General features: G+C 37.0%; 15 protein-coding genes and 1 pseudogene across 19 annotated transcripts; 6 read left to right on the top strand and 10 right to left on the bottom strand.

Moving 5' to 3' along the window:
• Positions 1-5,622: 5,622 nt before the first annotated feature.
• LOC121781033 (protein BIG GRAIN 1-like B) lies at positions 5,623-6,857 on the top strand. Its single transcript, XM_042178710.1, has one exon. The coding sequence runs from the start codon at positions 5,727-5,729 to the stop codon at positions 6,735-6,737; it is 1,011 nt and encodes a 336-aa protein (XP_042034644.1). The 5' UTR covers positions 5,623-5,726; the 3' UTR covers positions 6,738-6,857.
• Positions 6,858-16,999: 10,142 nt separating this feature from the next.
• On the top strand, positions 17,000-18,184 carry LOC121781609 (uncharacterized mitochondrial protein AtMg00810-like). The gene has a single exon (XM_042179336.1). The coding sequence runs from the start codon at positions 17,000-17,002 to the stop codon at positions 18,182-18,184; it is 1,185 nt and encodes a 394-aa protein (XP_042035270.1).
• Positions 18,185-19,147: 963 nt separating this feature from the next.
• Positions 19,148-23,770, bottom strand: LOC121780845 (40S ribosomal protein S3-2). The gene is made up of 6 exons (XM_042178485.1): positions 23,617-23,770; positions 23,319-23,466; positions 22,542-22,713; positions 19,817-19,871; positions 19,591-19,722; positions 19,148-19,512 (listed from the first exon to the last, which is right to left on the bottom strand). Exons 1-6 carry the CDS (start codon positions 23,644-23,646, stop codon positions 19,348-19,350), a joined length of 702 nt encoding a protein of 233 aa, XP_042034419.1. The 5' UTR covers positions 23,647-23,770; the 3' UTR covers positions 19,148-19,347.
• Positions 23,771-27,316: 3,546 nt separating this feature from the next.
• On the bottom strand, positions 27,317-29,497 carry LOC121780709 (annotated as a pseudogene).
• A 1,290-nt stretch (positions 29,498-30,787) lies between these two features.
• On the bottom strand, positions 30,788-34,675 carry LOC121782875 (peroxisome biogenesis factor 10-like). Of its 2 annotated transcripts, none has more exons than XM_042180859.1 (11): positions 34,316-34,675; positions 34,049-34,080; positions 33,599-33,688; positions 33,141-33,235; positions 32,822-33,008; positions 32,553-32,622; positions 32,379-32,457; positions 31,694-31,827; positions 31,431-31,525; positions 31,175-31,257; positions 30,788-31,078 (listed from the first exon to the last, which is right to left on the bottom strand). In XM_042180859.1, the coding sequence occupies exons 1-11, from the start codon at positions 34,515-34,517 to the stop codon at positions 30,976-30,978; spliced, it is 1,170 nt and encodes a 389-aa protein (XP_042036793.1). In that variant the 5' UTR covers positions 34,518-34,675; the 3' UTR covers positions 30,788-30,975. The 2 variants fall into 2 exon arrangements, with proteins under 2 accessions (XP_042036793.1, XP_042036794.1); XM_042180860.1 differs by having other exon boundaries at positions 32,918-33,008.
• A 6,954-nt stretch (positions 34,676-41,629) lies between these two features.
• Positions 41,630-43,204, bottom strand: LOC121780670 (trihelix transcription factor DF1-like). The gene is made up of 2 exons (XM_042178289.1): positions 42,807-43,204; positions 41,630-42,569 (listed from the first exon to the last, which is right to left on the bottom strand). Exons 1-2 carry the CDS (start codon positions 43,082-43,084, stop codon positions 41,978-41,980), a joined length of 870 nt encoding a protein of 289 aa, XP_042034223.1. The 5' UTR covers positions 43,085-43,204; the 3' UTR covers positions 41,630-41,977.
• Positions 43,205-64,080: 20,876 nt separating this feature from the next.
• On the top strand, positions 64,081-66,998 carry LOC121781802 (cytokinin dehydrogenase 7-like). The gene is made up of 4 exons (XM_042179497.1): positions 64,081-64,935; positions 65,016-65,291; positions 65,849-66,111; positions 66,529-66,998. The coding sequence occupies exons 1-4, from the start codon at positions 64,279-64,281 to the stop codon at positions 66,845-66,847; spliced, it is 1,515 nt and encodes a 504-aa protein (XP_042035431.1). The 5' UTR covers positions 64,081-64,278; the 3' UTR covers positions 66,848-66,998.
• A 12,954-nt stretch (positions 66,999-79,952) lies between these two features.
• Positions 79,953-86,653, top strand: LOC121782280 (F-box/LRR-repeat protein 15-like). The gene is made up of 17 exons (XM_042180042.1): positions 79,953-80,849; positions 81,313-81,493; positions 81,603-81,735; positions 82,575-82,674; positions 82,759-82,956; positions 83,030-83,300; positions 83,416-83,514; positions 83,626-83,714; positions 83,793-83,892; positions 84,021-84,191; positions 84,272-84,424; positions 84,658-84,818; positions 84,920-85,118; positions 85,252-85,715; positions 85,803-85,866; positions 86,202-86,288; positions 86,372-86,653. The coding sequence occupies exons 1-17, from the start codon at positions 80,365-80,367 to the stop codon at positions 86,450-86,452; spliced, it is 3,036 nt and encodes a 1,011-aa protein (XP_042035976.1). The 5' UTR covers positions 79,953-80,364; the 3' UTR covers positions 86,453-86,653.
• A 179-nt stretch (positions 86,654-86,832) lies between these two features.
• LOC121782281 lies at positions 86,833-88,931 on the bottom strand. The gene is made up of 7 exons (XM_042180043.1): positions 88,656-88,931; positions 88,161-88,200; positions 87,986-88,056; positions 87,742-87,836; positions 87,484-87,551; positions 87,154-87,264; positions 86,833-87,043 (listed from the first exon to the last, which is right to left on the bottom strand). The coding sequence occupies exons 1-7, from the start codon at positions 88,861-88,863 to the stop codon at positions 86,911-86,913; spliced, it is 726 nt and encodes a 241-aa protein (XP_042035977.1). The 5' UTR covers positions 88,864-88,931; the 3' UTR covers positions 86,833-86,910.
• A 259-nt stretch (positions 88,932-89,190) lies between these two features.
• LOC121780870 (protein AMN1 homolog) lies at positions 89,191-92,337 on the top strand. Of its 2 annotated transcripts, none has more exons than XM_042178511.1 (6): positions 89,191-89,980; positions 90,705-91,144; positions 91,234-91,392; positions 91,509-91,584; positions 91,660-91,815; positions 92,027-92,337. In XM_042178511.1, the coding sequence occupies exons 1-6, from the start codon at positions 89,609-89,611 to the stop codon at positions 92,165-92,167; spliced, it is 1,344 nt and encodes a 447-aa protein (XP_042034445.1). In that variant the 5' UTR covers positions 89,191-89,608; the 3' UTR covers positions 92,168-92,337. The 2 variants fall into 2 exon arrangements, with proteins under 2 accessions (XP_042034445.1, XP_042034444.1); XM_042178510.1 differs by having other exon boundaries at positions 91,231-91,392.
• Positions 92,338-92,396: 59 nt separating this feature from the next.
• On the bottom strand, positions 92,397-93,078 carry LOC121780871. The gene is made up of 2 exons (XM_042178512.1): positions 92,843-93,078; positions 92,397-92,692 (listed from the first exon to the last, which is right to left on the bottom strand). The coding sequence occupies exons 1-2, from the start codon at positions 93,013-93,015 to the stop codon at positions 92,437-92,439; spliced, it is 429 nt and encodes a 142-aa protein (XP_042034446.1). The 5' UTR covers positions 93,016-93,078; the 3' UTR covers positions 92,397-92,436.
• Positions 93,079-95,311: 2,233 nt separating this feature from the next.
• LOC121782979 lies at positions 95,312-96,998 on the bottom strand. The gene is made up of 2 exons (XM_042180993.1): positions 96,380-96,998; positions 95,312-95,836 (listed from the first exon to the last, which is right to left on the bottom strand). The coding sequence occupies exons 1-2, from the start codon at positions 96,670-96,672 to the stop codon at positions 95,503-95,505; spliced, it is 627 nt and encodes a 208-aa protein (XP_042036927.1). The 5' UTR covers positions 96,673-96,998; the 3' UTR covers positions 95,312-95,502.
• A 10,443-nt stretch (positions 96,999-107,441) lies between these two features.
• LOC121782926 (fatty-acid-binding protein 2-like) lies at positions 107,442-110,669 on the bottom strand. Of its 3 annotated transcripts, none has more exons than XM_042180933.1 (11): positions 110,478-110,669; positions 109,501-110,018; positions 109,190-109,418; positions 109,023-109,098; positions 108,825-108,927; positions 108,598-108,666; positions 108,473-108,509; positions 108,324-108,398; positions 108,194-108,245; positions 108,011-108,055; positions 107,442-107,892 (listed from the first exon to the last, which is right to left on the bottom strand). In XM_042180933.1, the coding sequence occupies exons 2-11, from the start codon at positions 109,953-109,955 to the stop codon at positions 107,795-107,797; spliced, it is 1,239 nt and encodes a 412-aa protein (XP_042036867.1). In that variant the 5' UTR covers positions 109,956-110,018; positions 110,478-110,669; the 3' UTR covers positions 107,442-107,794. The 3 variants fall into 3 exon arrangements, with proteins under 3 accessions (XP_042036867.1, XP_042036868.1, XP_042036869.1); XM_042180934.1 differs by having other exon boundaries at positions 109,501-110,012; XM_042180935.1 differs by having other exon boundaries at positions 109,501-109,909; positions 110,478-110,668.
• Positions 110,670-113,831: 3,162 nt separating this feature from the next.
• LOC121783002 (guanine nucleotide-binding protein alpha-1 subunit) lies at positions 113,832-119,968 on the bottom strand. The gene is made up of 13 exons (XM_042181032.1): positions 119,516-119,968; positions 119,363-119,435; positions 119,251-119,288; positions 119,064-119,153; positions 118,840-118,917; positions 118,602-118,709; positions 118,374-118,475; positions 115,962-116,017; positions 115,195-115,329; positions 114,950-115,043; positions 114,810-114,869; positions 114,653-114,732; positions 113,832-114,350 (listed from the first exon to the last, which is right to left on the bottom strand). The coding sequence occupies exons 1-13, from the start codon at positions 119,606-119,608 to the stop codon at positions 114,173-114,175; spliced, it is 1,185 nt and encodes a 394-aa protein (XP_042036966.1). The 5' UTR covers positions 119,609-119,968; the 3' UTR covers positions 113,832-114,172.
• A 2,330-nt stretch (positions 119,969-122,298) lies between these two features.
• On the bottom strand, positions 122,299-123,378 carry LOC121780785. Its single transcript, XM_042178413.1, has 2 exons — positions 123,135-123,378; positions 122,299-123,010 (listed from the first exon to the last, which is right to left on the bottom strand). Exon 2 carries the CDS (start codon positions 123,006-123,008, stop codon positions 122,622-122,624), a length of 387 nt encoding a protein of 128 aa, XP_042034347.1. The 5' UTR covers positions 123,009-123,010; positions 123,135-123,378; the 3' UTR covers positions 122,299-122,621.
• Positions 123,379-132,616: 9,238 nt separating this feature from the next.
• On the top strand, positions 132,617-136,033 carry LOC121780791 (polyadenylate-binding protein-interacting protein 7-like). Its single transcript, XM_042178420.1, has 6 exons — positions 132,617-132,812; positions 133,418-134,227; positions 134,594-134,996; positions 135,087-135,157; positions 135,283-135,407; positions 135,503-136,033. The coding sequence occupies exons 2-6, from the start codon at positions 133,538-133,540 to the stop codon at positions 135,786-135,788; spliced, it is 1,575 nt and encodes a 524-aa protein (XP_042034354.1). The 5' UTR covers positions 132,617-132,812; positions 133,418-133,537; the 3' UTR covers positions 135,789-136,033.
• Positions 136,034-141,697: the final 5,664 nt, after the last annotated feature.

Raw genomic sequence — 141,697 nt, 5'->3', positions numbered from 1 at the left:
ATTTTGACATTTTTCTCAATTATGACACTGATTTTAATTTGAGGGAAATTGTATATATTCTTTTAAGCCAAAATACATTAATCCAATTTTATACTACTATACTCTATATTTTCAGACTAAATCCATAGATTTTGGCTTCCATATCTTACACAATTTCTTTTAAATCCACATCAAATGGACAATTGAGAAAAAAAAATAGGTATAATCAATTTGACAATATTTGAAAGTCATAAAATCAACCAATAAATGACTAAACTTTGTGGTTTCCGTCAATTTATACTACATAAAATATGTTACTTAAATGAGTTACTGAAAACACACTTATATTAAATAGGAGTACTATAAATAGGTAAGGAAAAAGGGCATAATATTATTAAGCTGAAAGCGTAACACGATCAAACCAGAAGATCAGTATTGGTCCAAAATATGCAACACATACTTTGGTAGTATTAAATATAAAATTAAAAAAAAACAAATGTATCAGATTCTCAATCGACAAAACCCGACCAAATCGCAGAGGTCTCTGCTAAGAAAGTGATGTTGCCTCAAAAAACATATTACTATATCATAGTTTATCATTCAAATAAATGGGCATTAACCGATCCAAAAAAGAGGAAAAGGCGTGTGATCTTGGTAAGGATTAAGGGAGCAAGAAAGAGGTAAAGGCATAGATTCATATTATCTGTATTTCCTAAACATATGTTGATGAAAAATAATTTACTTCATGCATGAAAAGATCTAATAAAAACATTAATTATTCTTCGATTTTGTCCATGCTGTCATGATCGCCATCGATTTGTAATATCTTCGTGTCATCATATCTATGCATATAACAATTGAAGAAAATATTGTTAGATCAAATATTTAAAGAGCTCAATATAAATTTTTTTTGAGTGAATTGCAAAAATGGTGGTGCGAAGTGAACAACGAAGATCTCACTTTTGCGATCTCCACTTAATTTTATTAGGAAAAATAACCTTTAGATGTCCTTTTATATTATTTTGAAATATTTTGGTCTTTTTTCATTTTTTTTTACCTCGGAAGCATATTAGCATATATGTCAATTGACTCATTTTTGCAATGGTAAGTGATTTTTTATAGTGATAATGATAAACCCACATTTGAATGATAGCCCCCAAAAAAATAATTGAAACTTTGCTTATGTATAATTTATGTTCAAAGGTTTACTTCGGACTATAATTTTATATTGTATATTCATTAATTATATATACGTCTATATCTTATTTTCTCAAATAAACCTTTACTATATAGTCATTATATTTATATCTATAAAATATCTTCAATAGTATTTTTATTGTAAAATTTACTGTCTAAGATGAATGATCAGGAATGACATGAAAATTCCAAAAAGTCTAAGAACCTCCATTTCTAATAATAGAATTCACCTAAATAGTAACACTAGAAATTAATCTACTTTAAAATACAGATAGATTGTTAATGAAAATAACGAAGACAAAGATTTTTTTGAAATAACATAATAAAGAGAAGAAAGAGGACATGTACAATTTGAAGCTTCAAGTCGCAGAAATCATATGTCATGTCCTTAAATTGAAAATCATGGATACACTGCTATCAAGAACGCCTACAAAAGTTATTTTGTGATGAAATAATGATGGTTAAACATGTGCAAAAAAGGATAATTTAGTGTTAAAAATTAGTGCAAAATGACTTCAAACTCATTAGTAATTAGTTCAATTTAGGAACCCAACAATTTTTGTTTTAAAATGTAGTACAACTATAAAATAGTTCGAAGGATCAATTATTCTGTAAATCTAATGTCCATTCCAAGATGTGACACCCTGTTAATTAAAACTGAAGCTTTATCTTTCTTTTTTTTATTTGAAATCATTTTTCTGGAATAAAGACCATCATTAAAGTAAATATTTCCAGGCTTTTCTCTATTTTGCCTCGTAATTAACCTCACTCTTTGACAAATTATTTCTGATAATTACTGGCCTGTTTATCATATATTTACTGTAGGATTCTAGTGTAATAACTATTGGAAAGCTAATTCAATTATTCAAGGCTCCTAGTGCAAAAGTTACCATGATTAATAATTTAAATTTTAAACCAACGAAAGTTAGAAGTAATTAACTGATAATTTTCCTCTATATTTTGAACCTTGAGGCTCCTCCATTAGTTAGTCAATTGGGTGCTTTAATTGACGTAATTTAAACAACTAATTTACCCCGTATCAATAGGCTCCCACAATTATTGTAAAATCCCAACTTTAATATTTACCTTTAAAAACAAAACTTACCTTCTTAGTGATTTAGTGAATGTGTTGACTTTGAAATTCAAATTCAGAATTTCAAAATGTATCCAATGTTGTTAGCATTCTAGTAATTTGACAGACACATGAAAAAATAAGAGGTCCATTATGAAGCGATAAAATAAAAACATTCCAACTGCTTTTGTAAATAACAACCACCCAAAAAATTACTAAATGAGAATAGATAAATAAATGAAAATGAAATAGAGTCAAATGCAATAGTTGTTGGTGTGCATGTGCGCGGCTGTCTAATTGTGCCAGTTTGGTAGGGAATTATTCAAGGCGTTACAAATTAAATTATCTAATATAGGAGCACAAATAATAAATAAAAATTGGTTAAAATTCAGTAGAGACAAAGATTGGAAAAAATAAAATGGCTCCACCTGCAATTTATTCTTTGTAGTTAAAACCCAATTATTTCGGTCATGGAAGTGTATACACCCAAAAAGATTGGAATCCCACATATTGAATTAAATGTTTTCAATGGTATAAGGGTCATTTCCCTCTATGTTGGTGAATGATGTCGTGATATAACACCATTTTATATTTTTATTTATGGTAAATTGCCATAAAAAACAAATTGTAAAATTATTGCCAGCGACTTTAATTACATCACGACTGACTTTTTTGCAATTGTCCCAATCATTTCGATTTTGGGGTTATGATTTGAAAACCAAAATACTTTAGCTTAATCTTACATATTTTCATACTAAAATCAATGTCTTTTGTGAATAATATCAAAATCGAAATAAAAAAACATAGATATACAGTCAACGGCAGGAATAATTGATGAACATGAAAATTTATTGCCAGAATTAAGGACCATGATCAGGGCTCAATTAGATTAAAAGCGAATGTTTGAGTGTTGTAATTTAGGGAAAATCTTTTATAATGATTTGATTGGTCAAAAATTTATGGATGTATGTATAGTCATATATATTTCATTCAATATGAAGATTAACAAAATGGTGAGCTATAACGTGAGTTTTGTCTTGAACCTTTGCTTGCTATTTGTTGGCTTGAGCCTTTTTTGATTTATCAAAAAAATAATATACTAGTAATTAACTTACTATGCATACGCCTTGTCTTCTTTTTCTTGATTTTTTTGGAAGAATATGCACGGAACAATAAATTATACTCCGTACTAGTATAGTATGTTTTCGAGGTGTGGGATATTGTATAATGGATAGTACTAAATTAATAAGTTAATTACTAAATTATATTAACATACGTCTATTTTACCAAAAATCCCAATTATTCCTTTGTTATACTACTATTGAACATGATTCCTATTCTCAACGTCACCAGCTGTTTCTTTCCAAAAGAAGTGAAACACAATTTACTCTTAGTAAAAAAAATTAATTAATTATAAAATAAATTGTTAGTGTACTAGTTTTCTGTAATTAAAGCTACTAAATTGCATTTTCAAGAAATGAGTGTCTCTCTAGTGTCCATGGCACTCATATATCTGTACTTGGTACCATTAATTAACTACTTTTTCACTTCACTTTATTGTACCTCGTAAATTAAGGTACAATATAAATTGGTTTATACACATTGTAAATTATAAATTTTCCAAAATAAGTTGGCATATGGAAAAGTGTTGGATCGATTATGTTCACTTGTTGAATTTCTAATTTTATACACACGTCACTCTCAATTTGGTAAATACTATAATTTATCTCACATTTCATCTCTTTTATGCAGTTCGAAGATTGTGCGAGAGTATAATTCAACAAAAAAATCAAGACCGTATCCCAATTTAATTATTTACTATGAATTAAGGAAAAGGCATGCACACAAAAGGAATGCAAATTCGCAAAATCCTCATCTTTTAAAAAAGAAGTGCATATTGATTGATTGAATTAAATAAATTCCACTTCAAAAATGCAAATCTAAATCAACCTTGCTTAAAGTTTTACTCCCTTTTTTAATGGAATTACTCATTTTCGTTAAGCAGTGTGTTACGATCCCCCTATATCTTAGGATTCCCCAAATATTTAGTTATCTTTTTATTCCCCATATCTTTTGATTCATAATATATTTTCATATCTTGTTTTCTTGTTCCCTAAGCTAGTATTCTAGTATTATAAATAGGGCTAGGTTGTTATCTTTTTATTCATGGAATGAAGAAATAATTTGCCCACATTACTTGTGCAATACTCCTTATCAAACCTTGAAGACTGCCGACGGAGGAAGTTCTCCGCGCCAGCCACGAATTGAGCCGCCGACCCCAACGTTCGGGGCGCCGGATTGATGTGTTGCGAGTGTAATCGCAGGATTTCTTCGTTAAGAGAATTGTGCTCTTAACACAGCGCTATATCTAAATATGCTAAAACCGGAGAGATGGTCGGAAAGGGAGGGATGATTATTTTTTTACGTGACACAAAAAACCCGTTACGAAAAGGCACAAACTAGTGGGTATGAGTTAAGCTTTATTAGGTTTGTGTCTCTATCGGATTAAACTCGATAATTTCAGTAGGATAGGAGTATAATTTTTTAATTATTTTTATTTTTTTAAATATACATTCATTTTATTCTTTAGGTTCTTATAAATCATGTTTAAAATCTAGGTTAATATCATGTTTTAATCGTCTAAATCAGGTTCATTTTGTTATCATTTTGTTATCGTGTCATCTCAATCTAAATTATTGTATCAATAACGGTGCTATCCTATGCAGGTTGTGTTCTAATTTGAATATAACAAGTCTAATTCTTGTTCGAATTGAAAGTTTCCTTAACAGATTGAGTTTGAGTTACATTAGTCAAATAATGACTCAACTCGAACTTGTCAGCCAAAAAGTATTTTTCTTTGTATATTTCTTTTACTTTTAATGATTTCGCACTAAAACTTGTACCGCCAAATCCAAAACTATTTTTATGCACAGATGTAGTATTATTTAAGTAATTATTACTCGGTATAACTCATACTCTTCTCAATAAAATGGAAAGCGCATAATGCGCCATTCCTCAACAAAGTTTTTCTCAGAAATGGAATAAACTTCGACCCATATCTCAACAACATTTTCTTCTTCAAATTAATCCAAACACTAACTCAAAAAGAAAGAAAAAAATGAACTCCTAAAATATAAAATTGATTCAAAATTTGAAATCAATGTACACATTACAAGATCGTCATAACTCCCCCATACATTTTGGTAACCGAATTAGCCAATTAACTATTTCCCTATTGCGCTAATCTGATTCAATCACACTAATTGGATTTGAAAACGAAAATTGTGCTTTTTTAAGGAAAATTCAATAATAATCCAATAATCAAACACCAAGCTGTCAAGCCAACTCCTTTATATCCCTTCTCTTCTATTCATTTCTCTCCAATCCATCTTCAACCTCTCTCTCTCTCTCTCTTCATCGCCCCTTTTCCCCCCTACGCTTATAGCCCCAATCACCTCAGATTCTCCATCAAACTAAAATGTATGCTCGAGAAAAACTATGCAGAAATCAATCCCAAAAGTCCAGAAAAAACGACAAAAATCCGCCCTCTTTCTCCTCCACTCTCCTCGACGAAATCTACCGCTCAATCGACGCCAATGCCGACAAATCCGACGGTTACAGAGAAGCTGCGAGAACATCCCTCGTCGAGAAATGGATGGAGAAGGAGAGAGCCGCCGCCGCCGCCGCCGCAGTGAGAAGAAAAAATCAAGAAGCCGTCACGCACGAAAACGACGTCGTTTTCTTCAGCTCCACGTCGTCGTCTTCCGACAGCTCTGGCGCCCTCTCCTCCTCCGACACCGAGTTTTTCGCCTCGGCCACCAGGTCCAAGACGAGGCTCTCCTGCTTCACGACCCGCCCGAAACCGCTCCGGACCGGAACCCGGTCCGAATCGGGTCGAACCGGACCGGTCGAGGATGACTTGATCAAGTCGAAATCGAGGGCATTGAAGATTTATGCCAATTTGAAGAAAGTTAAGCAGCCGATTTCCCCCGGTGGGAGGCTCACTAGCTTTATTAATTCGCTCTTTAGCAATGCCGGTGGGAAGAAGATCGAATCCCAAGACGATAAGTCGTGCTCGTCGGCGTCGGCGTCGGCGTACTCGCGGTCGTGTTTGAGCAAGTACTCGGGGAAGACGAGGGACGGGGAGCGGAGAAGAGTGAGGTTTGAACCGGTCAACGAAGAAATCGTTGACCGGTACAGAAATTTGGGTAGTGGGGACTCGGGCCGGTTCGGGCGGCCTCCACTACCCCCGGTCGAGTTGAAGGTGGGTAAGAAGGCCGAGTTTATTGCAAAAAGACAAAATAGTAAAAGAGTTGATGTTTTGTATAACGACGATGAAGAGGACTGTCTTAGTGATTCGAGTTCAGACTTGTTTGAGCTCGACCACCTAGCGTTTTTCGGGAGTAATAGGTATAGCGAGGAGCTGCCTGTGTACGAGACTACTCATTTCGATACAAATTGCGCTATTGCTAGTCGTCTCTCTAGATGATTAAGTTCATTAGGGATGAAATAAGATGTTATGGTGTTTTTTTATTTAATTTTATAGTTTTTGGGACTAATTAGTTGTACATTGTCTTTTTTGCTTATGCTTTTTGATCATACCATATTAGAAGATGCTACGCTATCACTATGTTACTTTCCGATCTATGGAATTCGATGATGTAAATTTTTGTGAAAAAAGCACTATTTGGAATGGAGACAAACACTGAAAAAGAAGCAATGGGGGGAGGGTAAGATCCCAAGTTTGTAAGAGAGTGACATATTTTGATAAAGAGAAAAGAAGAATAAAAGAAAGAGAGAGAGATAGAAAAGATTCGAGATCGAAATGAGAAGCAAGAATTGTAAGGTGGTGATGGTAAAGGGAAAGACAAATCTTCCCCATGGGAATAGGGAAAAGTGAACATCTTTAACTTTTAAAATTAAATTTATTTTGTTAATTTTTGTAATGAAATTTGGAGGAATTTTTGTTGCTTCATCAGAATGGTGTGATTGTTCAACAGATCCCCAAGAGGCTAAATAAAGTGCCATTTGTTTAGAACTATTTTATCTTCCCCAATTTTATGCCCACCTTTTTAGATAAAATCAATTTCTTTAATTCAAATAAAGTTTCCTATTGTTCTTTTAAGACTGATCAATTATAATATTTTATTTAATGAAAATTTACGGGTCATTTTTAGTTCTTAATTCATCGCTGCATCACATGTCGTTTTCCAGCCAATTTAAGAGGCCGTCTATTAATTATATGTTGAAATAAATAATTAAAAAAAAACATTATTTCTCTTAGATGAAAGGTGGCAGTACCGTTAGATTGAGATAATTACAAAATAAAGTTAAGAGAATTTAACTATTTTTGCTTTGCTAGTGCTAAACGACAAAGATTGTATAAATACGCGTGACATTTACTTATAAAATAAAAAAAAAATATTGATGTAATTTGGTATGAATGAGGAAAAGACGAAACTACAGAAATTAATGATATGGTGTGACAATATAATATAATTGTTCATGAGTACAATATTTATTTCTAGGGAGTTTGGTGGAGAATGAAATGCTACTAGTTATTATATTAACCTTTTCAATTCTTACAAATTTCATTCCTATGAATCTTATATGTCTTGTCATCTGTCACTGTTCATTATCTAAATCTTGCAGCATTAATTGCTAACTAATCTACCTGTTTAATTTGTCACGAGTTCCATTGGCATGGACTGTAGACATGGGATAAATTGGTTGATTTTTGATGAATTTTATAATTTTTTAAAATAGTCGATTATATCATAATTTTAATTTTTTTTGTTAATTATATGATAGTTAAATGTTTCCTACATATTTTAATCTATTGACAATGGCATATACACATGTTCAAAAGCTATAGACATGGCTAACTAGGTGTATTATAACAACTATCTTAATTTAAAAGTTAAAGACCTGGCTTTAACTAGGTGCATTTTTTGTTTGCCACATATGACTTAATTTTCTTCAAATCTAAGATCATGCGATAATATTTGAAAAATGCCAAAGTTCCGATAATTTATCATTTTTGAAATATGTTCCCTTTGAGATTAGTACGAAATTGAACTTTACTCTTCAAGATAAAAATACCCTGTGTGGAATGATCTCTAACAGTAGTAAATATAGTGTGATAAGTCTGACAAACTAAATTTGTATATATAGTAGTAAAGAAAATTGGAATAAGTCTTAAGTTTAAACTATGTGTGCAATAAATCAATATCAATTTTGTAATTAGGTCAGTACAATTCATCGGAAGAAAGTTATGGGACCATAATATATATCTCTAGTGAATTTATTAGATCAAAATTAGCCCAACAAATAACATGTGAATAAAATCTATTCGACAAATCCAGTCAACCGGCTATTGAATTAAATGTTAACGAAATAATTTTGGCGATGCAATTATACACCTCTCACTTAATTAGTATTGCACGTGTTTTTTATATTTCTTTCCTCATCTCACTTTACCTTCTGCCTTTGTTTGTGGAGTATTGTTTAGTTAGGGTTTGTTTTTGCTTTTTTTGTTATATATAGGGTGAGTGTGCTGGTTTTTTATTATTGTTGATATGTTGTCGAGTAACAGATTTTGCTATTGTTTGGTGTTTTTTTACGTTTGCTCACTTTTTTTAAAAAAAATAATGGAGCTAGGGATGGATAGTGAGTAATTTTGAATTACACAAAAACAATATTTAAGATATCCATTAAAGTCATCATGAATGAAGGTATATACAAAAAGGGTACAAATTAGGGAAAAGCTATGTGGCCACATTATGGCTGGCCATAAATTAGGTTAATAGAGAAAAACCGGTTTATTTCCACTATCCGGTTCACTGCCAATTTCAGTTTACTTTTATACCCTTAGCTATTATTTTGAGCAAATTGCCGCCTCTAACTTTTCTTCCCTCTAATTTTAATATACTTTCATCTTGTTATAGAGTTCGCGCCTCTTGTAAGAATTGAGTTGCACATCAAATATAGCAATTAAATGTTGAGCAGGATACATTTTAATATTTTTAAACTTTATTGGGATAGAAATGACGTATATATTATATTCGAAGAGTTCATGTAATGATTTCATATTTGTTCGAAAAATTCGTGTATGACATAATACCTAGTAATTTTAAATTCTAAGCTATTAAATGTATATATTCTGAACTATATTATGATAAAATATAAATGAATCTAAGTTTTTTTAAAATTTATATAATATTATATTAATTTAACTTTTAGAGCAGTTAAAGCTTCTAAATTAAAATATATTACTCATTTCTTTCCAATATAGTTCAGTCGTTTCTTTTTTGCTCTCGATTTGAAAAAATACTACTACTAAATAAATAGTTAAAGTGAAGAAATGGTAAAGTAAGAAAGAAAATAACGTAGATAATATTCATCTACGTATTATCAAACCGAATCTAAATTCAACTTAATTGTTCAATTAAATTTTAGTTATATTGAATTTAATTACACTCGTTGTTTAATTGAGTCCAATATTCAATAAATAGTTCAATTCAAATTAAATATCAGAATCCTTCGGTTGGATCTATGATAATTTGAATATAAAATGAATATAGATATAACTGAATTATTTAATAGATATAAAATTCAACTTAATTGTTAAACCGAATCTAGTAACTAATCAACTTATTTATTTAATTAAATTTAAAATTAAATTTAATTATTACTGTTGAAACCAATATTCATTTGAGTAGTTAAACTGAATCAACTATCAAAATATTCCCAATCATTCGATTGGATCTAAAATCAATTGAATTTAAAATGAATACAAGTTTGACTGGATTGTTAAATCAAATTAAATTGTTCAAATGAATATAAGATTAACTGAAAGCATAAATACTCGTTTGGATCTAATTAAAATTCAATTAAACTGTTCAATTATGATTCAGTTTAATATAAGAACAATTGAAATCTCGGATGATTCAATTGAATATAAGTATCAATCAAACTGTTAATTTAATCATTTTTTTTAAATTCTTGATAATAATTAAGATCCTAAATTTAGTACCTAAATTAAATTGTAAGACTCAATTTCCTTTATGCGAATCAAGATAAAGGCGTTGTCTATTTTGATTCAATTTTCAATGTTTTGCAATTAAATTGGGTAGTAATTAATGTTGGTTTGAGTTCAAAAGTTAAATACGCGTTCTCTCTCTTTGACAAACTAAAATGGAGGGAGTACTAAAATAGAAAATAAAGAAAAGGCTATATAAGTAATTTCAACTTATCCACTAACTATAATTAATATTTTATCTATTAATTGACATACAAAATTTACTAATTTATCCCTGTGTGGTTGCCGCTGTTTAGCATCACCCTACAAATTAACCTGGTTTAGAATATAATGACTCGTCAAACGTCTACTGAATTCATAAAGAAGATCATAATAGCTCAATAATACGTAGTTGTCACATTTTCATATCCACTGGGAAAATGAGACAATTATATTAATGTAAAGCAATTAATATCGACATTGTTGATGGACCTAAATGCAGTTTAATAGTTGGAAATTCAATAAATTGTATCTTAAATGTCTATTAATAAAAAGAAGGACCACGGTTCATCTACCCCCTTTTTTATTAATGGTATACGATAATCATCATTCTATATTTGTGTGTTTATTTTCAGTCATATTCATATAGGAGTATAATAGAATGTAAAATATACACCCAACACTAGATAGTACAAACAATTAAAAAAGATAATAATTTGTCGACTGCTATTATGTATGAATATTTAATTTGCATACTTTAATTAAATGACAAATAGTTTAAGATATAATTAACCATAATTTTCCTTTGCAAAAAATCATCAGTTATCATTTCTCTATTGGTACGTAAAGAAGCATGCCATAACTGAAAACGAATAAAAGCTCGAATCTTTATAGTCAAAAATTCCAGCATGATCAGATTATTACAATTTACGAGCCCAATATATAAATATATGTGCTTTGGTATATATATATTGTATTCTATGATTCATTCTGTTAATGTAGGTAGTTGTCAATCTATGATTATAAATTATTCATAAATTGTAGATGAATTGTTTTTTTCTTTAAAGAAACTTCTTCCAACCTTCAAGTTACTTTATTTGAATCATATAGTATGATTATTGAGAGGAAAAGTTTTTCTAGGATTATTCTTTGGTGTTTCGTAACGGTGGGCGAGGCAATAATAATGTAGTGCCAATCTTTTGTGGGTCACATCGAATGGAAAATCTTTGAATAAAGAAAGAAAAAAAGAAAATAGCAAGATCTTGTAATGGCGGTGGATTAAACGTATGATTGGATTATATATATTTTTTGTTGTAAAATATAGTATCCATCACCTTTTATACACACTCACACAAAATCATATTATTAATCTTTTTTATTAAATAGGAGGACACTTGATAGTCAGAAAGTATATAACAAATAACAATCTTTAGTTCTTTACTAAAGAGTGAAATTGATAAAGACGAAGTTAACATACAAATAGAAATACTAGAAGAGTTCTTTCCTTTTTCTTTTGATTGATGGAATAAACAGTAGAAGAGTTAAAGGACTTGGTTTTATAGTTACCTAAAGTAATACTACTACTATTCACCATTAATAATGATTGGTAGTTTGTTGAGTAAGTTAATTTTTAAAATTTTAAAAGAGTAAATTTTGGATTTCACCATTCATTCATTTCTTATACTGCCTCCGCTCCCAAGTTACTTGTGTCGTATTCCATTTTGGGTTGTCCTAAATTTCTTGAGTCATTTTTCTTTTTGGCTAAAAACAGAACATCTAATCACACGTACTTTATTCCTTATTTTACTCGTTCTTTTACTTTACTCTCTCTTCTTTCACTTACTTTATTCTCACATCTACTTTATTTAACTCACTAAACGCAACTTTCTTAAAATTCGTGTAAAAAATAAACGCCTCAAGTAATATTGGCCGGAGGGAGTACTATACTGGAATGTGCAACATGTGACAGTTGGACCCATTATTATGCCATCCACAACGCTGTTCCTATATCGTTCCTATACCGTTCCTTAAACCACTATTTGAGGGCCCCACTGTACTTTTTTACTTCATTCCTTAACTAAGGAACGGAACCTGCAACCCTTCGTTCCTTAACTGTTCCTTAACCGTTCCTTAAATTACTATTCATTCAATTTCATTTTTTTTATTTCCAACCCAATTCAATTTAAATAAACACACTTTATTAAAAAACACACAACATTAAAAAAAATTACAACTTAAACTTAAAAAAATAAAAAGCACACAATTAAAATCCTAAAAAAATAAAAGTACACAATTTTAATAATTTCATCCGCCAAAATTTGCCCAAATGTGCTCAATTAGATCCTGTTGGAGTTGGGTGTGGGCACTAGAGTCGCGTGTCCTTGCACGAATAGATAGCCGTTCTTGTATAGACGGATGCGCTCCACTTCGAGGCGGACTACTTGCGGTTGAAATGAGTATGAAATAGGAGTATTTATAGAGTAAATAAATAAATAAATAATAAAAAAATATATAAAACGGATATAAAAAACGGTCACATTACCGTTGCAAAAAAAATTATTAAATTCGTATTTTTTAAAAAAAATTTGAATTATTGCGTCACCGGGACGAAGCCCACTCGCGGGGCAGCGAGTGGGCTTCACGCGTCGAATGGGAGGCCGCCACGTCGCCTAGGCGCGTGGCGGAACGTTTCGTTCCGCGTTCCTCCGGAACGGAACGCGGCACGGCATAGGAACGGGGGCGGCACGGAATGGCGACGGAACGTAGGCTGCAACGCGTGCCGCCGCGGAACCGTTCCGCCGGAACGGCATAGGAACCGCAACGGCACAGCGTTGCGGGTGCCCTTACCCACAATATTTAGACCGTAGCATGTCGAACATCAATATATTTGTGTTGTATTTGTACATTTTTATGTACGAATTTCTGACCAAAAATTATTACTCCTACTTACAATTCTTTCTAATCGAAATCGATGATTGACTACTATCAATATATATGATGATAACGTTGTACCACTGAAATGAGTATATACAGTGCCTCGATTGTGTGGTTGATTTATATAATTTCTATCAATATGAAGTTAAAAAATTGGACTAATATTTTGATGAGTATATTACAATGAAGAGTTTATGAGAGTATTAATTTCTATCATTGTGATGGTGAAGTGATTTTCAAAACAAAGTCAAAGAAGATGGATAAGTTCTATTTTTAAGAGTTATCTACAGGGTTTTTTTCAGAAAAATAATTAGTGATGATAGATTTGTTTCATTAATTATAGGAGATTTCATAATATATCGCGATTCTATATTTGGAATAGACAATTTTAATCTTTTGGCGATAATTTAATACATCTACTATGAGACAGACACATTTTTAGAAAATTTAGTGAACACGTTTGGATCCTGATAGCATAAAATAATGCACTGATTTAAATCTCTAATTGTATTATTTTCTGTATTATTTTCTGCCTTCTATCAAGGGATTGTATCAATCCTTGATTTATCTCTTTCCTTGTTTAGTTTAGAAAGTATTGTATATATTGTAAAGTGTGTGATGAATATCTTCAATGCAAATACGATATTTACATTCACATGGTATCAGACTAGGATACTGAAACCCAAATCTCTTCTCGCTCTACCATCTCTGCTACTCTCCCTCAATTCATAGGCCTTACGTCATGGCTGCTTCTTCAAACCCCTCTTCTGATACACTGCCATATGGTACTTTAATCCATATGCTTACTATTAAATTATCATCAACAAACTACTTGTTGTGGAGAAGCCAAATCTACCCACTTCTCATTGGTCAAGGGCTTATCAGCCTAGTTGATGGATCACGTCCAGCACCACCGACTGACGTTGTCGCTGACGGAAACTTAACACCAAATCCAGCATACCAATCTTGGCGTGTTGATGATCAGAGACTTGTCAGTCTCATATTCTCTTCCTTGTCCGAGGAAGCAATGTCTGTGGTGGTCGGCTGCACCACCGCTCGCGCTGTTTGGCTCGCATTAGAGCACACGTTTAGCCATCAATCTAAGGCTCGAGAACTCCGTCTAAAAGGACAACTTCAGTCCATCAAGAAAGGAGGTCGCTCGGTCTCTGAATTTGGCCGAGATTTCAAACTCGTTTGTGATCAATTATCTGCAATTGGGCGATCCGTTGATGAAACAGACAAAATCCATCTATTTATGAAAGGACTTGGCTCTGAATTCTCTAGCTTCTCAGCAACTCAAATGGCTATGTCCCCATTACCATCCTTTTCAGATCTTCTCAACAATGCTGAAGCTTGGGACATGTTTCAACAAACACTGGAACCAAACATATCTTCCCCAGCTGCTTTCACCGCCCACACACACTCTCGGTCTTCTAATACCCAAATGTCTCGTGGCCGCGGTTACGGTCCAAAAAAGAGTGGTCGTGGTGGTTTTAGCCAAAAGCGTCAGCCTCACTGTCAAATATGCAGAACCACCGGACATTATGCCAACGTTTGTCCCGATCGATTCAATCGTGAGATTGCTACTGCCACACCTGTGGCCAACATTGCTGAGGCTTTCTCTGCATCAAATATTGCCTCTGATCCTCCTATATCTGACTGGTACTTAGACACGGGTGCCATCAGCGCACATGACTCCTGCTCCGGCACAACTCCACTCATCTACGCCTTACACAGGTTCAGATTCAGTTGTAGTCGGTAATGGTGCCTTATTACCTATCTCTCATATTGGGACTTGTTATTTAAATAATTCTATTCATCTGTTTGAGGTGTTAGTTGTTCCCGGACTCACTAAAAACTTGATTTCAGTGACCAAATTAACTACTGATTTACCTATTGATGTGGTTTTTACTGACAATTGCTTCAAAATTCAGCATCGGGAAAATCAACACATTCTGGCTCAAGGCAGTCGTAGGGATGGTCTGTACGTGTTGGATGATGATACTAAGTCAGCCCTGGTTGCAGCTCGTACGCCTAAAGCGTCTTTTGAACTGTGGCACTCTCGGCTTGGTCATGTTGCATTTGATGTAATTTCTTTTTTACATAAAATTGGGAGCATATCTGTTACTGCTTTGTTACCCAAACCGATGATTTGTGAAGCTTGTGAGAAAGCTAAAAGTCATCGATTACCTTTTGTTCGTGATGAAAAACGATCTTCTTCTATTTTAGACATTGTGCATTGTGATTTATGGGGCCCTGCACCGGTTAACTCTGATTCTGGTTTTCGCTATTATGTTATTTTTGTGGATGATTATTCCAGATTTACATGGCTATATCCATTGCGACAAAAATCTGATTTCTATGAAGTGTTGCTTCAGTTTAAGGTTTTTGTTGAAAATCAGTTGTCTAGTCGTATTAAAACTTTTCACAGTGATGGGGGCACAGAGTTTACAAATAAAAAGGTGCAGATGTTATTCCGAGAGTCGGGCATACACCATATATTTTCATCTCCATATACGCCTGCTCAGAATGGACGAGTGGAACGTAAACATAGGCACGTTACTGAAACAGGTCTTACAATGTTATTTCATTCCTTTACTCCTATGAAATTTTGGATGGAAGCTTTTAGTACTGCCGTATATGTTATAAATCGTTTGCCCTCCAAGGTGTTAGATGGAAAATCACCCTTTGAGTTATTATTCTCAACTGTTCCAAACTTTGCACACTTTCATCCGTTTGGCTGTAGGGTTTATCCGTGTCTGAGAGACTACACTACAAACAAGTTTGAGCCACGAAGTAGAGCTTGTATTTTTTTGGGCTACAGTAGCTCGCACAAAGGGTTTCGTTGCTACGATCCTTCTACTTTCCGCATTTATATATCTCGTCATGCTAAATTTGATGAGTCATCTTTTCCATTCTCTAAGTCCCCTGACAGGTCAAATTCTCAATTTCTTCCTATCTCGGAATTTACTGAACCAATGCGATTGGATGGTTCATTGAAGTTGCAGCTCCCAAATGTTATTCCTGATTCGTCTCATCAACCAAGTTCTTGCAATCTATGTGATGAGCCGCCTCTACTTTCTAGATTACAGTCACAAACCAACCAAGATGAGCCCACTATCAACAATCATGAGTTGTCCGCTATTCCACACGAGACACAGTCACAGCCCCACCAGGAAGAGCCCGATATCAACAATCAACATTCTGATGAGTCGTCTCTTAATCCTATCATTGAGCCAGTTTCTCCAATTGAGATGAATCCACCTGTTCCTCCACCAATTGAGAGAAATCCACATGTTCCTCCGCCAAGAGTATCTTCTACTCATCCTATGCAAACTCGAGCACGAGCAGGTATCATCAAGCCAAAGTACATACCAAATTATGCTTGTACTCGTTTATTTCAGGCTCTCATTACAGTGACTACACCTCGTGGAATCAAGTCTGCCTTAAAAAGACCAGAATGGGTTGAAGCTCTAAAGAAGGAACTTTCAGCCATGGCTCTCAAGGACAGTTGGGATCTTATTCCTCGTCCTAAAGATGTAAATGTTGTGGGATCCAAATGGGTTTTTTGAACCAAATTCAAGGAAGATGGTTCACTTGATCGCCATAAAGCTCGTCTTGTTGCACAAGGCTTCACACAACTACCGGGTTTTGATTATTGCCATACTTTCAGTCCAGTTGTTCGAGCTTCTACAATTCGAGTCGTGTTATCCATTGTTGTTTCCAATAATTGGCCTCTACATCAGTTGGATGTCCAAAATGCCTTCTTGAACGGCGTTCTATCCAAGCCAGTATATATGGAACAGCCCCCTGGCTTTGTTGACCCTCAGTTTCCAAATCATGTATGCCGTCTTAAAAAGGCGATATATGGTCTAAAGCAAGCTCCTCTTGCATGGTATCAACGACTCAGTGACTTTCTCATACGCATTGGATTTTTCTGTAGTCGTTCTGATCCCTCGTTGTTCATTTATAATCGTGGCTCATCCACTATATATCTCTTAGTTTATGTTGATGATATAATTTTGACAGGAAATTCTTATAATGTCTTGAAATCTGTCATCTCTCGTCTTCATCAAGAATTTGCCATCACTGACCTTGGAAAACTAGGTTATTTTTTGGGTCTTGAAGTCACTTATACTTCGTCTGGCATTTTCTTGAATCAGGCTAAATATGCTCGTGATATCCTTCAACGAGCATCTCTTGAAGAGTCAAAACCTGTCTCTACACCCTTGGCTGCAGGTTGTCAACTTTCAAAGGACGGCCAGCCATTTGAGGATCCTACTTTATATCGGTCATTAGTCGGATCGCTACAATATCTGACAATTACACGTCCTGATTTATCTTTTGCAGTAAATCTTGTCAGTCAGCATCTTCAACACCCTACCATTGCTCATTTTCAAGCAGTAAAACGAATTCTTCGCTATGTAAAACATACTCCAGCCTTTGGCTTAAGTTTTACACGTAGCTCTTCGTTTTCTCTTGTTGCATATTCAGATGCCGACTGGGCTCGTTGTGTTGAAACTAGACGATCTACATATGGCTATTCTATTTTCCTTGGCGGAAATCTAGTATCTTGGAGTGCCAAGAAACAACCAACAGTCTCTCGCTCTAGCTGTGAATCCGAGTATCGAGCTCTTGCAAATACAGCTTCTGAAATGGTGTGTGCGCTTCAACTTCTTCGTGAGCTTCAAGTCCAGCTGTCTTCTTGCCCGACTCTTTATTCAGATAACAATAGTGCTATCTTTCTCAGTCAGAATCCGAGCTCTCATAAACGTGCTAAGCACATTGATATTGACTTCCACTTTGTTAGGGAGCTTGTTTCCAATGGTCAGCTAGAGACTCGATATGTATCATCAGACTTGCAGGTTGCAGACATTTTCACGAAAGCTCTCCATCGTCCTTTGTTTGAATTTTTCAGAGACAAGCTACGCGTTGGACCTCATCCGACGTCTTGCTTGAGGGGGGATGATAGCATAAAATAATGCACTGATTTAAATCTCTAATTGTATTATTTTCTGTATTATTTTCTGCCTTCTATCAAGGGATTGTATCAATCCTTGATTTATCTCTTTCCTTGTTTAGTTTAGAAAGTATTGTATATATTGTAAAGTGTGTGATGCAATGAATATTATTAATTGATTTAAGTTCTGTATATATTATTTAGGAGTATAGTTTCACCCTAGTGCACCATTAATTAATCTTACTCCACCCATATATTATATTAGTCCATTTAATTACTCTTGATAATCCTAATTTATTTAGTTATGCTTTGACATTGTTAATTTTTCAATTCTTGCTCATTGATGTAAGTCCATCGAATTTCATTTTATGGTGCACATAGCAAACGAAGTTGCCAAAATGGGCTTAGACAGTTAGACCCGCTTTCTCTGAAATTACATCCGTCATGCAAATTTTAGACATGAGAATGAGAGGCATTAATTAGTTTTTTACGACTAGCAATTTAAGGTTTTAACCTTTTTTAATTTGAACCATCTATATCTTTACTATTCTTGATGTTCTATGTTTTGTAATTTTAGATCTATTTGTATCTTGTATACATTCAATCTTTTATGCTTGTTTTAATGATTTGTATTGTGCTAGTCATCTCATGATAGAGACAAAAAAAGATCTCAATGTGTATGACTTGGTCTAATGGTAAAATAATTAATGTTTTGAGATCAAAAATCTCGACTCTTAAATTTCAAACTATTTACTTATTAAAAAAATACTAATAAAATGTAAATTTGTGATATGGAAAGAAGAAGGATTACTACAATGGAAGACCGAAATCAAAATTATTATAAAGTGCATAGAAACATTGTTGAAGCATGACGTATGATGACGCAATAATTTTGAATAGATCCTTCTTTAATATTAACGTTAATCACACTGTTATCTAAACAAATGTTGAAGTACATTTTAAAAAAGTGTTTCCCACCATAAAAGAAAATAAAATCCAACCAACGAATCTTGGTGTGGATAAACATTTTTGCTGATCTATCTCATCAATGTCATCATAAACATTACAAAGGGAATAAAAACATGTTTTCCTAGATCAAAAAGGGATTGTAACTTTTTATATGGAATTACTACCAATTCAACATAGATATGACATAGTACTATTCAGGTGAAAACACTCTCATTTTCATGCTACTTCGATGGCAGGTGCAACAGTTTGAGGAATTTGAGGAATATACTCCTCTTCCTTCGGCGGATGGATGGTGACAACGTCCGGCAGAGGTGTCATTGGCCCAACCTTGCCCTTCGGATCCCAGTCGAGCATAATCTTAACCTTGATACCAAGAACACCCTGAAGAAAAATCATAAGATTGTTCAATTGATGTCAGCCAAGGGTTTTGCGAGACAAGAGCAAAATCAAGAACTGGACCTGTCTAAGTAGAACATGACGCACAGCGGCGTCAATGTACTCCTTGACGGGTTGCCCAGAGGAAATCATGTATCCATCCTTGAATTTCATGGACTTGGCACGCTGAGCGCGGAGCTTTCCACTTACAATCACCTATAGAGAATAAGATTACAGTCTAGAGTGAATATTGGGATGCCCATAGACTGTAGTAAGGAATAAGTCAGGAACAACATTTGTTCGAACCCACCTCACATCCCTTGGCACCATTCTCCATAACAAACCTCAGAACACCATAGCAAGCCCTAGTCAGAACAATAGAAATGAAATTAGTTGAAGTTAAATGATAGAAAGCAGTGTGCAATCCTCAGAAATTATGATACACCTACAGATGCAGATGTTAAGTTTACCAACTGTAATTTGAGTTATCCTTTTCTTTACAATGATCTTTTACAGTTGAAGATGGACCAGATTTCAAGTTACATAGTAGAGTGCAAAAACTTTCAAATGTTAAATGCATAAAATGCTTAGATAAAATTACAAAAGACTAATTCTACAAAACAATAAAAAGAATGGCATAGATAGCGTGCAATCAGTTGCATATGGTCTATGGTATTTCAAGCCATGACAGCAAGAAAATCTCACAAAATATCTAAATGATGACACAAAGTGGGAAGCTGTTCATTTTCTAAATTAAATATCTTCCCATCCCCAATTTGCACAAGAGAAATAAAAATATTCTCTGGACACATAATAGGTGGAAGATAGATTTAGAGTGTCCACAGTGGGGGAGCCGCGGCTCGGTGCTCGGCCCCCTACTGCAGAGAGCCGAGAGACGCGGCTGAGGGCCGAGAGCCGAGAGAGAGCCGCGGCCTTCACGCGGCTGAGCCGTGTGAGCCGCGGCCCTCCACTGCAGCGGGCCACGTTTCGCGGCTGGGCCGCGATATAATTTTTTTTTTTTTTTTCGAAAATTATTTTTTATAAATATTACTTCCATTTCCATTTTTCCCCCTCCATTTTACACTTCCAATCCCCAATTCAAACACCACTCTTTCCAATCTTTCCAATCTATTTCAATTCAACTTTTGAATTAAGGATTCCGACGATGAACAGTTCCAAGAAGTGGTATATCTGGAGTTCCAAAACCTTGTTGCAGCGGTGCAACGTGAAGCTGACGAGGCGGAGGCGGTGGCGGTCCCTCGGCCGTTCTATCATCGGCGGTATATCGACCGTGACCATGCCGGGGCTGACCGCCGGTTGATGGAAGACTACTTCAACGAAAACGCCCGTTATCCGCCAGAAATTTTCCGTCGGCGATTCAGAATGTTGCAAAATCTCTTCGTCCATATAGCGACCTGTTTGGCACAGCGGTTCAAGTGCTTCAACTTGCGATATGATGCCACAGGCCGACCCGGCTTGTCGACATACTAGAAGTGTACGGTGGCAATTAGGCAGCTTGCCTATGCCGGGCCCGCCGACATGTTCAACGAATACCTACAGATGGGCGAAAAGACTGCCCTACAGACGTTGAGGCAGTTTTGTAGGGGCATTAAGGATATCTTCAAAGGGGAGTATCTACGAAAGCCAACGGCCGATGATTGCCAGCAACTGATTGATATGCACGGGACGGTACATCATTTTCCAGGGATGTTGGAGAGCATCGATTGCATGCACTGGGAGTGGCAGAACTGCCCGGTGGCTTGGAAGGGGCAGTTCACTTCTGGTTTCAAAGGCCGACATCCCACGATGATCCTAGAAGCCATTGCTGATTATCGCTTGCGAATCTAGCATGTGTATTTTGGGGTCGCTGGGTCGAACGACGACATTAACGTTCTACACTCGTCCCACCTGTTCAATGACGAGAGCCGGGGTGAGGGTCCGCAAGTTAGATTCATTGCCAACGGCACGCAGTACAACATGGGATACTATTTGGCCGATGGGATATACCCTCGCTGGCCCGTGTTTGTGAAGTCGATCCGACAACCCGTTGGGCCGAAGCAAACCTACTTCGCGAAAAAACAAGAGGGTGCTAGGAAGGATGTTGAGCGAGCTTTTGGTGTCCTCCAAGCGCGATGGGCCATCATACGGTGCCCGGTTCGACAATGGCACGAAAATGATGTATCAGACATCATGACTGCATGTATCATATTGCACAATATGATAATAGCTAACGAAGGATTTGCTGCAGAGCGATGGACACCGGAAGATGGTGCTAGTTCGAGCTCGGGTACTGCCATGGAGCCCCTGCAGATGGGTGTACCACGTACGAATGAATACTTGATCCAGCGGTACACCGATATGCGGAGCCAAATATCGCATACATCACTGCAGGCTGATATGGTTGAAGAGGTCTGGAACCGTAGAAGGAGCGTCGCAGAGTGATATGGGTTTTCGGGTTGTTTGTAAACTGGAAAACTTTCGTTGTATAATTTTCCTATTTTAATATAATACAACGATGTTCTTGTTAAATTTTTTTTTTTAGGTTATGAATTTTTTTTTATTCCAAATTATTTTATTTTAATTAAAATTATAAATATAATAAATTGTAGTCTAATAAAATTTATTGAACTTAAATTAAAAATATCATTTAAAAAGGCAATCAAATTTTTTTTTAGAGAGCCACATTTCGTGGCCCTCTTTGTTTTTGTTTAGCTTTGTTAATTTACCATTGTGAAGGGCCACAAGAGAGCCACAAATGGTGGCCGGGCCAACTTTGGTGGCCTTCAAGGGCCACTATTGTGGACACTCTTAGTCACCTTCAGACACGAGATAGGCACTTATTACTACCATCACGCTGTAACGATGACAATTAAAGAAACAATTACTCCGTACATAGGCTTCATCACATAACTGTATTTTCTAATATGAAATTTAGCCTACCCAATGTATTTAGCTCATCATGGAATTTCAAGATGTATGTGTGGATTAAAGGTCTGCCACAGATGGGAAGCATACAAGTAGTGTGAAACGCATACCTCCGAACAGCAAGGCCTCCAAGAAGCTTGTACCGCAGTGACTCGGCCTGAGCAATGGCACAGAGACCCCTATTGTTGACCTTCTCAGCGTAAAGCTCCACACTGTTCTCTGGGAACTTGAAACGCTTTTGAACAACTGATGTCAGTTCCCTAATTCTCCTACCCTTCTCTCCTAAAAAGTTCAAACATAAAAATGATACAACTATTAAAATTTATGCTATAAATCTTATATACTACCTTCTTTCCATATTAACAGAGTCATTTTTCTATTTTGGGAAGTTCCAAGTTAATTGAATCATTTCTATTTTCAACAAAAAGTCATTATCACTCTTACTTTATTCTCTCTACATCTCTCTTACTTTATTCTCTCTTACTTTTTCCACCATCCATATAACACACTTTTCTTAAACTTCGTGCCAAAAAGAAATGCCTCTATTAACAAGGAACGGAGGGAGTACATACTCAAACTCTGAATTGCCACAAGAGAGTGGAAATCAGATTTATACTCTTCCGAGTCACAAACTACCAACTCTTATCTTGTGTTATCGTATATACATGATCCTAGTTGAAAATCAGAAAATAACCTCAGAGAGGAGAAAAGCTCACATAAATCCTTATCATCTCCACAATTTAGCAATACCAAATTGTTTTCCCTATATCAAGGGACATAGTGAATCTGTATAAATCCCGAATACTAGCGACCGAACCTAACATTGCTAGTAAACGCAGTGAATTAACCATTGCATATTAGTCAAATAAAATTCAAAATTCAATTACCGAGTACGTTCTGTGTACGAGTAGCTCGGATGATGATTTCGGTGCGCATCGGCGTGACTCGAACCTCGACACCGGAGTAGCCATCCTCCGCCAGCTCGCGAGTCAGCACCTCGTTTAGTTCAGCAAAGAACACGCCATCCGCAACAAACTAAACGCAATCAGAGCAATCAACATATTAAGAGACAAAAAAAAAAAACTCGAAGAAATCCAAAACACTCGATTCAATTAAATTCATAACAAGTTTATTCCGATTGAAAGAATAAAACATAGATTATGCACTATGAAATTGATAGCTCACCTTTCGCTTTTTGCTCATCTGCGTCGCCATGTTTGTCTCAGTTCACTGCAGCTGGTCGGTGCGGCGGGTTTTTGTTCTCGACTCTATTAAAACTGTGGCTAAGAAACCCTAAGAACGTACTAGTACTATCTGATTAACTTAGTACATTCACGATTTAGTAATTTGTCACGACCACGATTTAAATTCTTAATAATATTTTGCTATTTTAAATAAATAAATCATATTCTACTATATGTCTATATCATTGTATTCAAATTCTACTTTAATAAAACTAAATTAAAACTGTAATAGTATAAAAAGTAGAAGTTACATTCTACAAATTTTTTTCTTATTTCTTAAAATCCACCGAGAATCAAAATGTACACTTTAATAATTATTTGAGTTTACGGTTATTCCTTGTACTTTTTGTTATAAAACTTAACAAATATATCGAAATTATCCATGTTATACTTATAGTTCTAGTAGTACATTTTTTACTGAAAATATAAAAAAGTTTTTCAGATGGATATTTTTAAAATTCCTACAAAGTTTTTTACTGAAAAATATAAAAACTACTCCCTCCGTTCCTCTATAGTTGAGTCGTTTTTCCATTTCGGGAAGTTCCTCCATAGTTGAGTCGTTTCTAAAAATGAAAAAAATCAGCATATTTAATGGTGATTTAGCTGGTTTAATTAACACCCCTTATCACAATTAATTAAGTTAATTACACACTTAAAAAAACTATCCCCAACCCTAATTCTCCCTATCACACTCCGCATTCCCTATCTCTCTCAAAAACAAAAAACGCTCCCCCTTCTCTCTTCTTCATCTCCTTCATCCTTAAAACCCTAGATCTAAAATCTGTCGCTGCCTCTGAAATTCGAACACCAAATCAAGGTTCTGCCCTCCTATTCTCACTCACAACGTCGATTGTACTCTTCTCTCTCAACTTACGCGTCGTCTATTCTCTCATTTCGCCGACCCCAAACAATGCACCGGTCGCACATCGCCAACGCAGACGATCGGAGACAGCCACGCAGCCCCCTCGCCGATGGAGACGGCTGGATTAACCCTCGCATCATTCGTATTCCAGCAGCGTCGCGTGGTAGAGGGCGTATTTCGGCCGCTTCTCGGGGAAGAGGTCGTATTTCGGCCGCTTCTCGGGGTAGAGGTCGTATTTCGGCCGCTTCCCGCTGTAGATCTCGAGAATCAGCCCGAGATGATGAAGGGTTAATTCACCATCTATGGTCGAACATCTGCCGTTCCTCCATAGGCGAGCCCGCCGGCAGCGTTGGCGACTCTCCCCCCGACTGGAGGCGTAATTGGCGGTGAAGGGGGCGCCACCCCGACCAGATACATTGCTGGCGGTGAAGGCGGCGCCTCCCCGACTGGAGGCCTAGCTGGTGGTGAAGGCGATGCCACCTTAATGTCGGATGAAGAATTTAAACGGAGATATGTCGTCACCGAGGCTGGCAAGGCGTTGTGGGAGAAATGCAAGGCTGACGATGAAGGCGATGCAACCTTAATGTCGGATGAAGAGTTTGTAAGGAGATATGTCGTCACCGAGGCTGGAAAGGCGTTGTGGGAGAAATGCATAAATCCGTTATATGGGTGAGATCTTTTTATATGCTTCATTTAACAGAATTGATTTCCAATTGTGATCTGTGATCTGTGATTACTGTAGTATGGGCTGTTAGTGTGTGTCATTGTTGATGGTGGATGTTTTGAATTTGGTTGGTGATGTTGTGACTTTGGTTGGTGATGTTGTGACTTTGGTTGGTGATGTTGTGAATTTGGTTGGTGATGTTGTGAATTTCTATTTGTTAACTGTCATTGTTGCATCATTCACAACCTTAACACAAAATGCATCATTGTTGCATATTTACATCCTTTTACAAAACACAAATTGCATCATAGTTGCACATTTACATCCTTTTAAAAACACAAAATGCATCATTGTTGCATAGTGACAGTCAATTCAAAACACAAAAAACTAGCATGATATGTACATTCATGTTCCTTCAATAAATGCATCATTCATGCACATTGACAGTCTATCCAAAAAACACAAAAGCTTCTTCTATACCTTCATAATCCTAAGGCTTGGGAAATTGTCTTCAATCCTTGGTTGTTCCCCTGGTCTCGCAGATAAGCAATTGCTTGCATAGCCAGCTCCACTGGAACTTCTAGATTCAGTGGAAGTTGATTTGTCCTCCTTAAATGTGCTTTCCCCATGTGGGGCAGCTTGTATCTGTTCTGACCCTGGACTTTCATAATTTTCATGTAACAGCCTTGAAGACTTAGGAAAACATTATCCAAAGTCTCTGGTTGTAATTCATGGAATGATTTCTCAACTGCATTGACTAAATCATCCACATTCTTGCTCTCCTGGAGCAAGATAGAATCTCTGAGCTCCTTTAGTCATGTAGAACCACTTTTCATCAATATGTATAATGTTGTGCATATTCTTGAACCTGATTTTGTTCAGGATTCTGTCAAGTTCTAATGATTCAACTGTGAATCTCAGTCGCAACAGCTTGTTTGCAGCTGTTAGATTGGGCTTAATGGCTGATGTGTGTGGTATAATCAGGCCATCCTTAACCCACCTCCATACTGTTGTTTTTGAACAACCTAAACCCACTGCCACACTCAAGAGGTTGCACCTTTTGGAGAAATGCATACTCTTTAATAGATCAACATCCAGATGCAGCCTTTTGGGGTAAGGCCTCACTTTTTTTACACTTACCAATTGAACTGATGTTTCTCGTTGTTGCTGTTTCTTTGCAGCATTCCACCACCTTGTACAGGTTTGCCGGGAGATTGTAAACTTCAGTTGTGCTTCCTTAAGTGTGCCACGAGGAGGTACACCGCCCACACACCTTCCGATGATGAATTGGACCACTTGGTTCTTGAATTCTGAGGAATACTCTTGGTGCCCCATTTATGAGCATTTAAAAGACTTCAACAGCCAAGGAAAGCATTTACTCCATTTGTTGGTTGAGATTTTTAATGTTTGAAGTTGGTGGAGGAGTATTTATAGCAATGACTAGAATATGGCGCCAGATTTCCCCTATCAATTTTTTTTTTCAATTTCATGTATTGTTACAGCTCCTTTAGTGCAATTAATGTGAAGGGGCGCCAGTTTCAATTTAATTCCCCCCTTTGTAAATTTAATGTACTGTTACAACACCAATGAATCAATAAAAAAAGACTTTTCTTTCTACTCTACTCTATAGCATATGTGTACTCTGCTCTCTCTCTCTTAAATTCAAAATTTAATTTTGAAGTTTTTGTTAATTAACAAAAGAACAAACAATTTATAAAATTGAATTTGTAACACAAATTGTGTTTACTTTAAATAAAATTTTCAAATCAAAAATGAAATTCAAATTCAAAAAGTCCAACTACTTTTCTACTTTATTACCTAACTGCTTAATCCACTAAACATCCTTTTCTTAGACTCTGTGCCCAAAAGTTCCACCTCAACTGTAGAGGAACGGAGGGAGTACAAATCTTACAAAGTTTTTTTTAAAAAATTTAAAAATATGTAATATGATTATATACTGTATCGACATATTATAATCCAGACGGATATTTTGCAGGTGGAAGATGGGAAGGGTGGAACTTAGTCTACAGAAACGAAAAACTAAGTAAACATATTTTTGCTTTCATATTAGTAAAAAAATTTACAAGAGCTTAAATAAAATAAAAACAAGTTTACTAAAACAAAAGGGAGTAACTTCATAAGGGAAATATAATTAAATTTCTACATGTTAAGATACAAATATTGCCCAGATAAAAAAAACACATAAACATGACGTACTATTCTCGTGAAAACAGGCTCATTTTTAAGCTACTTCGATGGCAGGCGCAACAGTTTGAGGAATATACTCCTCTTCCTTCGGCGGATGGATGGTGACAACATCCGGCAGAGGTGTCATTGGCCCAACCTTGCCCTTCGGATCCCAGTCAAGCATAATCTTAACCTTGATACCAAGTACGCCCTGAAGAAAAATCATAAGATTGTTCAATTAATGTCAGCCAAAGGTTTTACCGGGACAACCATGACAAAAGCATAATCACAGACTGGACCTGTCTAAGTAGAACATGTCGCACAGCGGCGTCAATGTACTCCTTCATGGGTTGCCCAGAGGAAATCATGTACCCATCCTTGAATTTCATGGACTTATAGCACACTGAGCACGGAGCTTTCCACTTACGATCACCTATACAGAATGAGATGGCAGTCGGATGTGAAAATGGAGATGTGTATGAAAAAGAAAAAAATCAAGAATAAGATATATGTCCCACCTCACATCCCTTCGCACCATTCTCCATTACAAACCTCAGAACACCATAGCAAGCCCTAGTCAGAACAATAGAAATGAAATTAGTTGAAGTGAAATGATAGAAAGCAGTGTGCAATTCTCAGAAATTATGATACAAATACAGATGCAGAGGTCAAGTTTAACAATTGATGATGCCAATAAGGCCTAGCTCAAGTGGAGGTGTTGGGTACAATCTCGCCTTGTGTGGTGTTTATTTCCCAAATAATGTTGGTGTAGTGGTCTATGTGCAGTGTAGTGGTCCAACATTGGTGGTAGTGCATGTGTACGGGTGCAGTGCTTTAATTGATGTTTGTGTATACACATATATACCGCATGTAATTCAAAAAAAAACCTATGATGGAACAGATTTCATAATATTATGTATGGTCTATCCGTATCAAAAGCCATCCAAGCAAGAAACCTCACAAGTGATCTAAATGAGAATACTATTACTGACCATATATCATAGTTTCCAATACCAAATTGGCCCTAGATGTATTTACTTCAGCAACAATGAAACTGACAATCACAATATGATGGCAATGACAACTATAAATAAGAAGCATGAAATATATACCTCCGAACGGCAAGGCCTCCAAGAAGCTTGTACCGCAGAGACTCGGCCTGAGCAATGGCACAGAGACCCCTATTGTTGACCTTCTCGCGTAAAGTTCCACACTGTTCTCTGGGAACTTAAAACGCTTTTGAACAACTGACGTCAGCTCTCTAATTCTCCTACCCTTCTCTCCTGAAGAGTTTAATTATAAAAATGATACAATCGTCTACAAGAAAAATCAATACTATTATACATACCCAAACTATAAACCCTAACCTAACATGTAGACTATATCATTTGAAACTCAAAAATTAACCTCACAAATCTTAGAAATCCATATTACGTCTATGATTCTATCATCTCAAAGTAGAACACAAATAACACCAACTAACAATACCTAATTGTTTTCCCTATTTCAAAGCAACATAGTGCATTCGTATAAATCCTGAATTCCAACAGAGTGAAACAAACATTGCTAATACCTTTTAGAAACAAAAAAAAATCACAATTGCCTGATACTAAAAAGATGCAATTACGCATTTAATTATGACTGAATGAACCAATTACCGAGCACGTTCTGTGTACGTGTAGCTCGGATGATGATCTCGGTACGCATCGGCGTAACTCGGACCTCAACGCCGGAGTAGCCATCCTCGGCCAACTCGCGAGTCAGCACCTCGTTCAGCTCGGCGAAGAACACGCCATCAGCAACAAACTGAACACAACCATAGTAATCCTCATATTAAGCAACAGACGATCTCGAAGAAATTCAAAATACTCGATTTCAGTAAATTTAAAACACAGTTTCTTCAGATTGAAAGAAAAAAACTTCGAATAATTCAATTTGAACGGATTTTGATAAGGAGCTGAATGAGAAACTGATTGCTCACCTTTCGCTTTTTGCTCATCTGCGTCGCCATTGTTTATCCCAGCTCTCTTTCTCGACTGAATAAAACTGTGGCAGAGAAACCCTATGAATGAATTGAAACCCTAATCTCCTTAAAGGAGACTTGTTATTGCTAATTAAATGGGTTTCTCTTTTTTAATCTCCTTACATTTTTTAATTAAATTGAACATTGAAATTATGCATTACTTAGAGCATCTCCAATAGCGGTGAGCGCACCGGCTTGCCGATTTATGGCGCTCGCCGGTCCGCTCGCCGAACTATTGCAGCCGGCGAGCGCCAAATCGGCGAGAAAAACGGCGAGCGCACGCCGATTCCCGAGCGCTCGCCGATGCGCTCGTCGGTGCGCTGGCCGCTATTGCAGGCTCCCGATCGGCGAGCGGAATTTTTTTTCTTTTTTTCGAAACACTATATATACGCGATTTGCACGTCATTTTCATTCGCACCACTTGTTTTAACGAGTACTCTCTCTATCTTAATTTCTGTACAAGATCAACAACGCGAAATGAGTAACGCGGGTGGTAGTAGTAGTGGTAGTGGTTGGGATGCTGAGGAGTACGAACGGCGTTTGAACGAACATTTGGATTCCTATACGTCTCGAGAAGTAGACAGGCTGTTACAACGGGCCTTGCAGTCGGCGGTACCTCGACCTGTTGTCCACCGCCGAGCAGTGATTGACCGGGATCACGTAGCTGCACATCAGCTACGTGATTGTCGAAGATGTCTATAATGTACGGCTGTATTATCATGTACAACATGATTGTCGAAGATGAAGGTGTACAACTGACTAGTTGGGCCAACGACGATAATGAAGCTGGTCCAAGCCATGGCCTGGCCATCCCCAGCGTACGAAGTGGGGTACCTCACGATGAAGCCGGTCGCCTCCAAGCACATGCCGATATGCGCCAAGTGGAAGCTCATATTCGACTCCAAAAGGATTTAATTGAAGAGTTGTGGGCGCGGAGGACTGCACGACGTTAGTTTTTTTTTGTAATTTTTTAATTTTGTAATTTTTTTAATGCACATTTTTTTAATTTAAATGAAATTATTGCATTTTCCCGTATCTGTGTCGTAAGTTGAATTCCGTATTTTGTGTGATTGTTATTTTTATAATTTTGTTTATTATGGTTGGGCTATTGCTTGTCCAGTTGCTTGTATGTGGCAGAAGGAGTTTTAGTACTGATGATGTGACAGGAGGAATTTGTGGCTGAACTATGACTGTGCTATTACTTGTCCACTTCCTACTATGGATGCTCTTATGCAAGACCACCTCAATTAGAAAAAAATAATATAAACTGTTTTTTACTCATAACATAAATTTAATAAATACTACTACTACTACAAATAAAATTATTACTCCATAAACAAATAGTACATTAAAAAATTTAATAACACAAAACTAAATAGATTAAAGTTATGACATTTAATGAAATCGGAAACCAAGATTATTATGTTTTACAAATTGATAAAGAGCCAATATTATTTACTTTTCAGTTCAAATTTAGGTTCACATGGTAGAAATTGCTATTTTGACGAATATTACAGTGTAGTACAATCTAAAAACGAAATCACGACGGATCTCTTCCCTGTATCTAAAAATCGGAATGGTACAAGCAAACGAGGCTAGAATGAGTCACGGGCGAACGACAAAGAGGGCACTCTGGCTTCTCATTGCACCACTCCATAATGCAGTTCCTGTTAGTGAACAACAAAAGAAAATAGCATCAAGAGATGAACGAGGTTGCATTCATCTATGAAGTTTTCGGCAACCTGAAAAAATTGAGCCCGTACCAGCAAAACACGTGGCCGCAAGGAGTGGCTGTTGGGGACTGGCGATTGCTCAGGCAGAGTGTGCATTTGCTCAGCACTTGAGACTGAGAAAGAAAGAGTCATTCTTGAACTTATAATTATCGATACCAGAATCTTTACCAAGTTTGTATCTATGGCGAGAGCCATTGTGCATCTAGATGATGTGTGGGTGACTTTTATACGTTATGAATGCAGGTTACGGGTATACGTTTGGAGAGGTATTTGGCAGTGCACATACCTCTGAATTAGATGTAGATTCTGTTACTAAACTAGTCTTTGCAGACTCATCAGCTATGAGATGACCTTCCTCGTTCAAAACGGGTAAACCTCTTCCTGCCAACGAAGATATTAGAAGTTCTTAAGTAGTAACGAAATCAGCAAACTTCAAAAACCAAGAAGCATATAATGATCAAATATTTTTCTTCAAGATATGATCTGAAGACTACTGGTATGAAATCTGGTAGGTGATAATGAAATCTTCAGAGTCAATTGGAAAATAACCTGTTGAAGTTCGATAATCTCCAAGGGATGTTGGCTGAATAGAAGTTGCAAGAGAAGATAAATTGCTCCTCCTTAATCCTTCTGCAGCAATTATACAGAGCTGAACTAGAAGGAAAACGCCTAATATTTGATATCTGTGTCAAAGGATGAACTTTAGGCACCGGCCTTATTCAACTAATCATATAGAACTACTTCATTGGAAACATCTCAAGAGAAATCACACTGGGAACTTAATGTAGAGAAAAAAAAAGTGAGGGCATGATTAATGCATTTAATTTTTAGAGTGATAACTCTATATATAACTATCACTCGGAATGTGAATGATGTAGGGGGATAAAAGGTGAGGGCATGATTAATGCATTTAAATTTTAGAGTGATAACTCTATCTGTAACTATCACTCGGAATGTGAATGAAGTTTTCAACAGGAGAATAAGGACAAATTGCATCAATGCATAAGGGTGTTCAGCAACTAAAGCCTGAGCAATGGGAAGAGACGTAACGTATCAGATAAAAAAAAGATCACTCCTTAAAAAAAGATCACTCCTTCAATTTAGCACCATTCGGTAGGAAGACCTATCAATAAGAGGTACCATAAACTCATAAATTATGCCAGATGAGTAAATTATCAGAATCTCTGAGCATGATGATAATACAATTTACGGAGTAAAATTTTTAACAAGTTACCTAGGCCTTTGATTGGTTGGTTTTCCAATAAACACATAACGAATTCCAGAGGCTCGTTTTGACAAATGATAATACAGGCCTGTGCAATTAGAGAACGGTATGAGAATCATAAAACAAGATAGTTATTCTTCAATTAAAACATATCTTATAATATATAGAGCATAACCGATTCACCTTCAAAATAAAAGAACATGAGGTTTGTGCGAAGAAGTAGCATGAAAAGCTCACGGCCTATAGGTAGCACCTGAATCAAACAGTACAAAGGATAAATTACTTTGGTTAAGGATTTCATGAAAAGCTCTTCTGGTTAAATCTGCAAACGTATTAATCAGGAAACAGTTTATAACGGACATCAAATCGAAAGATGGAAATCCATTCACAAAAATATGTCCTGGTAAGGTTTTACAGTATCTAAGCAAGATTAATATGGTAGAAGTGCATACTGAGGGCAACCTCCGAACTGCAGAAGACCACATTCCTGCTATTCTGGCTTTCAATCTTGACAAACTAGATGATGTAACTTCAGCATTTCCAGATACCTGAATTTGACTGCTTGAGGTACTTTCAACTTCCATGGCGTCGTTAGATAGTAAATCGGCCATAGTAAGGCCTCGGGAAGCAATACGCGAGCTGCAAACAAAAGAGATTGAATAGTTTAGCATTACATATAATTATCCATCACTCCAGCACCTTACGCTTCAAAGAATCAGAAACTGATAAGCAAGCAGGAGAGATTCAAGCATTATATGGAACTTTCAGAACCTTATCCTTTCAGCAATATACGGGAATGCTGTCTGGTAAAGAATAAATAGAGAGCGCCTTGCCGGAGTTGGAGGAAGTCCATGTGGTCCTGCAACCTGTAATTGTTCCATAATTTTCTACATTATTAAAGTTCTAAAGGACTATGCTCGGGCAATGCTGAGCCAAACAGAAAAAAATTACAGGAATTGAATACAACAATATGGTGATTGAGAAACATTATTTTGGAGGCGACTAACTGATGAATATACCAACAGTACTAATAACAAGCATCTAAGGCTCATATTTCTCGAAGAGACTTTATCTAAGAACATAGTACCACTCAGAGCAAAATAACACCATGAAGAAACTATCCTCCATTTAAATTCAGCAGCACTATTATGTACCTCGTTAAGGTCGACTAGTGCTATGTGCTTATACACCCAAGCAAAACAAACTAAAGCATATGATGCGAGATGCACCTGAGTGATGTCACAATACTCTTCTCCAAGGGTCTGTTTTCCTGCACCAGTGGTTAATAGGAAATAGAGCATCTGGCCCAAAAGCTTTGTCTGCACAATGAAATAACCCAGCCTTGTTACAACAAAATCTCACAAAATTAAAAGTACATAGTCACATTCTCAGAAATCACAATTCCATCAGCTAAAACACAGGCGGCTCCTAAACCAATTTATGCCCTACTCCAGATTTAAATTATGTATGCAATACTGCAATACCACATCTTAGAAACACCACATCTTAGAAACACAGATTGATATCTACTACATATATCATTAAACCAGATTAGGGTTCATGCATACTAAAACAAGAGACTGACAAACAAAACGCAGCAGATTCATAATATATCACATTTTAATTCAAGTCTAAATGCCTAATTTCAAAATCTAACTTGTGGAGATTGGGGAAATCACCTCACTCTGATATGCAACAGCAACTCTTGTACCTGAAAAAAAAACACAGGATGCATAATTACATTGACGTAATCAGTGAGAGCAATGCTCAAAACAGAATTTCTCTAATACGTTAATTAGTTATTCAATATGATCGAGCAGATGAAATTGGAAATTAATAGAACACACGTGAATTTCTATCTTCTCGGAATCTAACGCCACAAAATTATAACCACGAATGATGATTTAGATTAGAAGGGGGAAATTGGGTAGATTAGTTAAGAATACCAAAGAGGTGACGGAAGGCGTCGCGGCAGGCGTCGTAGACGAAGGAGGCGTACTGCTCGTCCTTCTCAGCTGCTCTCATTATTTCTGGCTGCGCCGCCAGCGGAAAGGTCCGTACGCCGCCGCCGCTTCCACTAGGTCCGGCATCCGAGGTGTTGCTGCTGCTGGCATCTCCCATGACCGCAGCTGCTTCTGTAATCCCCATCCTCCCCTCTTCTGCGGAGATATCCAGTGTTTCCAGAAAAGAAAATCAAGACGGCGCCGTTTCGGTTTGGGATGAAATGAACTGATGATAACTGTGATAAAATAAAATGGAAATGTAATGCGAAGCAAATACTCCAATGCCAAGAATCAATAGGATAGGGAAATGCATATTGGGATTAGGGCGATTAAATCATTTACTTTCTCTATTTATAAATATCATCTTGAAATTAAATACTATACTAATTTAATTAAAATACAAACTTTATTTAAATACTATACACTTTAAAATGTGGAATTAATGTATTGGCGAGAAGTGGTAAATCCAGATACACCCATTTGTTTGAATTTGTTACTATTCAAGAACAATGAGGAGATCCTCCTCAGGTATATACATGATACATCCATTTTATCTTTGAGAGCATCCACAGCAATAGCTCAGCCATAGCCTAGCCACAAACTTCTCCTGCCACATCATCAATACTAGAAATCCTCCTGCCATATCAGAAATAGCTCAGCCATAGTCTAGTCATATCATAAATAGCTCAGCCACATCAATAGTCACATCACTAATAACACAATATACGGAATTTAATTTACGAGACATATACGGGAAACATTAACAATACTATTTTAATTTTTTTTTAAAGTACAATAAATTAAAAAAAGTACAAAAATTTTAAAAAAGTACATTAATAAAAAAAATGACATTCAAAATCGCAAAAAGTACATTACTTAAAAAAAATCACTCGTCGGCTCCCTCGCCTCCGTCGTCGCCGTCGCCACCGCCACCGCCGCCTCCGTCGCCACTGTCACCGCCGCCTCCGCTGCCACCGCCGCTGCCGCCTCCACGCAGATCGTCATTCATGCTCTCGAGCAATGTGAAGAGAAATCTCTTCTCCTGGGCTATGCATATAATAAAAAATATTAAACTTATATTTATTCTTTTATCTACTATAATAAAAGTTATATTGAAATTAAAATTTATAAAGTATTCACAAATTTAATTTTTATTATAGGTAAATTTTTTTATTAATTTTAATTTTAATTAATTTTTATAAAATATTTTATAAATTTTAATTTAATTAAATTTTATTAAAAGTAAAAAATATCTTATAAATCTTAACATTTAAATAATTACATTAATCTGGTTAATTAGATTCATTATTAAATTATTAATTTGGCCAAAACATATTTGACCGAAGTATGCATAAAATGAATTCTGCGGTTAAATAATTTATTAGACTCAACTTTAAATTTGATAATTTACATTTCTATAAAAGAATTTTTTGGTTATACACATTAAAAGTATGTTACATTTTTGTATCAAACAATATGTTTTTATCTAGAATTAATATTTCAGTAAAACTTATCGGTCAAATATGTTTTGGCCAAATTAATAATTTAATAATGAATCTAATTAACCAGATTAATGTAATTATTTAAATGTTAAGATTTATAAGATATTTTTTACCTTTAATAAAATTTAATTAAATTAAAATTTATAAAATATTTTATAAAAATTAATTAAAATTAAAATTAATAAAAAAATTACCTATAATAAAAATTAAATTTGTGAATACTTTATAAATTTTAATTTCAATATAACTTTTATTATAGTAGATAAAAGAATAAATATAAGTTTAATATTTTTTATTATATGTATTATAGTTAAAAATATTTTACAAATTTTAATATTAAAATTAAAAATAAAAAAATAAAAAATCCGCTGGGCTATGCGCTGGGCGATCGGGGCGCTGCAATGGAGCCGAGCGGATCGCCCAGCGCATAGCCCATCGGATTTTGACCGCCTAGCGCTAGGCGAAATTGATTTCCGGAAAACCGCTCAGAGGTTTTCGGCTCCTCCAATGGTTCGCCTAGCGACCGCCTAGCGCCGGCGCTCGGCTAGGCGGTGCGCTAGGCGCCATTGTGGATGCTCTCAAATACTCCGTATTCCTTTTCTTTGATTCCAAGGATTGAAAGTTGTACATTTTGAACTTCACACCTCGTTAATTAATACTTCATCTGTTACATAGTAATAGAGTCATTTTGTCATTTTGATACGTTCTATAGCAATATAATCATTTTCCTTTTTAGTAAAAGTCAACACATTTTTTCACATTTATTTTACTCTCTCTTACTTTTTTCATCTCTTCATCTCTCTACCTTTTTCATTTTCCACTTTATTCTCCTTTTACTTAACCCTATTTTGTAATTTGGTATCCCATTTGACATTCAAATCTTACATACATTGATGGAATCCACTAATTGCAACGCTAAATCAACACAAGAGTAGAAATGATCATTCTCTTTTATTCTGTTGTTTTTAAATTCTATGATCACGTAACCTATTGATATTCAGGCAACCTGCAACAAATATATTTTTTGAAATAAATGTGCACACTAAAAAAAATTTAAGAACTTTAATTTGTGTTCCTAAATAACTATCTGCACAGAAACAAAGCATCATCAGTTTTGACGTCCCAGCTAAAATTAAGGAAGCAAACAAAATTGTCTCATATAAACAAAACAAAAGATAAAAGGTTTAGTGCACAGTTGTTTCTTAGCTTAAAAATATTTTTCTTTAATTGCGCTCTTAATTTTGACTAATATTTGAAATTTTATAACACAAGTAATATCATCTCCTTATAAAATACTTAAGTTTGTTGTAATGACTGCCAGAACAAAAAACTCGAAAAATTAAGGGGATTTATTTTGTATAATAGAATAGATAGATAGCCCAAACAAATAACTCGATTAAGTTAATTGGATTTATTTTTATGATAAAATAGCTAGATCAAAGAAAATATAGATTTATTTACTGTTTGGTTTGATTAATGTATTGATGTTTAAATTATTTGAGAATTTATTTTTTTCAAAATTATAAATAAATGTTCTAAAATGTATTGTATCATGTATTTCGATTTTATCACATTGTTTTGAACAAAAAAAAAATCAAAGGCCCAACAAATATTCAGTCCACTCAGTTATATTGAGACTTTAGAGCAACAAGCCCAATACTGAAAGCAGAGATGTCTTAATTTTTAGAAGGGAATTTTAAAAAATTGTTATTAAGTTGAAAAATGAAATATATTGGATATTTTTAAATAAAAAGAGAAATTCAAAAAACATAAATTTTTTACTCCAAATTTCATCCAACATAACATCAGTATGCAAATTGGGACAATGCAATCTTCATCACATTCAAGTAGTGAAAACAATTCATATGCAATCCTAGCTTCATTCTGCGATAACAATTCAAAATACAAGTAACGAAATTGATATGCACAGTGATAAATGATAATGCCTCCTCCTTATGGAACATTTCAAGTAGCGATGAGTGATGCCTTTGTGTAGATTCGTCTTCCAATTTAAAACACAGAAGATGTAAGCCACCAAATCGAAATTGAAAATTTGGAATCAGAAATTGAAATCAAATATGATAAATCGAAATTCTCCTTCCAAAATTGAAATAATTATATAATGTTGACATGTCTCAAATAAGAATATGACTCTATTAATGCAATACAAAAGAAAACTAAATATGATCTCAGCCAAATCGTTTTTTTTCAATTTTGTACATTAGAACTAAGAAAAAGTTAATTAATTTGATGTAAGATATAGTAGAATTAATTTATATCGCATGATTACCTAGTATTTAAATTGAAAACATTTCTTTAACCGAGTCAACTCTCATTTCTTTATGAATCATAGAATTCCGTATCTCTAGTTGATTGAATAATTTAGAAAAAAGAAAAATAGAAAAAACAATAATTAAAGTGAAGAGGTGGAGAAGAAGGGCATTAGTGAGTTATGTCTGTATGCGTGTGCAGCCTGCTGCAATGGTCGACAATCCTAATCACTTTCAGAAATAAAACCTAAACCTCTCGGAGCTTCTTGGTATGATGGAATGGAATGAGGAGGGAATGGAATGAAGATGGGAATGGAATGAAAGTGGAAATGAAAAGGGGATTCCATTCCATTCTTGTGCTTAGTAAGCACAAGGAATGCAAAAGGAATGGAATTGTTATTTCTTGATTGATTTCATTCCTATGTTTGATAACTACAAATTAATATAGAAATATGTTTAAAACTTCACACACTACACACATTTCACATACTACACATACTTCACACACTACACACATTTCCCACACCACACATTTCACACACTACAAACACTACTCACGTTTCAAGCATCCTATTTTTGAGTTTTTTTTAGCTTTTAGATTTTTTTTCGATCCAAACCGAAACGAATAAAAACTGAAATTTTTCAAAACTTTAAACTGAATCAAACCAAAAAACTGAACTAAATTTGAAATTTTAGATTGTGTGAAGTGTGTGTGTAGAGTGTGTATTTCGTGTTGTAAGTGTGTGTAATGTGTGTACAATGTGTATATTTTGTGTTGTGTGTTTGGTTTGTGTGCAATGTGTGTATTTTTTGTGTATAGTGTGTGTAGTGTGTGAAATGTGTGTAGTGTGTGAAGTGCGTGTAGTGTGTGTAGTGTGTGAAATGTGTGTAATGTGTGTAGTGTGAAATATGTGAAATATGTGAAATGTGTGTAGTACGTGAAATATGTGAAATGTGTGCAGTGTGTGTGGCGGGATTTTTCAATTATTAAAAATTTTAAAATTTTAATTTTATTATAAAATTGTGATGATATTAAATTTAAATATAATATAAAATAATATTAATATAATTTTGTTAAAATTTAAAATAAGAAGAAAGGAATATGAAATGGAATGGAATGATCATTCCTTAGCTAAATGGATGGAATGACTATTCTCGTGTGAATAGTCATTCCAAATGGAATGTTGATTACTAAGAAAAAAATTTAATAAGCAAAGGAATGGAATGAAGTTAGGAATGTCATTCCATTCCCCCGTTCCATCATACCAAATAGGGCCTCATAAAGTTCCAGGAACCTTTTTTCCTTCAATTCGCGCCGCTGGGTCCGCCGCCGCCTCCCCACCACCACGTCACGCCGGAAAAAGTATTGCCACGTTCATTTATTGCTCACTTCTTCCCACCCTACTTTCCACTTTCATGCTTTGTAGAGTAGTATCATATTTTTACACGTAACGTTTAAATATTGATGATTAATTTCAGATTGAAGTGTAATCATGAGCATGAAATTGTCGATTCATAGTGTGTTTTTTATTAGAGCATCCACGGGGCGTTCTAAGGCGCGCCCTATAGCGCGTCAGGTCAGCAGTTTTATCCTCCTATCCTCTCACCTGCAATGGGACGCCCTATATATTTTAATATTGTTCTGTTAATTAATTTAAATGTTTTCAAATATATAATGCAAACTAATTTAAAAACACAGCGAGTAACCAAAAATCGGCAAATATTGCATTAATAATTACACAAAAGTTACACGATTCAAGTTGGCTAATCTACGCAATTCCCAACTTCCGGCGCAACTCATCCATCAACCCCCGAAGAATTTCGGCTTCGGCGGGGTCCGTACACTTCTTGAGGGTCTTGTGCGTCTGCAACAACGTCTTCGCCATCGAGGTTGCTGCCAACGACTCATATGCGGCGGCAGTCGCGCTCGGGGCCGGGATCGGGACCGGGATCGACGATGGCGCGGCGGCGGCCGAGGATGACGTTGCCGCCGCCTTCCCCTTGGCCTTCGCAGCCTTGACGCCAATGGGACGTAGGGAGGACATCGGTGTGCCGGAACTCTCAATGTCCTCGTACGTTCGATTGAGGTCCATCGAACGAGTTCCGTTTTCGCTGCTCGTGTAACCACCAGCTTCGGTGGTCTTCGTCCTCTTTGTCGCCCCGGTGTGCAGAATCCCGCCTTCGAACTTCTGCTTGTCCCTCAAGAGCGCCCAGATGGCCTCGTGCTTGAATTCGCCGTACAGGGACTGGTACGACAACAGCGCTTTAGCGCGCACGTCGCACATGCTCTCGCCGCTCCTCTGCGCCCTCGCGCACTTCTCGTATTCCGACGAGAACAGGTTGATTTGCCGCTTCACCTGGTCCCAGTGCTTGCAAAGCTGTTCCCGTTGGCGCTTGTACACGCTCGGCGGCTTCGCCGCATTGTATCGCTCGGCGATGCGCTCCCAGTACGCCTGCTGCCTCTGGTTGTTCGCGAATATCAGGTCCTCTGATATATCCACCCAACACCTCGCCAATACGAGGGTTTCATCCAGCTGATAGTTCGTACGGCCGGGGGCATACTCTTCACAAGTTCTCGGAGGTGGCAACTTGTACGCGCGTTGCCGGTTCCGCTTCTTTTTGGCGGGGGCGGAAGCCGCGTCGGCGGCGGCGGCGCGGCGGGAGGGGGCGACGGGTCGGTTTGGAGACAGCTCCATGTCATCCAAACCGTACGATTCCGTACTGAATTCGGGATCGTATTGTGTGTTGGCGTCGAACGGCCGATATTCGTCGGATTCTGTACCCGGCCAACGCGCCTCCCCAAACATTAGACTGTTGGGACTTGCATCCATTTCATCGAAATAATAAAAATATGAGTTTCGAGAGTGAAATCGTGAAAATTAAACGTTACAAATGAATGTGGGGTAGGGGTATTTATACAAAAATTAAAAAACGCGTGGCATCGTCGGCGACCATCGTCCGCCGATCCCGCAAAGGGCTGCCCGATGGCGCGGACGATAGCCCATCGTCCGCGCCCATCGTCCACCGAGCCCACAATAGCGCGGACGATGGCTCGGACGATAGGCCATCGTCCGCGCTTCAACCGCGGACGATGCATTGGGCGTGGGCGTAGGGCGCGGACGATGGCGGGCACCCACAATGGGGCGGACGATGGCGCCCGCGGACGATGGCACGCATCGGGCGTGCCATCGGGCATCCCATTGTGGATGCTCTTAGATCTGTATCATATTGCAAATGGTGTTTGCTACAACTTGTTCCGATTTTGTACACAATCAAGATTTTGGTTTAAATGTACATGTGACTTAATAGAAATGATAATTCAAACACATGAAAATATTTAATTTAGCATAATACAATGTTATTTTGATATCTGAAATGTAACATCGTTTTGGTTGACGACTGATAGTGCCACGTAAATACATCACAGGCTATGTTATCGCCGAATAATTGGTTGGATGAAAAATATATATCCTTGTATAAATACATATATCATACTTTCGTTTTCAATCCGAACGTGCAATAGACTTCCAAAAAACAATGTTACTACATACGGAAAGGAAATTAATTAGGGCTATATTTTAATCGAAGTGATGAACCAAACATAAACCCTAATTCCTTGTGAGAAGAAGAAACACAGTGATCATGCTAGCTGATGCTTCCTTGCAGATCTTCAATTAATTCTCTATATATAAACTACTCAAATAAAGTCAAATTTTCTCAGTTCTCTTCTTCACCTAAATTTCTAGCTAGCAAAATCCAAACACCAATTTTTTCTCCTGCATTTCAATCTAAAAAAAAGCGCATTTCAATTTTTACCAGCTCAAACCATTTCCTCAATTCCGATCCAGATCTCGCCGGATCTCATCCTCTCCGCCGCAATTCGATCCGTACGAAGGCAGATCGATCCTCTGGCCGGTGATCCTCTCCAGATACGAGACGATCATCGCCTCTCGGCTCTTCTCCATCGCCTTCTCGTGAGCCCTCGCCGCCGCCTCGCGCTCGAAATGCGCCACCTCCTGACTCCTCCACGCGTCCTCTCTCGCCCTCCTCTCCTCGTTCAGCCGATCGATCACCTCCGTGAACTTCTTCTGCAGATTCTCCTGGTGACCCACCACCTGCTTCACCAGATTCTCGAAGAATTCCGCCATCGGGCTGATTACCTCCGGATCGGCCGTTTTCTTCCTCCTCCTCCTCTTCGTCTTCTTCGCTTCCTTGAAGTTTCTAGAAGATTCCTCTTCGTTGACCGCGGGCAGCCCGGGCAGGGGTAGTGGTGTTGAGTTAGGCGCTGTTTGGGTGGTGTCACGTTTGTATATGGCTTCGAGTTCGCTGAAATGTAGTCTACTTTTGGCGTCCAAACAGGCCGTTAGAGCTTCTCCCTGCCTCAATTCACTGTTTTCATTGGATACTTGCGCTGGAAGGGGTTCCCTACACATAAATTTATTAATGCACATATTTATAAAAAAAAATAAAAAAAGGACAGTATGTATACAATTATGTAAGTATAACGTGTAGTAGTACATGAAATTGAAATGGCTTTACTAGATAAAGTAGGGGGAAAGAGAGGGCTATATTATGTGAACACTCAATTTTCCTGAATAGAAATTGGGCGTTTGGAATTTAATAGGACGTACAAAAAATAAATTAAATTTGAATTTAGTGTACCAAAATTGGGAGTGGAGCATTCCGAGGGAAGATTGTCGGGCCTCGGGCAGTTCGTATTGCTCACTCCCACGAAGCAAATAAGCATCTCCTCTCTCGCTGAGGCCGAGTTTGAAGTTGAGGGGGAAGTAGGCGCCGCCGCCGCCGCCGTAGTGGTGGAGATGTTGTGGTTGAGTGGAGTGGATTTGGTCGAGGATGTGGGTCGGGTTCATGGAGAGCAGAAGCGGGTTATCGGGTTGCGGCGGGTTGTGGATGCCGGGGGTTTCGAAACCCGAATGCATCGTTTGTTTTGTGGTGGAGGTGAGATTTGCAGAAACCCTAGAGTGATGGGGAGGATTTTTGAAGAGAGGAGGTGATAGGGGTAGAGAGAGAAAGAGAGAAAACCTGGTTGAAATTCTGTTGGAGAGAAGTTTGTGACAAGATAAAGGGGGGGGGGGGGGCGGGGACCGGGTTGTCTGTCGGGTTGGACTCGGCCCGTTTGTGAGGATTTCAAAACTTTCGTATTCTGCATTTCATTTTCTTAACCGAGAGTTGAATGGGACATTTCATATACAAGAGTTCATTGAAAGGTCTCAATTTTAGTAAAAGGATGTTTTTTCATAATTGAAATAATGAATGTGATTGGACAAAGTTATATTTTGAATAATTGAAATTTTGGTGGGTTTTTTTTAATGTTTTTTGGATTTATTTATTTTTATGAATAATTAAAACTTATGGCACAAAAATTATCTAGTCATGACATATAAATGGACATTATGAATCAAATGTGCCAACCTATGTAATGGATTTGAGAAGCTTCATGCCATTTAGTTCCGTTTGTTAAAGAATTATTAGTTGGACACACCAACTCATCATGTCACTTGATGTATAAAGATTAAAGACTAAAGAATTTTTGCTCAAAGGTCATGTATGAAAGTTATACAGTCCTATACAATAATAAACGATAGTAAATATCAGCAATGGGTGGGAACATATTTATAGACAAGATGTATATAAAAGTTTTTATGGTGTCTCGACCATAATAACTTCAATATCTAGTGTATAGCAACCACAGACATATTTGCATCAAACGGTTAACTAAATTGCATGCTGTTAGTATTATATTTTGTGTAATTAACACTATTGTAATGCCACAACATTTTATTTGTGGAATCAAAAGAGAGAAATGGAGAGATAGATAGATAGATTGTTATTAAAATATTAAAACTTCTGTTCTTTGATTTAGGTCGTCACTATAGTGCAAACAAACTATGTACCCGATCTATATAAGTATATATAATAACTCATTATTCTAAGTTAGTAGTAGTTTGTTTCTGTGTGAAATAATAGGAAATTGTTTGTATTTCATGTCAATTTTGAATTAAAATAAAATCTAAACTAGGTAAAGACTTTTTTTAAACAATATCGTTTCAGTATTGAAATTAAAAAGAACAGAGAAAAATAGTTTAGATGACAAGGTATTTGTCTATTTTTCTTTCAAATCTACTGAAATACCAAACCTTGTTGTTCTGATGTGATTGAGAGTCGACATAATTTTTGGTGTTACGCCCACCCTCCTATCTCATATTGTTGCACAATTCGATCTAGTTCGATTCAACTGTCATTTTCCAAACACATTCTCGAATTTTTGAGATCAAACATGAACTAATAGAAGTAAATATCGTGAAAATAGAATAGAAGGTTCCCAATTTTTAAGATCAAAACCTTTCTCTCGTGGTGATTGATTGAGTCTTTGTGCACAATGATAGATTGGGTAAAAGGTAGAATTAATACACCGTAAGCAAGATTTGTGATTATAGAGGAATAGATGTTGTCCAGAACATGTTTATTAAGTGCTTGTTTAGTAGAGAGGTCAGGGAAAAATCTAGGGAGGAATTGGAGAAATTTTGAACTCCGACGTATCACTCTGCTCCGGCCAAATCCAAATCAACGTCACGACGTAAGACAAAATTTGCCAAGTAATCAAACAGATTAAACTTATTGGATCATTTAATATTTCACTTAATTATAAGAGTATATTTTATGTATTATCATATCATACACAATAAACGTCAACTAAAAACCGAATCCACTCCACGCACAACCTTTGACAAATTCATATACGTGAGTATGATTTATTGTCCCTTCAAAACCACTATGGAGTACTACTAATACAAAGAACCTCAAGCCAATTACTCATCTAGTTAATAACTTTTCATTTCATTTTATTTTACATATAAAAGTTATCATTCCCTCCGTCATAGCTAAGAATTTAAGATGACACACTTTCATCTATAATTTGTTTAATGATACATTTCTATTTTTGAAAACTCTATCTCTCTTCAATTAATTCACCTTATCACTTTTTACCTCTCAAATTCAAATACATTCAACTTTCTTCTCTTTTCATTTAATATTACATCCACATTTTCTCACTTTAGTAGTGGACCTCGCATTCCATGCTAACTTAAACTCATTCTCAATTCAATTTTGGAGTCTAAACTAATGTACTCCCTCCGTCCCATAATAATTGTCACTCTTTTTCATTTCGGTTCGTCCCACAATAATTGTTGCACTTCATTTTTACCATAAATGGTAAGTGGGTCTCACATTCCACTAACTCACTTCACTCACATTTTATTATAACTAATATAAAAAAGTGAGTCTCACATTTCACTAATTTTTTCAACCAACTTTTCTTTACATTTCTTAAAACTCGTACCCACAATAAGAGTGACAATTATTATGGGACAGAGGGAGTAGTATTTAAAAGTAGTACACACGTTCTAATAACTTTTTAGAAGTTACTCACTTTTCATTACGTTTCTTAAAACCATGGACGGACATAAATATATTGGGGGAGGGGCTAAGCCCTTAATGAATCTTTTTTTACTTTTTCTCTATTAATTGTTTAAATTTTATTCAAAAATTGTGTAAATTATAGTGTAAAAGCTCCTATAAATTATTAATTATCTGCATTACTCAAATATATATAGTTTAAAATAAAATTTAAAAATTTCAGCCTATATTGATAAATATTTCTACGTACGCCATTGGTTAAAACCAATATCCCGTCAAAATGTGACAAAATTTAAGGGACGAATGGAGTATCATCTTAGTCGGGACATAGGATAGGGTTAACATTTAAAACTCGTATTACAAAACAAAACCAGATTAGCAGACAACATCAAATCAGTGGGTATCAACACAGAAGCCAAAGTGCCCAAATGAAAAAGGGAAAATATGAACAAAATCGAACAAGAGATTACTAGTATTGCTGTACTAATTGGAGAGAAATTGGAAAATGCTATAGTGAATTGAAAGTGGAGACAGAAGACAAATGGCACGTGTGGTTGTACGTGTGTGCAGCAGAGCAGGGCAGGTAACTGCAGAGAAGACATTCTGAAACGGAAAGATGGCGCACGTGAATGTGTCACTGTGTTGCTGTCTTCTTCACTGCATTAATTTCTGTGTCCACTCAGTTAACGCCACCCCCCCTCATCCAACGCCCCACATTCACTCTTCCTCCTCACTCCGCTTCAGATCTCGCCACGCGTCGGATTGAGAAATTCCGATTCTCTCCTTGCGTATAAATCTCCTAAATAAATAAATATACTTGTCTTGCGAGTCTATAACTGTATTTTTTTTTGTTTGTATACTTCTACAAAATTAAATAAAACGAAAATATTATTATTGTCTCTCTTTTTTTAAATTAACTCTTATACTATAGATAGGAGGAAATTAATAGATAGGAGGAAATTACAACTTATGTCAAGAGGGCTCGAACTCGGTACCTCACGCAATAATGTCTAAGCTCCTTGCCGCTAGGACAAAGAGGCTCTAGACGAAAATATTATTAGTCTTTATTCCATTTGTATAATGTATTAGTATGATTTTTTTTGGCATGTTCATGTTCGTCAATATTTACTCCATCCGTCCACGAAAAATAGGGCACTTTGTAAATAACACGGATTTTAATATAGAATTTGTAAAGTAAGAGAGAAGGGAAAAAAGTAAGAGAGAAGTAGTGTTAGTGGAAGGTGTGGTCCATATTATTAGTAAGAGGAAAGGGAAAAAAGTAAACGAGAAGTTGTTGAAAGCTTTCCTTTTTTGAAAGTGGCCTATTTTTCGTGGACGGAAGGAATACTATATAAAAAGGATTTGTATTTTTGACCAAATAACACTCGATAAAAAGATTGAATTAATAAGCAACCAAATAGTACAAGTAATATATTGTGGTTTACTTTATTTATACTATTCAGAAAACATGTGTTCTTGCGATTGGCCCATTTTGATTTCTGCATAATTTGTGGCAGTCTGATTTGTTTTTACCGGTTGGCCCATTTTAATATGAGACTAGTTTGTTTTGTGTTACATGTTTTAGTTTTAGGATTCGTTTAGTATCGTAATTTTGGCTAAAATGATAAATACAGTAAGTGGAGCTTCAGAGCTAAAAGATCATGTGTCATGATCTTTCAATAATTCTTAGGGGCTTCTTGATATGTGGAATGAAATGGTCATTTTAAATGGAATGATGATTCCTAAAAAAAATTTATCAAATAAAGGAATGGAATGGGGGTAGGAATGTCACTCATTCCATTCCACCATACCAAGTAGAGCCTTAGTATCCAGACTAAGCTTTAATGACTATTTAGTCATGCATGTAGCCACATTGATCCTTTTTTTTGTTCATTTTCGTCTTCGTTTATGTTTAAGAAGTGTCTGATTTTGGTATTTTCAAGTGGTGTTTCTTAGGATGTATTACAGTATATATAATAGCATGCATCTTATTGCTTAATTGTATTCTAAATACTTTATTTCCCACTTAATAATGGAAAAAAATGCATGTTTCATATGGTTTGTCATTTATCATTATCTATTGCATCATAACATAGAAAATAATGGATACTATAACAAGCAATCCATCTTCTACGATGTGGATTTTTCAAAAAACTAATGGTTACAAATTATCTTTCAGTCGACATCTTATAGAATTAGTAACATGATATTCTCAAGTTTCAACCTAGATTGACATCGATCCTGGTGTAGAGATGGTGGAGGGTGATTTCCTTATTATTCAAAATTTCCTTTAGTTGTGATTTGCTTTCCTAGTTAATAAAATTGGTCCTATTACCAATTAGGATTTCATTTTGGTTAATTCCTTTTATTTTGTTTTCTTCGAGTTGTATTTTCTTGTGCCTTAGAACTAGTCCTATTTAAAGGTCATAGTGTGAATGACGAAACCCACATCTATGATCAAATTGTTGAGATTTTCAGTAATCCAATTAATTTATGAGTCGTTTCTGAAAGTACATTTGAGCTTCTAAAATTAGCAAGTTATATCTCCACATGCATGGAATAAGTGAAAATAACATTCAAGGAAAATCGCCTTACATATAAAAGGAACATGTTTGCCTATCTTAAAATTCATGAGTTAGTTTATGTAGGTACAGTCTAGGACTATAAAATACTACCTAAAGACAAAAATGAGACGTTAAAAATACGACAAAGGAGTGACCCTAAAAGTACATCATTTAAATTTCTATAAATTTAGAGGCCATCAATGGTTATAACATGGAAACGCTGAGCCCATTTGGCCGTTAAAAGAGCCAAATATAACTATTGAAATTTGATGGGTGTGAACAACAATATGGAGCCAAGTGTTAGAGGAATAATAAGAAAGACAAGAAAATTACGATTACAAATTTAGTCGAGATCTAAATAAACCATGGGTCTAAACTAATTTTAACACAAATACGAAATATGCATATATAAAGAACTTATTAAAGTAAATCATGACGAACTGAGAGAGGAGATGAGACGCAAAGAGTATATAAAAATCAATTTAAGACAAGAAAAAATTAAACTACTAAGCGAATTTAACAAATTTTGAAATATGTAGAAAAAATTCGAAAAAATTGGTGATAGCATATATACATGTTGATCATGTTATTTTCGAATGCAAGTGTTCAAGTAGGCTATAATATATATCTGTTTGTCTATTGGAATTTATCTCTTTGTTTCCCTAAAGACTTGGTCTCGTGCTTCCTCGGCTGGATAGACGTTCTTTTCATCAAATTTGATAATAAAAAAAAAAAGCTTTGGTGCTCCCTCTTCTATGTGACAGTGTGGTCCATTTGGTGGCTTAGGAACAAAATTGTAGTATTCAAGAAGATTGTCCCAAATTTCAAACTTGATAAGAGACTCTTACTGTGGAGGCTAGGTTCGTGAACTAAAGGATGGTGTTCAAAGTTACCCTTTGTACCGGAGGAAATATGAGGAGTTAAGCCGGGTAAGAAGATGGACTGACATCTAGCATAAGGCTAAGGTTGCAATCAAAGAACACTAAAGAGGTTTGTCTTGCCCCAGGTTTGATGGAAAGCTTTTTAACCTTGCTTACTTAGTGGTGTGAGCTTTGAGTATGATTGTATATATGCTTATTTTTGCTTTTGGTTTAGCGTTAGTACTTGATTTTCTCTTTGATCTTTTAGTTGGTTTGTACTTTTATGGGAATGTTGTTGTACTGTTGTTCACTATCTTTTAGTTTGAGCCTTTTATTTATAAAAAAATGACCAATGATTGCGACTAACAACATGAGATTGGGTAGAAAATAAGAGATGTTTTTTTCTTTTATTTTTTAACAATATGATACAGATGAATTTAGAAAGTGGAATTATTAAACTGTTTGTCTTCTAATTTATTAAATTATATTTATGAAGTTAGAACGCATGTCAATGCTTCATTCAGTAGTTGTAGTTTGTTCTTGCACTAAATTTTGCTTAATTTGTTAGATTATACTCCTACGTATAAGAAAAAAAATGTTTCAAAAAATATCAAATGCATATAAAGTTGAAAGACGAAAATGTAAAAACGAAATCATTACAAAGTTTTACCAACAAGGAAGAGGCGATGTTTGAAAATTAAAATGAAAACCTATAAATCTAAAACTATTTAGTTATATGAGTGTGTTTGATTCTTGAGTTGATATCTTGCTTTGGTACATACTTCCTCCGTCTCCTATGTTATTTGACTTTTTTTTTTATTTCGACTCGACTCAAACTATTATTTATATTTTTAAAGTAAGAATTAGTGTATTTAATTAATAGGAGTAGTATATTAGAATAATTAAGTATTTCTTTATTAAGTGATCTTTCATTACATTTAAAATATTAATTTAATTAAATTAGAAAATTAATCCCAACTTTATGATCTAAAATAAAAAAAGTGTAAATACCATGAGATTGATGGAGTGTTGTTATACAATTTCGTTGTATGACCTGATTGTGGTTGCTTTTTGTATCTATATTACTAATGGTACTACTGATTTTGATTGTCTTCTAAGTAAACCAACTTATATTAAGAGTATTTAATTACTTACCGTACTTGTGAAGATTGACACAATCGACTAATACAATCTGATACACTAGCAATGATATTTTGTTAAAAATGAGATACAAATAGATGTGAAATTGCTTTAAGCAAGAAAATCAACCAAATAAGTTAAATTAAGACAACATATCATACTCTTGTAATTGGAAATATGCTAATCGATATCACTTTGTCTTCAAGTAATACAAATCATTTCTAAAGTTACCCAACAAAATCTTCATTATGAACTCACTAACTACGTATTCCCTGAATCTTTTAAACATCATCAGCCGATCTAGTATTTATAACATGAAAATGCTTTGCCCATTGGGCCGTTAATAGAGCCCAAAATAAAATATTAAAATTTTATGGTTGTGACCCAATTCTAGACATATACTATTACTTATATACTTATTCAGTTTTATTCTTACAAATCAGCTCATATATCTGACCCATATTTTATTTCTTTATACTCTCCCTCTCTTAAAAAATTAATTTTTTAAAATAATAAAAAATTAGTAAAGTAAGAATTTTTTTTTAAAAAAGTGTATTAATGGAAAATATATATCACCTCATTTAAAAGAAATAAATTTCTTAAAATAAAAAACTTCTATTTTTAAAAGACGGATTTAAAAAAAAATACTTTTAGAAAACGAATGGATTACCTGATATTATTTGTTCGATACAAACAACATTTGCTAAATCTTGACTCGTGACCTTTGAATCACGACTGACATGCACCGTCCCATATTCGTCACAACAATATAATTTAGGTCGAAATATTTATTCCGTACTCACCGTCGCATATTAATTGTAAATCCAATCATGCCCTCAGGGGCGTTGCGCAATTGGCAACAGAGGGGCAGATCTTGCTGCAATGAGTCTGGGTTCGAATCTCACTATTGTTGTGTAGTTGCTTCCATCTCTCAGGCACAAGTGTGAGGCCTTGGGAGATGGGCTTCTGGCAGCCAGTAGGTTAAAACCTCCCCGTTAACAGGCTACTGCGTACCCTGATTGAACCCCTTCATATGATGTCGGGCCGGAGTGTGGGGGCCGCTAAGGCGACGGAATCGCCTTTTTGCTGCAATGTAAATCCAATCATTTACTATTGAGAATCAAAAGTAAGATCTAAATAGATTCGATAGTCAGAGAAAAGTCGTCCTAGCTAGCTAGTTGCCCATAGTTTCACAGCACTTTTATTTAAGTATCCACTATAGACGGCCTTCACCAATAGCCCCACCCCTTTTTTTGTCCAAAGCCCCAATTTTTTGTCCACAACCCCAATTTTTTGTCCACAACCCCAATTTTTTGTCTCCGCCATTATAGGCTGACACTTCCAATAGCCCCGAAAATTTATAACCAATTTTCATTTTAATTTTTTCATTTCGTTTTTAAATCAGTGGAATTGAAATAATTATGAAACGAGTTAATTGAGACCGAATATTCGTTGTATTTGCAAATATAAAATTATAAAACGAACGTCCAAATAAATACAAATAAAAACGCCGCCCCCGTCTAATCGGTGGCGGAGTCTGATTCCTCCTCTTCTCCGTCTCCTTCTCCGTCGCCCTCGCTGCCGCCGGCCGCCGCAGCCTTAGTACCATCATCAGCCACGTGCAGACGGCGCTGCAGCCGACGTATAAGGTCGGGGTATATATTCTTGATGTATGGGTCGGCTGCGGGGCGCGCGATCCAGACGGTGGCATAGGCGCAGGCTGCGGGGCGCGCGATCCAGACGCTGCCGACGATCGGCGGGAGGAACCGCCAGCTTCTCTAGCACGTCGGATAGAGGAACGTTGTCCCGGAGGGCGGGAGCGCCTAGAGTGTGTGGCGGATGGCTCTTTGGCTTGCTCTTCGTTCAGGTCGAACGATTGCGAGCCGCTGCCATTGCTGTAGTCCCCGGCAATGTTGTGTCTTGTCCGCTTCGGCGTCGGAGCCTGCTCTTGCGCTCAGATGGCCTTGAATTTCGGGTAGTCCTCGAGAACTAGATACTCCTTCCACATTGTGAACTTGGGATAGCCCAGCACGTTGTATTGGCTCATCGGAAGTGCTTTCACGTCAGCCTCGCTTCGGCCACTCTCCGCATGGAGCAGGTTGTTCTGATATATGCCCGCAAACCGCCGGGTGGGCGACAGAATACTAGTACACTTCTTGCGGAGCTGTTCCGCGTCACGCGATCTGGCACCGCGAGGTTTGAAGTCGTTGTAGGCCGCAACGACGCGCTTCCAAAAGCTCAACGCGTTCTGATCGGTGCCCAATATGGGGTCGGATGTGGCGGCATCCCACGCCCTCGCCACAGCAACGGACTCCTCCTTGGTCTAGTGCGTGGCCTTTTGCCGTCCGGCTGGAAGTGAGCCACTGGAAGCTCCGCCAGTCGCGGAACCGATGCCACTGCCCGATCTGCCGGCCCCGCTGACATTGCCCGATCCGCCATGGCGACGGCCGCTGTTAAGGAGAAACTCCCCTAACAACGAGTAATTCCTTCGAGAAGTCGCGGGAGCCTTTGCCCAACGATCAATCGCGAGAAGAATAGGTTTGAACGTGAACAAAAAGATAGCGTAAAAATATTTTATTTCTTGATGGTGAAACAAAATACACGCCTATTTATAACTAAGGACCCTAGGGTTGATTCGACCTACGATCCGGGAAAGAATCAACGAAGAAAACCCGGAAAGGAGCTTAAAGCCCGCTCAACTAGAAATATCCAATAATTAAATAAAAGATTAGGAAAATAAAGCAACGAAAAATAAAGAATCTAACTAAGCCAAAAAATAATACTAACTACTCCTCTTCACTTTCGGCCGGTGGAGAATTTCGCCAGATGCTCCGGCGGCCGCCTCTGTCGTCGTGGGCGATCCCTCGCGATCGTTCTATCCGGTTCCTTGTCGACCTTCTCCGACGTGTCGAAGTCCGGTTCTTCCATCAGATGCTCTGGCCTCGTCTCCTTTAGCCTCGCGGAAGGTTGCACCGTATCAACTCTCCCCTCCTTAACAACCTCCTTGTCCTCAAGGAGCAGCCCTGGGAATCTCCTCTGCACCATCGTAACCGGTTCCCAAGTCGGAGCAGCTCCACCATCATCCTCCCATTCCAGCAGCACTTCCTCCACGGTACTACCCTCGCTCCACACCACGCGCCGATCCAAGATCCGCCTAGGCTGGACCACGGGCCTGCCATGCGCGAATGCCGCTGGAAACGCCGCCGTGCCTCCAGACGCCCTCTCCACAAACGGTTTCAACAAGTTCACATGAAAGACGTCGTGAACCCGACTACCCTCTGGCAGCTTTAAACGGTACGCGACCTGCCCGATTCGCTCGAGTATCTCAAACGGCCCATAAAAACATCTCGCCAGCTTAGTAGATAACGGACGTGCCACGGAGTGCTGTCGATATAACTGTAGCTTCAACAACACTCGGTCCCCCACATCAAACTCCACGTCCCTGCGATGCTTATTTGCATTTGCCCGCATCCTCTGCTAAGCCTGCTCCAAGTTCTTTCTCAACGTCACAATCAGCTCCCCGTGCTGCCTTATCATCGCTGCGACATCAGGTGGGGTCGCGTTCGACGGTTCAACCGCGATCAGCGACGGCGGCTCCCTGCCGTAGAGTGCCGTGAACGGCGACGTCCCCAAACCTTCGTGATAGAAACAATTCAGGGCCAGCTCCGCCCACGGGAGGAAATTCACCCACTTGGACGGCTTATCCGCAGTAAAAGCCCTCAAGTATTGTTCTAAACCACGGTTACGCACCTCCGTCTGACCGTCGGACTGCGGGGTGATAAGCGGTCGAAAAATGGAGCTTTGTGCCGCTCAAACGAAGCATATCTTCCCATACTGCGTTCAAGAATACCGGGTCACGATCTGACACCAACGTTTTCGGGAACCCGTGATGCTTTACCACCGTGTCTATGAAGACGGATGCTACCTTCAACGCGTTATAAGTGCTTGGCAATGGCGCAAAGTGTGCGTATTTGGTGAGGCGGTCTACCGCGACCAAAATGGCTGTGTACCCCCGAGATTGCGGCAAGCCGGTGATGAAATCCATTGACACGTCCTCCCAAACACGAGCTGGGATTGGTAAGGGCTGCAATAATCCCGCAGGTTTCTGCGTCGAATACTTTGTCGTTTGGCAATCATAACAGGCATTCACAAAGTTCTTCACATCCTTTCGCATCCCCTTCCAATAAAAGACTGCTGCTAGGCGTTTAAATGTTCGGTCCACCCCAGGGTGCCCCGCGGTTGGCGCCGCGTGATACTCCTGCAACAACACATCCTTCACTGCAGAATCCTGGCTAACATAAATACGCCGTTTAAAGTAGATTAGCCCCCCTGACATAGATACACCCGGGTCCGCTGTACCTAACTCCAAGGCTGTCTGCAGCGCGATCATATCCGCCGTCTGCTGGACCTCGCCGCGCAGTATATTCAGCAGCTCGGGAACCGGGCTGGAGATCGCCATCAGCATGCTCGCATCCTCCGCGGGGTCGCTGGCTCGCGGCTGATCCGCGTTCTCTTCCCGCGACACAAGGGGGTCGTCCACATCTCGCCTAGAGAGCGCGTCGGCCACCCTATTTGAGACGCCCGTCTTGTACTCAATTCAGAATTTATACCCCATCAACTTCCGGGCATAGAACTGTTGATCCGGCGTCTGGATTACCTGTTGTAATAACTCTTTCAAACTTCTCTGATCACTCCGGATGACAAACTCCCGACCCAACAAATATTGGCGCCATTTCTGAACCGCCTCCACAATAGCGTAGAGCTCCTTATGATATGTCGAGGAAATGCGGCGCCTTGGGCCCAACTTTTTACTGAAGAACGCCACTGGGTGCCCATCTTGTAGTAATACTGCCCCTATGCCGAAATCTGACGCATCCGTTTCTAAGTGAAAGGTCCTCGCGAAATCGGGGAGGCGCAGGACAGGTGCGGTTGACATTGGCGCCTTTAATGCCTCAAAACTCGATTCCGCTGCCTGCGACCATACGAAAGCATCCTTTTTCAATAACTCGGTAAGAGGGCCTGCGATGGACGCATAGTGCTCCACAAAACGCCTGTAATACCCCGTCAGGCCCAAGAAACCCCGCAATTGCTTGACAGTCGAAGGCACCGGCCATGATCTCATCGACTCAATTTTCGCCGCATCCTCCTTGAGTTGGCCGTCCGTGATGATATGCCCTAAGTATTCGACTGTTGTACACGCAAAGGTGCATTTCGAAAGCTTCACAAAGAACTGGTTCGCCTCAAGGATTGCCAGAACCTCGTTCACGTGCCGCACATGAGCCGGCAATGTCGGACTGTAAATGAGTATGTCGTCGAAAAAAACGATGACAAATTTTCGCAAGAACTGACGGAAGAGGGCATTCATCGCGGCCTGGAATGTAGACGGGGCGTTCGTCAGGCCAAACGGCATTACCAAGAACTCAAAATGCCCGTCGTGAGTCCGGAACGCCGTCTTATACACATCCTCTTCGCACATTCGGATCTGGTGATATCCCGATCTCAGATCTAACTTAGAGAAAAACCTCGCCGATCCCAATTCGTCAAATAACTCATCTGCCGTCGGTATTGGGAAGTTGTCCGGCACCGTCGCTGCGTTCAATGCCCTGTAATCAATGCAAAATCGGAACGACCCATCCTTCTTCCGTATAAGCAACACCGGGGATGAAAACGGGCTTTGACTTGGGCGAATAATACCCGAATCAAGCATCTCTTTGACCTGGCGCTCGATCTCCGTTTTCTGGAAGTACGGATATCTGTAGGGTCGTACATTGATCGGCTTTGTCTGAGGAAGTAGATGAATCCTGTGATCAAAGATGCGCTTCGGCGGCATCCCCGTGGGTAACCCAAACACCACGCTGTGCGACTCCAACACGGCTAACATAGCCTCCGGAAGATCCCTCGGAAAAGCACCCGCCTCCCCCACTGCCGCGGCGGCGGGCTGCTGCTGAGGCAGAGGTACCATCTCAAACACATCGCCGACACCCTGCAACGTGAGCAAGGTAGAAAAACGCCGCAGCGAGACGGTCTGGGCGGCCGGTGGTACCAAATTCAGGCGGATCTGCTCTCCATTCTTCACAAACTCCAACGTGTCTGTGTCAAAGTCGTTAGTCACACGACGGAGTGACTTCAGCCACGCTCTCCCAATAATAATATCCGGCCCATGCACCGGCAAAATGTGCAGGTCTACCAGAAACACATGCTTCTGGACGACAATCCTCGTTTGCTTACTAACCCACGAACAAAGGAGTGATTCGCCGTTGCCAACATATACTCTGAACGGTCGAACTTTCAGCAGCGGGAGGGCCAAGCGCTCAGCCACCCGAGAATGGAGAAAGTCGTGTGAGCTTCCTGTATCCACCAAAATCCGAACCTCCATCGATCCCACAGTCCCGACCAGCTCGATGGCGTCCTCCTTTTGACGACCCTCCAATGCATAGATATGAGATATGTCTGCCGTAACCAACTGTGTGTCGTGAGGAACCTCTTCCCCTTCACTCTCCTCCTCCGACTCACCGTCCGTGCCCATGTACACCAGGAAACGCCCCCGACAGTTATGGCCCGCTACCCACTTCTCTGGGCACCACCAACACAAACCCAGGTGAGATCTTTCTGACTTTTCTGCTTGTGACAACCGAATCACCGGAAGTTTTGAAAATTCGGAGAACTTTTGTTGAGGAGGGCGCGAAACCTGTTGTTGGGGAGCCGGCAGGGCCAATTGCGGTGGTTGGCCGAGCTGTCTGTTCTCATAACGATTCCCAGTGCGTCGGGAAAAACCTCCTGCAGGCGGCGGCCGATCGATGCAGCCGTCGCACTCCACCGCCAGAGCCATTGCGGCTGCCACCGAAGACGGATGTTGAAGATGCACCTGGTTCTTAACAGGCTATGTGAGGCCCTCTATATAGATCGGAAGGAGAATGTACTCAGGTACCCCTCTCACCCGATTCAACATGGTCTCGAAAGTGGTATTATACTCCGCTAGCGACCCAGTCTGACACAACTTCGCGATTAACCCAATAAAATTCTGAAAACACTGCGGGTCAAAGCGACGTCGCACATCCTCCAAGAAATCTGCCCAGTTCGCATTCGAGTTATTATCCCTGTAGTTAAATATCCACTCCGATGCCGGACCCTCAAACATCATGACCACGTAATGCAAACGGTGATCCTCTGGCGTGCCCATATGGTTGAAATAGTACTGAACCCTCGAAATCCAGTTAACCGCCTCGGACCCGTTGAAACGAGGTGGCTTCATCTTTTCATAGCGCGGTTTCTCATAGCGTTGGTGATCATACCGCATAGAGTCCGAATACTGTCCCCCATCCCGCTCACCCAATGGAAGATCCCAGGCCGAGGGTCGCGCGTCGTAGCGCCCCTCCTGCCTAACGGCCGGATGATCCCATGCAGATGGATGGTTGTTCTGAACAAGCGCGCCACCGTATCCTGGTGGTGCCCAGGGAGAACTATCCATCGGCGCCGAACGTTGCGGCCCCCGCGTAGTCGACGGCCCCGCAAACCCTAGTTGCGGCAGCGCAGTCGTGGAGACCGCCGCCGTGGGTATATGATGCCGATTCGGTGATCCTCTCCTCCACCCCGACGGTCCATCGTATGGCGGGTCAGGTTCAGGCCGCGATCGTGGCTGACGACCCTCCGCATCCAGGCGTGCCTCGACCCTCGCGATCGAAGCCAGGATGTGTTCAAAGGCCAGGGCCTGAGCATTCAACGGCGCAGATGCCACCACCAACGGCTCCAAGCCGGCGATATACGGCGGCGACGAAACAGGGCCCGAAACAGGCAGCCCTCCCTCCGAAATCGACATGGATTGCTGAGTACGTGATGAAAGCACCACTTGTTAAGGAGAAACTCCCCTAACAACGAGTAATTCCTTCGAGAAGTCGCGGGAGCCTTTGCCCGACGATCAATCGCGAGAAGAATAGGTTTGAACGTGAACAAAAAGATAGCGTAAAAATATTTTATTTCTTGATGGTGAAACAAAATACACGCCTATTTATAACTAAGGACCCTAGGGTTGATTCGACCTACGATCCGGGAAAGAATCAACGAAGAAAACTCGGAAAGGAGCTTAAAGCCCGCTCAACTAGAAATATCCAATAATTAAATAAAAGATTAGGAAAATAAAGCAACGAAAAATAAAGACTCTAACTAAGCCAAAAAATAATACTAACTACTCCTCTTCACTTTCGGCCGGTGTAGAAGTTCGCCAGATGCTCCAGCGGCCGCCTCTGTCGTCGTGGGCGATCCCTCGCGATCGTTCTATCCGGTTCCTTGTCGACCTTCTCCGACGTGTCGAAGTCCGGTTCTTCCATCAGATGCTCTGGCCTCGTCTCCTTTAGCCTCGCGGAAGGTTGCACCGTATCAGCCGCCGCCACCGCCACCGGACCCCCCGCCTCTCGTCGCAACGGGCGTATCCGGTACGCCGGAACTAAGTAGATTGAACATCGTATCCAGTGCGTCTTGATCTGCCTGCGTGAAAGGAGAGCTGCTGGATTGGAAAGGGGTCTCCGGACGCGGATGGTGAAGGGCGTCGAGGTTGGGTCTGTAATCTCCAAACGCCAAGCGGCTCAGATTCCTCTGAAAAGGTTGGGGCGTTGAACTCGAAGACCTCCACGGCTGAGATGGTGGAGGAGTTGGACTCGATGCCCATGGCGGGGGAGATTGATTCCAACTCAATGGCTCGGACGGAGAGCCGCCATATCCCGACGGCTGAGAAGGATAGCCTCCATATCCCGACGGCTGGGAAGGATTGCCGCCATAACCCTCATCGTGTGAGCCGGGTGATTCGTCGTCTCCACCTTGCATTTTAGAGAGTGAAAGTGTAGATAGTGAATGAAGGGAGAGTGTGTGAAAATGGTGAAAATGGAGGGTAGAGGAGTGGTATTTATTGAAGAAATTTTCGAAAAAAAAAAAATTCGAGGGGCCTAAGGCGCACCGGCCGTCGCCCCACTATACCTATAGGTGCGCCTATCCCCCACCGCCCTGTCCTTGCTCCCTATCCGCCGCTATCTCGTCCGCCCCACTCTGAATCGTCCGCCCCGGGGCGGACGTTCCGCCCACTATAGATTGCCCCCTCGTCGCCCCCTCCGAGCTGTCCGCCCTCTTTCTCCTATAGTGGATGCTCGTATATGCGGTGCTACCATGATAGTGGGGACAAATAATCATATTTGAATTCTAAATTTTTAAAAAAATCACTCATCTTTTAACTAGTTGAAATTCATGTAGTTGAAATTCATATGCAATGACGTATGCCACTAAAATATGAATATATCCATATAAATGTTTGTTCCAACTAGGATATGTATTGGAAATCAGATACTACTACTAGATTTTATGGAGATTTGAATGAATCTATACCCAATATTGGTGACCATCTCTCCCAACTAAGAAAATCAGAACAAGATCACAAAGATTCACACACACAATTTTCCATACACATTCAAATTGAATGAGACTTGATCAGATTCAAGCAGTCCTTATTTATATTTAGGTCATGCACAAGAAAATTAATAATCTACATATTTGAGAATTTTTGATATCCATAATTTCGGCTAACCATAAATATGTGGAGCTATTAAAAGTGGCTTAACCGAAAAAAATTGAAGTTGCATTATCATGTTTAATTCCATTATTTATCATAAGTCATATCAAGTATATAGAAATATGATACTAAATGAAAGGACAGGGTGACACTAATTTGACATGAGAAAAATATTTTGATATAACCAAAGACCAATTCTCTAATTATTGGACCATATATAGGTTAGGTCATCCGCAACTCTGTCTTATCCGTGCTTTAACTGTCCCTTAAATTACTATCATGGGCTCCACTGTACTTTTTTACTCCATCTCTAAACTAGGGGACGGAACCTGCAACCTTCCATCTCTTATCCGTCCCTTAAACGCCCCTTAAATTACTATTCATTCAATTTCATTTTTTATTTTTTATTTCCAACAAATTCAATTAATAAAAACACACTTCATTAAAAATAAAATAAAATTACAACATAAAATTCTAAAAAAATTAAAAACCTCATTAATAAAATCCTAAAAAATAAAAAATATATAATTTAAATAAAAAAACATATTTTTTAGTAGATTAATTTGTGGGAATGATTTGATATTTATAGAAGTGATTGGAGGCTTAAAAAAATATAAAAAACTTGCAAAAAACGCCTATAAACGGCTAGTATATTTTTGGGATTTTTTTTTAATTTTTGAATTTTTCCTGAATTTAAAAAAAACAAAAAAAACATATTTTCGGATAAAAACGACTCCCACTCGCGGGCCGGCGAGTGGGCGTCACGGACGAACCGGAGCTCGCCACGTCGCCAACGCGCGTGGCGAGACGTCTCGCGAGCTGTCCCTCCGGGACGGGCGTTTCTCCGTGACGGGATGGAGACGGAAGGCTGCAACGCCGTCTCTTATCCGTCTCGTCCCTCCGGGATGAGATAAGTGACGGCTAAGGGACGCGTTGCGGGTGGCCATACAGGCAAATTGTAATCTCTATTCATCCAATACGTGTCACACATTTTGTAATTTTTTTTAAATAAAAATTATGGAGACATGAATTGATTAAATGGCAGAACCGCATCTTCTATTCTTGATCCTTTAATGATTTTGCTTGTTTTCCAAATATAATACTTCATGAGTGATAATTTTGTCTTTATAATGTCAGCAAAAAGATAATCATTTTAGGTAAACATCAAGTGTCATGTTATAGTAAATTTACTTAAATAATGTGATGAATTGATGATGAGACCCCAACATAAATGATTTTCTGGGAATGGAAATCTTTTAGGGCATCCACTATAGGCTCGGAATTGCCGCCACCGCGGCTGACTATAGTGGGCTGGGCGTCCGCCCCGTAGCAGATAAATTTTTTGGGACGGAACATCCTTCGCCGATTAGGCGGCGAGGACGCGCCGATAGGCACGCCTGCCTATAGCACATCCGTCCGGCGCGGCAATCCGGCGATTTTTTTTTAATTTTTGACATTTTAGAGAGGGGGAGATTGGAGAAGGAAGAAGGAAGGAGAGAAAGAAGTAGCAGGTAGTACACGTTTTTGGAGAGAGAAAGAAGTAGCAGGAAGAAGGGGCGTCAGTAATTTTGGAGACAAATCCTTTAAATAATTGATGATTATTTAAAATTAAATTTGTTTTTTTAATTGTTCGTTGTATAATTTTACTGTTTCCAATACAACGAATATTTGGTCCAATTACATTGTTTTCTAATTATTTACCTTCCGATAATATTAATTATAATTGATTTAAAATAAATGAAAAAAATAAAATGAAAAGTGACTAAAAATTTTGGGGCTATTGGAAGTGTCCACCTTATAGCTGCGGACACTTTTTTTTGTGGGCACGGACAAATAAATTGAGACTGTGGAAAAAAAAGTGGCGAGGCTATTGGCAGTGTTGTAAGCATATCAAGTTCATCTACGTAGGAAATCTAAAACAACAGATGCAAATCTTGCTAACTGCCCTTTTGATTTTTTTTAATTTAAACAAGAAGTCAGATTAGCTGACAAAAAAAGATTTTCTGGGTTCTTGTTCAACATTCGCCTGCTATATAACATTTACAACGACGTAATTTAATTATATTATTTCTCACTATATTTTGGAGAATGAGAGTATCACTAATTTATAACCACATTTAAATAATTAAATTGAAGAAGAATCGAAGAGTGATTCTTTAAATTGGCGGTTACAGCTGACGCAAATAAAACAATGAAAAAAAATGGTTTGAAGTCTAGAAAAAAAAATCAACTCATACGTAATCTGTATTAGTCACATAATCATTTAAATTATTACCTTAATCCCCTTTTATCATATAAGATGAGAATAAGCTGTGTCACAAGTCAACATCTACAAAAGATTATACGAGATTAAATAATACCGACCTATAACAAGTCTTAGTCAATCCATGGATTAGTATGCTAAAAATTTAGTTCCAATTAGGTACCAAATCTTGCCTTTCACTTTCCTATATAATCGACAAGATTAATCAAATCAAATTATAAAATAAGACAGATAATACAGAGGATTATTAGTTCGAATGAAACAAACTGAAACACATAAAGACATATGTAGAGAATATTATCTTAATTCATAGTTAATTAGGAAATGTCAAAATTAAAGATTAATCAACCTCGTCATCTATATTTTTGTTGTAATTTAGAAACAATTTAACTATTTTTATGAACAAATAATAACCATATTAATTACTCAAGTTGTCTAGAAAAGATTGAATTTTAGCATTGAAAGAAAAAGAGTTACTACTTGTTTAATGAAACACATTCACCGTTGACGCATATTAGTCGGGATTGTTTACTTTTATGCTGGGGTCAAATTACCAATAATTATTTATTTATTATAACATCAAAATGATTATCCCTTTTTTGTGCACCTCCTTTTAAGTTTTAACATTTCAATTTAATTTGCTGATTTCCTAAATACTCCACGAAATATATATAGCAATTATCAAATAGAGAAATACTACTAGTACTACTAGTTTTTAAATCAAAGTGCTTGGGATACCTCATTATTTACAATCTAACGTGATTTGGATAAGTGCATCAATGTTTTTAGTTTGTTTTATAAAAATAAATGTCCGAAATTCGCTAAATAGAAATTAACGTGGTTTCAAATTTAGTGGAGTACCTATGGAATTTTGGAGTTGGTTAGATTTAATTGTCATGTATTCATTTTGCTAGTAACAATTACTCCTATAATTTAAAAACAATGTTATCTAGCAAATGGGTGAAGGGGAAAGATTCGATGAAATTATGAGAAAGCCGTTCTCTAGCTATTACAAAATATTTTGCAGCTAAGCCATGTTGTTCTGACGACGAAACACCGTTGGATGTGCTTTCGGAGTTGATCAATTAAGTTGAGAGGTAGTGAAAGACCGTACACATTCGTGATTCTGATCGATAATTTTTTATATTATATACGCATCTATTATAATGCACAACATGATAGATGACGACAACCGAGATAACACTTTAGTGGCAAGTCAAGTAGGACACTTCTACTTCTAGATTGACCGTTGTTCTTGCTCCAAAAATATGCACTCCCGCTATCCTCAAAAAGGAGTCTCGTGTTTCCATTTTGATCCGTCCGCAAATAGGAGTCTCGATTCGTAATTACTATAAATAGTAAAAAGATCTCACATTCCATTAACTCCTTCCACTCACGCCTCATTTAAAACTAGTATATATACAAGTTAGATCCATATTCTATAATCTTTATTTCATCCACTTTTCTTAGTACTCCCTCCGTCCCATCTCATGTGATGGATTTATTTTCAGCACGGATATTAAGAAAAATGATATGTATTGATTTAAAGTGGAGAGAATAAGTATGAGAGAGGAAAAAGTAAGAGGGATGAAGAGAGAATAAAGTACTCCCTCCGTTTCTTCATAGTTGAGTCATTTTTCCATTTTAGAAAGTTCACTCATAGTTGAGTCATTTCCCCATATAGTAATTTTTTTCTCTTTTTTAATTTACTATCTCTTACTTTATTATCTCTACTTTATTCACTTTCTACGTTATTCTATCTACTTTTTTCTCTCTCTTACTTTTTTATCTATTTATTTAACACATTCAACCTCTCTTTCTTAAACTCCGTACCAAAAAGTTTTGCTTCAACTATGAAGAAACGGAGAGAGTAAGAAAGAGAGAACAAAGTAAAATAGAGGGAATAAAGTAAGAGAGTTGATCACTTGAGGTGGGACGGATGGAGTATTTTTTAAAACTCGTGCCGAGAAGAAATGAGACATTTGTTCTTGGATATATATACATTTTACTACTTTATTTATTCCGAATTACTACATGTTACATGTATAAGAAGTGGAGTGGAGATGTGGAGATAGCCTGATAGCATTTACTGATACACAGACACGAGATATATTAAATCCTTTTTAACCCCCTTTCCTTATTTATTAGAGTAATTCATTTTCATATTTACAGCAAATTAAAACACTCCCAATTTCAATAATTTTCCAAATACAAACAGTAGCTCTTACACCTCTCTCAGCTCAGCCGTTTTAAATCCCAATAATTCATTCCATTTCAAGAAAAAATAGGTAACCGTTTTTCTCCCCTCTTTCCCACCATGATTGCCTACATCGAGCGATTCGTCCACGAAAACGACGTCGATTCACCCGACTCCGCCTCCGATTACACCGGCGACGTCCTCTCCGACCTCTCCGACGCCGGCCACGACTTCGGCGGCCTCCAATTCTCCAAACCCCTCGCCGTCCTCCGCCCCTCCGACGCCTCCGACGTCGCCAAAATCCTCCGATTAGCCGCCCGCTCGCCGCACCTCACCGTCGCCGCCCGCGGCAACGGCCACTCCGTCAACGGCCAGGCCATGGCCCACCGCGGCCTTGTCGTCGACATGAAATCCCTCTCCTGCAGAATCACCGTCGACGCCAAGGGGATCTACGCCGACGTCGGCGGCGGCGCATTGTGGGAGGACGTCCTCCGCCACTGCGTCGTCAATCACCGCCTCGCGCCGCGCTCGTGGACGGACTATTTGGGACTGACGGTCGGCGGCACTCTATCCAACGCCGGCGTCAGCGGCCAGGCTTTCGCTCACGGACCGCAGACGGAAAACGTCACGGAGTTAGAAGTCGTTACGGGAAACGGCGACGTTTTGGTGTGCTCGAAGAAACAGAATTCGGAGCTCTTTTTCGGCGCGCTGGGTGGGCTCGGGCAGTTCGGGATTATCACCCGCGCCCGAGTCCTTCTCCAACCCGCACCCGACATGGTAAAAAAAATTAAAATTAAAAAAAATAAAATTGAATAAATATGTGATTAATTTATTTTACGTGGATGATTGTTAATTAGGTGAGGTGGATAAGGGTGGTGTACACCGAGTTCCGCGACTTCACCCGGGATGCCGAGTCACTGGTGACTCGGCCCGATGGGGACACGTTCAACTACGTCGAAGGTTTCGTCTTTGTCAACAGCGACGACCCGGTTAATGGGTGGCCGTCGGTTCCATTGGACCGGTACGGGTCATTCGAGCCGGTCCGGTTCTCCAGCTCAGCCGGTCCGGTTCTCTACTGCCTTGAGGTGGCCTTGCATTACAAAAATGAGGATTCGCCTTCCACAGTTGACACGGTAAATTAATAAATCTTCTTTTTTTCTCCCAATTCGCAATAATAATTGGGTAATTGGTTTAGTGGGTGTGGGCCAATGGTAAACTAAGGGAAAAATAGACTTAGTTTTGACCTAGGTGTCTGCTAATTGGGACCTCTCTCTCGATTTTTGATGTTGACATGGAAAGGTAAAAATTGGGCCCCACACCCCCCTCTCTCGTAGTTAAAATAAAAATAAATAAAAATAAAAAAGTCAAAAAAGGCCCTCCGCCACTTGTCCTAACCACCACCGCGGCGGAGACAAAAAATGGAGGTGGTGAAAACTGACCACACGGCGAGGTATGTATCTTCTATTAGATTTTCTGACAGTATCAAAGGTTAAAGTGGCCACAGACTCCGGTCCTTATTACGAGATTGACACTGTACTTCCCCTCTGACCTCTGCCCCTCCTTAAAGATCTTGCTAGGGGTACAATAGTAATTTCACCCTATCCAAATTTATAGTTTTTCAAAACTAATAATATTTCAATTTAAATGTATCGATTTTATCAATTTTGTATTAAAATTAGTGTGAATGCAGAAAATGAAGAGGTTGATGGGAGGGTTGAGAGGGAAGGAGGGGATGAGGTTCGAGGCAGAGTTGGGGTACATGGAATTTCTGTTGCGAGTGAAGCGGGTGGAGGAAGAGGCGAAGGCGAAAGGTATATGGGGAGCCCCACACCCGTGGCTGAACCTGTTTGTGTCCAAAAACGATATTGGTGAGTTCGATCACGTTGTTTTCAAGAATATTTTGAAGCATGGCGTTGGTGGCCCAATGCTCCTCTATCCTCTGCTACGCTCCAAGTAAGTGCCGCCATCACTTGATTCAATTTGTGTAATGCTACTGTTGCATAATGTCTTCAATTTTTACTTGGATTATTAATGTTACATAATTCTATTGTTTGTTAATATAATTCTATTACTTGAATTGATTGGATCGTAGCACTTTTTTCAGATCAAGGATCGATTAATTAATAGAAATTGAGATGTCTAGTTCCTCAATTTTTGAAATATTGTACTACTACATATGTTATTAATTTATAGATAAAAAAGAGAAGTAATGTTGCTTTCAGGTAGTGTTTATGCTATTTATGTGACGACAAAAGTTATTAACTGGACAAACCACTAGCTGGTGACACCTCAATCTTTTTGAAAAGGACATAATTGCCCTTGTAGTACTATTTTTATTTATTTTTTGTTAATTTTTTATTTTGAATATAGGTGGGATAGTCGGAAGTCGGTGGCGCTGCCGGAGGGGGAGATTTTTTATTTGGTGGCGTTGCTCCGCTTCTGCTCGCCTTACCAAGACGGCTTATCTGTGCATCAAATGGTTGTACAGAATCAAGACATTCTTCAAAGCTGCAATAAAAATGGGATTGACTACAAGTTGTACCTTCCTCACTTCAACTCTGTGGAGGGGTGGAAGCGTCATTTCGGATATCAATGGACCAGATTTCAGGAGAGGAAAGCACGATTTGATCCAATGGCTATCCTTGCTCCTGGCCAGAAAATATTTTCAAGAAATTGGCAGCACTCATGATATATTCATATTTTTTTAAAAAATTTTTTGTTTTGTATTGTTATATTCTGCGTGTATCTCCATTAGGTTTTAGGAGTTTTGATTTGAATTGGTGAAAGCAGAATGTAAATGAATTTGTGGAGGAAATTTTGATTTTGATTTTGATTTTTTATTTTGTTTTGGGTGTGATATTTTGTTTTATTTTGGGGGGTTCAATAATGAGATGGGGTGCCAAATCCATATTTCGAATTCTAGAAAATCCAAAATGGATGGGTTCTAATTTTTTTTGTCTTTGACAATCAGCCAAAGTCGCAATCAATACAGTTCAAGCTCTCAATTATTAAAAATGGTGGGCTGTAAAGTATCAAAGGGCTTCTGATCTGCTAAATTTGACACTTCAAAAGTTTTCTTTACTATTATGATTGTGATGTTTTTCTAAATCCTTCATTGTTCAACATTTTATTATACTTCTAATTCTACTAATCAGTTGGTACTTTGAAATTTCTTATTTCAAAAGATTGCAATACATATTTAGGTCAAGATACAAATGGTTACGGAGTAAAATAATTCACTTCATTTATTCAAATATACACTCCTTTCATTGTATAGGAGTGGAAACATTTCTTTTAGTCACACAATTTAAGATAAAAATTTGTGTTAAATGAGTTAAGTAAATGAATAATAAAATAGGAAATGAAAATTATGGATTTCACTACTATGTAACGTACTAAAATGATAAAATGACTCAACTATTATGGAACAGAGTACAGTACAATCAAAATACTCCAAAAAATTAATCATTTGGTGGTAGTGAGTCTATTACAAAATATTGTTCAAAAGAAACTGTCCCACTAATTAAAACTATAGTGGATTTCATGTATAAGTGTGTCTAAAAAAAGTAAATTGGAATAATATATTGATCACACAAATTAGTTAATTGGTTATGTCGTGCCTACATTCTAGAAAAAGACGAGAAAATAAACAAAATTAACGTATGACCTCGTAGAATTTCCATAAAACCGGTCAAAGGTATTTCCCGACATAGATAAGAGTGCTTCAAATCCATCTTCGATTAATATTGATGAAGAAATTAGGACATTCACAACGGTGTCTCAATACCTAGGCATGCACATGGTTCAAAAACAGCCGGTTACGGTTTGGAACCGGTGGTTCACGGTTCAAAATTTCATTGAACCTAAACCGGCCCGCCAAGGTTCTAGGCGATTCTGGTTCAAAAAACCAGCGGTTCATGGGGCGGTTCAAAACCGCCGGTTCCGGGCCGGTTCGACGGTTCAATTTTTTTATTTTTTCCTTTTAGTTTTTATTTGACCGAGACTACAAGTCACAACTTATAATGTTGAACTTGAGCCTTTGAGTTGAAAGATAGTGCATTGGATGATTCTCTTTTATAGCTACATGTTCTTTGATGTGTTGCTATTTATTTCAATGTGAGTTAAAAGTCATTATTTGTAACTACATTGTAGATTTCCATCATCTTTGTTTATATCTTGACTATTTTCTATTATTATAATTATAATTTAACAACAAATATTAATACATAAAGTATTATTCTTTAATCCTTTATCATTATGGATTCGTTTGTGTATAAGTTTATGCAGTATATGCTAACTAATAAATACCATTATACACATTAAGAGAATAATTATTACAAATTGTATTAATATAGCGATAACTATTATACGAATGGTTATTTATCTATATACAGATCATATTACTCAGTAATTGTTTATTCTTATCAATTAAGAATATATTCACAAATAATAATTTTATTTATATAAATTATACTACATCTATTAGAATAATAGCTATTATACAAAATCATACTATTAGTCTACTACTTATATATAAATATATAAACTATATTATATCGCTATACAAATCATTCTTTAGTTATCTATTTTTATCATTATGATACAAATTATATTAATTGTTGTTCTTTTCACATTTTAATCAATATATTGAGAAAAATTAGCAACATGCTTACATTTAAATCCAATTATTTGAACACGTCCACATTCTATAAATATACAAATTATGAGCAACATGCAACATTCAAATTTAATTAAACTATTCAAACTAAACTATTCTAGTTGATACTATTATTATCTATAAATTTGTCGTAGAGAAAAAATCATACAAAAATAAAGATAATGTTAGTGAATAATAAAATGTAGTATAAAATAAAGAAAAGTAGAAAATAAAAGAAAGTTTTGTATCTCACATTGGAAAAAGATGAATGAATGATCTAAATACATAGTTACAAAAGAAAATACTTCAACATATTTTGTCTCACATTGAAAGTGAAACACAAAATATTCAAGGATGTCTCTATAAAAGTGAAACAACCAAGAATGATTTATTATAATTATTAAAAGTGAGCACATTTAAATCCAAATATTATTTGAACACATCCACATTATATAAATTTACAAATTATGAGCAACATACAACATTCAAATTTAATTAAACTATTCTATTTGATGCTATTATTATCTATAAATTTGTCTTAGAAAAAGAATCCTGATAAAAATAAAGATAAAATTAGTGAATAATAAAATATAGTAAAAAAATAAAGAAAAGTAGAAGACAAAAGAAAGTTTTGTATCTCATATTGGAAAAAAGATGAATGAATGAGCTAAAAATGTAGTTATAAGAGAAAATACTTCAACATATTTGTCCCACATTGAAAGTGAAATACAAAATATTTAAGAATGTTTCTATAAAATAGAAATAACCAAGAATGGTTTTTAGAATTCAGAGGCCCAATAAATAAATATGGGCTATTATGAAATTCTTGTATTTATTTATTTTTGAAAATTGATTGAGTATTAAATATAAAAATTAAAATTTATAAATAATAAATAACAAATATTTTTTTAAAAAAATTCATTTGAACCGCCGGTTCGAACCGGCGAACCAGAGGTTTTGAACCGCCAGTTCCGGTTCCTGAAATTCTTGAACCTGAACCGGCCCGCATGAACCACCGAACCGTCTGCCGGTTCGGAACAACCGCGCAGGTTCCGGTTCCGATTTTTGAACCGGCGGTTCGGTTCATTTGTGCATGCCTATCAATACCGTCTTTTAACCGTCTCATCACTTAACTATTCATGGACCTCACTGCACTTTTTACCCCATCTCTTAACTAAGAGACAACATCTGCATCTCTCCATCTCATCCCTTAACTATTCTTTCAATTTCATTTTTTATTTTTATTTTCAACATATTCAATTAATAAAAACACACTTCATTAATTAAAAGAAAATTACAATTTAAAATCCTAAAAAATTACATTTTTGCAGAGATTGGAGAGGAAAGAGAGATGATATAATGTTTGTGAGAGTGAGTGTAGTGTTTGTGTGAGGAAAAAATGGTGCGGGAATTGTGTGTGTGTTTTGAGAAAAATAGGGGGGGGGGAATGGTCAAAAGGTTTTTTTTAATTTAAAAATAAAAAATAAAAATACCCTGAATCGACGCCCACTCGTAGCGCCGGCGAGTGAGCATCACGCCCCAACGGTTGTTCGCCACGTGGCCGACGCGCGTGGCGAGACAGCCCGCCAACCGCCCCTCCCCCGGGCTACGGGACGAGACGGAGCATCCGTATCGGTGTCTCGATGCCGTCTCATCTCTCTGGGACGAGACCGAGCCCTCATCGAGTCACTGATGCGGATGCTCTCATGAGTTTGAGTTTCACCATATCAAATAAACTATTGATTTGATAGATGGGAATCAGATTCTGTTTTCTCATGCAGAAAAGGATAAAAAAACACTAAAAAAAACTTTTTGTGATCTTTTTATGGCCCCGATGGCTTTATGCAACTATAATCAAATTAAATTCGTTCTCACACATCACCCCTCTATTTCTATAGCTTCAACTTTTTTACATAAATCTTTTTCTTTTCCCCTTTAACTTTCACATTAAAAGTAGGGAAAATTTTGAACAATGAATAGATGATGAAAAAGGTCCAATCACACTACTCACTAATTTCTAGTGGATTGATCGATGTATTGTTGTAATCACATTAGTACCAATCAGACAATTTGTCGAACAAAATTTGAAAGATTAAAATCTGTTCAATCCCAAATATTTCAACATCTAAAATTCAAATTACAAAACGTAAAAAATTTGCAATTCTTTCATGTCTCATTTCTAGCAAAATATGCGATAATATATCAGTCGATTTTAAACATACCACCCATCACATAACATGAATCATTAAAATAAGTGAGTTAATATAGTCATAAAATAAAGATGACAATTATAAAATTTTAATCTCTCGTGATTTAATTTTTATATTTTGAAAAATGTAGGGTAAACCATAATTTGACCATTTATCCTGAATTCCTGATTTATTTGGCAAATTGTTAAAGATGTCATATGTGTATTGTGATGAATTGACATCGCGGGAAAAAAAGTCAATTGGAGCACTTCTAATTCGACACCAAATTTTAGTAGTGTTGTTTTATGAGCAAAGTAGAGAAAACAAAGTAACGAGAGAGAGAAAAAGTAGAGAGACTAATATTTTATATTTATAAATGTTTCATTTAGAACGGGACATTCCAGAGGAAAAATGCGTCACTTAGAATGAGACGAAATAATGAGAAATTTCTTGGCCTCATAATGTAATTGGAATTGCATTTTTTTTATTTACTACACACAGGTAAGATTATGATTTATCGTAAACTGCACCATATATTATTTATTTTATTAAAAATTAAGATAATCAACCGTTTTCAATTTGCGTAGTACAATACCATGCAGGGTATTTACAGTGGGAAATGTGCCATGCAAAAAAAAAAATACATACGTCCTCGACATTCGTTTCATGCATCAACGTACTTTTTCGAGTTTCTACATTTTAAAGATGTGTCATAAATCTCATGGATAAAAGCAAACACTTATAATATTCAAAAGCTAAGTATATCCAAAAAAAATATACAGTACATGAATTCTAAAGTAATGGCTTGTGTTTGAGAGATGGAATCGATAAAGTCGTAGTCACTAGTTAATTGCACATTGTCCTATACGTAGGGATAGTTTTAAGTGGAGTACTATTATTTATCACATTTTAATGAGATAATTAGGATATTATGTGGTCCACCTCTTACATTGTACATGAAGTCAAATTAGGAATGAGCCATCAAATATCAAAATTATTTAGCAAAAATTAGTCGTATAGTATATATGAATAGTAGTAATATTATTGCGTAAATTGTACATCCAATTAATCTCAACCGCTAATTTTCGGTTGAATGCATGGTTGAAATTAAAATTATTCTCTCCATTCAGTTTAAGGTATTTTGGTTTTTAGTCATTATACTATTGATTGATAAATCAAGTTCTCGTGGCTTTTGATTAAAATAAATAAAAAATTTGGCAAAAATCACACGAGAATTAATAACGATAATGACCTTTTTGTTTTTATTATTGATGATTATATTTTTTAGTGGGTCATAACAGTTGTTAAAATCATGGTAGTGAATCAATTGCACAAGCTGAAATTAGAGGAAAAATACAATCCATGTATTATTTTTTCATCAAGAAATAAATATTTGTCCCCACTTATTTTCCTTTACAACTGTAATCTTTGAACCCTAATATTTTTTTCCGCGCACAGCTTTTGCACCAAGTTAATATTATAGTAATTCACATCGTTATTATCTTATTTGTTAATTTACTAGTTTCTTTTTATTTCGTATTTTCCTTGTCGCTTTCTTCCTTTTCTTCAGTTGCTTTTCTTAATCATGTTTGAGTTGCATGGCAACCTTTGCTTTGTGCAACTTTTGCTTTATTTTCAGTTCAAGATTACTCAACTTTTAGCCTTTGTTTTCTTCCTTTTATTTTATTTTATCTATTTACCCTTTGCTTGGTTTGTAAAATGCTGCAGTTTTCTGAAAAGCATAATTTATAATTCAATATTTATTTAAACTTATCCAGCTTGCCCTCGACTTAAAACCAACTTTAATAGGGTGTAACGAAATTAGATATGACTCTAAAACAAAAATAAATTTGACATTTAATATTAAATACTGTAATCCTATTTTAGTGTCAAATTAATGATATTAAAAAGCCATAAAAGAAAAAAGTAGTAGTATCCTAGAAAAGCAGTAATAGTACGCTAGTTTGTTTGGGCTTTCATTTAAATCGGGCTTTCATTCTTCAACTGCTTGGACTAAATAAAGCTTTTACATATTATAAGCCCACTTTTGTCGGCCCATGCGTTTAGTAGGTTATGACTTATGAGAAACTTTTGTTGTTTGGTTGGTTTATTAAAAATATTTAATTAAAATATGTAATGATAATATCATACTTTTAGTTTTTGTAATTTTACTTGATTAATATATATTTTAATCTAAAATAATTTTCATATTTTATGAAGTTGCACCCAAGTTGATAAATTTTTCTGAGACCGTCTCCAATTTTTCAATATATAATAACTACTCTACTTGCTAATTTTCCAAAGTATACATTGCTCCATTGAAAGTTGCAAATTCAAATTAAGGAGGTATATATAATTTGTTTGATTCTTTGTGTTGAATTACGAAATTTTCAAGTATACATTACTTGCTTGTTTTATTATTATTGAAATTTATAATGTTTGTTTTGTGCATTGAATTTGTTTTCGGCATAGGATACAAGTTATGTAGTTTGAGTTTAACTAAGTTCCAGAATTTATATATATCCCAACACAATGTCTCATGTATAGTGTTCATTCTTAACGGCATGTTAGTGTTTCGGTGCCCCTTGCATATCGAGGACTTTCATAAAGAAATAAATTAAACATATGATTCATTTGAGCGATCATTAGACTAATCAATTCACTTGCAAAACAGTTAATTGCATATAAGAACACACATAAATCAGATTTAAGAAATTAAAACCCTAAATCGTGAATTCCTACTATTTAAGTTTACCGAATAGATTCTCAAAAGAATCGAAGATTGCTTATGCATTCTCCACATAATGACATAGTACCAAACCATGAACCTTGTAATCTGTTCTCGAACTTGATTATGATATTTGGTTGGCCAAAGCTTGTCTGAGCCAAAATGACTTGACTAGAAATAAGACAGAACTTTAATTCTATAAAGAACTAAAATTTTCGATTAGCTCTTGGAGGGGGTGAACGGAAATTGTGACTAAATTACTGAAGTCTTCTGCCTAATGTCCTTTATATAGAGTTATAGGGGACCAACTTATGAATCCATAGATGTTGTACTTGGAGCTAATTAAGGTTGTTGATTTTTACTAATTAAATTGACCTTAGTTTACAAACCAACGTAATATTATTATCATCCACTACTATAAAATAATATTGACTATTCGTCCAATTCCAAATTACGAAGAATGTGAACTTTACCTCTTTAATTTATTACTTCTCGTATATAAATATTCGTTAATTAATTTAAGTATGCTATATGACTCTATTAATTAATATATATTTTGTAAGAACTTGTCTTGTTCGAAACCTTTATTTTATTATTGTGGAATAAATTCCAACATACCGGGATTCTGTAAAATAAATCATTTTAACATTTTTCAAACAACTCGAAGGATATTTTCAAACTGGACTTAGCAATCACATCCATTGCAATAACAATACTGTTCCCTACTAAATTTGGATTTGGTTTTTTAAGACTTGTCCTTTTAATATATGCGAAATCAATTTGAATTAACTTTGAAATAATTTAATTTTGAGTAATTAAAGATCCCTATACTTTTACACAAATATTGAATATATGATATATCTAACCATTATTCCATCTTTTCGCGTTAGAAGTTTCTGTTTATCATTTTAGTCATTTAGCAATTAAGAGTTCCTATTTATTTTACCAAAAATGATAGGTAGCTTTCATATTTCATTGACTTATTCTACTCATATTTTATTTTATACAAATAATAAAAATGGATTACATATCTCATTATCTTTTTTCATACACCTTTATTTATATTATTTTAAAATTTGTGTAGAACTCATAATTATGACGAATGGTGAGAGTACAAAATATTCAAATATGTGGCCCCTAGGAAAAAATACTCATGGGTCCCAGCCCTCACTCAGGAAGATAAAGTTTTATTTCCTGCAATAAATATTTGGTATACTCAGGTGTGGAAGAAAGTAAAAATAGTATAATGTCGGCCACCTATATACATAGTCCTTTCACATTAATCATGATTATTTTTGTGGGCCGTTCGATTTCGATTTACCATGTTTCCTCAGCCGTTGATTTAGCGCCGTGGGTCCCAATGTACCACCACCAGGGTCATGACAATTAATTCAATGTTTAACCTGAATCACTTCATTCTTAACGCATTAAAAATGTTGGTTAATTAAGGAGCAAATAGTCAAATACAGTAACATTCTGACACGTATTATTTAGATATGAAACATGTTTTATAGTAGATTGCTTTCTATGTGTATTCCCTCCATCACAATTAATCGAGATTAATCGAAGCCTTTTTTTTTAAAAAGTGAATTAAGAAGGTACTTAGATTTAATAAGTTAAACTGAATAAGAATAAAAAAGTAGTTAAATAAAGAGATAAAGTAGAATATATTAGTGGAGCACATGACTTATTTTATTTGAGACGTCATAAAATAACACAAATCGATTAATTTGAATTTAGAAGGAATATAAATATTTAACAACTAAAAAATTACATTGGAAAATGAAATGAGTAAACATCATAAATGTAGCGATAAATGAAATGAGTAAACATCATAAATATAGCGATGTATCATGAGAGAGTAAATACTTAGATCATTTAAATGATCTTTATTTTCGACAAAATATGGTTTCTTTTATAGATAGAATTATTTATGAGTGAGATGTTGCATAATTTATAGACATGCACAAACCGAACCGGACCGCTGGTTAACCGGCGGTTAGGAACCGCCGGTTCACAAACCGGAATCGGAACCGGCGACAGTGGTTCAAACTAGATGGCGGTTCGGCGGTTCAAGCGGGCCGGTTCAGGTTCAAAAAATCGTGAACCGTAACCGGCGGTTCAAAACCGCCGGTTCACCGGTTCAAACCAGCGGTTCTAACGATAGGATTCCGGCTAGGGCGTAGGTTTTCAGGCTTTTTTCAGGCTAGGTGTGCAGAAAAACCGGCGGTTTTTGTCAGAAACCGCCGGTTTCCAACCGTTCAGGTCCTTTTTCAGGTGGCAGCGTATATGTGGCAGTGTATATGCTTGAAAACCGGTCAGAAACATTCGGTTTCGGCCAAAAACCGGCGGTTTCCGTCAGACACCGTGAACTGAACCGCTGGTTAAGGCGGTAAACCGCCCGAAATTTGAAATTTGAACTTTTTTTTATTTCTTCCAATTTTACTCCTATAAATACCCCACTTTCCCCCCATCATTTTTACTCACCTCATTCTTGTGTTAATAAGGATTTCATTCTCAATCTCAATTTCTCTATTCTCTATCCTCATTTTCTCTAATTGCTCAAGTTGTTTACTACTATATTTGTTGTTGTGTTCGTAATTTACCATTTATTCAATACTCTATATTCCATACTACTTTCATTTTGCATTGTCTTTTTCTCGTGGTGGACCGGGACGTGGTGATCGGGGCAAAGGAATTTCCCAAGATCAAAGTAGTCGTCCCCAAAAATTGAAGCGACCTAGTCGTCGAGAATCCCGAGTGGCGGCTGAACGCATGCAAGTAAGTTCTAAAAAATAAAATTATTTTTACATCATAATTTCATAAGATTGAGTTTTTTATTTTTTTTGTGTTCCCAATTAAAACTTCAACTCATATAATATTTATAGATAGAAGAAGATCATAGGACCGTCATGCTACTCGCTCAAATGCATCAAGGTGGGGGGCGGTGGTAGTTCCCAGCAACAAGATGATGAGTACGACGTGGCTATATCGTCGGACTCGGACAACAATGATGATAGATCTCGTTCTCGTATTCCGTCTAGCACAGGCGGAAATGAGGACATGCCTCCCCCCTCCACCCACTAAAAACATTGAAATATGATATTTTTGTTAAACACTACAAGAAGGTCCCAGTGGTAATTCCAATTCCTAATGATCCGCTCTCTCTAGAAGAGACATCGACGTTTCATGCATATTGTAACTATTGTGAAGTCTACAAATTTGCGAGTGGTGGTGGATATGACACCCTCCGTCGTCATTTGGTGACAAAGCATCCGGTAGAATGTGGCACTGCCGCTACACAAACAGGTTCGTCCGGTACGCCTCTTTTTAAATATGATCCTAAAAATTTTGCTGACGTTATGACTAGATGGGCTGCAATGAAGCATTTTCCTTTTAATGTTTATGATGACAAAAAATTTGTGGTTACTATGCAAAGTGGTTTGAACGTAGCTGTCAAAAGAGTAGGTCGAATGACCGTTCAACGATCTACCGTTCGACAATGTTTGGAGAAAAAAATTGAATTACCACGTTATTTACTCAACTTGGGACACAAAGTGAACATTTGCTCAGATGTATGGACTGATTCTTTTAATAGACATTCATACATGGGCATTACGGTTCACTTTGTGGACAATAGTTGTACTTTGAACAAGCGTTTGATTGGTTTAGAGAATTTGAGACACCACACACTGCACCCAAAATTGCTTCTTTAATTATTCAAGTTTTGAATGAATTTTAATTATGCAATAAGATATTTTCTGTTGGTTTTGATAATGCAACTGCTAACTCTGTAAGTATTAATGACTTGATTGCGGCTTGTGTTCCAATTATTGGTTGTAAGTATTTTCATCAAAGATGCATATGTCATATTTTGAATTTATATGTACAAGATGCGCTTGAATTATGGCAAAAGCATGTTAGTCATATTAGAACTGCATTTAGATTAATCCATCAAAAGCCGCATATTGGCAAAGCTTGGAAGAAGTATTGCCATCAAAAAAAGATAAGATATACGAATTTTACCATGGATGTGACTCATAGATGGAATTTGACATATGATTGTCTGAATTCTACTTTGGGGCATAAATATTCTTTGTGTAAATTTTTTAGAACCTATCCCGTTTCTAATTTATATCAGTCGCATAGTTGTTGGGATCATAGCGTGAATTTATTTAAATTGTTCAAGTATTTAAAAAATGCGACTGTTGAATTATCGGGTGTTTATTATTGCACTGTTGTTCGTGTTTTAGAGCATTGAATGTATATATTACTTGGTTTTAAAACTGCGATGAAAAATGCTTACTCTTCTCCTGAATTGATGTGTGTTTTATATTATATGATTGAAGTTATATTGATCTTGGTCCACTTCAAGCATTGCAAACGGATACCAATGACCAATGGGGAGTAAACCTAACCGAAACATTTCAAATAAACCTCCCGGACCGGTCAATTGTCCAACAAACCTTCGACTTTAACTTGCGTGCTCTCTACACTGAATATGAAACCAAGTATAACAGTACCCACCAAGTCAGAAGACATACCCCTCCTCAACAACATAATTTTGACTTCACATTTCAAACTGATTATGATGACCCCGACGCGCAATCCCAATTAGCCGACCTATATAGCTACAACACTGGCGGAAGGTCGACCTCAGGTATGGTAAGTGAGTTAGATTTATATTTCGATTCACTCATTTCCTTTGGTGATGAAGGCCCTACTCCTCCCGCCCAAATCGACGTCCTCGATTGGTGGGGAACACACGAGAAAGATTTTCCCATACTTGCGTCAACGGCCAAGGAGATTTTTTCGGTTCCGGCTTCCACTGTCGCCGTCGAGTCCGCTTTCAGTGTTGGATCACGTGTGTTGGATGAACAAAGAAGTAAGCTCTCCGCGAAAAATATGGAAGCCGTGATGTTACTTGATGATTGAGCCAAAGCTGACGTCAGAGAACAAGAAAATTATTGGGATGATCGTCAGGAGGAATCACAAGAAGATTTTCACCGGGGATGAATCGTAGGCCAACCGCCAACCGCCAACCGCCGGCCAAGCCAAATAGGTAAGTAAGGTAAGAGAACTACGTGAGCTTTGATTCCTTAATGCAAATGAGCATTGGGGCTACGTAGGCACCTCAACTTAAATTTTAAATTTAAGTTGAGCTCAAGTCCTTCTTCCTTTATTTTTTTTCTCCATTTGTTTCTACTTTAAAAATATGCAAATACAATTAAATAATTGTATTTGTATATACTCTAGTCGGTGAAGTAGATTTCTCTATAAGGCTAAATCCGGGAAACTTTTGACAATTCTACTATAATTGTTGATTGTTAGACTAAACTCAACATTTAAGGTTGAATTGGTAAATGTGTCCTCAATTTAGTTATGTAGAAATATCTCATTTGCCGACTAAGAGTATATACTTATAAATTTATTGCTCAGAACTTCAAGTTTTTTTTGTAATTAGCTTATTTGTAGACTAGTAGTTTCGTTGTATTTAAATTTTTTGCTTAAGACTTCAAGACTTCAAGTTTTTTGTGATTTGTAATTGTTGTAACTTGTAATCTCAATAAAATTGCAATTTTCATCGTGATTTTTTGAATTTTATTTATGCACATTTCATAGATAAATAAATAAGAAAATGCAAAAAAAATAAAAATTTTACGAACCGCCGAACCGGCCAGGAACCGACGATTTTTGGCCGCCGTCCGAACCGGCGGTTTTTTGAACTGGAACCCTTGGCGGGCCGGTTTAGATTCATGAAAATCCTGAACCGTGAACCGCCGGTTCCGAACCGGAACCGGCGGTTTATGAACCATGTGCATGCCTATATAATCTCTCCATGATTACATACTAAACACCCTGTTCGGAATCGGCGGTTTATGAACCGTGTGCATGCCTATATAATCTCTCCATGATTACATACTAAAACACCCTAATTTGTAATTTATCTTTCTAATTCCTTTTTTTGGGCAAATTTTCTTCATATTCCATGATTTCTTAACATAAGTAAACACAAAATAACGTTGTGATAATTTAATTCAAAAAACCCTAACAACTATAAATAATTTCAAAACGGGCCGCGATTTGAATAAATATCAGCCGCAAATCCAACTCATCAGCCCAATATAAAAAGGGGCAGCAAAGGAATAAACAAAATAATTAAAATAAAATAAAATGAAAAATAACAATACAAAGACCGAAACTGAATAATTTTAATTATACTCCATTTTTTCTAACAAAAGATAAAGCCTTTACCGCTGGAGTGAGCGAGAGAGGAGGAAATGCAAAAGAGGAAAACAATAATCTTCATTGCCGCCGATCTTTCTTGAAGGAGAAATTCCGTAGAAGCTCGTTTCTCCACTGCGCTCGTTTCTTCCGATCCGATCTGTTTTGCTCTGTGAATGCAGCTTTTTCCACGAATACATTGGATTTTAGTTTTTACGACATTTTCTTCGCGTTTTCCAGCTCGATTGAAGCGGAATTGGTGGCACACGGAGACATTGCGGGTAAATTTCGGTTCTCTAAATATTTTGCCTAGCGTTTGGTGATTATAGGGTTTTGTGGTGAAATTTTGGATTTTGAGGAGACAAAGATGTGGATGGGTTAGTGAGGTGTGTAGATTTTTGGTATGTATGAGGATTTGCTGCTTTAGATTTTCATTCTTTGGAGAGGAAGAGGAGGAGAGCGACAGCGTTATTGTGTGTAATTTATGTTATTTCTGCCGTCGGAATAAGGAGGGCAACTGCCTTTTGGGGAATGCGATTGAGGATATGGACAATAATGATTCTGAATTAGGGTTTTGGGCTAACTTTCACAGTGATGGTAGTGGTAGTGGGTTACGGGTGGATGGTGAACGAGCAAATGAGGAGACAACCGAAATGTTTGATCTTGATGGTGAATCGAATAAAGAGAGTGAGGATTTGCCGCTGTGGCTAAATGAGGTGAAGACTCAACGAGCTGATGGAGCTAGTGGAAGTCAGGAGCTGAAAGTGGATGTTAGTTTGAATTTGGGATTAGGTGGTGATCCTTCATCTTCCACGACAATGGTTGCTACAGGGAGAGATAGTTCTGATCGCGATTTGCAGAATAAACGTCCCAAAGTTCACTCTTTTTCTCTGTAAGAACTCCCACTCATAGATGCAAATTGCCAATAATCGAGTGTGTAAGTTTTGTATGAATTGTAATGGTTGATACTCAATTGAAAAGTTAAAGTTTTGCATGCTGCAGTTTTACCTGTTTTATGTGGTTGTGGGTTTTTAGACCCCAAGATGGAATGCGTGTATCCATTTTTATCTTCCCGAGAACAATTTATATCGATGATAACTTTGTCTGCGAGTTTAAAACCTTTACGTGGTAGTTTGTTAGGGAAATAGATAAGAAACAACATGATAAGAACACACATTTTAGATCATTTTAGGTCAGATAACTCCAAGGTAGAGGAATTATTTACCCTATAATTTGATATTTGGATGCCCTTACATTATATTGTACTAGTGACCTGTGGGTGTGGCACTACTTAGTGGTATGTCGAGTTATCTGCATGTGCTGGAAATTTTGAACTTGACTTTTGTCTATTTCAGGGACTGGGGTACTCAGTTTCTGAATGAATTTCATTACCTTCATCCCCATCACTACAAGTTTGATGATGGGGATTTGCCTGATTCTACTATTAGCGGAGTCGATGCAACAAATAATATCGACGCTGATAGGATGGACGATATGGAAGTTCGGATGGATCTGACCGATGACTTATTGCATATGGTAGTATATTAATCATTAGTGTTACTAATGACACTCATACTATGGGTTTAATTTGTTTTGATCTGTTTTTGCTGTTGATGCTTATTTTATATATTGAAAATCCTTGTAGGTTTTCTCATTCCTGGAACACATTGATCTTTGCCGAGCTGCAAGGGTTTGCCGGCAGTGGAGAGATGCAAGTTCTCACGAAGATTTCTGGCGGTACCTGAATTTTGAGAACCGCTACATATCTGTGCAGCAATGTCAGTAGAGTATTACTATGATCTCTTATTTTGTTAAAATGCTTTCTAGTACTGTTTATTTTATACTGGCATTAATAACTTACAGATTTGGTTTCAAGCTTCACGCCATAATTGAGTCTATGTTGAACATTTCTTAATTCTTCTATATATTTTCCGATGTATTTGAATTTTGACTTTTTAATAAATGTATGGCAGAACATTTTTTGTAACTTAAGTTTGACTAGACACGTTTCTAGGCTTTCAATTTAACTGAGATCTCAAGTTAGTTATTATCCTTGTCATGGACAAAATTATTCACAATTCTACTGAATGTATGGAAAAACAGGTTATGTAACTTAAGTTTCAGATCACAAGCTTTTTAGACTATTTTTTAACTGAGAATGAGGTCTCGGTCTAGTTAATTATTATATTCAAACCTCATGCATTATGACAATTTTGTTGAATAAATCCGTTAACATTGAATTTGAATTCACTTGTCATCTCTGGAGCATCGACTACCAAATGCTGTGACCAAGTGAGAAAGACAAATAAAGATATGTTGGACTGTGGCTTCTGCTATTGGGGGAGTTACTTATGACAGTTGGTGGGAAAGTTCATCTACTTATTCTCTGGAATCTATACTGTAAATCCTTTCAGCAGTTGGCATGAACCTGAAGCCTATCTGATAGTTAAAATATATGTTTGATTAAATATCTGCTGTTTATGTTCAAACGAAGAATCCTTGTGCTGAAAAAGCGCACTTGCCATGAATTATGACTAGATTATTTCCTTCTCTTGGCTACTACCCGGTGTCTCAATTTTTGGTCAAATTAACTTTCATGACCCTTTTCATGTATCAGTTGAGGACATGTGTCATCGATATCCCAATGCTACTGGAGTGAATATTTACGGTACCCCTGCTATCCATCCACTAGTGATGACAGCCATCTCTTCACTGAGGTAAACTGGATTCTGATTTTACCTTACAAACTTGTAATATAGAACAGTTTGGATAACTTTTTTTATCATTATAATTTTGAACAGAAATCTTGAGATTTTGACCTTGGGCAAAGGCCAGTTGGGGGAAACCTTTTTCCAATCATTGACAGATTGCCATATGTTGAAGAGTTTAACCATCAATGATGCTACGTTAGGTAATGGCATTCAGGAAACCCCCATTCATCATGAAAGATTGCATGATCTTCAGATAGTGAAATGCCGTGTGGTTCGCATCTCTATCAGGTGCTAAATAATTCTGTTTCTGTTTTCAAGTTCCTCGTTAAGTGTTCCGGCATTTATAAATCATATTTTGCAGGTGTCCCCTTCTCGAGACCTTGTCCCTAAAGCGGAGTAGTATGCCACATGCAGTGCTCAACTGTCCCCTTTTGCGTGAGCTTGATATTGCTTCCTGTCACAAGCTTTCAGATGCTGCTATCCGCTCAGCTGTGACATCGTGCCCACTCTTGGAGTCTTTGGACATGTCCAATTGTTCATGTGTCAGTGATGAGACACTACAAGGAATAGCTCAGCATTGTGTACATCTCCGTATTCTTGATGCTTCATACTGCCCAAACATCTCTCTTGAAGTAAGTTCTATCTGGTACCTCCCTTCTTCTCCTTTTTGTTTGTATATCCAATTCTATTTAGTATATACTAGTATATACAGATGTATGTCATCTAACATGTCATTACCCTTTGCAGTCTGTGAGGCTCAATATGTTGACAGTTCTGAAACTTCACAGCTGTGAGGGTATAACATCGGCTTCAATGGTTGCAATAGCTTCTAGTTCGCTGCTTGAGGTTTGAATACCCTCTCGTCTTATGTATTTCAACAATTTGTAATTGTTATGGTATGCGATAAAATAGGCTATATTATCAAGTTTGCTGATGCTCCCTATACTTTGTTTGTAGGTTCTGGAGCTTGATAACTGCAGTCTGCTGACATCAGTATCTTTGGATCTGCAACGACTGAAGAACATAAGGCTTGTACACTGCCGGAAGTATGTTGCACTCTTTCACATGAACTTTGTCATATGTTTTTTTCTTCAGAAAATGACTAATTGATTGCATCTTTGCAGATTTGTTGATTTGAATTTAAGGAGCAATGTTCTGTCTTCAATCACAGTTTCTAATTGTCCCTCTCTCCAACGAATCAGTATTACATCAAATGCACTCAAAGTATGCCATTATTTTCATAAAATATTTGTTTGTTGTAAATTGCAATTCCTCACTGTGAACCAGTGCTTTCTTCTTTTTGTTGTTATCCATGCCCCAGTACTGAGTGTACTTCATTCACTGAATCACAGAAATTAGTTTTGCAAAAGCAAGAAAGCTTAACAACCTTGGCCCTCCAATGCCATTCTTTGCAAGAAGTGGACCTCACTGAATGCGAATCTTTGACAAATTCAATTTGTGAAGTTTTCGGTAGTGGAGGAGGCTGTACAATGTTGAGATCATTAGTTCTTGACAACTGTGAGGTCTGTCATCATAATTTTACTAGGTCTATATTCTTTCTACAGTATGCTATCAAACCTGATTGTGTCCATTACCTTTTCAGAGATTGACAACAGTGAGCTTCCACAGTACGTCTTTGGTCAGTCTTTCACTTGGTGGTTGCCGTGCTATAACCTCTCTTGAACTTGAATGTCCTTACCTTGAGCATGTCTCATTAGATGGCTGTGATCATCTTGAGAAAGCATCATTTTCACCTGTAAGTCATCATCTTATTGATTGCTTCTGTAAAGCCTCAACCTCTTTTATTCTTAACTGATAATTGCAATTTTTCTCTTACCATGTTTTCGCTTCCTCCTTGTTGGGCACTTTAGGAAATTTTCTTTGTAAAAATATCGTCTGTGACAGTTAAACGAAGCTATAATGATACGTTTCACACTTTATTTGCTTTCTGCTTATCATCCTTCCGTATATTATATGAATCCATTGCAGGTTGGTCTAAAGTCTTTGAATATGGGAATATGCCCCAAACTGAACGCGCTCCATGTTGAAGCGCCATTAATGGTTTCACTTGAACTAAAGGGTTGTGGCGTATTATCTGAAGCATACATATACTGCCCTCTTCTTACAACTCTGGATGCATCTTTCTGCAGGCGAGTTTACGTAATAATTACCATGTGTTTTTAGCAACCTTTCTTGCAGATCAAGCTGATACATATGCATCTAATTTTCTTTCCGCTATTGGTTTGCGCAGCCAACTGAAGGATGATTTCTTATCTGCGACAGCATCTTCATGCCCGCTTATTGATACATTGGTCCTGATGTCGTGCCCCTCTGTTGGTCCTGATGGACTTTCATCTTTGCGCTGCCTTCTCAACTTGACTTACCTTGATTTGTCGTACACCTTTTTGGTTAATCTGCAACCTGTCTTTGACTCCTGCTTGTATTTGAAGGTAGTACTTTATTGCATCTGAATCCCCTAACCCCATTCTTCCTTTTGTTAGTTGAAGCAGTTGTTATGTTTTATCCTGTGAAGTCATCGGGTATGTTTTTACAATCATGTTAACTTGTACTAAAATTTTATAGGTTCTGAAATTGCAAGCATGCAAGTACCTTAGTGACACATCGTTGGAGCCTATTTACAAAGGCAGTGCCCTCCCAGCTCTCTGTGAATTGGACTTGTCATATGGGATGCTCTGCCAGTCGTCGATAGAGGAGTTACTTGCTGGTTGTCGGCATTTAACTCATGTCAGCTTGAATGGTTGCATCAATATGCATGACTTGGATTGGGGGTTTCACCGCAATGGACTATCTAATGTCAGCTCTTCTTGTGAGTTGTTTGCTGGCTCGTTTGGGGAAAATGTGCTTCATGAGCACGAACCTAAGCGCCTGCTCCAGAATCTTAACTGTGTTGGTTGTCCAAATATTAAGAAGGTGGTCATTCCTTCTACAGCTAGATGTGTCCATCTATCATCTTTGAACCTTTCCTTGTCGTCAAACTTGAAGGAAGTTGACATATCATGCTGTAATTTGCTCTTTCTCAACTTGAGGTATGCATATTTACACTAATCAATTTCTCGCTTCTGATTCTGTGAATTTGAGTTTTAATAACTGTTTTTAATTTATTAATCATTCAGCAATTGCAACTCCTTGGAGATTTTGAAGCTTGATTGTCCACGATTAACCACTCTTTTTCTTCAGGTAGATTTATCTACACCCATAACTAGTGTATGTTTTTATGATAATTGCTAATGATTATTTTGGCTGACTCGTAACTGGAGCTGCAAAAGTGAACTGTTTGTGTTTTACATTGTCAACCTTAAAGAACTAGTTTCACTTTCTCATTGATTTCATCAAACATTTGCACATTGACCTGATGAATTTTTTGCCATCTAATTAGCTGACGAGATTAGGTTAAGTGTGAGATGTGCCTTCATTAGTTTTATGACGACTTTCATGTCATGTTTTACTTAATATGATATTTTTCTCATTTCCTTTTTTGTGCCATTGGTTATGCATATGTGGGGATATACTAGTCTTGTAGCATTGACGAGGAAGCTGTTGAAACTGCTATAACTCATTGCAATGTGCTGGAGACGCTTGATGTCCGGTTTTGTCCAAAGGTAGTGCCTATTTTATATCCACGCACATGCTGGTATGTTTTTTTTGTTTTTAGTTTTAAGCATCCTCTTCTTCTACTTGACAGATATCTCCCATGAGCATGGGTACACTACGCGTGGCATGCCCGAGTTTGAAACGGATCTTCAGCAGCTTAGCAACGATTTGATGCAGTAAGAAATTATACGACATTGACATTAATAGAGAAACAATAGAATCATGCCTTGTTAGTGTATATAGTGAGTTGTCTTTCTTAGGTTTTAGTATATATATTAGGTTGCTTCTTTTTAAGGAATATTTATTATAGGTTTACTTTTAGTTGTGTGTGATTACTGTATGGTTTTTAATTTATTCAACTTTTTCACTGTCATTTGCCATTATCCATCGCTGTTTCTCAACTTTGATTTTAGTGTTGCTATATATTAAAGCCTGTCGAGTTCATGTATATATCTGGTTTATCGACTAAATACGAGTAAAGCTAATACAGCCGTTTCCAGTTATCTCTACAGCTTCTATTGGTGAAAATAGTTTAGAACAGGCTGTACAACATTTTTGGAGTGAAATAGGTTTCCATAACCCAATAGCAGTTGGAACCCTCAATGTTTGAGAGCTAAATAAAAAAAAAGATTACAATATTGATTCCAATTTCTTTAACTGGGGGTCGAGCGTTTCAGTTGATGTATCTTCACCCGGATTCATGTATGCATTTGCCATTGCCTTTCCCTTGTCGAGCACCTCATCTGGAACCGTCTTCAGAAGGCTGAGCGGGAGGAAAGCAAGTATTAGATCTTCAACTTGAAACTGACCACTTTTTCTTATATGCTGATGATTATATGCAGCTTTTTATGTTTATCTTAAGATTGAACTTACCTGTTCAGTGCATTGAGTGCGGTAACAACTCTAGCTTTCATTGCTTCGACTGAGGAACCCGAATCATTTCTTGATGCCCGCAGAAGAAGAGAATCAAGTTCTTCTAGAGCTCTACAAATAATTGGCAAAACAACTATCTTAAAATGTATGTAATCAGTATAACGATGTGTGGTATAGCCTATTGGTAAGCCAAACTTCAACAGCATGTGCTGTGAACCCTGACCTTTTCTAATAGTTGAAGTCCATATATAAACATTGATGCAAATTGTGACATACAAATAACTTGATTGCCCCGAGTAGATATTCTTTTGCCAGATAAGGAAAAAGTACCTTAAACATTGATCAACCTCATCGAATGCATATTTGCCGTTTCCAGCATCAGAGGCATACTGTGCTACCTAAAATGAGCAATGCAGAGAAAAGAGTGAAATATTGGGTGTTTTTAAACATCAATCTTGAACAAACTGAGATTGTGTAGTTTGTTTATGGGGGGATGGGGTAAGTCTTAGTTTATCAACCAAAATGATGAGTAAAATGGCACATTAAAACAGAAGGTGAAAAGATTTAAGTATTGCTTGAATCACTCACTGCTCGAATATTTACACGCAAAGATGAAGCAGGACCAGATCTTAAGAGATTCCGGCAGCTGAGAAATTGAGGTTGATCGTCTTCAAGATATTGCCCTACAACACCAGTAATACGTGAATATAGATGCACGACAGAACTAAAACCAACATAGGGAGGGTACATAATCACTAAGTATTACCGAAGAAAGTCTCAGTTTCTCTCAATTGCATCTGTTAGAAGATCAGGAAAACATACAGGAGATTACCTAATTCCTTGATTTGAAACTCAGTCAATATAACAGCAGGTATATAAGCCTCTAGTGGATCAAGCCTTTTCCTGGATAAAAGCCGGTGAAAATTTCTTAGCAGCTTTAAAGAAGAAACAAGTCTATGAAAGCAAACACTAGTAGCATTATGAAATGAAAGAAGATTCATTCATACTTTTTGACATATTTATCCATTGCGTTTGCAGCCAACGCATCTGCGCTACCAAAGAAACATCATCGAAAATGATGGAAAAAAAAACTTAAATGCAGTTGGTTTAAAGCTTCTACCAATACTAAGATGCAAGCAGCAATGAAAGTAAAACCACATCCAGCTTTGATCAAAATTAGTCCAATACTAATCAAGTCGAGATACAACATAATTCCATTCCTTATCAAGCTAATTCTCAGACTAAGTCAGTGTAATCAGTTTTAATCACAAATTAGTTAGCGATTAGTTTTTCATCTAATTCTAACTCATCAAAAACGTGGAATTCATCCTAAAAGTGCAATCGAAACGCTAGTGGATGCATTACAAAAAGTTTCTGCATATAGTTACAATCCACCATTGCGAATTTGCAAGCAATATTACTCGAATTCAGTATAACAAAAAATGAGCGAAAATTTACGTTTACGAATCTGTAATTTAAAACAAATAGAAAGTAAAAGTCACCTTTAGATAGACAGAAGAAATGGAGGAAAACAAGTGAGAGAGAAACCGATCGTCTGCTCTCGATCATCCTCTGCGCCTGCGGCGGCAATGCGCACCTCACGCCTGTGCTAATCGTGCACCGCTTAGACCTCGCGGCACGTGACAAACCTGGAATCAGTGCGAATCGGGCGTGTGCCGCTGCGGCGATGATGCCGGTGGCGGTCGTCATTTTGGCGCGACGACGGCGGTTGTGTGTGAGATAACTGGGCTCTCTTATCCAGTTGCTCTGGCGATGCAGCCACGCGATACTTGAGCTCGAAATGACAAAATTGTCCTTTAAAATAAAGAATTCTTTTTTTTTTCCTTCCGTAAATTGATTATTGAAAAATCATGTTTACATAATAAATTAGTAGTATATCTCAAAATCATAATTTATATATAAATATAATAAATGAAAATTTAATGATGTATAATGACAAATACAATACATACATAAATATATATAGATTATAGATATAGGAGCAGAGACAGTGGTAATCACCATTGTGAAGAAGAAGAAGAGAGAATTACAGAGCAGAGACAATAAGCCCACGCCCTCTCCCTCTCTACCTCAATCTGTATTTCCTCTACTTTTAGCTTCCAATCTTTTTCCCCCAATCTCAAACACAATGAATTCAGCTTCCCCATCCCCTTCCCCTATATATTCAACCGCTGCTGCTGCTGCTGCCTCTATTCAAATCGCGAGCAGAAGAATTTTCAATATCACATTCCCCAAATTAACCCCTCTCACCCTCCATGCTCATTCCAATCACCATCTTTCTCATCGCAATCCTCCTAATCCCCCACTTCCTCTTCCATTACTTCCTTCTTTGATTTTCTTGGTCTATTCTTTTCAAAGGGGCATTGCCTTTCTTTGATAATTGCAAGTGGAAAATCATTCTGGTTAGGGTTCAAGTTGATCAGAATAGAGAGAGATGGAATCGTCAGGGAAATCATTTGCTGATGCATTAAAGATGGCGAGAGAGAGATCCTCACCTGAGCAGTTGATTAAGTGGAGCCCCTCGGTGGAAAAATGCGGTGCTGCACGCTTTGTTCCTTCGCTGATGATTCTAACATTGAATGCTCTTGCCGTATTCCCCAACGAAATTACGTCGCTCAAAAATGTTCCAGATAACCTCCGTCTAAGGCTGATTAACAGAATGTGCGATAAAAGCACAATGAATGCGGCTGTTTTGAGGCTTCTGGTGGAAAGATCTCCAACTGAGATACGCGTCAAGGATTGCTCGTGGCTGACTCAAGTGCACTTTCACCACACAATTGGAAACTGTGACACATCAAAGTTGCAGGTCATTTTTATCAGCTTTGTTGGTAGTGTGGCCCAATTGATTGTAACTAATACAGAGAATACATTCGAGTGATTAGATTAGTTTGAGAGATTGATTTCTACTGTGGTTTGGTTCTTGGTTGTTCTTGAGATATAACATTCCATACTTCGTCTCTGAATGTAGATCCTTCTGTGATCGAACCATGTAATCTTCGGTTAATCCTAACAAGCTTTGTGTTAATGATAATACTTCCTTACACACATCTTTCACATTTGTATATGTTTATGTCCTCATCTAAGACTGAATCGGTAATGATTGTTACTCTGTTGGTGTGGCTTGTGATAGGTGATGGACTCTGGAATATGATCACCAAATAGTTCATGTATATCTACACCTTACCAATATTGAATTAAACGATGTGCTCGATTTCATAGTAGATTGTTTGTTTTTGTTATTTTGCTGACAGATCATTGTGAAACTAGATTCTCTCTGATGGGGCCGTTAGGGAGGCTACTGATCCATGCTGCCGTTGATATTGGTGTTGTTTTATGAGCCTTTTTATAATTCTATCTAATCGAGAATTCATAAATAAGGATCGGATCATCCGTGGAATTCTCTGTTTATTTTATATGTGTATGTTCCTGAGGCACTCCTATTCATTCCTGTTATGTTTTTTCGCCTTACTGCTAATGCCTATGTGATTATCATGGTGCAAGAAATTAGTTACAGTGATATATGTTTGCAGGTGCTTCAACTTGATCTGTGTGGCCAATGCATACTTGATGTTGCATTCAAGGACATATTAGACAAACATCAGGAAAGTTTTTCTAGATTGACCATCTTGTCCCTTAGAGGCGCCTGTGGTTTATCCGACGATGGGCTAAGAAACCTTGTTAATTCAGCACCTCTACTGCAGTCTATCAATTTGGGTCAGTGCAGCCTTCTAACCTCTGCTGCTGTTAACTGTATAGCCGATGTTTTGGGATCACAATTGAAGGAGTTATACATAGACAAGTGCAATAAAATTGACGCAATGCAGATTCTACCTGCATTTAAGAAGTTCACTTGTTTGGAAGTCTTGTCTGTTGCTCAAATGCGTACTGTAAATGATCAATTTGTGAACGGGCTAGTCACTGCTTCTGCTTGTGGTAAAGTTCTCAAGGATCTCGACTTTTCTGATTGCAAGTGAGTTCATTTAGTTAGTTAGTGCCTCTTGCTGATCTGTTTTCTTGATTATGTTTTAACATTCGTCTACTTCACACTGACTGCAGCAGACTTACTGATAACTCTCTCAAAATCATTGCAACAACTTGTGATGATTTGAGTTCGCTGGACATTTCAAACCTGAATGAGTTGACAGATTCGGGGCTGGAGTATCTTGCCAATGGTTGTAAATCAATTCAAAAGCTCAAACTTTGTCGCAATGGATTCAGGTCTGTATTACCTCTGAATTTTCAGTTTCATATAAAGTTCTGGATTAAAGATTCTTGCATATTCAAATATATTTCTTTACATTAGTAATTGGATATGGCTGATCTTCTCCATGTAGTGATGTAGCAGTGGCGGCCTTTCTAGAAAACTCCGGAGAGTCATTGTTAGAACTTTTCCTGAATAGTATTGTAAAGGTATCTTTATCTAGAATCAGCCCTCTCTTTGGTTTTTCCCTTTGATGCTTCTGACCAACTCGTTAATTTTGGTAGGTCGGACCCCATACTGCCCTGTCACTTGCCAAATGCTCAAGAAAATTGGTGAGTTTGGATGTATCATGGTGTCGCAAAATCAGTAATGAGGGTCTTGGATTGATTGTTGATAGCTGCTCGTCGCTGAAGATGCTCAAAATCTTTGGTTGTACGCAGGTATGAGCAGAATAATTTGTAGGTCTGTTGTAGCTCATGTGTTTGAAACCATGCAATGTTAATCGTGATTCTTGCTGGATACGAGTTCAACGACTTGCTTAGTATCGTTTCATGATCGAAAGAGGAGATCAAATGCTGTGGACTTTGTGCAACAAGAGTTTGATGCTGCTTTTCACCTCCGTAACTCATTTTTTGATCAATTATTATGCAGATCAACAAAGAATTTCTGGAAGGTCACTCGAATCCCGTTGTGAAGATAATCGGTTCGAAGTTTACTCCGATTATGGATCATCTATATTTGCTTGAGCCCGAGGAAGAAGAGTTCCTGCGGTACCGATTTCTTCAATACTAGATTTCCCTCTCTCTGAAGTTGTCTGTTTTCTTCATGGTTAGATTCTTGTTTTAGAAATTGTTGTCATCTTCATTGGCATAATCTGTAGAAAGTGTAGCACAAACACACACTTCCATATCAAATGAGGGCTAAAATTTTCAATGCCAGTGCACTATGTTTTTTAGATTCCACAGCAAATTTTTTTAGTACTTTATATTAATAATAAATCAATGTCAAAATTAAGCTTGGTTTCTATCTAGGCCTGGCCAGCCGGCATCTATTCCGTTTAGTCATGGAGAGTTGCATTCGCTCTCCGAGTTGCTCATAGCCACAGCCAGAGCCAAATTGGTGGCGGAGGTCGTGGGCCTCTTCGATATGGAGCCCCCATCGATCCTTGGCGCGAGCATGTTTTTGCGCTGTTTCCTCATCTTGCAGATGTGGAAATAGTCCGGTTTGGCCAATTCTTGGATGTCTTTGATCTTGAATGCATCGGCTAGGTTCGCAAACGACCTCGATTTCCCGGTGTAGAACCTCGAAAGCCCCCTCCTGCACCACCATATACACCTTCACACATCTAATCTTACAAGAATTCATCAAAGACTATTATTCTACGACAATCAAGAACTCACAAAATTCAAGGAAAAAAACTACACTATGATTTAATAAAAATACTAACATCTTTAAATTAAAACAAACCTTATTGGCAAAGCTTCCTCCAAATCTTCCATGGCATGATAAGAACCTTCTTTATTTCTAACATCCTTAAACTCTTCTGCTTCTTTCACTATAACATCGTTAAACATGACCTTTTTTTCCTCAGAGAGCCTCTCTTCTTCAATATCGGCTTTGCACATCGCTCTTGTAGGCATATTTGTTTGCACAAAATTAAACCCAAATAAAAAATTTCAAGAAAAAGAAGATCACATTTTTGGGTTTTGTAATCTTGGATGTGCGTGTTGAATATTCAATATTGGGTTGTATATATAGTACTAGTATTGATGAGATAGAAATGGAGGTGTATGTCTTACTAGTTTAAATTATTCTTTTTCCTAAATCGTTTTCTTATAAGTTTGTTGAATACTAGTTGTGGTATGACTTTTTCCTAAATTATTTTCTTTTAGGTAAATTATTTTTTGCGTATATATCTGTTACTTTTTGTAGAGACTGTTTTATTTGATTCTTTTTTTAAATTCTAACCACGAGTCATTTTATAGATACGCAGCAGTATATAGGTGATTGGCATTTCTTTGAGTATTGACTGCCAACACACTTTCAATATTGGAAAATGGGTGAGCCCTAAATTTAAAAACAAAATTATATTGTCGAATATTAATCACGAGACACTTAAAAATAGGGATATCAGTTAGGTTAGTCCAGCAAATTTCGGTCAATACTACTCGTGTTTAGGGCTAATCGAGCTAAAAACTAATAATCAAAATTCTATTCTTATTAATTGTAATGATTCTACATATACTATAAATAATATATACACATCTTCATTATTAACAAAATCAACAATATAAATAAAAATATATTTAGCATGAACTAAAAATAAAAAATGAATATATAAAGTGGATAAAAGAAAAAAAAATACTCATAATTTATAAGAAAAAACAAGAAAATACAATTAATTCTTAAGCATTTATTTATAATAAAATTTGTATTTTTCTTTTAAATTTGGGATAGTAATAAATTGTTGTCCATTTTTTACATAAGGATATATACTTTCTAGAAAAAAAATGAAAATATATAGCAATGGTTCGAACGAAAGGGTGGGTTTGAACGAAAGGGTGCAACCGATAAGTGACAAATGAAAAACAAGAACAAAAACTAAATTTTGCAGCCCACTAGACTGACCAGCCAGCCCAAACAGGCTATCCCAATTTCGATTTCTAATTATGTGGTAATTTCTAATTCTAATCCTCTAATCTTAGCGGACTAATCAAGTCAACTTATGAAGTTCGGGTTAAATTGATATCCCTATTCCTAATAAATGTATATACTTTGAACTAAAATGTAATTCTAACTATAATTTCTTTTATGTAACATCTATACAAGTACTATAATTTTAGTCTTACATTAGATCTCTTGGTTGTGGTTTGTCCGAGCTGTTGGCCAACATATAAGGCTGTTCAATGCAGGGAGACAAATTATGTGACAATACAAATTGGCCAATCAAAAAATTGATGATGATGACGGCATAAAAAATATCTGCAGCCATTCATTTCAATTAATGTTCATCTCCAAACATATCAAGTCATTTGGTTACGAATTAAGGTGTCTTTGTTATTAAGTGTTCATCATTATTATTTTTTTAATATCAAACAATGTCTAGTATTTTATCCATAACTAGTGATTGAATATAATTTAATACTAGTCTTAATATAATTTAAAACGATGTGTTCTAGTGTCCTTAAGTAATCCATATGTGTAATTTTAGAGTTTGTTTTCTAATATGTTTATGTCAATCAAATTTGTTCTTATTTTCGGACTCTTTGAGCTTCATTTTAACTTTAACCAATGACCAGTGTACATAATATATATCTAAATAAATTTAAAAATGCTCTGAAATGCACGAATTCAATGAGGAAATAATAGTAACTACTCCCTCCGACCTAACTAAGTTGAGTCATATACCATTTTAGATGTGTCAACTAAGTTGAGTTATTTCTTTTTGACAAAAACAAAACATCCAATTATTTTTACTTTATTCTATCACCTATTTGACTCTTTCTTTATCTTTTCTACTTTATTCATCTCTCCTATTATTCAACACAATTTTTTAATATCCAAGTCCAAAAGTTTTGACTGGAAATAGCATATTTGATTCACGTAATCATTAAATTAAACACAGTTCTGTGCCACCTCAACTTTGATTTCACCCTAAAACATTTTCAAGGAAAAAATTTAAAAATTAAAATTTCATCATTTATCATTCAAATTTGAAAACACACTTTTTAAATTTTGTGTAGGCAATATTATTCCCAGTTTATCTCAATAGAGTAACTTAGTCTGAGTAATTGTTTATAGGCCCACCTATGAAGTTAGATTTGGGCCAAGATCCAAGTCGTAGGCCCACATATCCCGAGCTCCGAAAACGATCATTAAATAAAATTCTGAATTGGCAAGATTTGATACGACCGCGTTTTGATTTCTACAGTTGGGAATTGTCAATAGATGATTGAAACTAATTCATTAACTCACTCACATGGCTAATGATAAACATTTGTACAAAAATTTAGATCCGTGGATGGTTGAACATTAGTTTTTCTACACAAAACTAAGCATCCTTCCAAGTTAGCCCCGTCCGGCCGGACAAATCTATCCGGACGGCTTCACAGTCATTCCGTTAGAGTTCAATGCTGCAAATCGGACAAGGAGAAGGATCTCCATGTCGACAGGTCCTTCTTCCTTGGGGACGATGAGCTGCTCGAAGAGCTGAATTCGCTCTTTGAGTTGCTCATGGCTACGGCCAGAGCCAGCGAGGTTCTGGCCGTGGCGGAGGTCATGACCCTCTTTGATATGGCGCCACCATTGCCCCTCAGTGGCGAGGGGAAGTTGGTGGCGAGTAGGTTTCTCCGTTTTCTCGTGTAGGCGTTCTCCGGTTTCGCGACCTCTTTGATGGAGGATGCATCTCCGAGGCTCGCAAACGACTTCGATTTCCCGTTGTAGAACCTCGAAATCCCCCTCCTGCAATAATCTTACAAGAATTGATCAAAAACTAGTCTCTACACAATCAATACCAACAATAATTCATCAAATTCAAGAAGTATGATAAAAAAAATCACATCTTTAAATTAAAAACCCAAAAGCCCCCCTCCTGCACTAATCTCACAAGAATTAATTGATCAAAAACTAGTCTCTACACAATCAATACCAACAACAATTCATCAAATTTAAGAAAGTACGATAAAAAAAATCACATCTTCAAATTAAAAACCCAAAAATCCTCCTTCAGCACTAATCTTACAAGAATTGATCAAAACTAGTCCAGACAAGAATCACAAAATCCTGCATCAATCTTACAAGAACTGATCAAAGACCAGTCTACACATTCAAATCCAACAAGAATCACAAAATCCAAGAAAAACCACTGTGACATTTAAAATTCCTGCATTAATCTTACAAGAATTGATCAAATACTAGTCTACACAATCAATACCAACAAGAATTCACAAAATCAACTATGATAAAAAAAAGTCACATCTTTAAACGAAAAACCCAAAAAGCAACCTTATTGGCAAAACTTCCTCCAAAGCTTCCATGGCATCCAAGGGCCCCTTATAAGAGCTCTGCACCTCTTCACCATCACCACTTCTCTCCAAAGAATTCTCAGAAAGATCACTGTTTTTCCCTATAGAGGATGATGATTCATCTGACCAACTACTATTCTTCAACACCCCAAATTCCACACCTTCTTTTTCTCTAACATCCTCAAACATAACCTTTTTCCCCACAAATAACCTCTGATCTCCACCAAAAATCTCATCTTCAACACCAACTTTGCTCATCGCTCTGGTAGGCATATTTTCATCAAAACCCCAAATAAAAAATTCAAGAAAAAGGGATGATGATGAAAAAGATCACGTTTTGGGAAGAGGGTGGTTGCTAAAATTGGAGCCCGGAATCATATCTTCTCCATCAGAGATGTGATCTAAGCAGAATTGAAGAAGAATATACTGTGTGAGAAAAAAAAAATCCCCTTTGGCAAAGTATATGGATCACTACATAAACAAAATGTTTTTGTTTACTTATTTATAATATGGATCTGTGTGTTGAATATTCTTTATTGGATTGATATAGAATAATAAATGATGAGATAAAATTGGTGGGGGTGGTGGTTAGGTCTTATCCTCAAATCCTCATCCACTGGAGTATTTAAGAGAAGATAGAAAATATAAATAAAAGAATTGAAAAATGGTTTAATTTTGGTAACAATGTTTGTTTAAATATGGAGCAGTACTAAATTTGCAATAATGTTTGGATAAAAAGTAGCTGTCTTTAGATGGCTCATAGCTGTCTTTAGATGGCTCATGGTTTTGCATTATTAGAGCATTCACTGCGCTGTCCCCCACCGTCCTTTAAATTACTATTTGAGGGCTCCACTATACTTTATTCCTCCAGCCCTTTATACTTTAAATTACTATTTGAGGGCTCCACTGCAACGCTCCGTCCCTTAAATTACTATTCATTCAATTTCATTTTTTATTTTTTTTCCAACCCAATTCAATTAAAACAAACACACTTTATTAAAATTAAAACAACATTAAAATTCAAAAAAATAGAAAATGGACATAATTAAAATCCTAAAAAAACAAAAATGACATAATTTAATTTTCTCCGCCAAAGTTTTCTCAAATGTACACAATTAGATCCTCTTGGAGTTGGGCGTGGGCGCTAGAGTCCCGTGTCCTTGCCCGAATAGACAACCGTTCTTGTATTGACGGATGCGCTCCACTTCGCGGCGGACTACTTGCGGTTGAGCTTCCGGGGGATTCGGGGTCGAACCAATTTCTCGCCTCGGGTCCTTCGTCTTGGACAATCATGTTGTGCAAGATTATGCACGTATACATGATGTAGACCATGCTCTCCATGAACCACGAACGAGCCGGGGCTTTGATGATGTTGAAGCGCGCTTGGAGAACCCCGAATGCCCTCTCCACATCCTTGCGAGCAGCCTCCTGCTTCTGCGCAAAAAGAGCCTGCTTTGGGTTCGCAGGCCTGTTGCACGTCTTCACGAAGGTCGGCCACTTTTGGTAGATGCCGTCGGCGAGATAGTACCCCATTTTATACAGCCGGTTGTTGGCGACGAAGTTGATGGCCGACGCTTTACCATCCAAAACTTCGGTAAAGAGGTCGGACTGGTGGAGCACGTTTATGTCATTGTTCGAGCCATGGACCCCGAAGTACGCGTGCCAGATCCAAAGCCGGTAGTCGGCAACGGCCTCGAGTACAACGGTTGGGTGGGTGCCTTTGTGGCCGCTCGTGTAGGACCTCCTCCAAGCCACCAGGCAATTCTTCCATTGCATGCAATCGACACTGCCAAGCATCCCGGGGAATCCGTGCACTTGTTCGTGCAGGTCGAGGAGGAACTGACAATCGGTCGTGCTTGCCCTCCGGAGAAATTCGTCGGTAAAGGCTGCCCGGACGCCTTTGCAGAATTTGAGCAAGCACATGCGCCCAGTGGTGTCTCCGATGTGGAGGTATTCGTCGAACATGTCGGCCGTTTATCCAGTCGCAAGCTGACGGATTGCTGCAGTACATTTCTGCAGCGTCGTGTGACTGGGACGCCCGACCGCGCCGAACCCTTCTCGTAAGAACTCTTCCCGGGCCGCCAAAGTATTCGCGATGTGGAGAAATAGCGGTTTACTCATGCGGAAACGGCGACGGAAGTAGGTTTCTCCCCAAATCGGGTTATCGCAGAAGTAGTCGCGTACTAACCTTGCGGCGGCTTCCTTCCGGTTGCGATGGATGTATGTCTGGGAGCGTCGTGGAGGCGGCGCGGCTTCCTCCGCCTCTCGGCGTCGATCTTCTTCAAGTGATTGTTCCATAAGTTGACGCATTTGCTCAAAAGGATCTATTTGTTTGAGTTGATTTAAGATGAAATTGGAGTGGTTATAGAGAGGATTTGAGAGGAATAGATGTGTGTTTGTGTGTGAAATGAGGATGAAATAGGATTATTTATAGAGTAAATAAATAAAAAAATAAAAAAAGAAAATAAAAATTTAACGGTAACATTACCGTTTGAAAAAAAAAATTCTTTTAATTAAAATTCGAATTTTTTTTTTAAAAATGAATTATTGTGTCATCCGTGACGACGTCCACTCGCTGGCCAGCGAGTGGGCGTCACGCATGCATCAGGGGCGCGCCACGTCGCCCGGGCGCGTGACGGGCCGACACGTCCCTTGTCTCGCGGATACGGGCTACGGGACGGGACGAACGTTGCAACGCGTCCCGCGGCGGAACCGTCCCTCCGGGACGGGACGCGAGCGGCGCGCGGGACGCGTAGTGGATGCTCTTAATATCGTGGGAATATTGTTTGTATATGGTCAACTTTCTTGTTCAGATTCGTTTTTTATTTTTGCCAAGAAATTGGATTGGATTACTCACCAAACTAAACCACGTTCCATTAACATCACTCTTACTCTATGGATAAGTGTTTTTTAATAGTTATTTCTGGTAAAATAATCGGATTCCCAATTTTTAAATTTCAATATTTAATTATTTTTTAATTAGGAAAGTATCAAATTTGTGAGTATAATAAAGTAATCCACAATTTTGACTTCCTAACTTTCTAAGATATTTTTTCTATTTAGATATTTAATATGTTTTGATTATTTTATATAAGAATAATATTAATATTAAATTAATAATTAATAATTAATCAAGAATTTTTAATATAACTCTAAAATTATGAATCATAATTAATTACTATTGGTGTTGTTATAATTATGTTTGTAATTAACATAATAATAATAATACCATTATAATTAAATTTAATTAATTTATAACAATAATATTAATATTAAATTATAAATTAATAGTAATTGATTGATAAAATTTTAATTTAACTCAAAAAATATGAATCATAATTATTTACTATTAGTGTTATTATAATTATGTTACTAAGATGATGATGATGATGATGATAATAATAATAATAATTTATTTAATTGAGAAATTTTTAATGTAATTTTAAAATTATGAATTATATTAATTATAAGAACAATTATATGTAATTATAAATATTATAGTAATCATATTTGCGGTTATATATTACTATTTATTATTGTTGTATAATACTAGTAACTATTACTTCGTTCATGATTTGTAACTTGTAAAGCAAATCTTAATGTAATTTTAAAGTTATTGATTGTTATATCAATTAAAAATTTAATTTAAAAATCTTAGTTCTATTATTATGTTAATCTATAATGAATCAATTCAATGGAATCATATTATAATCTGTCATAATCTCCAATAAAATGCCCTATAGGTTATGAATTTGCATTGGCTCATACCGGATACACAATTTATATCTGTGATTATATACTCAATACTAATTAAAAACATACTAATAAAGTAATAAGTATATTCCCTCCATCCCACTTTAGAGCATGCACAACGGTGAGCAGAACGACGCCCGTCCGTCCGTCCGTGCCAGCGGCACTGAGACGTTGTCCACCGCTGCGCTTGCGCCGCTGGCACGGCGCTGCTCGATGCATCGAGCACGTCCGTGCTAGCGAGCAGGTGACGTGGCAGGCGCAGATTGGCCAACGGCCCAGCCGTTGGCAATTTTGATATATTTTTTAAAAAAATCGGTTTTTAATTAAAAAAACCGATTAAAAATAAAAAAATATTTTCCCACTTCCCAAAAAAAATATATCCATTTTCTACACACTTTTAATTTTTTTCATTTTCCCCCCCAAAAATACAGATTTTCATCTATAAATACCCCCACTTTCACACCAAAAAATTCACACCACACTACACCATTCTCATCTACATTCTCTCATTTCCATTCTCATCTACATTCTCTCATCTCCATTCTCAATCTTTCTTCCACTCCTACAACATAACAATGTCCGTCCACGACGATCACCCCCCGGGCTCCCACGGTTGGAACCCCGATTGGTTCGGTTCACAACTGTTTCCTAGTCCAGAAACGGAATATTCAGCCCCTCCTCAAACCCAAAGTTCGGGAGTTCCGGGTGGCTACCGGCCTTACCCGATCGACTACCAAGATGCCCCCGAAGGGCAATACGGGTGGACAACCCAAACTCTGACTCCTCCTACTCGCGGTGTCCGCACACCGTACACTCCGGCGGAGATGAAGCAATTGTTCAAGGCGTTCTTGTCAATCTCCGAAGATCCGGAGGTTGGCACGAACCAATCCGGCGATCATTATTGGTGGAGCATCTGTCGCCGGTACAATGAAAACCGGCCGGCGGGAACAATCGAGCTCAACGAGAGTATGGTGCGCAACGCCATATACAGAGCCAACGAAGAAATCCAAAAGTTCCACGGGTATTACCTCCAGGAAGGGCGGTCGGCGGGGAGCGGCCGGAGCGAGGTCGACATCATCAGTTCCGCCTTGTCGACCTACCAATCCATGAACTACAAGCCGTTCAAGTACATCAACATTTGGCAGGAGACGCGGTCGCATCCGAAGTATAGGGGAGGCGTAACAACCTCATCTAGCGGCTCCTCCAAACGGTCAAGGTCGGTATCCCTATCCGACGCCTGCTCCGAAGACGTGGCTAGCCAACTTGCCGGAGCTAACTTGGGTAGCCTCGACGTCGGCCCGAGCGGTTCCCAACGCCGACCGCAAGGAAGGAAGAAGGCGGCGGCCAACCGTCGTCGCGCCGCGACTCCATCCGGCGATGCTCCCGAACCCGCTCTCGTTCCCGTTCCCTATGCGCCACCTCCACCCCCACCAACTCGTTGTGGGCGATTTTGGCCCAACTCAATATGGCCGATAGGTCAACTATGACCCCCGCGCAACTTCGATCGCATGAGGTTATGATATTGGGTCTCCAAAAACAATTGGGGGTAGTGGCGCCGGATGAATATTCTTCAACGGGGTATTTTTAGTCTTTAATTATGTAATTTTTAATTTTTAGCCTTTAATTATGTAATTTTTAATTTGTAGGAGTTTAAGTATGTAATTTTTAATTTTTAGAATTTTAATAATGTAATTTTTATTTTTTAGGATTTTAATTATGTAATTTTTATTTTTTAGGATTTTAATTATGTAATTTTTATTTTATTTGTATTTTGATTTTTTTAATGAATTTTAATATTATGGAAATGTTTTTATTTAAATTGAATAATAGAATGGTGGGATCCTTGTACTCGTCCTTGCGGAAGAGCACAGTTGTGGGTGTTGTGCTCTTGCCTAATAGTAGACAGAAAAAGTGGGGCCGGACCCACAACCGTTCTCGTTGGCAAGAGCACGGTTGTGGATGCTCTTTGTCTCGACATATTTTTCGGCATGTATATTAATAAATGAGCGGGGTATGATTTATTTATTCATATTCCGAAAAATATGTTTTTAGTAATTTGTTTGAAAAAGAAACATATTTGATGAATTCCATCACTAATATTGTGCAAACTAAATTTATGTGATATCGGCGATTTACTTTTATTTTGTATACCAATAAAGTGAAAATGCATAATTAAATTAGTTATGGTTTGGAGTTTTGGAAATAATATGATTATGTATGACAATCCAAAGAAAATTATTTTCTAAAATAGAAAGGACACATATCACTGTCGGTTGAAGAAGAAAAGAAAATAAAAAAAATATTAATAAACTTTGTTTAAAATTGTTCATGTCAAAAGTTACTTTAGACATTTATCCTCTAAAATAATTAGAAAATTATACTCTTATTACGAGTGTAGATAAACAAATCCAACACTATCATTTTAAATACTCCCTATACTATGTTTTTCCTCATTATTTATTATGACTAGTATGAATATAAGATATGGCAAAAGAAGAAAATAAGAACAAGTATGAATATGGTGACTTTCTTTTAAGTAATTTCTTGTTCAAAGTACTCACATATTTTTATATACTATTTGTTACCTTTATATGGATATGGTCGTTTTTTAAATTCTTTGAGCAAATATGTACTAATTCTGTTTATAAATTTATTTGAGCATCCATAATAGGTACGGACATAACGACGGACATCCCAAAACACCTCCTGCCATGTCATAAGGACATTCCACAGCACTGCCACGTCATAAGGATATCCCACTGCACAATAGCGGACATCCCAAGGACATCCCGACGGACATCCCAATAATCAAAATTCGCAATTTTACGGAATTAAAATTTCCACACGAACATTTTATTTTAAAAAAACATACATAATTAAATAAAAAAATTACATAATTAAATACGTTGTTCAACGTGCACCCCTCCGCGCCCACAACACTTCAATTATATCATTCTGGAGTCGAATATGGACTTCTTGTTGGCGCATGTCGGCAAATGCACGAACTCGGTCGGTGTTCCCATGAGGAATCCCCATTCGTACACATTGGCAGTGACCACGCCTTGGCTTGGACCGACAACATCAACATCATCATTGGTCCAATCATTCAGCGCTGGACCTTCATTTTCGACAATCATATTGTGCATGATAATACATGCGTACATGACATCAGCGATGCACTACGGATACCACAGCCGTTGGACACTTCACTACCGTCCATCGAGCCAGTAACACACCAAAGGCCCGCTCCACATCCTTGCGAACTGCGTCCTGTCGACCCGCAAAGTAGACCTTCTTTTCATCTATTGGACATCTGATCGTCTTCACAAAGACGGGCCAACTAGGGTATATCCCATCCGCCAAATAGTAGCCCATATCGTTCTGGTTGCCGTTGGCGACGAAACTGACGGCCGGACCAATTTAGGACGTTGATGTCGTTGTTCGACCCGGCTACTCCAAAATACGCATGCCAAATCCATAGCCGGTATTCAGCTATGACTTCGAGGATCATCGTTGGATTCTTGCTTTTGAAGCCGGTAGTTTACAACCCTTTCCAAGCAGCGGGGCAGTTCTTCCACTCCCAATGCATACAATTTATGTTGCCTAACATTCCCGAAAACCCGTGCTGATTCCCGTGCATATCCATCAGAGCCTGGCAGTTTTCGGGGATAGGCTTTCGAAGATACATTTCCCCGTATATCTCAATAACGCCCTGACAAAAATACTTCAGACACTCGCGGGCAGTCGTCTCGCCGATGTGGAGGTACTCGTCGAACATGTCAGTCGTGCCTCCGTATGCCAGCTGTCTGATTGCGGCAGTGCATTTCTGTATAGGCGTGTGACCGAGTCTACCACTCGCATCCTCCCTGAACCTAAAATACATGTACCGACCCTCTAAAGCGTTCACGATACTCATAAATAGCGGGGTGCATCCTAAAACACCGCCGGAAAAAGTTCTCCCCAAACTGCGGCTTCTCCGCAAAGTAGTCCTCAAACAACCGGCGATGTCCAGCGATATGGTCCCGGGGTACTACAACTCAATGATGGATGGGGCGAGGTACCACCGGCTGCAGGTGCTCTTGTACCCGATGATTTATCTCGGCGGACGTATAAGCCCGCAACCGTTCATTAATTTGCCGCCTTGTGTTAGCAGCACCCGCACCACTACCACTGCCACCCGCACCACTACCACTACCACCACCACCACCACTATCCATTTTGAATCTACCGATAGAAACGTAGAGAGAAAGAAGAGAAACTCATCAATACAAGTGGTGTGAATGAAATGATGTGCAACGAATCGTATATAAAGAGTTTAAAAAAAATCAAAAATTGGGACGTCCGCTGAAACTGACGGACGACCTCTCGTCCGTCGCCGACGTCCGCGTCTGCCGTTTTTGATGCAATAGCGGACATCGGGGGCGATGTCCGCTATTGCAGATGTTGTTACATTTGATCTCTTGGTTGAGGTTTGTGCAAGTCCTACCTATGTTGAAATTCCGAGGTGTTGGCCAACATATGAGCTGTTTAATGAAGGGAGACAAATTATGTAACCAAAACAAATTGACTAATCACAAAAATGATGATGATGACGCATAAAAATATCTGCACCCATTAATTTCAATTTAATGCTCATCTCCCAAATTATCAAGGATTTGGTTGAAAAATTTGGTGTCTTGTTATTCGAGTGTACTATATTATTATTATTTTAATATTTATATGCATATCTTAACTAGTACTACTAATTTAAATTCTGAAATTTGAGAGAATTATTATTTGAAATTTAAATGACAACCTATGAAGCTTTATCTTTTTACTACTCCACTAAGAATTTTCTATCAATTGTGAGTTTAGATGGCGGAAGAAAGGCATGAGTTGACAAAACGTCAGATGATATAAATATAATAGACGTTGTTTCATTAAAACTAGACAACTCTTTTATTCACCTGTACCAATCACCACTAAAAGAGATGGAAGTGAAAATACTTTCATCATTTTGTTTAATGGAGTAAAATAAAATGACATCATTTTAGTGTCATTAAGTCTTCTACATTATCAAAATTGGCACATGTCTGCGCTACCTCGGTTCAATATTACTGGGAAACTTCATTTACGGAAAAAATTAAAATAATCAAAACTTCACAAATCAGAATTGATTTACCTGCAATTAACCTAAATAAATAGTATTAGACTTTTACATTAGATTTCATGTGACATGAACATACCCTATTTATGTCATTTAACATTACTCATTTCTTTTTCTGGAACGTATGTATTTAAAGGTAAAAATATCGTTATTTTTATTTTATTCTACTTTAGTTCTCTCTATTCACTTTATAAATAACATTGAAAATACCTTAATTTAAGCTAGAGAGTACATTAACAATGAAATAACATTGAAAATATCTTAATCTAAGCTAGAGAATATATTAATAATGAAGTGCAGCTAAGTTGGTAAGACACTTACTCCAACTACTCCAACTAATAAGTTAGGGTCCGAATCATCAGTGGATGAAAAATTATTATTAATCATCTAATAAATTATAAAAAGTAAGTATATTTATCTTGAAAATATGTAGTAGTAGACAAGATACAATTATTGTAAAACCAACAATGAATGACTTCCAACTGTACATTCAGGTACAATTATCCAATGCAGCACATAAATATTGTTATCTTATTTATATTTTGTGATCAATGGAAGGATAAATATATAATCTAGGTCATAAAAGGACATAGTTTAATCATCTAAATGGGGTCTTACTTGCTCTAGGATAAATAATAGTACTAGTAGTACTATAAGATAAATTTGCCTTATTTATCTTTCGCACAATCTACAAGGCAAGATTTTCTTTTTCATCAAGGGCAAGGTAAATCAAATTAGTTGACTTAAAGCTAACAATGCACATGACATTATCTCATTTTTAATTAAAATTTGGGGGTACAATTGATTTACTTGTCCAACCATTCTAGATAAGATCTTCGTATGCTTAATTTATAAATTCAAACATTGTTCCCAACAACTACCTCTAAGTTTATCAGACCAACTTTATGCAAGTTTTACTATTGAATTATTGTATGCATATAATCATATAATTTTGTGTGTCAATTTTATAAACGACATAGAAATAAATTAATGGTTTCTTTTAAAACTTGTCTTAAACTATATTTTCACAAAACTGGAGTCCCAAATCCTTATTAGTATTTTTATTCAGATAGATTTTTTTTAAAACACCATAGTTTGTAAATTTTGGCTGCGCATAGAATATACGTAATAACTAATTTATGTGAATATACTATAATAATAACAAAGTCGGTATTAATTGTTTATGGGCCCACCTAGGAAATTAGACATGGGCCAAGATCCAAGTCGTAGGCCCACATATCCAGAGCTTTGAAAACGATCATTAAATAAAATTCTAAACTGTCATGATATGATACGACCACGTTTCATTTTTACAGTTGGGAATTGTCAATAGATAATCTAAACTAATTAACTCACATGCCTAATGCGTCACCATCTGTACGGCCTCACCTAAACAAAAATCTATTGCATTAATTCTCCTCAATATTTGATTTATTAATTAAAATTATTGTGATATTGTCACTAGTAAATTTCTACTTCCTCCTACCACCAAAGTTTATAATTTTGATTTGTATAATGTTGTAAGAAAGGTTTAATATAAATATTTTAAATGGATCATCATATGTGATGGAGAAGGAGACCAAAAATGAAAACGATATACACAATTTATTGATTGCAAAAAAAGTTGTGATATATAGTACTTATTTCGTATTTCACTTTATTTATTTATTTAGAGGGAGGGTTTGTTTTATAAGCAAGGGTTTATTGTAATCTGTAACAGACACATAATCCAAAATAATATAATAGTAATATATATCTTGAGTGTGGTGTGCTTTGAAGAAATTGTATTTCTTGTATAACCACACATATTTGAGACGTGTAAATAAATTGTGATTTAAGTGTGTACACTACACACAAGGTAATCTATTTGAATAGTATTTCATCATTGGTTCTAGTAGGGCCAACACACTGTGTTAATGTATTAATGAAAATGCAACTCTTTTCTCATATGATGAGGAAAGTGAGTGATGGAATAATAAATGTGACATGAATATGCCTAAGTAGGTACACATACTGCTAGTAATACATAATGTAGCATGTAGTACAATTTATTGGGTTTGATGATAAAATTTTAATGTGCTTTTATTAAATTTTAATTTTTAGGAATAGTATAGTAACATGAGGTATTTACATTCTCATCAACTCCTTCCATCAAAAGTGTAACACTTACTTTAAAAATACAGTAGCAAATTTTTTCTTTTCTATGTATACAAGTAACCATAAACATTCATTTTTCTCCAATCAAGAAACAGCCAGAAATTAAATCTACATTTGAATTTAGCAGGAACTGCAAATCCCTTGCTCTGCTCTTGCTACAAAGAATCATCAAACTAAGGCTAAATTTTCAATCCTTTCCCCCCCTAAAAAACCCATATAATATGAAGGGTTCGCGCTATATTCTATAGCATGTCTAGCTCGTATACTTCTACCACAACTACGACAAGATATGAGCTCCCGTGTGTATAGGAGCCGGTATAAGGGATAGCTCCAACTAGCTCAGCATGTCCTGATGATACTCGCTACATTTTTCCCGATTTCTTCTTTGGTTTGCTCACAAATAGGGATTTCACCGATATACATGTCAAAAAAGGCCCCTGGTTACATACACCATAAAAGCAAAAGTTAAACTTCCTCATTTTTTTTTATCATAGTTGGGTCGTGCTAAGCAACGGGTTGAATGGCATCGTTCATCAGAATAACGAGCACACTTACTGCAAAGATCTTTGCTCTGGACTGCTCCAATGTTATTCCCTTCAACTGAAAAACAAAACATCACCTTGTCAATCTCTATACATTACATCTCGCATGGTGAAAAAACAAATGATCAGGAGCAATTTCGAACAAATTACAAGCCCTATTGAGCAATTTCACTAGTGGCCGGTGTTATTGGCTCACCTTCAGTAACGAGATGACCGTCAGCTGTTCTCCGGAAATTGATCGTTGTGCCCTGCAAATGTTACCTTTTCTTCAGCATTTGTTGCTTAGAAAAGAAGGAAAGAGAAATAATGGATGCAAATGCACATACGATGCGTAGTGGAATATCCTGCGTGAATATGGAACCAAATTCTTGTAGGCAGCTAAAATCAGCTTCTGGATTCATCTATGATGACAAAACAATTCTCAGGTATAAGAAAAGTAGCATCGTGAACTAGCACTACTAGAATAGACATTTACCTTAGCTAATCGGGCTCGGAGAGACTTTTCAAAAACACTACAAGAGAAATGTTGAAATAAATCAGAAACATTTTAGTTTTGTGCGGGTTGTTACGTTTCAAGTGTCACAACAGCGGATAACTTACTCTTTCACGGTATTGATTTTGATCCCGTTGTAGTTAACCACAAGCCTAACCGTCATGTTGATATCCGACCTGCATCATATCCATCACACACATTAGTAATGAAATATATTGGTTTTGACTTTTGATCAAAATGCTACGGTGACATACCAAGGACTACAAGTTGATTGTCTAAACAACAAAAATATTAAAATAATATCACAAAAACGGAGCTCATGATTCCAACGAACCTTAGAAGATCCCGATAAAAATCTTGGCACTTGTTCAACTCATGCTCCGGAATGCAAGCATACTTTGGACCCAATTTCTCACAAACGTCAAATGGATGAACATCTATTGAAGAAGCAAAGAGAGATAAATCAACGGGAATGCTTATAAAGTAAATTTTGATACATTTCAAGAGAGTGATCATTTGGCCAAGAACTTACAAAAGCCAAATGCATAGACTTTGAGAGATTTTATTCTTATAACGGTCATAGTTCTAGATCCAGTTCCTACAAGGATCTGATAGTTTGAAAATAACCCCGAGAAAAAGTTACGAACAATTTCATACTTTAGAGCATTCACAAATTTCTGAGTTCAAGTAAAAATCTACCTCAGGAGTAAAACCGGAATTGCTCTCCCCCGATGTACTATTGTCCAACATGGTTGGAAACTCCACGCCAGTTATGGCCTCAGTCGTCTTAGCCCAAGCCAGTCTCTGCAAATAAAGATCACTACAAGGTCCACATCCTCGATTTTCAGTCGCACAATGTTTCTGCTCAGTGATTCTCTTTGCTTCCATAGAACCGGACTCCAATGGCATTGCAAGCATATTCGTCGAGCTACAAAAAGCAGGGACCTTTAAGATTTTCCCGACATCGAAAAAAGCATCTGAAACACTTTAAGTCTTTAGGTTGAGCTTACACATTAGTCAATGGCGGCACCAATGCAGCCGCCAGCGATAACATGGGAAAAGTTTGTAGCCATTGAGCCTCTTTAGACAGTTGCTTTAAAGCGAAGCTTGATATCTTATTAAACACCCCTGTCAGATCACGTCTCGTGGAGGAGATGTGCCTCACTTGCGTTGAAGCGGTGGAGAGATAGCCAAGATGACGATCACCAGGCAACTTTCTTCTGATGTTGACATTGGATCCACGGGCACACCATATCACTAGAGCACCAGCAAACTTCGACATACAGCTGAAAGCCTCTTGGAGCGGCATGCTCCCGGGCACCAAAAGATGCCTCGAGTTGTCAACCAGCGACGCAATGTGGGAGATCCAATGAGCCCCCAAATTGTGAGGCAGAATGGGATCAATGGGGAAAATCCCACCTGCATTCCCATATGGTTCGACGAAAAACATCCAATTATTTCCCATTATCGAGCTACAAATGTATCGGTTACCAACTGCGAGTTCTTGTAACTACCACAGGACCTAAAACTAACAGCAAAAAAAGAATCAGCAATCCATATAATTTCAAATCTCAATTGCAAGAGAAAGGCCAATGTATGAAGACAATGGCAAGTCACATCAATAAAGGTCAATGAACAACACATAGTAGGAGTGCATTTTTCCCAAAACAGGTAAAATTTAAAGAGGGAAAAGAGTAATCTTCAAGAATTTCAGAGATTATAATGACATGAATAAGGTGGATTGTGATATGAAAAACACAAGGCAATAAAACTTGAGCAAGAAAAGTCCAATATATGGCATGAAATTCTTCAAATACAGACATGGTCTAATTCATCAAGCCCCCACGAAATTCAATCAGAATCACAAACAAGAATAAAGAAGAACAACAAACAAATTGAAGAATTCATCATAACCAAATACCAAAACTGCATTGAACATATCGATTGAAAAGGAACAAAAAGAAAAGAAAAGAGGAATATTATAAACCTGAAAAGGGTATAAAAGTAAGGTAAAAGGGAAGATCAAGAACCCTTTTGATATAACTTCCGATGTAAATGAGCTCGATAAATCGATCACGGCTGTTGGAAACGTAAAGAATATGCCTTGTGTGATTTCGCCAAGAAACAGAGACGAAGGCAGTCGAGATTCAATGTTCTTTTTCCTTTGAATAACCTTTTACGGAAAAATTGATTTTATAAAAAAAATGTATAATTGGAATCTTTTTATTTATTCTTTAGAAGAAAATATATTACTAGTATCATAGATGTGTTACAATTGAATATTTAATAATCCGTTTATTTGTAAAATCGCCCTAAATTCGATTTTTTTTTATGGATTTGACTCCTTTTTAACTGTATTAATTAGTTTTGATTATGGACGGTGGCGAAGGCAAAAAAAAAGAGAAGGGAAATATGAAAATCCAACAAGGGTATATCAGGTCGGTTTCGGTGTGTACTTTTGTGGGCTCTCTCTGTGTTTTTTGGCCCAATTTTTCGTCCACATTTATTCCATGTCACTTTCTAATTCATCCTCAACCTCAAGTAACAAAGAGAATAATATAAAAGAGTCGGTATATATATTATTCTCTTACTTCTTTTATTTTTTCTTCACTTTAACTATTTATTACTCCATTTGTCTTGAATTATGACATAGATTTTAAAAATGTAAAAAAGTGAGTTGAATATGAGTCTCACTTATATAAATTAGTTTTATAGTAATAAAATGTGAGTGAAATAAGTTGGTGTAATGTGAGGTCTACTTATCATTTATGGTAAATGTGAAATAGAACTTTTATTATGACGGATCAAACTGACAAAACATGACTCTTATTGTAGGACGAAGGGAATATCATTTTCTCCAAACATATGTCAAAAAGCAATTAATCACTTTATATATGGTAAGGGAGTACATATTTAATATGTAATCATATTTCGATCCAAATCAGATTGTATCAACTTTTCTTAGGTCTATTTATTACTGCAGTATTTTATATTGTGCAAAATCAAACTTCTCATTTACATATATCGGCTAGAAATGTTATAGAAATTCTTAGGGTGTCCATTCATGTTATCGAAATTCTTAGGGTGTCTATTCTCCACTAGAAACTTCTCATTTATAGTGATTGGAAATGTGTATTAACTTATTTAATCAAGTATTTCCAATTCAGTCCGTCCCATAAAATTATTTTATGAAAATACTCTAATCACATTTTTTTTATTTCTCAAACTTTATCAATGGTATATTGAAATTTGTGTCATTTTAAAAGTGTCTATTTTTATGAAACGAATGGAATATAACAATTTCATACATTAGTGTAAAAAGAGATTTGAAACCACTGTATAAATATCATGGACCTTTTTACCACTAATTGGTTTTAGGATTGAATTCTATGGACCTCTATCATCTAGTTGCTTGCGGCTCTGAGTTGCACTCCTATGGATAGGCTCCCAATGCAATTATGCAGGTAGTCAGATCGAACGGGATCTTGAACCAATTCTTTTAAAACATATTTTGTTTTATAGTATAAGAAGAATCATTTCTAACATAATCAATGTTAAATTCTCTAAATTCTATCCCACATCGACTTGGTGAAGATCCCATTATCTAATCTATATAAGTGTGGAGCCATCTAATCTATATAAGTGTGGATAACCCTCCACACAAGAGGGGGCGTGTTAAATTCTCTAAATTCTATCCCACATCGACTTGGTGAAGATCCCATCTAATCTATATAAGTGTGGAGGTGAGTGGCTCATTTCTAATAATCATAACTTTTATTCGTATCAATAAGAATTTTCAATGTAATAACTTTTTTGATTCATAATATGCTTTTATGAATGGGTCACGGATGCGGTCGGAGTCGGAGGATATGCAATAGCTGAGTTTTTTGTCTGGCTACTCATTCTAATGTTTAGGTCAAATTTGACCTGATCAAAATAGCTAATTGTGATTAATAGTCTAATTCCAGATTAATAAATTAACCCCTAATTAATGACTTCGACTGACCGCACGATGCGGATGGCCACCCAACCAACAGTTTGGACACTTTTGCCAGCCCTCTCAAATGTGATACTCATGAATTATGTGTATGTCAAAATCATCCAACTTACTTGCCGTCCATTAAGAATATTCCTAACAATGTTGATAAACCCAGACTAATTAATTAAGAGTTAAGACCATACTACAAGGTACAAACTCGTCACCAACAACAATAGGTGTTGATTTCTTTTTCATGTAATGTTTTTCTTGTTTTAAGAAAACGGTCAAATCCAGTATCCATTGACGCATTTGTTCAGTATTTGTGAGTGAAGTTATAATAGGAGCATCAAGTGGAATTTAACGCAATCACCATAGGTGCATTCATTTATCCCTCACGATGGATTACCTCTGCCCTAACCCTCTCCTCTACAATACATCACACAGTAACTACAATGGTGACATCTATCCACCATCTTCAGTTTGCCAACAAACCAACTCACAAACCCATGAACTAGATATGCCACTTCCATCTATAAAATGGTTGCGTTTACCGTAACTAAATCCACACCAATCTCCACTCATCTTCTCTGTACACGACGGCACAACCCTCTCGACCTCCTACTGTCAATGGCGACCCAACCACAACCTGATGCGGGCATGTGAGGCTCTTCTAGTTAACTTTACACGTATGTCGTTTTTTTTTTGTTTTCATGCACCGTTGTTTGTGCATGTTCATCCTTATGCATTTGTTTTGTATTTTGTTTGAAAATCTAAGTGGCAAAAAGAACCGCCATAAATTTCATTTACCCCACCAAGTAGAGTTCGATGGGTATTAAAGAGAATTAAGTAAAATATATTGAGGGGTTTTTCGTCATTTACCATCACACATGAGGCCCAAATCGGATGCAATTCATTTCAGCACCCACCCCAAATCTGCCCAAATTCTGCTCGAGTTATATTTCATGCAAAATGAAATATGTCAAAACTGAACGGGTCCTTAACGTTTACCTAATTTAGACATCATCACATGTTGCTTATGTTCGGGTTGCATCATGTACTTGGTGTACAAAAATATCAAAGAAATATATAGAGATGATCAAACAAGAATACATCTAAATCCATAAATGCAGCCCAAATCTTGGCCCTAAGATTAGATGATCTAATGATCAATAATTAACCAAAAACACGAAAGGTCATAATTAAGCAGTTTTAGGTCATATTATAATATTTGAGTTTAATGTCATGTTAAGATCATTTGAGGTCATGCTTTGTTAGTGTGACCTAAACATAAACTAACAATGACCTAAACATGCCCTACACATGATATTGTTCTGCGTTTCTGTATTTAAATATAGTTTTGCATAGATTAAAACCCTATATATATATATATAGCATAAGGTGCAAAATGAATGTGATTTACAGCCAGAGATCACCTCATTTACATATGATGAATAACAAACATATAGTTGAAATAGTGCTTTCTTTGTCAATCGTTGTAGGGAAAAAATAAAATCAAATAAAATAAAAATTGGAGGGTCTTTAAACAAGGAAATTAATAAATAGCTGAATTTTTTTTTCTGGGTGCTACATTACAGGTAATATAACCACATTCGAAAGATTCGAATTGTGTGACCTGGGGATAAAAGAAGCATCTGAAACTCCTTAAGGCGTTGATTCTTCGGTTTTGTGAAGTTTTGCGCGCATCACAAGAGTCCTGCTTCGAATAGATTTCGCCTTCTCAAAGTCTCGTCAACCAGCTTGAAAGTTTTCTTCACTAGCTTCTGATCTAAGGCAGTTGTTCTATAGATCTTGAAGACCCGATCAACACGATCAGGAGACGTGCTTTGAAAATACAACTCCTCAAATTTTTTCTTCACAAACCTGAGTAAGAATAACATTATTAGGGAAAATCAGGGAGAAAATAAAAGAGCAAAGAACCAAATGACACAGGTAGAAGCAAATTAAAATGTCTTGATTAACTGGTTGTCATCTTGATCTTTTACTAAGAGAAAATGTAGTAGCATTAGATGATAAGCCAGTTGTTATTAAATGAGAAATCAAAAGAATAGGGGAAATGACACAGAACAAGTTTTCATTATGGCTTTACAGTTTAGCTTTGTATGGTAAAACAACCCTACTTGGCCATTTTTTCACAATTCCGAAGATGGTGTGAGAATGCTTACTCGTATGCATGCTCAATTTCTTGTTTCCCGGTAGAAACTGGCTGGTAATCCTTGAACCACTCACATACATTCAACGGGACCTGCGTAGAAGAACATTATGATCCAAATATCATGGAAATCATCCTACGAGTAAGACATTAGAGTCTTGCATACTTACTTTGAGGACCTTCTTTTCAAATAAATCAAATTTATTGAGAAATAACAGGAACGAAGTTTTCTGCATGGGAGTGGCAAATATTAGTAAGTGATCATCTCGGATATGACTATAACAGAAAGTATGGTAAAATCAGATACAACCTCGAAGCATGGTTGCTTCAGAATCCACTCAAAGAGTTCTTTTGTCTCCATCATTCGGTTTTTGTTATCATCCTCAAAGAGAGTTTGATCATACCTGTACAACAATAGAGTTAACATACTCTCATGCTATATCTATTGTCTAATCTTGGAAATTCAAAGATAAAATGTAAGAAATTGAATTTATAGGAAGCAGTTATGTTGATTTCATGTTTTTTTTGGTAAACGAGAGATTAATATAGTCATACTCGCTTATCGCAGCACAGAATATCACAGCTGAAACGCCCTCAAATAAATGAATCCATTTTCTTCTTTCATTTTTCTGGCCTCCCACATCAAAGAGACGATATACTTCCCCACTTTTCTTGTTTTCTCCAACAGGGCTGCAAAAATCTCAATTGTTAGAGCCTTTACCTAACTATGATTTAAAATCACAACTTGATCTTTCAACATGTTGATACAGTTATACACATAGCAGGAAGCAGAAGGTATCAATTACTGACAGCCAAAGATTGTTGACAAATGAGGCATACACAACCAAGATGGAGGCTGCAACATCTCTAACAAAATACCACAGAAGTGAGGGACAAATCGATCTGATCTTTTTCTCTTTCTATTTCATTATATAACTATTTGAGATATACAAAATTTTCTTCAGAATTTCTAACAAGGGTATTTCTAGAAAAATGCCTTGCCTCAGTCAATAAGATTAGAATGTGCCTCTAAATTAAAGCTTCCCAACCAAATTGTGTCAAATGTCTGCTTCAAAAGAAATGTGTCAGTTGTCATGGCTCTCACTTACTAGTAGCTCAGGAACGTGATACAATAGAAAGTGCGCTTCAACCAGGATAAATATGAGGTGTTACTTATGCAGTAGCCGGTGCTTAGGGGCATAACCAATCTCAATAATAAAATGCAGACAAATCATGAGGTTGGTGATTAATAAATCAGGAATAAACAAACAAAAATACAAGACTTAGTTTCTGTACAGGGAGAAAATAATAGCAGTAATCACCTGAACTGGATTTCTACAACCCCAGTTGTCCGAACCCTGGCATGAAGAACATCTTCCTACATCACAATATGCATATAAAAACATAATTTTAAACAAGTGTGGAAATAGGAAAGATTGTTAAGAATAAGGTACATAATATTCACTAGGAAAAAAAAGCACAACAGGCAAAAAGAATGGTGAGATGATGATACGATTATATCTTCAGAAATATCTCCCATATCTCTATTATGATATTACCATATCTTTTCCGTATCTTTATTATCTTATTCACCAAGTTAGGTTATCCATAGGAGTATTATAAATAGGACTATTGTTATTCTCATTATTCAATCAATGAAATCATAATTATTGTCTTTTATGTTTATTTAGTTTTTCCGTTTAGAATTTTCGATTGTCGACAGAGCACGGTTTCTCTGCGACTTTCTTTATCTTTTTCACTTGATAAGGGTCTTTCTCGTATCATCTGGTGCTTTCATTCGGTTCTCATCCTCTAATTACGTCATAATGTCACGCAACTATGCCGATTATCTGTCCGGACAGCTAGTTTGCACAGATTGGCAGCAGCCGTATCAATTCTACGCTGCCCAACAGCCTCCCACTCATAACCAATACGTCGCTGCTCGCTCATGGCAGCAGGACCGTGCCTCCTTCGACCAGCTGGACAGGTACCCTCCGCAGCTAGACCCAGACCCGCCCGACTCCGTGGATTGGTGGCAGCCATACCATCCCTACTACCAGAGCACGCCCGCTGCCCGTCAGCCTCACGCGTATCAGCCGCAAACGCAGACCTTTATCACACCCTTCGGACAGCAAATTTCCATCGATATGGACCAAATCGTCCACCAACGAAATCCTGACGCCGGGTATCACCAAGGTCAGCCGGAGTACCAGCCCCCATGCACTCCGTCTCATTGTTCAGTTTTTTATGGACAACGTCAGACTCATCACGAAGGATATCATCCATGGCAGCCGAGTTACCATTTGGCCGGACAGCCACTGCAATTCGACCAATCACTGAGTCACCTCACAGCGCCGCTCCCTGCCGCTGTCCCGCCACAATCCGGCTCCACACATCTGCCTCTACAGGCCAGAAAGTTTACTGATTCGGAGCAGCAACGTGATCTCCCCAATAATCCTGACCGCATGGCTCGATCGTTCTCCCCTGCCCAACTAGCCGCCGTAAACGATTACAACGAGAAGTTACGCGTGTATAGATTGGACCAAGCCGCCCTGCTCGCCCGTTTGACCGCTTGGTTTGAGGAGAACACTGATGATGAAAATATAATTGAGGAGAACATTGATAACACTTTCACGATGGTATTGAGTGCGGATGTTCCCAAAGACATTCAAGATGTTCCCAATAACATCACCGATGTTTCCATCAAGTCATTGGATGCGGCGTCAGACTTTCAGAAAGATTTGGAGGAGCAACGCGTAACAGATGAGAAGAAGGGTCATTTCATGGGCGATAGAAATCAGATTCTGTCCAAGTCTGACCAGTTTTCAGCTCCGGCGAATGCGTCTCCGTCCATTGTTACGGATCCTATGGCGGCGCAGTCTATGGTTTCTTTGGCTAATCACAAAGCTAAGGCCCTCCTTAGCAAGAATCTGGTCGCAATCTTGGATGAAGGGGGAGGTGAGATGAATGCCGAAAATTTTGGAAACCTTGACTGCTCCAAAACGTCATATTTGCAAATTCAAAATGAAGAAGGAAGGTTTGACTACCACAGATTGCATGCAGCGGAAAATAAGGGAAGGATTGTTGCTTCACGCGAAGGAGCGGATTCTAATTCAAATTTGAGCAATATTCGCGAGTTTAATGATAATGATGAACTTGCCTTGGGAGATCCACAATCAGCCGAAAAAGATGGGAGCATTATGGCAAGTCACGGGGAAACGTTTCCTCACTCTTCTTCATGCATTATTCTCGAAAATGATAAGGATCAATCTTTTGCATTTGATCCAGGAGGGGATACGCGATGCTCTTCGTTGCTTATTGGTTTCCACCTTGAGGACAAGGTGAATTTTAACCGTGGGGGAGTTGATACGATTATATCTTCAGAAATATCTCCCATATCTCTATTATGATATTACCATATCTTTTCCGTATCTTTATTATCTTATTCACCAAGTTAGGTTATCCATAGGAGTATTATAAATAGGACTATTGTTATTCTCATTATTCAATCAATGAAATCATAATTATTGTCTTTTATGTTTATTTAGTTTTTCCGTTTAGAATTTTCGATTGTCGACAGAGCACGGTTTCTCTGCGACTTTCTTTATCTTTTTCACTTGATAAGGGTCTTTCTCGTATCAGATGATTTCCAGTATATGAGATAACCTAATCACATATTTATATAAAGGAGAGAAGGTAAGAGTAAGTATGCCAGCACTAATGTTCTCACATACCTTAGTAGGAACATATTCCACATCAGACAATCTTTGTAAATTTTCCATAAAAAAATGAGCACAATCTGGAAGTTGAAGTTCATTGCCACGAACATATGTTTCCTGCCAATGAGGGTCAAACACTTGAATAGGTAAGGTAAGTCTAAAAGGATTCAATGAATCCTAGAAGGAAAATTTAGTTGAACTGTTGAAGACTACTTAAACTCATTTGTACAAAGCACAACCAACCTGTATAGCATTATCTCTCCATAGAGTTTCAATTTCATGTGCGATCTCCTTCGTTAGACATGGATAATTCAACCTACCACCGATTTCTGAAAATTTCTCACCAATTTCCTGAAAGAAAATTCACAACAACAGGCATCTTTGAGTTGTTCAATCTTCATATGCACACTGATTTCTGAATTATGTGCTCTCAAAAATCAAGGATAAATCAAGACTTTGTCATGAAACAAACAAAGCAAACCTTATTTTCATCGGATACAATGAACTTTAAAGAGTCTTCCGAGCTTTGAGATAATTCCTTTGATCCTTCATACAATATCTGCATGAAACAATGCAAATCTAAGCAACACATCCTCATACAACTTCAACACATACACCACGTAATTCCAAAAATTTACATCCTAGAAATCAACTGTATTATGAACCAAAGGGTAACAACCAACACACCCGTTCAAATATTCATACTTTTATTGTGTGATAAACATTGGCATGGATGGCTGGAGTGTAGCCTTTCAGCTCAGCCTCATCAAACCCGCTCTGAAACAGAAGTTTTATCTGCAATGCATTCGGATGATTATCTTTCTGATTGATCTATACATAATACATACATTATGCATTAACTCTGACCTTGATATAGAAAGGATCATCATACCTGCTTGAAAATGGTAGACTTTCCAGAATCTCCAGCACCTTTAAAAAAATTCAGTAAATGTTAAATAAGTAACAGAAGAAACGGAAAAAAAGAGTTTTCCCTGAATAAATACCAAGTAATAGAAGCTTCTGAATATGCTTCTCAGCCTTTGTTTCTTGCTCAATTCGCCTCTCAATTTCTGCAGTCTGAAAATACAAACAACAATAAAACTCCAAATCGCATTCTAATTAAAAAAACATGAAAAATTCTCGAAGCTCGGATTAACCTGCTCATTCTCCACAGGATCAGCTGCACTGCGCCGATGTCTACTGCAGAGTGACCCCATACTATCTATCAACGTACACAACACAAACACCATATGACCTCAATCCCCAAACCAGCTCAATCACCAATTCCACCATCCAACCCTCCACGCAGCTCCATAATTCACCAATTAGTTGTTGGAATGACGGAGGCAGCGGCAATTAAGTATCAGCTCAGCTGAAGCGCGAGATGCGACGGCGATTGGATCTAATGCTGGATTCAGGCGAGCAGGATCAGCTCCTTGTTGAAATGTAGAAGTCAGTGAACGGCGATGTGGATCAGGCGGAGAATTGAGCAGAAAGTAGAGCTTCTAGCAGCGGCAGAGCGGAAGTAGAGGTGGAGACGGCGGCGGAGAGCGGCGGCGATCGGCCGTAGAAAGAGAAATGGAGGAGAAGAGGGTTTGGTAGTAGGTTTAATCCATCTGATAGATCCGGCGGTTTTAAGCTTTTTGACCAGTCAGCTTTTTGACTGATTAGGATAACGCCCCGATCCGACCCAAACCCGTTTTGTTTGGCCTGCATCCGGGTATGGATGCTGTAGCTCTGGGACTTTTCATCATTTATTAAGAAAAAATAAAATTGAGTTTTCATCTTTTCTAGTACTACTTTTCTATGGTTTGTGCTTTTAATTGTTGATTGGTGCATTTTTTCCTTATATTTTATGAACTAATCAAAAAAATACTAAATAAGGAAATATTTGGGCAATATAAATCTAACTCAATTTAACTGGATATAATTTGTTGCAAATGTTTGAAAATGGCTCTTTGTCTGCCGTTTTGGATGTCCAAATATAATTTCAACCATCCAATTAAATGCTTCTTCCACGCGATTAATTTAATTGTTTATTTATAATGACTTGTCCAAACTACATATTAAAAGAAGTTATCCAAGACTCCAAATGAGACTTTTGTTACTAATTTACTACTATAATTTTTATTTAAAGTATAATAAAAACATACACGTATCTGTCTGTCATTAGTAGAATATATGGCTTGAATAAGTAATTATTAAAACAACAAATAAAATGAATAGGAGAAAGAGTTAAATTACCCGTGGGACTTTTTCAGAGTACAATTTCATAAAATAAGTACAGTACATTAATCAATGCTTAGGGACAAAAGGTGATTCGCTCACCCCAGGCGCCCCCATAACCCGGCCCGACATCGCTATGGAGGGGTTCAAACACGGTACCTCAGCGGCCCATTAGGTGGGAGGAACTTACACTGGTAACCAGCACACAAGGAGCCACCACAGTGGTGAAACTCCCACACTATGGAGGGGTTCAAACACGGTACATTAATCAATGCTGTTAGTACTAATGGAACAGTAAAGTTTAATATTTAATGCCCTAATACTTTCATAGTACTAGTTGTTTTATTACCAAAAATTATTCAATTCTGTTTTCCTTGTGCTTTCAAGTTTCAAGTATAGTATGATCTTGTCTTAAATTGTTGACAATAACAGAAAGCTTTTTTTCAAGTATAGTATGAATAGTATTCCCTGGACTGGGAATTGATACAACTCGAGTGAGATAAAAGAAACAAAGGTTAAGTGTGTGATACGACGTTGGTCGTATCGGAGGCTAGGATCGATGGCGAGGGAAACTTGTCGGACGATCCTCAAGATTGTCATTCCTTGTGTTGATCTCAGTCATCATCGTGCACGCAAGGAGCTGCTGCTGAGTGTACTGTATCAGTGTGCGTATGTTAACTTAGTAATAGTGTTGTTAATGTCCGAGGCGTAAGATCTCGGGTTAGAATCCATCGCGACGCGACATTTAAAGTTTTGTTTATTTATCAATGAAAATAAAGAGTAAAGTTGAGAATGAATTTGTAACACAGATGACTGTATTATGGTTTATGGGCTACATTTACAAGCAACAAGAGAATAGAAGTGAGAAGATGAATAGAGAGTAGACAGAAGGTTTGCAGTTAGCACAGAAGAATGAAACAAACAAAGTGTAAGACTTGATCCTGAGATTCTTCAATCTCATTTTCTCCTATCACAACCTAAAACCTTAAACCAATCAATTTCACTACAAAATGAATACAAACAATCAATCTCAGCAACAGGAGAAATTGTCTTAGTGGCCCTCCACCCAACTCACCAACCACAGCTTAAAACCACTGTCATTTTTCACAAACTCAAAATAAACTTCTCATTGCTCAAGAACCTCCCCAGTAACATTCTCAACAATTTCATTGAGTTTTCCTTTTCATTCCCAACACAACAATGCATTGTAAATTAATCTATATCCAGAGAGACCAACTAATATTGTTGGAAATGCTGTTTAATTCATTAGTTTTTACTTCCTATATTGGGTTTGAGTTATAATCAAAATTTGATTTTTTGAACTCCTACTTAACTATAAAGTAACTTGCATTTAAATAAAATAATTACTCTTATTTATAATGTAATTACCCATAACTTGTAAATAAATTGCATTTACGTAATAACATAGTTACACTGAACCTATAAAATATTTATACATACTTTTACATGTGAAGTAATTTAAACTCTCAATCACAAATTCATTCGAGTTCAAGGCAGTAAAATTAGAACTTTGGAGCACTTGCTTTACAGGTTAATTAAGCACGATATTTAATTTATGATCATAATCTACATTAGTCTACAATCCAACATATTCGTTTTCTTTTAGTATATAATAACGGTTGGGTTTATGGGTTTATATTAATCTATGATCTATGGGTTTATATCTTCACAATAATATCAAACAAGTTGGAAGTAGCAAATCTATTTCATGGCTAACAATCAATATTCAAATAATTTCTTGTACACGACTTTTCTTCAACCGTAGCACCGCCAAATATATAAGCACAATTCAATGGGTAAATACCCATCATTAACTCAATTAAATTCAGAAAAAACAATTCTAAACATAAAAAAAGAACATTAACGCATCACACATTTCATTTAGTAGCACTAATTAAAAAAACAGGACTAAATTGACAAACCAATGTTTCATCACATCTACAAGACTCACGCTTGGCTCAGCTCGGCTTGAGGTGGCTCAGACATACTCGCATCTACGAGACTCCCCCACTCGGCTCAGCTCGACTTGAGGCGGCCGGACTGCAGCGCCGGCTCGCAGCTCTGGCTGCGCAGCAGGCCAGCCTTCTTCACCGGGCTCGACCGAGGCGAGTCGAGGCTCCTCAGAAGCAGTTGCTTGACAGCGTCGATCAGCTCCTCCGTCGGATTCTTCGGCGGCACCAAATTCTTGAAATTCCGGCAGAAATTCATGTGCCGAATCAGCGCTTCTTCGCTCCCAATCCCTCTCTCCGACCTCACCACCTCGTCCTTCACCGCCTCGCCGCAAAGCCCGCAAATCCACCGCCCCGAGTAGCGCTCGCGCACCCGCTTAATGTACGCCTCCGTGCACTCCTCCGTCAGCCCGCAGCACTCGCACCGCGCCACCACCGCCGGTTTCTGCTCCATCACTGAGAAATTACAGTTTCTTGATAAGAAATTCAAAATTAAGTACTAATTGAAGAAGGGATTGTCACAAATCACATAAAAATCGAATCTTTAGATGGAAAAATCAATCAATTTCAACAATCTCACCTTGATCGCAACTGATTCTTGGAATCTCCTCTGTTTACCTCTCTTTCTCCCACTCGCCTTCTTCTTCAACAATTTCGCCGCCGATGATGAGACGCTTGAACACCATGTACATTTCCCGCAAAGCCCTTCTCTATCTAGAATCGAAGTTGTTAAGATTGTTTGTGATTCCGTGGAGACATGTGAAACATGTTATATGTGTATGATTTTGGTGAGATGGAAAGTTGGGACTCTCCTTTTGCCAACTGTGTAATGTTTAAGGACAAAATGTGTCATCTCCAATCATTGGCAGCTTCTGCGACACTGTTATATATGTGATCACGATGTTTTTCTCTGGATTTTTGCCTGAGCTGCAATCCCCTGCTTTTAGGGAATAGAGGGATTCGGTGCACCCGGATTGATCCTGGCCGTCGATATGATGTGTTTCGTCTTCTATTCTATTATTGTAATCACTCTACTAGTCAAACAATTTATTTCATTTCTGATTTTAAATAATAGTCAAACTTTCACATTGATCTAAAAAATTCTAAGCTAGTGACTTGTGTTTTGTTTTTTCAGTGAGGAAATCGGTCAAAATGATTGATGAGGTAAGTTAAATGTCAATTTATCGTTTCCGAGACTTAATTGAGTTGATTAGTGATTAACAAATTGGTGAATTGGACAAAATGATAGATAGATTGACCATTTTCAATTTTAATGGAATGTGTTTGAAAATTGGTTCGCATTATCTTTCATTTTTACATTACTGTTTTGTTATCACATTAATAAAGTCAATAAGACTACTCAAGGATTATAATTTACTAATATAAGCATTAGTGTTATTATGTTATTATTATGAATGTGATTATGATTTCATTTTGGATATAGGTTGGGATGTTTATTAAGTAAGATGATCCATTCTTAAATTTGAAAATCATTAAGAGCATATAGGTTAAGATTTTTCGGATAAACTAGAATGATATGATTAAGGAAGATTAGTAATTAGAAGGCTGCATTGCTTAACAACAAAAAAGGAAACCAATCAAACACATCTACACAATGAAAATAATATTGATTCGTAATAAATTTCTTTGTAGATCGAGTAATTAAGAATAGCATAGTATAATTGAAGGTAATTCAGATTAGATAAGTGCATTCCATATTTTGGGAAATATACATCACAAAACTACAAAATTAAGATGATTCAAGCGCAATGACGGTCAAATAGTAGATGCAACAGGTGATTAAAATTAGTAGAGGTATGCCAGTTGTCTCGACGACGACGTTTCACGGTAGAACTGTGCAATATATCACCGCAGTCAATATTATTCAGTGCATCTCTTAATGCTATTAAATTTTATTTAATTTCACCAAGAAAAAAGCATTTTATTTATTTATCGAAATAAGATGATTGAGGAGCTCCAGAAAAAATTTACAATTTGCTAGATTGTAGTTTGAAAATTACTATATTTCTTTAATTGTTTTATTTAGATTTTAATTATTGTAATTTTATACATTCATTTCTCTATTTTTATTAATTGCTAATTGTGAAATTGAATTAATTGTAGCTAAAAATGAGGTTGAAATGAAAAAAAAAACTGACGTGGTAGCTATAAAATAGGACCGTGGTTGATTTTATTTAGTCTATACATCATGGATGTTCTTATATCACATAATTTGGTCAAAATCTGGCTAGTTTCATAAAATTTTAAAAATAAAATAATTAATTATTAAATTTCAGTTCCTTTTTAGCCACCATATCTGTGTACAAAACATTGTCTCTTGATGCTTAAAATATGCTGTAGTTGTTTTATTAAAATAAGAATTTGTTTAATGAAATGATATGGTTTAAGTCTCATCGAAAGATATTCTTTTATGCAAAGAGGTAATCGCAAAAAATAAAAGTTTATAATTTTATACTATTTAGTTTTTAAAGCTTATGAGACTATCAGAATTATTTTGAAGAAAACTCTAAATTTATAAATTACAATCATAATCTTGATTACTAGGAAAGTGAGATCAAATTATTTTGATCGAAAATGGAAACTACAAAAAAAGTTATAGGTTACTTCATCACATTACATGCACATAATTAATAAAAAACAATGAGTATCATATATCATAAAAAAAATGGGGTAACTAAACTATGCAATCATTGAGGTGATAAGAGATAGTAGTGTGTCCATTATAAGATAGGCTAACATACAAAAGTTGGATGTTCTATCACTTTATACAGTCCTATAGATTAAGCTTTAAGTTGTTAATTACGTGTACATAAATATAATATTTCCTAAACTACTACTTCAAATATAAAACTTCCAAAGCATATTTATCTTTCCTTAATTAAATACTTTCACAACCTATTTTTCCAAGCCTAACCCTTTATTTTTCTCCAATCTCACTTTCCTAGGCTACAATATACAAAATCCAATTGCTTTACAAAATTACAATGGTTTCATTATTTGCTTTACTTAATTAAAAACTCTATTAAAATTTGATTAGCTTTTTTCTTTCGAATAATAATAACTATATTTCATTTCAAGAAATATCAAAAGACGACAAATTCGACCTAATAATCCATCACACCAAATAATAATTTTTGTGGCCAAGAATGCCCCTTTGAACCAACTTGTGGCATTTGTGGGTCATATAATGGCAAAGTAAGATAAGAAGGGCAAAAGAGAGATAGGGTGTAAATGGTTTTTGTACATTTTCGAATTTATTTTGTAAAATTAATTGTTACGTAAATTATCGTCCTCATATCACTCATAATGATAACGACAATGTCTTATCACAATTGGCACTTAAATTTGTTTAGCACTTCAACTATTGTTATTACGTGTACGATATTAATGCTACTTAGACTTAGTGTAAAGCATCTAGAAAAATGGTTAACGCAAGCTAGAGAGATGATCGAGATACGAGATGATGGTTTTGGAATCATATGGTGATATGATAAATCATAAATAAATTTTATCAAGAAAGCATTTTATACAAGCTCATTTTATATAAAATCAATGAGTTAACTGTTCACATATATTTAAATTTTATCAAGAAAGCAATTTATACAAGCTCATTTTATATAAAATCAATGAGTTAACTGTTCATATATATTTAGACACAGTGGCGGAGCTAGAATTTCAGCGGTAGGGGCCCAAACTACTATTAAAATTTGCTGCGTGCATTCAGTGCTGACGACACGGAAATAACTCAGACGTGATCATTATAAAAAGCCGCACGTTAAAAACGAATGATGAGAAAATTAATTACGGAATAGATTGCTCAACACATTGCTCAACTGCGCTACCATTTTATATCTATAACGTTGCATACATATATTATACTCCTATACTAATCATTCAAATGGCTGAGGGGCCCAAGGGCCCTCGGGCCCCACCGTGGCTCCGCCCCTGTTTAGACATGTCAAACAGCAAAAAATGATGAGAGTTTTGTCGGATCGTTTTTTATTATTGCAAATTAATATTGGTATTATTTAGTAGGTTTAATTGATAAAATAGTAGTAAGATATAATTTAGAAGACTAAAATCTAACTTTGATCTCTTACATTTGCCCTAAAGTTCTTTTTAGTCCCTTACATTAAGTTTGTGACCTTTTGGTTCATAACATATTGTTTTGTTACATTTTGGTCTCAAACAAGGTCACAAACTTAATGTATGAGACTCGAAAAGAATTTAATGAAAAATGTACGAGATCAAAATTGGACTTTAGTCCTAGATTATAATTAAGTTATTAAATTGATCAAATATTTTGACTGGTAATTTTAACAAAAAATGGTTATTTTGTACAAAAACAATGTGTTAGGGACTAAAAGGCCCAAACTTAATGTAAAGGACCAAAAAGAATTTTAGAGCAAATGTAAGGGACCAAAATTGGACTTTAGTCAATTTAGAATTAAATTGTGAGATTATTTAGTAAGAGAGTGTTGGCTATGACTATTATCATATAAATATTCATCTAGAATTAAGTGAGGAGATTCAATCACATAAAAATATAAATTTAATAATATGATATAATCTTATAGATCAAATATCCTAATTATTTAATGGTTAAACTATTTTACCAATAAAACATGGCAAAATGCCTAGTGAGATAGCTAGAGCATCTGACAGTCAATTTATTAAGCCTCATTTCATGGTTTGTCAATGATAAACAATGAGTACGTTCATCATTTCACTTCAAGAATATCATCATTGAATATTGGAATTGGAGAGAGAAAAAAGATAAATACTTACATTGGAGACAAAAAGTGATTGAAAATTTATGGAGTATTACATATCTCATCCAATACCTACAATAAAGTTACTCATATTTATATTGGTATTTTATACTATACATCATTCAATACATACAATTAACTTCTTCATTAATATTGAGAATGTATACTCATTTCAATATATTTGAATATGTAGAATTAATTTGTGGAATTATACACAATAGAATAGTCATAGAAAACCTATACAAAAGTTGCATCTGAATTAAAACAAAGCTGGATATTCTAAAATCGAAACCCTTACTAGATGAATAAACAAATCAATTTAAATTCCAAAATGTATTCTTTCCCATTCCACATACAATCTCAAAAAGCATAAAATGATTGGGAAAAAAGAAGCTACAGTTTGCAATCTCAAAAACCCTAAAATGATTGGATAAAAAAAAGAAGCTTAGGGGAGAAACAAAGTGGTTCAATTCATCCTTTGAGAGTGTTTACGGAAAACCGTATAGAGGATATACTTCAAGGTTGCACAACACTAATCACATAGATGAGAAATGGTTTTACATAACTAAATCAGAGTTTTACTTACGAACAGAAAAGAAACCACATAAACCATGCAGACAAGCGGAGCGGATCACCTCAAGCATCTCTTACACCATTTCCTACTACTCAACTTTTCTCTCTCTCCCAAATCCAAGTTAATCTCTTCTTGTTGATTACCTAATCAATTTCTAATTTTGATATATAGAAAAGCTTAATTGTTATTTAAATTAGGTTTTCATTTTATTTTTATATAAGTATGCCACCCTCCCAATATATATCTCTTTGTTTTTTGAGGTTTATTTTTTATTAGAAAAATTAATTCCATTACTCCATAAAATTCGGTGATAACTGTTTACACAAGGCAAGTTGAAGAGATGGATTTTGCATGTGTCCCTCCTTTCAACAAGATTTATAGTTTTCCACTTTTGCAACAAATATTACTAAGTATAAGGGGTCGAACCACAGGGACTAGGGACCTACTCGAGATCGATTCTATGACACGGGGTTGGTGTTAGCCACCACACCTTAAGCACTTGAACATGGACCTAAACACTAGAGTGGGAAACTTGAACTTTAAAGCATGAGAACAGAGATTGAGAGCTTAAGCTAAACTAAGGGAGCATGGAAGAGAGTTTTGAAAGCTTCAAGAGAAAATAATGAGATGGAGAAAGAGACTTGGCATGAAAATTCCTAAACTAAGGGCAACTTGAAACAAACATTTGCTTGAAATCATTTCAGAAACAAGAGTAATGGATTTGCAACTTAAAACAAGATCGAGATTGAAAGGTTGCAGGGAGAAAATAAGCAAGCTTCGGAAAACAATTTACTTCTAAACTAGAACAAAACAAGAGAGCAAACCATACACATCAACTAGATCTCAACATCTAAGCCACCAATTGCGAAAAGCATCCAAGAAACATGAGTAAATAACATCATCAACATGAAAATAAACCAAAGCTTCATAAAACTGGAAATAAGTGGAGATCCAACGTCAGAGTCGTCAATTCCTCTGCCGAAACCATTAAATCTAACTAGAAAGCGAGGTGTGAAGGAGCTTCTAAGATGGAGGCGTCAATTCCACCGTTGAAATGACCAACACACTGTAAATCTACACTAAAGTCTTGAAAACATGAAATAAAATGTAAATCCGGCGTCGGAGTTGTCAATTCCTCCGTCGAAGCTACAGAGCTAAGCTAAGAAAGTAGTAACTAAACTAAAACTAAGCTAAGGTGGCGTTAAGCGCCTATTAGAGCTTTATACCTAAACTACGGTAGCGTTAAGCGCTTATGAGAGCTTCCTACCTAAACTACGATAGCGTTAAGCGCTTATGAGAGCTTCCTACCTAAACTACGATAGCGTTAAGCGCTGCCTCTTCATCGTGGAAAGCTTCTATTTAAAGGGCGGCTTCAACTTCAACCCTAAGGCAACTTCTTGTCCGATTTGACCATTTTACCCTTACAGTAATTGAAGATGATTCAGCAGATACGTCTTCATGTGGTGAGCTCCTCTTGATCAACTCAATCATCTTATGTGGTGAACTCCACTTGATCAACTCAGTCATCTCATGTGGTGAACTCCACTTGATCAACTCATTCATGTGGTGAACTCCACTTGATCAACTTGATGGTTTGGCAGGCTCCATTGCTTGTCTCCAGCTGATCAATTTGTCTTCAGATTTGACCATTTTTCACTCCTTTTCCGAGTTGATCAAGTTGTTCCAGCATTCTGCCGCTTCAACACTTTTTAGCACATGCACACTTAAATTCACCACTTTTTCGCACATTATCACCCCGGTTAGTGTAATAAACCCCTATAAAACCATGCTTGTAACGAGCCCTATCACAAGTCAGACTCCATAAAATTTGGCAATAATATCTCATGAAATAATGTCATGTGGAAACTCTTTAAAATAAGAAAATAAAAGATTTAAATCTTAACTATCATAATACATTTCCTTTATTACTATATAGATATTATTTTTAAAAAAAATAAAAAAAAGTAAAACTTAATATTTAAACCCTAGAGCCTTTTATTTATTAAATTCCCCGTCGAAATCATCAAATGTGAAAAGTTTCACACATTATAATTCATACTGAATGCATTTCACCAATCCAATATTAATACCATTAACGGATTTCTCTCACATACACAAATACGCTGTGATATATACATGCATATACCTATATACAAGCACACACTATGCTTATAGAGTTGTCAACAATTTTTTCATCATAGCTTTACATCTGCACCTAATTTCATGGTGTGGATTTTTTACTATAACAACTCGATTATTTTATTATTCTAAAACCTTCTCTACAAGACTACAACAACAAAAACTAATGTCAAGATGTTACTCGTAACTGGATCTTTATGAGCAGCCAACTTTTGAGTTCCAGTCCAAATGCCTTAGCATATTTCATGTAGACATAATATGCTTCAACTTCTATTTCGAACTACATTCCTATCTTAGGTAGGTATCAAATACATGCTGGTAATTTTGATATACTTGGATTTTGCGTGGTTTTAGAGGGTAGTTTTCACACCCCTGCCCTTCTAACCTATGTACTTATAATAAATAAATACAAATTAAAATAAATAAATCACATATCAATTACATCAGCGTCCAAATACTATAATTACAAAATCCATCTTTTATTAGCTTATTTACAAATATTCTAAATCTGCACAGATAACCATAAACATTAAATATCATCAACAGTTTCATATCGACATGCACATGCCTCCATGTTCAATTTATTATTCAGTGGCAAATCAAGCCTGGTATCTTCCCGAGATTTCCAATATACCAATATGATTTGACCCGAAGGTCCAACTATGATCTGACCCATAGGTCCCACTTTTTTGATTGACTCATTAAGTCCCAATATGATTTACCCGAAGGTCCCAATATTTGTGATTTCAGATCCAGGGCAAGACTGTCACATAGCCTCCACATGGCATTATTATATTGGTGTAGGAAATGGTGTAGGAGATGATTGAGATAATCCGCTATGTACTGCCAACACAAGAATTTTATCGAAAGGATTATGTTTATGTGTGCTGTCATCAGGCCTATATTTGTTAAAACTAAAGATAATATGTGATAGGAATTCAATGTAACCAAATGCTTTGTGATATTATGTGTTTCACACCAAGCTTATAGTACATAATCTAATCACGCAAACTAATACATTGATAAAAACACACCAAACTAAGTTGCATAAGCTAAAGATGCAAGCCAATATTGCATAATTGAAACAAAACAAAACTAACTTCAAACACGATTTCCAAACTAATATTACATTGATAAAGACACACCAAACTAAGTTGCATAAGCTAAAGTTACAAAGCAAATATTACATTTGTTTCCAAATATGATTTCCAGCATCTCATTTCTTCATCTGCATGACTTAAGTGATCTTTCTACAACAGCTTAATCACATTCTTTCTTTCACCTCTATAGAATTTCTTTCCATCATTTCACGCTCAAACTCCATCTGAGTCTTCACTAGCTCAATCTCATTTTTTTGGTTAATCTCGACGCGCGATTTTCTGTAGTAAAATTGTTATCAGCAGAATCAAATTGTTTTGGCTGACCTTTTCCTTTGCTTTTTGCCTTGTCTCTTCTCATAGGTTGTGAAGTAGTTGAATTTCCCGATGAGGGAGTTTCTAGATTTGAAGGGATAGCGAACTCTCCAGATTTAGAAAGTCTTGCTGCTGCCACTTTGTTGACCATCAACCCGTTGTCATCAATAACACTGTGTTGTCTCACAAATGCTCCATTTGGGATATTTGCTCATAACTTCATTCAAAATGATCAAACTTTGAAATTTGTTGCCGCTGCCTGCTTTGTAGATGCTATGAGCTTTGCTCATTCTACTTCTCTTTCGCAAGCAACCACCCATTTGTTTGCATTTTCATTATGTCATATCCATCGACACTTCAAAGATTCCATGTTTCTTACCTAGATCTTAGCTAGATTATCTGCTTGACTATCGTGATACAATTTGTGAACACGTGCCCATGTGATTCGCCCTTTTGATTTTTTACCACGGACACTATCTCAATTACATAGACCCAGGAAGCCATAAGAGCCAAATCTTCCTTGTCACCCAAACTCATATATTTTGAGGTTTCTGATTCTTGTTGGGGTGTTGAGCATTTCTAAACAAATTGCAGTTGATATTTTCGGGTATGGGAATTTGTTGAGATAAATTTGGCTTAAATTTAAAGAAAATTCAGTATTTTGAGAATCTTCAACATTTGGAAAAAATTGAGGATTCTGATACGAATGAAATTCTACACATTTTGGGAGCTAGGATTTGAATGTGTGTAGCTGCTTTTCAGGATTTTGACAATTTTAAAACCAAAATAGATAATTTGGAAGACTTGGATTAAAAAATTCCTAAGATACAAAGTATGTAAAAAACAACGCAAAAGAAATTTATGGAGAAAAGATTAATGTTTATTGAGTGGGTCTTACATTCCATTTCACTTTTAGTCTATTAGTTAAGTGGACTCTACATTCCACTCATAATTTATTATAAAATTAATATATAAAAGTAGGACTAATATTCTACTAATTTTTCTACCTACTTTCCTACTTAAAGTTAAATAATTTCTTAAAAGTTATGATGGTCAAATATGAGACATTTGATGGAGGGAGTATTATTCAGTAACTAAATAATTCAATTTGTTTACAACGATTAATCATGGATATATGAAATACTCGAGAAATAAGAAATACCAAGTATCGAGTGATTTTTCTCTCTTTTTCTGTGATTACACAGATTCACATACACACTCAATAGCCCAATCACTCTTTACCATCTAAATCCTATCTTGTTTGGCTTCAATTTCTAATCCCCAATTTCTGCTTTTGGATGGATTTAACATGGTTTTGACAATAGACCTTCTTCGCCAAGGTGAGCTACCAAACCCATATTTATCACCATATATTTCTTGTTATCCCTAAATTTTGGTTTTTAGCTATATGTAATTTGTTTGTTTTTTGCTCGAATCCTTGGAGATCTAACTGCAAAATTGTTCCTTTTGTTTGGGTTTTTCGCTTTGGGTTGCTGAATTTCCAGAACTTCAGTTCAATAAACTTTATTTTGTGTTGTGGATTGGTTCATAGTTATTGCTAGTGATGAATTCTTGTTTATTTCCAGATATCAGTTGTTGGGATCCTTTTTCTTTACCATGTTTTTTTTACTATGTATGGTTATAATTAGGCACTTTTGTTATGTGTATGTTGATTAATTACTGCAAGATTCTGTTTTTATTAACCTTTGTAGTTGAGGTAGCTTGTTCTTCCATTCTGCAACTACACTTTTCTAATAATTTTATGCATTCTAATTGTGTGGTTGATGAATGTCTTAACAAGAAGATAAAATATACCATCGTTGATTGTTGAAATGTTAGACTTATGTGCATAGGCCGTTGGCCGTTGCAGTGGGAATCAATAAAATGATGATCGAATTGCAAGGCTTAATGTGTTACTTTTGATTATTTATCTATTTATGTGTAGGTTTGGGCTACCACATCCTCAACATTACCAGTTCAGTTATTTGAGAAGGATTTGCTTCGTTCATACAGAGTTTCGTTTTCTTACCTAATCTTGAAACTGAGAAGGGAGAAGAAGCATACAATGAGCTTGTCGGCAATGGGTGCTTCTGTAGCTAACAAGAAGCTCAGTGCTGAAGCAACTTTGAATCCAAATGCTGCAGAATTCGTCCCGTTCTCTCTCAGATCACAGGCTGCAAACGTGAAGATTCTAGACACGCCCCCGAAATTCACCACCTCAGAGAAATCTGTGTTAGATAGATCAGAGTCATCAGTTTCGAATAACTCCAACTCTGAAGAAGAGGCGCAACAGTACTGGTCTCACCAGCTCCCAGACGACATTACTCCCGACTTCAAGTTGATGGGGATAAATAATGATTCCAACGAAGCCTCAAGATATACGTCACCAACAAACAGTGGCTTTGCCTTGAAAGAAAATCAAGCATTTTCTCCTCGTGCTGGAAAGCTGAGATATCCCGTCCCATCCATAGGGGAATGTTTTCATTCGACTCTTGCTAAACCTTGGGACAGGCAAGTTCGCGGTGGCACTGATCAGCTTCTTACAAGAGAAGGGAATCCTTATAATGCCAACACGAATCAAGCTTTCGTGGCTGAAATGTCTAATGAGCAGTTATTGTTGGACAATGCAGACTTGTACCGTCTTGAGTTTTTAGCCTCACAGTTTCCATCTTTCTCTGCTGAAAGCATTGCAGATGCGTATTTGTCTAATGGAGGTGATCTGAACCTGACAATCAACGTGCTTACTCAGCTCGAGGTAGGCCTCACTGATGATATTGCGTGACTTGCAACCTGTTGTGGTGTCGTTTTTGGTGAGAATTATGCAAGTTCGTTGTGTGAATCCTACTAGGTAATCTCTAGTACTTGAGCAATCTTAGTGTGGCTAATATGTCGAGAAGAACAGAGATTTTCCCACAGATATTACTCGTTTAAGATAGTTTTCGTTTTCATCACCTGTATATTTATATCCGCTCAACTAATATTTTCATCACTCATTTAATTCTTGAGGGTTATTTGATCTCTTTTCTAGCAAGGTTCATTTATCTTGTGGTCTTGATGAGGCATCGATACATTTGCCATTTACTTTTGCACGTGGTTTTCACCATAAACTGTAATCATGCAGCTCCGAGTAGATGGAGATTCGACTCAGATTCTTAGTTCAAAGGCTTTCTCCACCCCAAATATCAGCGCCTCGAGTCTTCCTCCTCTCCATGTCCCAAATGGTTCAAGAAAGCTTGCTGGTGACTATCAGCAAAATGTTAGCCCTAATTGGTCTACTGATAGTTCACGTCAAATGAGATCTTTCTCGACCATCCCATCGCCACATTTTTCTCCAACTGCAAGGAGAACAGCATCTCAAGAGTCTAGCATATGGAAGTATGACAGAAACGGGTCATCAGATGCTAGACAAGTTCTGGCGAGCGCCTATAATAGTGGTCAGACGAATAGCATTTATGGTGATAGGTTGCAAAGTCAGGGATCGCCTCTTACTTCTCCGGCCAGGCTTGAAACTGGATTATCATTTGGTAATATTTAGGAAGCAACAAATTTAACTAATTTTTTTTGTCGTGCTTGTATATATATGTATATGTGCTTTAACTTTATCGAGGTGGCAGCAAACATGTATTCTGAGAAACGAGAGGAAGCCCGTGATCATGTACACGCGCAGAATACATATATTGAGCAGGTAAATGCCTTCTCTCCTTCCCTCTGCCTGCGTCGTGTTGGAAGATGAACAGATTGAGTTGTGTTCGTGATCATAAATGATTCGTATGAATAATAACATCTCAAACCATTAAATGAGACCATCAGGCACGACAAGCACACCTTGCTGGTAACAAGACCCTAGCCAAGGAGCTGAGCATTCTCGGACAGCTGCACGATCTGCAGATGAAAGCAGCCAAAGAGGAAGCTCAAGGGTCGTTCTTTCATCAAAGGTTTGCTTTTTCCGTATCACTAGCATGTATGCTCCTCTCGTTCTCGTTTGTCTGTTTACAACTTTGATGAGAGTTATACTGATAATTAATGTCAGGAATTTGGATGTCAAGAATGGGACAGAGCAAATAATCGATCTGCATGGTCTAAACGTGATCGAGGCCATATTTGTGCTGAAACGCGAGCTTGCCATTCTGAGGAATGCAGCGAGGTCAGTGGACCAACGTGTGCTCGTCTCCATTGGAGTTGGGGCTGGTCAACACACGAGGGGATCGCCCATGCCTGCTAGACTTCGTGTTGCTGTGCAACAGTACCTCCTGGAGGAGGAGGGACTCAACTACACCGAGCCTCGGCCGGGGCTCCTTCGGGTTGTGATATACTGAATCTTGATGATTTAGGTGAATTTTTGACACTTACAAAAAACGGATTTTGTTGTTGTATGTGTAAATGGGAGAAAAGTGTAGGGAATTTTGTGCACGAAGTGAAAAGGTAAACCAAAACATTTTGTGGCAACAATTATTTTTACTCTGTTTTGTTCAGATTTAGAGAAAGAATTTGTTCAAATGATAACTGACGAGCTTGTTTTGTCTCTTTCAACGAAAGAAATGAAAAGAATTTTTTTAGTTAATCAATTCCGAAATTACTACAATTAATGAGACATTGAACAATATTGATTTCACTTTCATCACAAGACGCTGGAATTAAATTGGTACGAATCATAGACTTTTATTTCATTTGAAAGTTTTATAAATATGTGTCTCTTTTGGAACATTACAATGATAAAAGGCTTGAATTTCATTAGCAATTAATCCTATATTCATTGAAGGTATGGAGAGTTCACAACTTATGCAATAAGCCAAGCCAAGCTCTATTTTTAGATACTTACTTTAATACTTGTTAATTAAAATAATGATTACAAAATATTGAAAATTGGATTAAAATTCTTACATTAAACTTCAATTGTTAAGCTCAAGTCAGTTCCTCATGCATTAGAGCCATGCATGAAATCACAAAACTAGAGCAGTGCCCTGCGAGACTAATAGTTAAGAGCTCGGGTCCAAAATAGGCAGGGCGTTGAAAATAGTCACCAGGTCCGGTCAATGTGTTTGCAATGCGCAAAAACTTAGATTTCCGCATTCTGAAATTAAGTCAAAAAATCATAGTGTTTCATTGCGGTTGGTTGATAAAAAAAAATTAACGACAGTTGTTCAATATCAACGACATGCTTCATGCACACACCACGGTGATGGATTGTCTAGGCGGCCTACTGTGTCATCCTCATTAAACTTTTTGATACACTCTTTCTTTAACTGATACTTTCGTTATCCACCAAACTGATATTTTTGTTATGCGCTATTAAAGTAGATCCGAAAGCATAATTGCTATCGTTAGAAGATATGAAGTTTTTAAGAGAAAATGAGAATGCAATGAAAGACGATGAAGTATCCAAGAAAATGTCGGTATATATATATATAAAGAATGTTTCAAATTACAAGAATTATATCAAAATTTTTTAGATTCAGCTGCAACAGGGCTGCAAAAACAATCGTTAAGCGCAACTTTTCATCTAGCATGCGACCAAAAATCCAGCACCTGAAAAAATCGACCATGTAGAGGGGCTGCGAAATCTATTGACCCCATTTTACAGCCTTATTGCAAATGAACTTATTGCAAATGAACTTACCCCATTTTACACAATGTATTATTATTGCATTTAAATATTTATGTTTACTTCGGCTAGTTGTGGCCATTAATTTGTTAGTTAGCCATGATATAATTATTTTTAAATAAAATGATAATCGTGAAAAAATCACCAATTGGAAAATCGTGCATTTTGATGCATAATTTCTAGTTCATTTATTTTTTTAAAAGATATAGATGAAAGGGAGACTGAAATGTATTAAAGGTTGTGTAGATTAATATTCTCAAATTTTGTAATTAATCAAGATTCAGTGTTTACATAATTTGGTGATTCATTTACGTGATATTATTAGACATCAACCAAAATAACATCATATTGTAGATAAAAATGACGTCCTACTATATTAAATTATTGGATATAATTTCATTGTTGTACTCATTTTCATCTCTTTCTTATTTTTCGTGATCATCTTATTCTTACTTAATATAAATCAAATAAAAATATTTAACATTGCATAATACAAGTATCATTTTCCCCTACCTAAAATGTAGCATCATGTTGATTTATATTCAATAGTGTTACCTAAATAAATGATCAAACTATGTTAGTGCTATTAATTCTAATCCATTACAAAAAAAATTAAAACATTATTTTCCTAATTAAAACATTAGGAATAATGATATGGCTACAAATTGACGTGATGTTTTATCTATCCAAATAATACTGAATAACCAACTATTCACTGATCAACGGTGACAATGATTATCTATTTAAAATACTACTCTATTATTTTTTTAAATAATTTTTTTAGTCTGTTTTCTAAATTGAAAACTTTTATTTTAGGAAATTGATACCACAGCCAATAAATATTAATATCATTAATATTAATATTTTAGGAAAACTTGTATCATTTCAAAAGTTCATATTATTAAAACTTGTGTCATTTCAAAAGTTCATATTTTTAAGAAATCAATGAAGTATAAGCATATGTCTTCTCTATTCAGAACCAAATTAACTTTTTCTCAATATGGGCGGATGTAGGAAAAAAAAAACTCGTGTAACAGCTATATTTTCCAAAATACTATTTGAAAGTATATTATTGAGTGATTAGCGGCTTTTGTATAATAATTTATACAAATTTTAAACATTTATTATAAAAAATATTTAAAAGAGTGAGTTGATTACGGGCTTAGAGCATCTGCAACGGTGGATGGATGGCGTTTGTCCATCCGTGCCGCTGGCAAGGACGAGCTCAGCCGCCGCTGCGCTCGCGCCGCTGACACGGCGCTGCTCAATGCATCGAGCACGTCCGTGCCAGCGTGCAGCTGACGTGGCGCGCAGCGATTGGGCAACGGCATAGCCGTTGCCTTTGAATTTTTTTTTAATTAAAAATCGGTTTTTAATTAAAAAAAAATGATTAAAAATAAGAAAAAAATATTTGTCCACTTCTCAAAAAAAAATATCCGTTTTTTACCGTTTTTTACCACTTTTAATTTTCTTTTATTTTTTCCCCCCAAAAATACACATTTTCATCTATAAATACCCCCACTTTCACACCCAAAAATTCACACCACACTACACAATTCTCATCTTCATTCTCACATATCCATTCTCATCTTCATTCTCCCATATCCATTCTCAATCTTTCTTCTACTCCTACAACATAACAATGTCCGGCCAAGGCAATAACCCTCCGGACTCCCACGGTTGGAACCCCGAATGGTTCTCTTCACAACCGTTTCCTAGTCCGGAAACGGAATATTCGGCTCCTCCTCAAACCCAAAGTTCGGGCGTTCCGGGTGGCTACCGGCCATACCCAATCGACGACCAAGATGCCCCCGAAGGGCAATACAGGTGGACACCCGAGCCTAGGCCGACTGCCCCCTCCCAAACTCCGACTCGTCCTACTCGCGGTGTCCGCACACCGTACACTCCGGCGGAGATGCATAAATTGTTCGCGGCGTACTTGGAAATCTCCGAAGATCCGGTGGGTAGCACGAACCAATCCGGCGATCACTTTTGGTGGTGCATCGCTCGCCGGTACAATGAAAACCGGCCGCCAGGAACAATCGAGCGCAACGCCATCTACCGAGCCAACGAAGAAATTGACAAGTTCAATGGCTATTTCCTCCAGGAAGAGCGGTCGGCGGGGAGCGGCCGGAGCGAGGTCGACATCATCACTGCCGCGATGAGCACCTACCAATCCATGAACTACAAGCCATTCAAGTACCTCAACGTTTGGCAGGAGACGCGGACGCACCCGATGTACAGGGGAGACATAACATCCTCCTCTAGCGGCTCCTCCAAACGGTCAAGGTCGGTATCCCTATCCGACGCCGGCTCCGAAGAAGTGGCTAGCCAACTCGCCGAAGCTAACTTGGGTAGCCCCGACGCCGGCCCGAGCGGTTCCCAACACCGACCACAAGGAAGGAAGAAGGCGGCGGCCAACCGCCGTCGCGCCGTGGCTGCAACCACCAATGCTCCCGAACCCGCTCTTGTTCCCGTTCCATATGCGCCACCTCCACCCCCCACCAACTCGTTGTGGACCCTCTTGGCCCAACTCAATATGGCCGATAGGTCAACTATGACCCCCTCGCAACTTCGATCGCATGAGGCCATGATATTGGGCCTCCAAAGACAATTGGGGGTAGTGCCGCCGGATGAGTAGTCTTCCACGAGGGTATTTTTAGCTTTTAATTATGTAATTTTTAATTATTAGGAGTTTAATTATGTAATTTTTAATTTTTAGGATTTTAATTATGTACTTTTTAATTTATAGGATTTTAATTATGTTGTTTTTATTTTATTTGTCATTTGTAATATTATTTAGGTTTTTTAATGGATTTTAATATTATAGAAATGTTTTTGTTTAATTGAATTTTAAATTGAATTGTGCTAGTCTTTGCGGAAGAGTACAACTGTGGGTGTTGTGCTCTTGCTAGAGAGCACGCAGAAAAAGTGGCGTCGGGCCCACAACCGTGCTCGCTGGCAAGAGTACGATTGTGGGTGCTAAGTCCCTTTTCTGCTACAGCTAAGTTCCGCCAATGCCTTTTACATTTTTTTTATAAAATTTAGAATTAACCTAACCCTTTTCCAGCTTGATATTTTTTCCCTGAGTCCATCTTCAAATTGACCAAAGCTGATCAATAACAATTCGATAACGGGTACTCCCTTTGTTGCTATTACAAGTCTCGATTGAGTTCAACACAAAATTAAAGACATATAAAATAAAATAAAATAAAATGAGTAGAAAAAGATTGTGAAACGTTAATATTATTTTTATATAAATGATCCTTTAATTATGGATAGACATGATAAGTATCTATTTACAGTCCATGTTAAAACTTTTAATTGTGAATAGAAGGCAAACTAAGGCTCTAATTGTGGAAGGAATAACTAAAATAGCAACATTGATCAAATCAAATTAGTAATTAATGTGTGTTTGTGTAAATACATTTGAATATTATTGTCGGTTCATTAAGGGTGGAATAGTAATTGCGACTTTGAGTGTGGGCTTTGCTAACAACTAAGCAAGAAATTGAGGTCACCGACAGATTCTTATATTTGTGTCGGGGAGAAGCAACCGGCAACGTCCGGTTACACCAAAATACAGCCTGTTCACAGCGTCGAAGAGCATCCCCAAAGAGGAGGAGAAATAGGAAGAGTTTGGGAGCCGCCGCTCCCTCCCGATCATTGTTCGGGTGTCTATTCGTATCGACCATCGGGGGCATCTTGCTCGTCCACCGGGTAAGGACGGTAGCCACTCGGAATTTAAGAACCTTGGGATAGAGGAGGGGGCGAGAATTCCGTTTCCGGGCTAGGGAACCTATCGTGGTTCCAACCACAGGAGCCGGATGGGTGATCGCCGGAGACGGACATTTTTTTTTGCAAGAGTGAAGTGAAAGATTAAGAACTGATGAGAGAATTTAAATGAGAATTGTAAAGTGTGGTGTAAAATTTTTTGTGTGGAAATGAGAGTATTTATAGATGAAAAATGTGATTTTTGGGGAAAAAATTAAAAAATAAATTAAATGTGGTGAGAAAACGGATATATTTTATTGGAAGTGGGAAAATAAATTTTTTTAAACGATTTTTAAATTAAAAATCGAATTAAAAAAAATAAAAAATGCCAATGGCTAAGCCGTTGGCCAATTCATCCAAGCCCCTTGGCCTAGCGGTAAAGGGTGCTGGATACCGCGTCTATCCTGGAGGTCTCGAGTTCGAACCCTGGGTGGCGTAATTTGTCTTTCCTCCTTGTTATAGGAGTTGATTTGTAATTTCCTCCTTCATATATATGATATAAATATATGAAGTTAATTTTAAAAAAAAAAAAAAAGCCGTTGGCCAATTGGGAGGTGTCACGTCGCCCTGCTCAGCGGCACGGACATGCTCGATGTATCGAGCAGTGCCGCCGACGTCAAGAGTGCAGCGCGGACGAGGTTGTGTCGCGCCGTCAGCCCCATCAAGTACCGTTGGGGATGCTCTAATAACATGTAACAAATCAAATTTATAATTTTAAAAAAATTATATTTTGTGTTAATATCGTCACTTTGCAACACTAGGACTAGGTGTATGATAATAAAGACATGATATTCTATTTTATTCTGAAAGGAATCTGATATTATCTCCGTATATTTATTTAGTTTATTT

Source organism: Salvia splendens, chromosome 20 (assembly GCF_004379255.2).
Source record: "Salvia splendens isolate huo1 chromosome 20, SspV2, whole genome shotgun sequence".
Lineage (NCBI taxonomy): Eukaryota > Viridiplantae > Streptophyta > Magnoliopsida > Lamiales > Lamiaceae > Salvia > Salvia splendens.
Note: the sequence above shows the minus strand (reverse complement) of the source record. Positions and strands in the feature narration are given on the sequence as shown.

What these genes read in the sequence shown, in the direction of transcription:
- LOC121781033 (XM_042178710.1), top strand. Translation starts at nt 5,727, where the DNA reads ATGTATGCTCGAGAAAAACTATGCAGAAATCAATCCCAAAAGTCCAGA.
- LOC121781609 (XM_042179336.1), top strand. Translation starts at nt 17,000, where the DNA reads ATGGAACAGCCCCCTGGCTTTGTTGACCCTCAGTTTCCAAATCATGTA.
- LOC121780845 (XM_042178485.1), bottom strand. Translation starts at nt 23,646, where the DNA reads ATGGCGACGCAGATGAGCAAAAAGCGAAAG. An exon ending in TCGTACACAGAACGTACTCG is followed by an intron (nt 22,714 to 23,318) that starts GTAATTGAATTT and finishes TGAACTTTTTAG; the next exon opens with GAGAGAAGGGTAGGAGAATT. An exon ending in GGAGGCCTTGCTGTTCGGAG is followed by an intron (nt 19,872 to 22,541) that starts GTATGCGTTTCA and finishes TGTTCTGACTAG; the next exon opens with GGCTTGCTATGGTGTTCTGA.
- LOC121782875 (XM_042180859.1), bottom strand. Translation starts at nt 34,517, where the DNA reads ATGGGGATTACAGAAGCAGCTGCGGTCATGGGAGATGCCAGCAGCAGC. An exon ending in CAGTTCGGAGGTTGCCCTCA is followed by an intron (nt 32,623 to 32,821) that starts GTATGCACTTCT and finishes TGTTTGATTCAG; the next exon opens with GTGCTACCTATAGGCCGTGA. An exon ending in CATGTTCTTTTATTTTGAAG is followed by an intron (nt 32,458 to 32,552) that starts GTGAATCGGTTA and finishes CTAATTGCACAG; the next exon opens with GCCTGTATTATCATTTGTCA.
- LOC121780670 (XM_042178289.1), bottom strand. Translation starts at nt 43,084, where the DNA reads ATGCATTCGGGTTTCGAAACCCCCGGCATCCACAACCCGCCGCAACCC. An exon ending in ATGCTCCACTCCCAATTTTG is followed by an intron (nt 42,570 to 42,806) that starts GTACACTAAATT and finishes ATTTATGTGTAG; the next exon opens with GGAACCCCTTCCAGCGCAAG.
- LOC121781802 (XM_042179497.1), top strand. Translation starts at nt 64,279, where the DNA reads ATGATTGCCTACATCGAGCGATTCGTCCACGAAAACGACGTCGATTCA. An exon ending in CGCCTTCCACAGTTGACACG is followed by an intron (nt 65,292 to 65,848) that starts GTAAATTAATAA and finishes GTGTGAATGCAG; the next exon opens with AAAATGAAGAGGTTGATGGG. An exon ending in TATCCTCTGCTACGCTCCAA is followed by an intron (nt 66,112 to 66,528) that starts GTAAGTGCCGCC and finishes TTTTGAATATAG; the next exon opens with GTGGGATAGTCGGAAGTCGG.
- LOC121782280 (XM_042180042.1), top strand. Translation starts at nt 80,365, where the DNA reads ATGAGGATTTGCTGCTTTAGATTTTCATTCTTTGGAGAGGAAGAGGAG. An exon ending in AAAGTTCACTCTTTTTCTCT is followed by an intron (nt 80,850 to 81,312) that starts GTAAGAACTCCC and finishes TGTCTATTTCAG; the next exon opens with GGACTGGGGTACTCAGTTTC. An exon ending in GTGGTTCGCATCTCTATCAG is followed by an intron (nt 82,957 to 83,029) that starts GTGCTAAATAAT and finishes CATATTTTGCAG; the next exon opens with GTGTCCCCTTCTCGAGACCT.
- LOC121782281 (XM_042180043.1), bottom strand. Translation starts at nt 88,863, where the DNA reads ATGACGACCGCCACCGGCATCATCGCCGCAGCGGCACACGCCCGATTC. An exon ending in GAGGTTGATCAATGTTTAAG is followed by an intron (nt 87,265 to 87,483) that starts GTACTTTTTCCT and finishes AATTATTTGTAG; the next exon opens with AGCTCTAGAAGAACTTGATT. An exon ending in GCACTCAATGCACTGAACAG is followed by an intron (nt 87,044 to 87,153) that starts GTAAGTTCAATC and finishes CCTCCCGCTCAG; the next exon opens with CCTTCTGAAGACGGTTCCAG.
- LOC121780870 (XM_042178510.1), top strand. Translation starts at nt 89,609, where the DNA reads ATGGAATCGTCAGGGAAATCATTTGCTGATGCATTAAAGATGGCGAGA. An exon ending in GTGACACATCAAAGTTGCAG is followed by an intron (nt 89,981 to 90,704) that starts GTCATTTTTATC and finishes ATATGTTTGCAG; the next exon opens with GTGCTTCAACTTGATCTGTG. An exon ending in CTCGACTTTTCTGATTGCAA is followed by an intron (nt 91,145 to 91,230) that starts GTGAGTTCATTT and finishes CACTGACTGCAG; the next exon opens with CAGACTTACTGATAACTCTC.
- LOC121780871 (XM_042178512.1), bottom strand. Translation starts at nt 93,015, where the DNA reads ATGCCTACAAGAGCGATGTGCAAAGCCGATATTGAAGAAGAGAGGCTC. An exon ending in GAGGAAGCTTTGCCAATAAG is followed by an intron (nt 92,693 to 92,842) that starts GTTTGTTTTAAT and finishes ATGGTGGTGCAG; the next exon opens with GAGGGGGCTTTCGAGGTTCT.
- LOC121782979 (XM_042180993.1), bottom strand. Translation starts at nt 96,672, where the DNA reads ATGCCTACCAGAGCGATGAGCAAAGTTGGTGTTGAAGATGAGATTTTT. An exon ending in GAGGAAGTTTTGCCAATAAG is followed by an intron (nt 95,837 to 96,379) that starts GTTGCTTTTTGG and finishes AGATTATTGCAG; the next exon opens with GAGGGGGATTTCGAGGTTCT.
- LOC121782926 (XM_042180933.1), bottom strand. Translation starts at nt 109,955, where the DNA reads ATGGGAAATAATTGGATGTTTTTCGTCGAACCATATGGGAATGCAGGT. An exon ending in TTTTATCGGGATCTTCTAAG is followed by an intron (nt 108,667 to 108,824) that starts GTTCGTTGGAAT and finishes GATATGATGCAG; the next exon opens with GTCGGATATCAACATGACGG. An exon ending in AAAATCAATACCGTGAAAGA is followed by an intron (nt 108,510 to 108,597) that starts GTAAGTTATCCG and finishes TTTCTCTTGTAG; the next exon opens with TGTTTTTGAAAAGTCTCTCC.
- LOC121783002 (XM_042181032.1), bottom strand. Translation starts at nt 119,608, where the DNA reads ATGGTGTTTGTGTTGTGTACGTTGATAGATAGTATGGGGTCACTCTGC. An exon ending in TTGTATCCGATGAAAATAAG is followed by an intron (nt 118,710 to 118,839) that starts GTTTGCTTTGTT and finishes ATTTTCTTTCAG; the next exon opens with GAAATTGGTGAGAAATTTTC. An exon ending in GTTGTAGAAATCCAGTTCAG is followed by an intron (nt 115,330 to 115,961) that starts GTGATTACTGCT and finishes AGATTTTTGCAG; the next exon opens with CCCTGTTGGAGAAAACAAGA.
- LOC121780785 (XM_042178413.1), bottom strand. Translation starts at nt 123,008, where the DNA reads ATGGAGCAGAAACCGGCGGTGGTGGCGCGGTGCGAGTGCTGCGGGCTG.
- LOC121780791 (XM_042178420.1), top strand. Translation starts at nt 133,538, where the DNA reads ATGAGCTTGTCGGCAATGGGTGCTTCTGTAGCTAACAAGAAGCTCAGT. An exon ending in AGAATACATATATTGAGCAG is followed by an intron (nt 135,158 to 135,282) that starts GTAAATGCCTTC and finishes TGAGACCATCAG; the next exon opens with GCACGACAAGCACACCTTGC. An exon ending in GGGTCGTTCTTTCATCAAAG is followed by an intron (nt 135,408 to 135,502) that starts GTTTGCTTTTTC and finishes AATTAATGTCAG; the next exon opens with GAATTTGGATGTCAAGAATG.